Source organism: Ambystoma mexicanum, chromosome 2p (assembly GCF_040938575.1).
Source record: "Ambystoma mexicanum isolate Mex_15411 chromosome 2p, UKY_AmexF1_1, whole genome shotgun sequence".
NCBI lineage: Eukaryota > Metazoa > Chordata > Amphibia > Caudata > Ambystomatidae > Ambystoma > Ambystoma mexicanum.
The window spans coordinates 754250729-754394907 of NC_090923.1; positions in this window are offsets into that span (position 1 = coordinate 754250729).

The window sequence follows — 144179 nt, forward strand, 5'->3', positions numbered from 1 at the left end:
GGGATTATACTCACAGTCCACTTTTTGGTTTTGGGATTTTTGGACAGTCAACATGGTCTGGTCAACACACGGCATCACGCCTGGCAAAAGTCAGATGGGCAAGGTCTGGTCACTCGGTAGCGAACAGCTGGGCAATTTGGGTCACTGGATGCCACAGGTAATGCTGGATGCAGTCAGTGGGCACGCAATTAGTGGGCAGCAAGGTGGTCTGATTTCGGGATGCTAAAGCTACCACAGCTTTCCCCTTTTTAAAGGGAGATTAATGGGTTGATTCTGGATCGCTGGACTTGCTTGGATAGGAATCAGCTATGCTTGTGTTTTGCAGTGGGCTCTGGAGTAGGGTCAGCAATGCTTTGGCCTTGTAGTTGGAATCAGCCAGATGAATGGAGCAGATCAGGAACGCAACGCAGGAACTTCAGGAAGAGTGTCTGTCTCTCTAGTTCTGTCAGCTACTCTTTATATAGAGCATGGTGACATCACAGAATTATTGGGGGACAGAACTGAGCTAGGCCTACCTCCAAGAAGCAGGTAGGACAATCATTCTTGGTTGCCTCCTCAGGGAGAAGTCCCAGTTTATTATATTGCATTTTATGAGGTAAAAAGCCATGCAACAGTCCTTTTTGCCCAAAATCAGTCATAACCTAATTTACACATTTATACATGTGTGGCATGCTAACAAATCACATTAACAGATTACATATTGTATGTAGAGCATAGCAGTCCAATCCTCACTTTTGTGGGACCTTGTTTCACCCTTCTACCAGTTTTTCGCATATCAGGGAGAATTATATTACTTTAAATTCTTACACATGTGTATAGATTATTATTAGGCATATTGGTGTTAAAATTTGCAATGGCATCATGGATACTTTCCTTATAATACCCAATTCTCTGCCATTTCTATTCTCAAGGGGTCAGTGAATGCTATGACATCTTAAGTTATAAACCACAAAATCACATTTAAACAGTGACATTTTCACATTTTTGCAAAGTCCTGCTGCAGAGATAAAAGTCTTTAACATTTTTTAGTAATAAACAGTCTTTTGAAACAAATGGGAATCCTTTGTCCTACTTTGGCCCATTTTTATTCTTTTCAGCTGCCCCCAACTGTCACTTCCCCCAGAGGGAGGATGGGTTTTCCGAGCTTGATTGAAGTTGTATTGCCCCTTCTCCACTTCGCATGTCCGTGTCCGGAAATTCCTTTGTAGAGGGCTCAGCCCAGATCAGATTCTGTCCAACCTAGTAATTATCACTGGGGTGTTAGTACCTACTGAGAGGGCCCCTTTAGTTTTTGTCATCCTCTCTGCAGAAACCTATCTTGGGCTGATTCCTTCCAGATGCATCCACTGAGGTTTAATTTACTTGTAATTATTTTTGTTCTGAATTGGAAGTAAATCTGCTGAATAGAACCATTTCATACATGTATTTTCACAGCACAAACCCCTTCAAATTGCTAGATAAGGGCATGGCCTTATAAAACAGATATGTTCCTTTATTTTGCAAAAGTACATTTAACATGTGGTGACTGAAAGTTGCATTTTTCTTGCAAATCCGTTTTTTTTTCTTCTAGATTCCCACATTGTTTTGCAGCCATAGTTAGTTTCTGGTACCCAACAGACAACAAAGGTCTCCTGAATTGACAAGTGCACATAAAGCTCTGATTTTCATTTCAAGCAGTGATTTTTGACATTTTGTAGCACAATTTAAGCTTTTCCCGTGTAACTGACGGAAAGCTTTTGTTGATTTTCTCAGGTTTGGCTGACATAGCCTGTCATTCAGGAATAATGCTCTTTTCTGATGGAGCACAATGTGAATATGGCTGGGAGTGACAGATCTTTTTGATAAAAGCAGCTTGGTGAAAACAGGGAAAAATAGCATCAGAGCAGCATCATTTTAGCAGTGACATATTCCCTTTTTCAATGGGAATTTAGGGCTTGCAGCAAAGCAGCACTGCTTTTTCACTCCATTTCTTTAAGACAAACAAGAACACACCCTAGTAGCCTTTCTCTGGGTGCTCCCTGTTCCATCTTGCCCCATGGCGCTTGGCAAAACAGTGCAGCCATCTTTTTGTTGCTGCAAAACACAGTTTTGAGGCAATGGTGCTTACTGGAGCCAGCGCAGCAATTTTGTTGTTTCTGCTGAAATGCAGCTTGGTGATGTTGGGAAGTACAGCTGAGTTGGGTCACTATATCTCACAACCCTCCCCCAACTCTTCTAAGATTCCTTGTCGGGGTAGAGTAGGGAAAAGGGATTCATCAGGTGGGCAACAGGGCTACTCAGGTGAAGTCCTTCAATCATCCGGGAGTGGTACATCCACGATCCTCCCTTTGTCTCACATTGTAGTGCAGAGTGACGCCCACAGCTTTCTCTTGGATGTTCCTTCATGGTGCAGAGCGACACCCCCAGATTTTCTTTGATTTCTCTCTTCCAGGTTGCCGGGGAGGTCCTCCTTGGTCTTTGAATAGGCGCAACTGGTACAAATCAATTAAATAAATAAGAATTGGTTACTTCATTTTCCCACTAACTGCCTTCCAATAGGGTTGGCAGCAGTGGGACACACATGCATTTAATAATAACAATTGATAGTGAAGAAAAATACTCCCTGTTACATAAATATACTTACAAATCCATTGTTCCCTTCTGATTCTTCTTTTGCTTACTCTCATGCTTCAGATGTCTCCTTTATTTGATTCTCTCTTGGCTCCTCAATTCGCTGGAAAGTGAGTCTAGGGTGAAAACTCTTTAGCTTATTAATATGGACCCATTTCTCTTCTGTCAGTTCTCCTTTGGGGATGCAGATTCTGTATGCTAGTCCTGGGATGATGACCTGTTCCCATTTTTGAACTTCAATTGCCTACGGGAGCAATGGGGCTAACTGGAAGGCTTTCTTTAGGACTACCAGGGCCCTGAGATTTACTCTCCAGCTGGGCCTGGGCTTGGCAATAACTTGGATCTAAATTAATTTTGAGTCTGTTGAGGCTATGACTGCTCATGTAAAGGGCAGAAGGAACACCTTGCACAACCCAACAATTATGTGCTATGCTTTTGTCACCTATAGAAATGTTTAGCATACAACTGCTAAGCAGAAGATGTTTGTAGCAGGGAATTTCCAGGCCCCATACCCGCTGATAAACCGACTCCACAGCGGGCAGGGTCTGGTCTTTTGGGAGTTTCCTGAATAATTCTTCGCTGATGAAGCTTTCTTCACTATTCAAGTCAACTCGGGCGAGGACAGACTCCTTCCCGTCATTTAACTGAATCAGGAAGAAGAGCTGTTCGCCCTTCTTCTGAATGCCAGCTACACTTTGTGCTGGTTTGTAATCATTTTGGCTATAGAATTGGGATTTTCAGATTGTTAATTGGTATAGAATTCAAAGTATTTCCTTCCAGTGTGGAATGTCACTTAAAACTGGAAGGAAGGTTTATTTTCAGGAATGGAGAGGAGTTTCCATCACCAGTTTGTTGTCCTACAGGAATTATTGTGACGTTGGGTATTTCATTGTTTTGAAGATGAAACTTAATTTTTTTTTCATTTCTTTTTTTTTAGAAGATGAAACTTAGTTTGATCTGACCTTTGTTCAACCATGTGGCATGTGGAATTTAAACTAACATGGCACTCTGTTTTAATTGTATTGGCCTGTGAGTCTGGGTCCAGAGTACCTTGTTCACACAGTAGATTAGGGGAGACAACCTACAAAGGATATCATTCCCTAATAGACAAGGCGTCCCCTCTGGAGCCACGACTATGACTGGGTGCTTCATCTTGTGTCACCCTATTTTAATTTCCAGCTCTGCAGTCCCCTCGATAGGAATTTCATTCCCATCGAAGTTCTAGAGTTGTCCATGAAGAGGGGTGAGAGGGATCTGGTATCTCTCCCCCCTTCCTGAATTTAGCTGTTCAAAGGCCCTTTTTGACAAAAGAGTGGCTTGGATCCAGTGTCCACCGGTGCTGGAATTGCACATTGTCCCTGCACTTGGATGGAAGCGTAGAATCTACCTTCTTTCTCCTCCAATGGGCAAAGGTAATGGGTATTCTGGGCAAGCTGGGTGGTCAATTTCTTTATTTTGGACTCCGACATAGGGGTAGTTTGGGCATAATTCTTTGTTGGAGTTTGGGAATCAGAAAGCTAAATTTTACATTTTAATATTTGGGGAGTTTTGGGTTCCCCTTTTTCTGATTCTGGGCTGTCCCCCCTTCTTGGAGACAGTCTCCAGAATTGGTTTGGGACGTTTGAGAATCCTCTTTTGCTGGTTCCGGACTCCCCCTCCTCCTTCTAGGAGGCAGTCACCAGAATTTGTTTGGGAAATTTGGGAATCCTCTTTTTCTGATTCTGGCCTGCACCACCCCTCTCCCCCTTCTTGGAGGCAGTCACCAGAATCAGTTTGTGAGGTTTGGGATCCCTCCTTTAATATTTGACTCTCTGGATGGTCATTCTGGGGTTCCAGAATGGGCGATTCTGAACCAGTCCCCATATCCACGAGTCCTCATTTAGATCCATTGGGACCCATTTTTCTTTGGGAGTTCCCCCATCCCTGAAGGAGAAGATGGTTTTCCCAGGATCCTCTAAGGAGTATTCCCCTTCAAACTGGAGGATACTAACCTCCTCCACTAATTGGGCCTTTTTGCTGTCTTTATTTCTCCTACCCACCCTCTGTTCCCTGGGTTGCAGATTTTTGGGGGCAAGAGATTGTTGTTTGTTGTGGTTCCTGGGTTTCCAGGGGCTTTTCACGAGTGAGGAAGGAAGCTTCCTCTTGGGCTTTACATCTCCCTTCACCCCCCTGTGCTTCCTCCTGTGGAACGGGTGAGTTGTCAGGGTTCTCTCCCCGTCATTGTTCTGGAGTGCCAGACCCTTGGTTTGTGGGGTTTTGAGCCACCATGTTCATCTGAGGGTTCTGTTGAGCCTTCAACATGCGACCCAGATCCTGGGTAAGGTTTTGGACCTGACACTCCAGTTGGGGCACCCGTTCCAGCTGGTACAGGGGCCTCTGTTCAAATCTAGGTGGATAACGGGAAGGCTAACTATCCCTTCTCCCATGGTACCTTGGAAATTGTGAATTGTGGTAACCCTCCACCCTTGGCCTCCCATCTCCCAGATTGGGTTGTCTTGTTAAAACTGATATAATATTGTTTAGCCCTCATTGTATATGTTGGCCTATGCCCAGTCACTCTGCGAGGAAATCCGCATCGCAAGGTAGTAAAGGTTTGTAAATTAGGAATGAACCTGGCGCGAACCCTAGCCCAATACACGATTAACTTGTAGGAGGCTGGACATCGTTTTGAAGAAACTGTGTAAATATGCTGATGTCCAGCTAGCAATTCCTGTTCACTGCTCACATTGAACCTTCTGGTGGTCTCTGTGAAGTACTGACGGCCAAATAGCTATTTGTGTACTTTGTTTCATAAACTGTTCAGTATTGCAATAAAGATTCTGGGAATATTTACACGCCTGTGTTGGTTTATTTCTCTTTGCATGGTGTAAAAGCCTTAATATTGTATTTTCTGATTCCAAAGATGGCGCCCGAATAGGGACCCTCAATATTGACTTTATCTCGTTGAAGGTTGGCTCGGCTATCGGACCGGGATCGGACGGTGCCAACAAAACGGCCCCTCTGGACGAGAAGCGAATTCCTTGACAGAACAGCACGATCCGATCCCTGAACGGTGAGCTGTAGCCCGAGATGACGTCTTGACGAGGGTCCATATATCGAGGTGGGTAAATTTGCCGAAATCACCAGACACGTGGGTCCTTATAATTGTTCTTAGTAACCCGATCGGGCCTCCCAGTCCTTTGGTCAGGTGAATTCTTAATTTAACCCTGACAATTTGAATTTGGTGCATTGTACTCGCGAGCACAATTATTTGACCAGGTAACACCAGAATTCTGATATGCCTGGGAAATTGTCTGCCTGTTTCAGGGCATTATTCCGCACAGACAGACAATCTTTGGAAGATAGCCATCCCGCACCACAGGAGGGGTCGCCGGCATGTACTATGTACTGTAAGAAAGGCTTTGGTAGTATAGCATTTAATGATATTTGGCACAGACAGACCAGACATAACTCTAATCTTCGGTGGCCAACCAATGGTAGCTTTGAAATCCCTCGTATACAATATCTAGAGTCTGTATTGGTAAAGAAAAAGGATAGACCTGCAGCATTTGACGCATTGCACAGTTGGAAAACAGAAGCTTTGCAGCAACAAAAAAGTAGAGAGAAACATATGCGTCGACATATGACGAATGCCGAAAAGGCGCTGTTATATGATCAAAATAAACGATTGGAATCAGTTAGGAACACGGACAGAGCGTTTCAATTAGGCATTCAGAAAATGTACCCTTCAAAAGATTTTCATACGTCCGATGAATTGATTAATAAACTTTTGCATGAACGAAAGCCTGATGCCTATGCTCCACCCCCATACGTCCCTCCTCCTGGTGCTTTGCCCCTTCCTGTCGTTATTCCTCCTCTTATAGTTCCCCCGGTCCTTCCTATTGTTCTTCCTGCTGTTCCTCCAGCCGTTGCTCTTTTGCCTGCCCCCTTGCTTCCACCTATTGACATTCAGAATGTACCTACTCTTCCTCTTCCAAGTGATTCTGCATCGCTTGTAGTAGACCAGGGAACGGGATCGAGGGTTGTGACTCGTAATACTGTGTCCCCAGATAAAAAGAATGAATTAATTGCTTGGGCTAAACATTGTATGGAAAAGGGTGAACTAGCTGATGTTTTTTCCACACTTCCTGAAAAAAATGTTTTTATTGAAGGGTTAGGAATTCAATTGAGCATAATGTGGAATAGATTAAACGATGTATATCTCCCACAAGGGTTACGGGATTTGAACACCTTAGAGTTGTCTAGAGATACTGCAGAGAAAGTATATGAGCATGTCAAGAGGATTTTTGTGTATAGGAAGGAGTTGGAAGAGTTACAGAATGAAGAAGTAGATGGTGATAGTTTAGGTACTATGTTCTTACCGAAAAGGTTCTCTCCTCGCCTTGAATTGATAGGTGAGGAAGCGCAAATTTGTACAAAGGATGCGATAAGATGGATTTCGGATATGTCGATAACTCCACATGAAGTATATGACACGTATGGTCAGTATACGTTAGAAATGCAAAAGAACGTGATACAGGTTATGGTAGAATACCTGCAGAATGAGTGTGTAAAAAGAAAGATTTGTTGTCCCGCAGAATTGTTGAGTGTTTATAAGAGAGCCTTTTCGATTGATACCTCTTCGACTGCCTTAGCGGTTGATTTGGCTCTGTTGCTTAGTAAGCGTTCGGAGCTACCTACTTCTCAGTTGCCTATGAGAGAGGTCCCTCCGACATTTGTCCCAAAAGTTGAGATTGCGGGCGATGCTGCACGAGGTATAGTCGCTGTGGACATTCCTGAACACTATGTATCGCAGTTTGTTCACGTCCCCTTCTCGAGACAGGAAGTGAACACCATAAAGCAATCTATTGCTGATATAAGAAAGAATCCGATGGGGTTCTATAAAGAAATAGAGTCGGTCTTACAATCACCGGTATTCATCTTAAGTGATATTGATTTATTATTTCCCTTACTCCTGCCAGTTGATTTGTGGAAACTGATTAGGACTGTAGATGATGTACCTGGGTTAGGAGATACATGCGATAATATGGTTAGGCTCGACAGAGAAAGACCAGCTGGCGAGCGACCGCCTCAAGTGATATTAACTTTGCCTGATACGATTATTGTAAAATTAAAAACTATAGTTCCTGAAAAAGAATAATTTGGGACAAGCTTACGGCCTGTGTCCAAGGAAAGTCTGAGGGTGCTACCGAGTTCTTCAATCGGTTCGAACAGGTATTTTCAGATTTCAGTGGTCAAGACTTAGGCACAGAGTCAGGGAAAAGGCTGTTTGTCGACAAATTTGTACGTGGATTGCTGTCTGACATCCAGTTACAGATTATGTCCTCCGAAAGTGCTTGGCAGGCGAAGTCTCGATCAGAAGTACTGCACATGGCTCAGTACTATGAAAATCGTGTAAATAATGAAAAGGAGAAACTTGAGAAAAGAAAGGGTGCCCTGAAAACAAAAGTACTATTGCAATAGATCGTTAGAAACCCTAGAGGGTGTAATCAATTTAGAGGTCAATACATTCCACAGGGAAGTACGCCCCTGGTGCCGGTAACCATTAATTAGTGTGCCTATTGTCGACAGGAAGGTCACTGGTGCGCACAATGTCTGACCTTGCAGCAAAGGTCATTTGGGAACATGGGTAGACGATCCAGAGGTCACCCAGGTGCAGGCGGCCCTGGCAGAGGTCAGTTTGCACCAGAATCACAGCAACCTTCTTCACAGGATAAACAAGTTTCCAGTGTGGATAATAGAAACATTTTTGATCATCCTTCTGCAGCGTACCTCTCTGAAGATCTACCTTTTGACGACATTCTGTTTCATTAGGATTGACCGAAGCAGGATTTGGAACCAACGCCTTTTCCCGTTCATCAGAAAGGTCCCTACGTTGAGATGGCGGTGGGAAATAGGAAGCATCTATTTTTAGTAGATACGGGAGCACAAAAGTGTTCCATTGACCATTCACGGGTTCCAAACATTCCCCTGTCAGGGCAGTCCAACGCCTCCGTAGGGTTTTCAGGCACACCTGTAGTTTGTCCAGTCTCTTTGCCGGTACCGATAACACTGGGTCCCTTCACGGAGCAGTGTCCATTTCTACTTACTACAAACTGTGGGGAGAATTTGCTGGGGTTAAATTTGCTGAAGGAATTGAATGCAGTAATATATTGCTCCTCAGACGGAGTTCGGTTAACAATTTCACCTCCGCAATCACTCGCCTCTCAGTTTTTGACTCGACCTTTACCGCCAGAATTCAGTAACATTCTGAAATGCTTATGGGCAATTGATGATAATGATGTGGGCATTCTTCAAATTGAACTCGTTAAAATTATTCTGAAACATGGAGTAAAATTGCCTCGCATTCCACAATATAAGATCTCAGTTGAAGGCGAACAGGCTTTGAAATGTATAATTTCTGATTTTGTACATCGTGGAGTAATTGAGGAAATTACAGGTAGTTTGTGTAACAGCCGATTTTGCCAGTATATAAAAAATGGTGATAATGCGATTCCTTTTCGGTTTATAATTGATTTGCGTGCTATTAACAAAATTGTGGCTCCTCAATTTCCCATTGAACCTGATGTTACAACGATACTAACTATGATTCCGGCTTCTGCCACTCACTTTAGCGTTGTTGACCTCAAAAACACGTTTTTCAGTATTCCTATGGACAAGGATAGTAGGTATTTGTTCGCGTTTACCCTAGGTGGACGCTCGTTCACATTCACTCATGCACCACAAGGGTACACTGAGCGTGCAAGTATTTATAGTAGACCATTGAAAGAGCAACTTGATACTCTCGAGTTGCCTATTACTTGCACGTTACTACAGTATGTGATGATCTCCTCTTGGCTGCTGATTCTGAGAGTGCCTGTAAAGAAGGCACCATGTTGTTGCTTTGTCATCTGGCAAAACATGGCCACAAAGCTTCACTCAAAAAAATCCAATATTGTTGTCAGGAGGTCACCTATTTAGGCTATCTCCTGTCAAAGGAGGGAAGAAGGTTGACACCTGAACGAATAAAAACTATTTCTGGCATGTCTGTCCCAAATACGCAGAAGGAAGTTAGAGCCCTGATAGGTATGGCTTTGTACTGTAGATTGTGGATCCCTAACTTTTCGTTAACGATTAAACCAATGCTGGATTTGACAAAGAAGGGCATTTCTTTGCCATTGCCATGGACTTTGGAACACCAGACAGCATTTGATTTGCTCAAAACCGCGCTGTGTTTGGCGCCGGTTTTAGGAACTCCAAATTATGAAAAGGCCTTCGTGTTGTATATGCATGAACGTGATGGAAGTGCTTTGGCTGTGTTAATGTAGAAACATGGAGGGAAGAATAGGCTGTGCAGCTATTTCTCATCCGTCCTTGATCCTGTTGCATGCGCTTTGCTGAGATGTTTGAGAGCTGTCACTGCTGCTGCTGCGTCTGTAAAACACAGCGAGGGAATGGTCCTGGGTCATGCGTTAACCCTAATGGTACCTCACTCTGTAGATATTTTATTAAATAGAACTCAAAAGCAACACCTTACTTCCGCACGATTGACAAGATACAAATTGATCTTGTTTGCTCCCCACATTCAAATTCAGAGGTGTTGTGTAATAAATCCGGCTGAACTTTTACCTGTCCAGCAAGATACTGTTGATGGTGATGAAACATCACACGATTGCCTTTACACTCCAGAACAAGAGACTAAAGGTAGAATCGATTTGAAAGACATGCCTTTGAATACTCCACAAGGAGAGCTATTTTGTGATGGCTCCTGTTTCAAACTTCCGAATAGTACATCCACGGCTGCTTATGCCGTCACTACCTTAAGCACGATTGTGGAAACCAAAAGAATTATTCATAATTCCGCTCAGGCCGCAGAAATTATAGCATTAACTCGAGCTTGTGAACTTTCTGAAGGGCTTACAGTAAATATATATACCGGCAGTCAGTATGCCTTTGGGGTAGGTCACAACTTCGGTAGGCTTTGGAAAGAACGAGGTTTCTTGACCTCACATGGCACAAAAATACAGCACGGCACTTTAATAGTGCGATTACTTTCAGCGCTCACACTCCCTGTTCAGTTAGCCATTGTAAAATGTACAGCACATCAAAAAGTTACAGATGATATAGGAAAAGGGAATGCCTTTGCTGATCAGATAGCTTAACAAACTGCCACTGATTTTAGTTCAGAAATGTATGCTGTAAGGGAAACTGTAAATGTTTGTACTTTTGGTGAAAGTATTGATTCTGTAAAAGACATTCAAGCAGATGCTACTGCAGAGGAGACCAAGAAATGGGTCGAGGGTGCAGGGAGATTGGATGGTGATGGGTGTTGGGTGGACAATGTTGAAGGAAAATGGTTACTCCCTGACGCCTACATTACAATGATGGTCATTATGGCTCATGGTCCGACCCATGTCTGTGCGCGTAAATTGACTAAAATGTTACATAGTGTATGGGCCAATGATAATATTTTCAAAATTGTGGAGCGCTTTGTCCAAGGGTGCATGGTCTGCTTGCAGCACAATGTAGGAAAAGGTACCTCGACTCCTAGAGGAAGTTTCGCTCCACCGTCTGTTCCGTTTGAGTTCATCCACTTTGATTTTATTGAGATGGAACGTTGTAACAATCTTAAATATGTACTTGTTGTCATTTGTGCATTTAGCAAGTGGGTTGAGGGCTTCCCTGTTAGAGATGCAACAGCCACAACCACGGCAAAAACTCTGTTGAAAGAGTTCTTTCCTAGGTTCGGGCTGCCGAGAGTCATCTGGTCGGATAATGGGCCACACTTTATCGCTGCTGTAATCCTACAAATATGCGAGGGATTGCAGATTGATAAACGGTTTCATTTGGCCAGACATGCCCAAAGTGCCGGGTTAGTGGAAAGGCACAACGGCATTATAAAGAACAAGCTTGCTAAGACGTGTGCTGGCACCAAGTTAAAATGGCCGGATGCCTTACCGATCGTGTTGCTGTCGATGAGAACAACCCCTCAAACTAAGTCTGCGCTCTCTCCCTTTGAGGTGGTAACGGGGAGGCGTGCTAATATTTGGGGTATGCCAAAGAGTCACTCATTGCGGGATATAGAGAATGTGCTTCTTTCAGATTACTGTAACCAGTTGACAAAAAATCTATTTTCAATTTATCACCAGGTCTGAGAGGCATTACCTGTACGGTACGAGGGTCCCGGTCACAGTCTATGACCAGGGGACTAGATCCTCATGAAAGTTTTCGAAAGGTCGCCTTGCCTTGCACCTCGGTGGTGGGGTCCCTACCAGGTCCTGCTAGTCACCCAGATTGCGGTGCGGGTAGCAGGGCGGAAGAACTGGATACATGCAACACACACCAAATGGATCTCGCAGCCCATGCCATACGATACAGAAGAGACAGAATCCCTTTCCAATGTTGTAACCAACGTGCCCAAAACAGCAACAACCGACAAGAGAGTATTGGAGACCGTTGCAGAGTTCGTAAGGCCAGACAAAACGGCCATCTTGTCTCCGCACACTCCAACAGTGGTACTTCCGGATCATCCATTTTCTGATCCCGTTTCCGTTCACTCGCCACCTCCAGTGGGAAGTGACGACATACTGTTTTCTGACCCTTCAGCACCGGAAATTGTGAAATATAATTTACGTCCAAGAAGATAGACGTACGGCACGGTTTGACTGTGCGATTGAAGAAATCATTTAAGGGCTTGCCTTTTTGCCCGACTCTACGAAAGGATTCTGTTGGCTAAGGGTTGTGGGAAAGACATTAAGAAGACGTGCGACTGGAGTCGCCAGCAAACAAACAATTGGTGTTTTTCGATTGAAGACTACGATGCCTGCACCCGCTACCGATCGTACTGAACTTTTAGATAAATATGTGACTAGCAGAGACAATGATCAAGCGTGTAAGGGGACCCCGAAAATGTATTGTTGCCTTTTTGTAATAATAACTGGGTTTTTAGTAACTATTAGTTTTGGGTTATGGTACCTGGAAGAAGCATATCCACTATAGCACTTTTTACCTGTTGAAAATGTATCTGTTATACCCACTCCTTCTGTGCAATTGCATACCTTGTCGCCTAGAGATTCTTCGCATAGACGGAACTATCAGAATAATACTCTTTTGTTAATAATGAATGCCACTCATGCAATTTTTAATAGAACCAACTGCTGGATCTGCTCGCATTTACTGCAACATGGGGATAAGGGGCTAGGTTGGTACATTCATCCTTTACCTTTGACAACTGCTTGTTATGCTTCTCTTAGAGCACTATTCTTTGGCCGTTGGAATGACAGCATCTCAGGGAACTTTGATGGTACAAATTTGAATAGTTTTGAAAAACGTGTTTTGATGCCCCTGGGATGCTCGTTGTTTGAAAATAGGAGTAAGCCAAATGTTGCTTCTGTTAGGCCCATCTTATTCTGTTAACCATAGCCCCGATTTTGTTTCCTTCTGCATACAGAGGAATGGAACACAGTCAATGGGTGATTTTAGAAGATGCGCCAACGTTGCAAATTTGACTAGTGAGAACAGACCTCTGTATGTAGGTGAACCTGTCTATTTCATTTGCGGTAATGTGGCATTTGCATGGTTGCCCAGGGATTGGCAAGGAACTTAATATTTAGGGATTTTATTACCTGGGGTATTTATTTACCAGTACTGCAGAAATTTTGAAGACTCGTCCACGACCAGATGTGAAGGGCGCAAACTCTAGGAGACATCATGAAATCCATTTTTTGGGCAAATTATGAATTCAGAAGATATCAGGGAACTAGCGAGAGTACTGGAGAAAACCATCAACCGGATCACTGACATACTCTATAATATGACGTTAGAACAGAAAGCGATAAGATTAGTAGCTCTTCAGAACCGGATGGCATTAGATGTCATTCTGGTAGAGCGTGGAGGAGTATGTAAATTAGTGGGGTCCGCTTGCTGCGTTTACGTACCAGACTCCTCTCCAACGATCTTTAGGGCGATCCAAAATCTACATGTTCTTAGTTCGGAATTACATGTTCCTGAGGGAAACTGGGAACTTAGTGCATGGTTTTGGGACCTCCTACGGTCGTGGGGATGGAAGTTGTTTTCGGCCCTGCTGATTATCTTGGGTAGTTTTCTATTCCTTTGTTGTTGTATACAGTGTCTCCCTGGTATATGTTCGGTATTAGGGGGATGTTGCGCACAAGCAACAAGTGTATTAGGGCATAACATATATGCCCCAGATAAGGTTTCCAAGGAGTATGTGTTGAAAGAAACTCTAGTGTCTGATCTGATGGCAATAGATATGTCTGATAATAATTCGGGGTGTATGGACGTTGAAATGTGGAGTTAGTCGAAAAGTGATTGGAAGTAGTTTAGCACTTGGCATAGGCCAAAAGGAGGGTTTGTTAAAACTGATATAATATTTTTTTGTCCTCATTGTATATGTTGGCCTATGCCCAGTCGCTCAACGAGGAAATCTGCATCGCAAGGTCGTAACCTTAAGTTAATCGAGCCTCCATTTTAGGTTAAAGCCACCATTTTAGTTAGTCGTGCAGAGTCACCCTGTGGCCTAAAATGGCCGACCTGTGTTCTCTTGTTCTTACTTAACCTCTTCAACCTCTGTAGGCGAGTTAATGTCCAACCTGACTGCAGGCTACATGTTAGGGTCATGTAGACCTTGTCCTTTGTTGACCTCGGGATCAGGGGATTACTTGAATCAGCAATGTTAACCTACAAGTATATAAGAACAATAACGCTATTTAAACATGACATGCGAAACATCTGTTTGACCTGCATTGAAACAAATGTGTAAAGAGTGTAAGGTTAAACCCAGAGAATAATAGTGCTTGTTAGCAAATGTATTAAGAAGTAAACCGCATGCACGTGATATGTAAATTAGGAATGGACCTGGTGCGAACCCTAGCCCAGTACATGATTAACTTGTAGGAGGCTGGACATCGTTATGAAGAAACTGTATAAATATGCTGATGTCCAGCTAGCAATTCCTGTTCACTGCTCACATTGAACCTTCTGGTGGTCTCTGTGAAGTAATGATGGCCAAATAGCTATTTGTGTACTTTGTTTCGTAAACTGTTCAGTATTGCAATAAAGATTCTGGGAATCTTTACAAGCCTGTGTTGGTGTATTTCTCTTTGCATGATGTAAAAGCCTTAACATTGTATTTTCTGATTCCACAGTCTGGTTTCCTGAAAGCAGGAAAAGAAAGGAGGGTTGTCCTGCAGTTTGGGGTTTTCTGAGTACTGTGGGAAGAAACTTAACCCAGCATTTGGGGGATTACTGCCCTCATGGGGGAAGTTTGGAGGGAAGTATCCTGGGGCAGTACTTATCTGATTGGATCCCCCCCTTGGGCTGGGGGAGTCCATACATACCCCAAGATTGGTTGGTTGCCCTTGTATCTGGGACTTATATAATCAGGGGAATTAGGGGTCCCATTGGTGGGATTACCTCCCTGACTGCCACCTGTTTGTGATTGGCCAGAAGGCCTTCTGGGTCTCTGATTTTATGTAGGTACATGTTTAGGCTCTCCCATCTCTAGGTCTAGAATGGGGGCAACCTTCACCTCCACCACCTTAGCAGCAGCAGGGGTGTTGGCTGGTTTGGGGTTTTTGGCCCGATTCTTATATTCGGCAGGTTTTTGGACTTCCTAAATGCGGGTCGCTTGCTCTATGACCCAGGCCAGAGATCTTTTATTGTGGAAGTCCCTCACCAGCTGGGTCATAATATACTTTGGGAGCGCATGAAAGTAGGTAGTTAAACTCCCTGCTATCTGTGCACACCCTCCTAGTGGTTTGTGCAAAGGTGCGTTTTAGCTCCTGTACAAATTCTCATGGTGCCTGACCTTCCCCGCACTGCAGATTGTAGGCTTCTTTGCGAGCCTCTTGGGAGTTTCTGTGGGTGGAAAAGTGCTTCAAGATGGTTGCACTGTTGGTGGACCATCTTGAATGGTTCTGGTCCTCCAGCCTAGCAAAGAAGCTGGAGTATTCTGGAGAGAACGTCTATTTAACATACTCTATACAGTTCTGGTTGTCTTTCAGGTGAAAGTGTCCATCATCTGCTCTTAGAGTTCCAGATGTTCCCAGACAGAATATTTTGTGTTTGTGTGGTATGGGGTTATGACACTCCTAATGGCCTTAATCTGCCTAATGTGGTCTTTTGTCATACTCTCTTGAGTTTATTTGCCTTCTTTGGCTTAATCCCCTGAGTCCACTCGCCCTCAGACTCAGAGGCGCTGCTACCTGAGGTCCCCTCTTGATCATCTAGGCGCTCCCTGATTCTATGAACCTGGGAGGGGCTCACAGAATGGTGGGGCCTAGTTTATTCACTCCTGCGGCGCACAGGAGAGTAGTCTTCTGACTCCCCCCTGCTTCCAGGGTTGACAGAGTATCCCCCCCCCCACTGATGGGGTGGTGGTCTTCAGGATGCTCTTTTGGGCCTCTTTTCCTGTTGTTCTGTAAAACAAGGAAATATCGAGGCTGAGTAAAACAAAGGAAATACACCAAACACGGGCTATAAAGATTCACAGGTCTTTTATTCTGCACAGTTTACAAGAAACATAGAAACAGATAGATATCTGGCTCTCAACATCCCACAATGAGTACCAGCCCGTCAAAGAGAGGAGAGAGAGTGCTGGACATCTAAACATTTTTTTTATACACTTCTCAGACATTTTGTCCAGGCCCTGTGCCTAGTTCACATACAGCTTATACAATAATATACAGAAGGATTACATGCTTTTGCATTTCCATCAAGTTCCAATGGCGGTGTATATCCTTGTATCCCGCAGTAAGCCTTAGTCCATATCCCAACACAATGTAATTCAGCTTGTGTCCACGCTTGCCGTTTGCATTTCATTGTCGCCGATATGTATTTGTGGAAGAGGCTTGTTAGCGCAGACAATGCTGGAACAACAGTTCATACATAGTACAAGATCTCATTACCTAGTCTAAACAGTCGGCTCTTGGACAGTCTAACCATTAACCGAACTCAAAGGTCAGGAGGCTTGGTTGCAAGTTAGAAACACAGTCCACCATTTTAGAACAGAGAATGTACGAACAGAAATCAAAATGGCGGACGATTCTAAAATGGCGGCAAAGTCGATCCAAAATCAGAACTTTGCAACGCGGTTTTCTTCATAGAGCGACTAGGCTTAGGCCAATTATAAATCAAAAGGAGGCACTAATATGATTTCCGTTTAACAGTTCCTGAGCAAATTGAACCAACTGGTCCCTTTGGAGGTAGTGCTCCTGCCGGTCTGATTCCCGGACTCTCTCCTCATAGGAGGTTTCCTGGTCAGAGACATCAGTCTTTATATTTCTGTACCTGCATAGGGACACCTTTCTATCAATTTCTGGGGGGTGCTGACCTGTCAGCTCCATTATGGTTGGTCTATTAAATTCTGATGGCCTCATGGCCTCCGGCTCAAATGAACCGGTAGCCATGAAGTCAGCAGTGCGCAAAGGATTAAATGGGTGTGAGTCCCTTAGTATAGAGGTCATTCTATGATCAGTGATTGCCCTCTCCCTCTTGACCTTCTCAGGGTCCCTCCGGTTTGTATTAAATCTAGCACCCTCCTTCTCCAACCTCACTAGTTTTTCTTTCTCAGCCCCTATCTCTTGATAATGGTCAAAGATCTGAGCCTTTTGCTCGGCTAACAGGGTTTTACTATCCTCTATAACCTGCTCTTGCGCTGCCACTTTTTTGTGGAGCCCATCATACTCCTCACAGAGGGCCTCGTTATCTTTTTGTGCTGCCTGTAAGATTTGAGCACACAGAGCCAATTTTTGTTGCACAAGACTCACCTCCTGAGTTTGTGCATTTTTGGTTTGGGTATTCTCTTCCAGAGCACCTTCTATCTGCCTGGCCTGCTCCAGTAGATTTCCATATTCTGTTTGGAGTTCATTTAGTTCCTGGAGGCCTAACTCACTTCCCTGTAACTCTGTTTTTAAAATTACTTACTTCCTGGCATAGGGCATCTTTCTCCTGATTTAGGGTGCCTTTCTGTTCAACCATGTCATCCCTTTGTTTCTTGATGGTATTTAATTTCTGGTGTTCTTGATCAAATTCTGCTTGAGAGTGCAAGTCTTTCATAATTAATTTATTATTTTCCTCTTTCAATTTCTCTATCTGATCTTGTAGAGTAACTATCTGATCTGTGCAGGCTCTATTATAGTTTATTTGTTGATTTAACTTCTGTTGACTCTCTTGCAGAGAGTCAACCTTTTCCCTACACTACTCTTTCAATGCCTTTAATTGGATCTCTTGATCTGCATTATTCCGCTGTTGGAGAGCCAAGTCCTCTTTTATTTTTATGATGTCATTTCCATATTCTACCTCCAAATTTTGGCTCTTTTGCAAGTTTTTTTCTGCTAATTGTGGTTCTGTCTGGATTTTATTTATTAGTTCAGATTGGTTATGCGCTAGAGTTTCATTTTCCTCATGCTTTTCCCACATAACTCCCATGTGGAGATAAATGTAGGCCGCGATTCTAACAATTTTGATTTACTCCTCTTAAATTTTTGTGGTCATATATAACTCACTCAATGCTTGGTGTAATAGGCCATTGTCCTGCCACATATACATTTTCGTGGCGGTGACCTGTTGTGTTATTTCTTCTAGCCAGACTTTTTCATCTTGTTCTGGCCATTCCCCCCTGACAAATAGTTTGTGCAGAAGGTGCTCCCTAGCTATGTTGATCTCTACTGTGGTCATTTTGGACATGTTCTTTTTTTATTAATGTATTTATTTATGTAAGGGCAATCTGTATTCTATTGTTTTCTGTTTATTTTGGGGTTGGTTTAGCTTAAATATTTGGACACAGGCCTGGTGCTTAGAGTATTTGTTTTTGGGGAGGCGTTTGTACAGTGTAACCCAGTATACCAACTACACAAAGTATCACTACCTTGCAGGTTAGTCTGCTGTTTTAGACTATCACGGGTGGCAACCAATACACACATCCCGGCGACGAGCCCCCATGTTTGTAAAGGATTTCAATCAGGCGACATACACCTTGGTCTCAGCCTAGGATGTAGCGCTCAATTGATATGCCAGGCCGGTTGGTGAAATTGCAATATTTATTTGTTTTTAAATTCAAAAGCAATCAGAGCACTTTTAATATGGGGCAGCAGTCACCAATGGGGTGATAATTACAATGAAAATGGAAGCAATGCACTTGGTTAACTTTCTCCTAGCACAATTGAATATGAGCACTTTTTGATTTAGGAAAGATAGCATCCAAGTTAAGGTTTCCCCCTGCAATGTTCGCTCAACCCACAAATAATAGAATTCTGAGTGGATAGAAAGAAGTAGGGATAAAGGGGAGAAAACAGAATCCAAACCCGACCTTCCTTCACAAAGTAAGAGGTGAAAACGGATGTTAGACTCTTTGCAATGTCATGAAATGACATTCAGAAATGGCAAATAAATAATTAATGTGCGGTTTAAAACTTTGAAGTAAATATGATTTCTCACTATATTGTTAAAGAGGAACACAGTAAGCTCCAAGGTTGATTTGCGAGGTCAACCTTGCCACCCCAGTGTGCAACCCCAACAACAAAATATAATGAAATTAGTTTGATTACTCCAAATATAACTAAGGGCTTATAATTTACACCAGAAAAAATTGAAAAGAGTTGGCGCTAGCACTTAAAGATTAAGGACAGGATACGAGGAGAACTCTAACAGTTTCAACAAGTTACCAGGGTATAAATATGATTACTCAGAGAGTGGGATAAGGACACAGGCAAGACAAGATAGGCTATGTGTTTCTATGTGGTGTGCATTATACTCACAGTCCACTTTTTGGTTTTGGGATTTCTGAATAGTCAACAGGGTCTGGTGAGCACACAGTGGCACACCTGGCAAAAGTCAGATGGGCAAGGTCTGGTCACCGGGTAGCGAACAGCTGGGCAATTCAGGTCACTGGATGGCACAGGTACCGCTGGATGCAGTCAGTGGGCAAGCAGTTAGTGGGCAGAAAGCCGGTCTGATTTCAGGATGCAAAAGGTACCACAGCATTTCCCTTTTTAATGGAGATTAGTGAGTTGATTCTGGAACACTGGCCTTGCTGGGATAGGAATCAGCTATGCTTGGGTTTTGCAGTGGGCTCTGGAGTAGGGTCAGCAATGCTTTGGCCTTGTAGTTGGAATCAGCGAGATGAATGGAGCAAATCAGGAATGCAGCGCAGGAACTTCAGGAAGAGTGTCTGCCGCTCTAGTTCTGTCAGCTACTCTTTATATAGAGCATGGTGACATCACAGAATTATTGGTGGGCAGAACTGAGCTAGGCCTACCTCCAAGAAGCGGATAGGACAATCAATGTTGGTTGCCTCCTCTGGGAGGAATCCCAGTTCATGAGGTTGAATTTTATGCGGTAAAAAGCCATCCCACAGTCCTTTTTGCCCAAAATCAGCCAAAACCTAATTTACACATGTATATATTTGTGGCATTTTAACAAATCACATGGGCAGATTACATATTGTATGTAGAGTATAGCAGTCCAATCCTCACGATTGTGGGAACTTGTTTCGCCCTTCTACCAGTTTTTCACACTTTTCAGGGACATTTATATTACTTCAAATTATATAACTTTACACATGTGTAAATATTATTATTAGGCATATCAGTGTTACAATTTGCAATGGCATCATGGATACTTTCCTTATAATAACCAATTCTCTGCCATTTCTATTCCCAAGAGGTCAGTGAATGCTACAATGTCTTAAATTATAAACCACAAAATCACATTTAAACAGTGACATTTTCACATTTTTTCAAAGTCCTGCTGCAGAGATAAAAGTCTTTAACATTTTTATTAATACATAGGGCCTCATTACGACCCTGGCGGAGTGGGTTTACACCAGCGGTATTCGCGGCGGACCCGTCCGCCCCACTACGAGTTCCCGTAGCGCCATGGAGCGTTTTCCGCCTGGTTTTTCCGGGCGGAGAAATCCATGGCGCTACGGGACCTTGTTGTTAATTACGCCACCGTATTTTACGGTGGCGTAATTAACGCCTTCCCCACTCCCATTATACCCTATGGGGCAAAAATGGGAATGGGGAAGGGTAAAATGGGGAATGGGGATTTACCGCCCCGCCAAGGTCGGAATGGGGCGGTAAATCCGCCAACCCCCATGGCGCTATCGGCAGCTTTCCGCCGTGCTCCATGGTGCATTTGGCGCCACGATTTCCGCCAGGGTCGTAATGAGGCCCATAGTCTTTTGAAAGAAATGGGAATCCTTTGTACTACACTGCCCCATTTCTTTTCTTTTTAGCTGCCACCAGGATGGATTTTCCCAGCTTGATTGCAGGTTTATTGCCCCTTCTCCACTTCGCACGTCCGTGTCATGGAAATTCCATTGTAGAGGGCTCAGCCCAGACCAGATGCTGTCCAACCTAGTAATAATCCCTGGGCTGTTGGTATCTACTGAGAGGGCCCCTTTTGTTTCTGTCATCCTCTCAGCAGAAACCTGTCTTTGGCTGATACCTCCCCCCATGCATCCACAGAAACTTAATTTACTTGTATTTATTTTTGTTCTGAATTGGAAGTAAATCTGCTGAATAGAACCATTTCATACATGTATTTTCATATCACAATCCCCTTCACATTTCTAGATAAGGGCAGGGCCTTATCCAACATGTCCTTTTAAAACAGTTATTTTCCTTTATTTTGCAAAAGTACATTTAACATGTGGTGACTGAAAGTTGCATTTTTCTTGCAAATCCGTTTTTTCGATCTAGATTTCCACATTGTTCTGCAGCCATAGTTAGTTTCTTGTACCCAACAGTCTGTACAAGGCAAAGGTCTCCTGGAATTGACAAGTGCACAGAAAGCTCTGATTTTCTTTTCAAGCAGTGATTTTTTACATTTTGTAGCACAATTTAAGCGTTTCCCGTGTAACTGAAGGAAAGCTTTGTTAATGTTTTCAGGATTGGCTGGCACAGCCTGTCATTCAGGAATAATGCTCTTTTCTGATGGAGCATAATGTGAATATGGCTGGGCGTGACAGGGTCTTTTTGATAAAAGCAGGTTGTTGAAAACAGGGAAAAATAGCATCAGTGCGGCATCATTTTAGAGTTGACACATTCCCTTTTTCAATGGGAATTTTGGGCTTGCAGCAAAGCAGCACTGCTTTTTCACTCCATTTCTTTAAGACAAACAAGAACACAACCTAGTAGCCTTTCTCAGGGTGCTTCCTGTTCCATCTTGCCCCATGGCGCTTGGCAAAACAGTGCAGCCATCTTTTTGTTGATGCAAAACACAGTTTTGAGGCAATGGTGCTTACTGGAGCCAGTGCAGCCATTTTGTTGTTTCTGCTGAAATGCAGCTTGGTGATGTGGGGAAGTACAGTTGAGTTGGGTCAATATATCCCATAAACCTGATTCAGTTATGTCTATTTGGTTAATAAATAGACCCTCTGTGCGACCCTGAATTTTTCTTGTCTGAAAAGGGGAGGGAGGTTATGGGGAATCCTTTCTATTAAAGATCCATAAAAATAACTTAATTAAATAAAGGAGAATGCTGCGTACCTTGTTTGGGGTGTGTGGAAATTCCCCTGAAGTAGATATGTTCCAGTTAAAACATCCTACAGAGTTCAATCTTGGTGTGCCCATCATCCATTGGGTAAAGCACTCAATCAATTGGGCATCATGTCTTGATGCACACAATTGATTAACAATTGTATATTGTTTATCACTGTGCACAGATGATTTTGCTGAGTGTTGTGTGTTTTGATTATGTATATTGTAATTTATGTATGTTTCATTTCTCCTTTTTATGAGATACAAAATAGAAAAAAGCCATTACTGAATGCAGTACTCTATTCATGATGTCACTGTAAAACTGCTCCTGTACATCAAATCATGTGCACATTTAATTTGATATTGTAGTTGGGACAGAAAATGCAGTAAAGTGTGGTGCATGTTGGTTTCCTCTTCTATAGCTGTTGAAGGCTTGTATGTCCTGTATGAGATGTGAGTTATTTATTTTATTATTTTATTCAGTTTTTGTATGCCACTTATTCCCAAAGCGCTGTATAAAATCGTAAATAGTACACCTATCAGTCAAATGACAAAAACATGCTCCATACAATGACTCTTATGATAAAAGAAGACCTCATCTTGTGAAAAAGCAACATGGAGAAAGTTGGACTTAAACCGTTTTTTAAATTGGTTTCATTACAAACAAGAACACATTTCCAAAGGAAGGGAGTGCTAGAATTTTGAAACTAAAAGTAGAAATGGACGAACATAAGAAGCTGCACAAGAAGAGTGGGGAGCAGTTGGCTGGAAAGGCGAAGCAGAACAAAAGGCCCTAGGTGGATGATATAAGGAGAGCAGAGAACAGAGATAACAAGGAGCCAAGGCATAATCACATTAAAAACAAACAATGAAAATGATATTTGTTTAAATTATTTTTGTATTTATTTATTTTGTTATGGTGTATAATCCAGGATAAAATGGCTTATGTCGAGGTAGTCCATTTCGAGGACCAAACATTTCTAGTGTATGAAGACAATTGCACCTAAATCTTTGAATCCATAATCTATGGTTCCTGGAAGGAAATTTAGAAAGTTAGGCAATCTGCAACTTCTAACCTCAGAGAGTGTTTATATACTCTTTATAGAGCTTAGAATTAAATAAACTCTCCCTCTTTTCAATTATATGCCACTCTTTTAGTTACTTCCACAATAATGAGGGGCGAGATTCCAAGTTAATTACTTCTCCAGTGAAAAAGCTTTCACAAGTCCTCATGAACTCATTCAGAGAAGAGTCCAAATCTAAACAAAAGATACCCCCAGGTTAGAAAAAAAGAGATTCAACTCTCACCTCTTTAATCTTAGTGAAAATAAGCTAAATATTTTATTGTATTTTTATTTTCATGTAAAGTGCTGACCTAGCTTGAGAGCAGCGGAGTGATATTCAGAGAGCGGGTAGCCGGAATTTGGGCTGGCATCTTTTAACAGTAGCACAGTACTGTGTGGTCTGCGCTTGCATTCGTAGGAGAACCACCAGAAGTTTAGACCCAGCTCTAAAGGAATAACTCCAATGGGTACAGAGGGAGGAAGACCCAAGACTGCATGCCTTTTTTTCTCCTCAATGATTAACTTATTTCCCATTCTTTTTTAAAAACATATTTATTTATAGCAAGGCAGGAGAGGTTACAGGCAACATTGCATGGAAACATTACATATCAATAGTAGGTCTACAAATCTGTATCCCTCCCCCCCTTTATTTCAGCTTCCCCGGGCCATGGCCTCAGCCCACTGCCCGAGCCTGGTGTGTGTCCCCTCGATCACTCAGAGCCCATCGGGTGTTGATCGGTTTGAATGTCAGTGCGGGGAATCGTTGATCATAGTCCAGTACTGGGGTCCAGATGTTCTGGAAGCGGTGCAGGGCCCCCGCTCTCGCCGCAGTGACCTTCTCTGCGATCAAGATGTCCCAGAGTTTCCCCCACCAGTGGGCCATGCAGGGACCGTCCGGGGACTTCCAGAAACGGGCCAGCACCGTCTTGCCCACTAGGAAGCATTGCGTTAGAAGCTTTGCCCTGTTTCCAGAGCGGGAGTAGATCCCGGGGACGGGGACCCCTAGCAGGACAGTTTCAGGGTCCAGTGGGAGGACAGTCCCGGTAATCTGTTCGATGGTCGAGAGACACCTGGTCCAAAATTCTGGATCTTGGGGCAGGCCCACCACATGTGAAAAAAAGAGCCCGGCTGAGCGCAGCCCCTCCAGCAGGAGGGATCCACTTGTGGATTCATGTGGTGAAGTCTGAGTGGGGGGTAGTACCATCACAGGGTGAATTTGTAGGCACATTCCTTATTGGTGACGCAGGAGGTAGACGAGTGGGTGCGCGTCCATATATCTACCCATGTTTGGTCGTCAATCAGGTGACCTACGTCCGCCACCCACTGGGCCATATATCGAGTCTTTGTCACCAGATAGTCCCCCATGAAGCCTCTGTATATGGTCGAGGTCCTGCCTCTGGCTGGTAAGTCTCTGAGGGTTAGCTCAAGGGACGTCGGGGGCGGGTGGCCGCCTGGAGGGTCTGAGGATGGGAGAACCAGTGGCAGAGCTGGCAGTATGTAAATCTATCCCCTTCCTGGAGCCGGAAGACTTCTTTGCATTGTTCGAAGGTATGGGGTTTATTCCCAAAATATAGCTGTTCCAGGGTTTTCGAAGCCCCCATCTATCCAATTTTGGAAGTTACGGATGGGCCCCCGGGGAGAAATTTGGATTATGAAATATCGGTGAGAGCGGGCTTTGGCCTCTCGGGATTCCCTTCCGTCTCAAGGCCCAGTCCCAGGAGCTTAGGGTGTGTCTCGTCGTCCGCAGACTATTCTTCCAGCGTTCCCTGAGGGGAGGCTGGATGTGTGGGAGGAACTGGAGGGGGAGCGGGAGTTGAGCTTGTTCTAGTTCCACCCATCTGGGGGGAGCTGTGCTTGTTTGCCAGGCGTGGATGTGTGCTAACTGTGCTGCTGCCCTATAAGCCTGTAGATCGGGGACCCCCAGGCCCCGAAGCCTGGCATTACCAATCAGGGTCCTGTGGGGGATCCTGGCCTTCTTGCCCCTCCATATAAACTTTGACATTTTCCTCTGTAGGTCTTGAAGGGCCGGAGTCGGAATGGGGGCGGAGAGGGAGGAGCAGGCGTAGAGGAATCTCGGGAGCAAGTTCATTTTGGTGGCTGTGATCCGGCCCATTAATGAGATTCCTTGCGTGGTCCAGCGCTTCAGGTCTCCCTCTAGTTCACGAAATAATCTGGGGAAATTCGCCTGGTAGGTGTCCTTCGGGTTCGCTGGAATGTGAACTCCCAGATAAGGGATGGACTGATCCTGCCACTTAATTGGGCACAGTCTGGTCAGCGCTTCCCTCTCCTCCGATCGGAGGCCGATCCCAGGGCCACTGATTTGGCAAAGTTGACAGTGAAGCCGGTGACCTCCCAAAAGTTCTTTATTTCGGCTAGGGCATGCTTCGCTGAGGTGCTAGCTTCTGAGAGCATTAACAGAACATCATCCGTGTAAAGGGCGATTTTATGTTGAGATGGGCCCACCTGCTGGTCTTTGATAAATTCATTCTGCCTGATCCTCTGGGCGAAGGGCTCCATTGTGAGGGCGAAGAGAAGGGGAGATAGCGGACAGCCTTGTCTTGTCCCGCAGGACATGGGGATCAGGGCTGAGAGGGCGCCATTGATCCTCTGGATGGTTTTGGGGGCCTTATAGTTGGCTAGGACCATGGACAGGAACGTCGGGCCGAAACCAAAAGCTTCTAAGGTGCATTCCATGAATGACCAGTCAACTCTGTCGAAGGCTTTGGTTGCATCCAGGGCCATTAGGGCGAGACCCTGGGAGTTACGGTAGGAAATGTCTATCAGGTTCAGGGTCCGCTGGATATTGTCCCCCGCAGATCGGTGGAGAATGAAGCCCATTTGGTTGGGGTGGATAATGTCCGGGAGAATGAGTGATAGCCGATTAGCCAGGATCTTAGAGTACAGGTTGGCATCAATATTCAATAGGGCGCTGGGTCTGTACGAGGCTGGATCTCTCGGGTCCTTCCCTGGCTTAGGAAGGAGGACCGTTATAGACTCTTGCATTGAGGGGGTAACAGAACCCGACCCCTTAAATGAATTGAAAAGAGATACCAAGTGGGGGATGAGTTGGGGTCTGAATATTTTATAAAACCTGGGAGAGAACCCATCTGGGCCCGGGGCCCATGATTTGAGAGCCTTGATAGCTTTGTTGACCTTGTCGTCGGTTATCAGAGCCTCCTATTTCCCATTCTTAATTGTTAGCAATTCCAGCCAATACATAACAGTCAGAGTCAATTTTGCTTTGTTGAATTTTATTGAAGGCCTTAAGGAATAATTACAAAATGTGGCCTGAGTAAACTTCATCTAAGTAACGAAAGACTCAATCCTGGACCCCAATTTCACCTTAGTGAGGGCACGCTGATTCCTATTGGTCAAAAATTAACCCCAATTGCACTGAGTGATCAACTTTCTCTATTTTGTTTTCATTTACATACCACCTAAAGTTTTTATACTTCTTTTTTTTTGTTAAAGATCAGAATACATGATTTATCAGGATTCATCTGTAAACTATTTTCACTTGCGTACATCCTAACCTGATCTAAACATCTTTGGAGGACAATAGGTGTTGAATCTAGAAGAATCAGGTCGTCTGATATTCGAACTTCGGTTTAATAAGAAGCCAACTTAATCAAGACAATTAAGGAGAAATGCTGGAATAGTAACACAAACCAAACACCATTCTCACTGCAGAATGCAAAACTGAATACAGAGGTAAAGGTGCATGTTTAGGGAATCCCACATATAAGGAACATCAGTCATTAAGACAAGATAAAACACTAAATTGTAGCAAGATTCTGGTGGAAGTAACAATTAAAGATTGATTTTCTTAATATTAAAAAGATGAAAATGAATACCGTAGTTGCTGCCAATCATTTTAGTCTAAGCTATCCCCAAACCTTGGTATTCAATACTGTCAGGATGTTTTCTGCTTTGTGCACTTTCACCATGTTAAACATTGAAGAGTTGCTTGCTTGAAATCTGTTTGCAGTCGGGGTAGTGGAGGTTGAGCGGCCATTGTGCCGACCTTTAAAAGAAGCCCATAAGCAGTAATGCACATGACGTCTATTACCTGTCCACTTGTCCACATGTAAATTGTAACATGAATGGTATACACACCAGACAGCATCAGTGCTTTTCCAACTGTCACTAAAGTGATCAGGAAAATATCTGGCATAGCAACTGTGAAAAATATTTGGAGTTTGGTTCTTGATTTCAACAAACTATTTCGAAAAAACCTCTGAACAATTGATGAACAGCAAACCTTTTGGACAGCTTCAAGTTGTAAAACATGCACCACGGGTTGGTTTCTGTGTTGCACTGTAGACTTGATGAAAGCAGGCTTGATGCTGAATTGTTTAAAGCTATGCTGTGAAAGTGTGCTGCCAGTGACGGCCAGTTTGTCTAGCTCACTAAGCTATGGCTATCAGTGAGCAGGTGTGACATCTCTGTGATGAGTGGAAGAGGGTACAGGTGGCATTAGTTTGATGCCATGCTCATATCTTGAGGATGTCTTTTGACAGCTCGTTCAGCAATCTCATCTTCTTTCACGCCCCATAAGGGATGTATCTTCAGGAAAGGTGACAGCAGCTGCTGCACCTTTGCTCTTTCCCTGGTGAGCATGCATTTCCCAGGATTGGTTTGCAAGCGACTTCACATTGCCTCAATGCCATAATATGTACCCGGTTTACGAAGGCCCACATGTAATTTGCAGAGTTTGCCGATTGCAATTTTCATTGTATTATGAGTAGGGAAAACATTGCAGGCCTGAGATGAGGGCTTTTTCCCACTGACAACATCAGTGACAAAGCTTCACTTTTGGTGTGGGTGCTGGCAGATTCGGTAATGGACAAAGAAGAGCGACAACCTCTAGGGTTGTGAGGCCACTGTCTGTTACTGCCACTGCGCTACTAATCCTACCTAGATGACTTGCTTAACTCTGGCCTAATTATTTTCCTTGGATAGAAGCATGGCCTTAATCAGTACCACAAGCACCTTTTGCTTCGTGCTATTCTTCTGCTGCTCCACACTCACACTTGCACTCACACATCTAAGGCTAACCGCAGCACTGTTATTCTTATCGCTAGAGTGAGTGAGCAATTCTTACATTTTTCTTTTACATACCTTGCAGGGGTCCATATTGTGTCTTTATCTTCAGCATGGACCAGAACCTGCACTAGTTCTAATATTATTTTGAAAGAAAATGTGGATATATTCCAATCGCCATAAATATACTTGTTTAAGATTGTTTAAGAAGCCTTTGCTAGTTGCATGGACCTTTTCAAATTGATTTCTTAACGACTTTAGTGTCAATCGTCAAATGTCCAATACTTTCTGAAAGGGTGGTTGAATATGATGTCTTAGCTAGGCTAATAATAACAATACCACATGCCCAAAGGAATGTTCACAGTGTCTTTACTATTGAGTATACATATTTATATGCTAACATGTGCTTCTAGGAAAAGTTCTTCAGGGCATCTTATGCATTGTTAAAAAAAACACAAGGTAACACTTGCACACCAATTGTCAAACAGGATTCCACGAAAACATGGGTAATTGTGTTGTATTCGTCCTGTTGTGTGTTGGTCTCTGATGTGATCCTTTTTACTCGCAATAACTGGCTGTAAGGTAAATTTTCTTTCAAGTGTTTCGGATGGTGGCTCATGTGATGTAGGCAACTATTAACATCCGTAGGCTTTCGAAAAATCTTGGTATAATCACATCAGAGACCAACACACTACAGGACGAATACAACACTATGAGAAGAAGATTCATGGACAGAGGATTCCCTCCAGATACTATCAATAAAGCTATTGAACGGACTGAAACTCATGCCAGAAATGCTCTCATACAAGGGACACAGAAGAAGAAAGAAGAGAAAAACTTAATACACACGCTCAAATTCTCAAGTCAGTTGTCAGGTTAAAAGAATCATCCATAAAAATTGGGAACTTATTAAATCAGATGAAACTCTATCACGACTCTTCCCTGATCCACCCATGATGGCCTACAAACGAGGAAGGAACTTTAGAGACCAATTGATACGAGCGGAAAGGGCGAAACCAACAACACAGAGGACGTTAAGCAAACCAAAATTTGGCACTTTTGCCTGTCTACACTGTCAGCACTGTAATAATCTGATCAAAGGAGATCACATACGTCACCCACAAACAGGCAAAAAGATTGTTTTAAAGAATTTTGCGACATGTGACACAAAAAAAGTCATTTACGCGATACGATGTCCCTGTGGTAAATACTATGTTGGGAAAACGAACAGAAGGGCCAAGGACAGGTGGACGGAGCACAAATCATGCATAAGGAATAAAAACATAAGTTCACCCGTCTACAGACATTTTCGAGATATGAGACACAATGTCTCTCAAATGAGACTGGTAATATTGGAAGTTATACGTCCATTCAACAGAGGGGCTAATTTACCCAAATTACTGGCACAAAGGGAAATGTTTTGGATCAATAAACTTGATGCTATGAATCGCCTGGGACTGAATGAAGAATACTATTTAGGTCCATTCCTGTAGGCATACAAGCATATAACATGTACAAAGTAAATTTTTATTTCCCCGAATTTGACCACTTGGTGTCGATTACCTTTGCATGAACGTTGTAAGTAGAGCACATTTAGTTTGGAATGTTACAGATGCCAATTATGATGAACACAAGATTGTACACCCATGTGCCTAGGGGTACGACTATATCGGAAACTGACTTTGTATTGTATGTTCTAATTTGAGCAGCTTAAGCTTGGAATGCTCCAGATGAGGATTGTGATGAACACAAGATTGTACACCCATAAGTCGTGGGGCTAGACAACGCTGGAAAAAGACTTATTCCATTTCCACTCTACTTCTTTTTATGCAAAACAATTCTTTGTCTTACTACAAACATGTGACTTCATTTTTGCATGAGTTTTAAACTAATTTCTTTGTTTCTTCTCGCACCCAGTCTCCACAAGCATTTTCACCATTCCCATATGGGATGTACTATATCCAGTACTAACTACTCCCAGCTCTCATTTTTTCGAGCCCTCTATTATCCTTAGTTGCTACACACACCTTTGTTTACATGATCCAAATAGACTTTTTCATACCCTACCAGATGGGTATCAGTTACATGAGTGGCGCCACTATCTCTTTGGCCACTGGTACATGCACGTCATCCTTATAATCTTTGTTATATGTTGTTATCTTCCTTTTCTTCAACTAATGAGTCAGCTGATACCTTCCCCGATGCCACCCGCACATGCGGGTTTGGCGTCATCACTTTCGACGCCGCTCGCGCATGCGCGGATGACGTAGTGGGACCCAAACAGCTCACATCATCTCTGACGCCGCCCGCGCATGCGTGGGTGACGTCATCTCTTCTGACGACGCTCGCGCATGCGCGGGTGACATCATAGGCCCCACATATCATATATAAACAGAGGCGCAACGGAGGCAGTCGGAAAGCTCTGCTTCCTGACTGCTTCTCTGTTACTGCCGCCTACAGAAATAAGGTAATTTGGATCCCCACACGCTCCTATTTACTATTTTTACTATTTTTACTTTTCTCACCATGCACTTTCTTAACTCCCTTAGGAGTGGGATCCTGACCTTTCATCATTTGAGACTAGGTTGTCTCCACTGTACTGATTATACCTGGGAGATTACCAGCTCCCAGCCCTGGCACCTACTTTCTCTTTCTCAGACTTTGGAAGAAGGGTGAGTCCTTCTCTTTTACTCCTTTTGTAAGACCCTTTAGGCTCACACATCCCAAGTAGGATCGTCCATTTTTTAATCTGCTATCCTTTCGCTTTTCAAGATGAGCTTTGGTTAAATATATCTTCTTCCCAAAAAAGACGTGTTGGATTATCAGACGGTTTAGAACAAGGTATCTTTAGACAACCTACAATAGAAAGGACATGTTATCCATCCGAGAGTATCCGTTGATTTAGAAAAATTAAACATTGTTTTGTTTAAATTAAGCTCTACCTGGACAAGTGAGGTAGCTTGAGGCAATATGAGTTCTTTTACTGTCAAGGTATGAAATCTTTTGAATAAGACTGAACTATTTTTCAATATATGTTTTTTGTAGATGCTTGTGATGTTGTAACTTAAGCACCTGATGAAGAGAGAATGTTATCTCGAAACGCGTTGGGCAACTAGAAAAAATGAATAAATCAGAGAAGACCATCTTTCTCTAAAGAAAATGGCTCCTGGAATTTTTCCTTTTTCTAAAAATGTCTACATATTTGAAATATGAATCGTATTAGTGACATTTAATTGTATCTTTGACCGACTCTTGAAAAAAGTCTTTTCATTTAATCCATTTAGGCCATTGGCCTGATTGAAAGTGTGCAGGGGACGCAGTTATCCATAATTTGGATTTCTTTCATTCTATCTTATGCATTGTTGCCCGAATACCATTTGCTTGCATACATTAAAAATACAAAACAATATTAACCAAATATTTAAAAAAGTGAAAGAACAAAACATGAATTGGAAAAAGAGAAGAAAAGGTTCACACAACTACTGTCGTCCTTACCCTGCATAGGCTTCAAAAACAGAAAATGGAAGAACATGTTAGAAATATTAAAATGGATTGTTTCTTCAAATAATTCAAGGTGTATTTACACACTGAGTAATTGTACTTTTGATTATTCTGAACGGACACAACAGTAAATCATGAGAGCTGCATATTTTAGCACTGGTATTATTGGTGTCTGCAATTCCCTTTTCTGTATCAGGGTTTGGAGGGCATTGGAGATTCTGTGGAAGTAGTTTCCAAAGATAATTATGATCACAGAAAGTGTATGCATTTTGGATTAAACAAATGGTCACCCCTCTTACAGAGTCTTGAGCATGTCTGCACCTCATAGCGATGTATTGTAACCGTGTTTTCAACACAGCATCACTCACATCTGCATGCCCTTAACACTGCGACCCAGCCTTGTTTTCCACAGCCATCTTGTGATGACAAACAGTCAGACATGGGTGGGTTAACATTTACTCTTTTTGTGGCACAAACCACACTACATGTCCCAGTTCAGGTCATGTATTTTACCAATAATGGATGGTGGAATGATCCCTGTCGTTGCAAAAGTAGAGAAAAAGAGATCAGCCTGCCATTAATCCATCCATGCCCCACGCAGGAGCTTGGGCTTGATTTGCTCATGCTAGTAGACAGTATCGTGATTGAATAATGTGATTGTTTACATTCTAGGTTTGCTTTCAGCTGAGTAAAACTAAATATGGCATCCTAGTTTTGAGTTCTGCTTATTTTCCTGTACCCCCAAAACATTGGACAATGGTGCAGAATTGTGGTCCTTCAGGTGCAGCCCTCAGATAAGGTCTGTTTCTGTAATCCATGACAATCATACCACCAAGACTGCAGTTGCCTTAACATCACCCACCCTTCAAGAATCCTCCAGTTTAATGAAAGCATGGTGCCAACCAAAACATTTCTTATCTTTCTTAATTGGTAGTGGTAGATAGGTCAAGGAGATCAAATGAAGTGCAGTGGGGCAGTAACACTGGGCCAAACATAAAAGTGAGAGGTTCTATCTACACTCTCTGTTCCTCCAAGATGTGTGGATCTTCGGCTAGGTTTTTGCAAGCTGATATGACTCCACTAGGAAGCTGTTATGTCTGGCACTGCAATCATGACAGAAGCCATGGGTACGATTTAGGTGTTGTAATTGCAGGAGACACATACAAGGCCTCTTGCCTCCTTCACTCTCTCTCCAAATGTCTTCGACTCGTGATCCTGCTTCGCACCATGGTTCTCGAACTCCAGGATGGAGAAACAGAGCCACATGCTGCACGAAACACAAGATGAAACCCCACTCCTTCCTTTCAAACAACACCCAAATCCATAAATAAAGATTAACTTACTGTCGTAAATAATGTTGTTATCTTAACTGCTACTAGCAATTACTAACTTTGCAATAACTAATGTTGATGTTTAACTAGTACTAGCAAATACTCTCACCCACTCCCTTCCAATATCATAAACAGGGATACATACTGGGGAAACTGGAGAACAACAAGGGCGTAAACCATTTAACTAAATCTCACTGGAATTTTGGAAATACATCACCTTTCCTTCACTCTGTGGGCAATGGCAAAAGTACTGGCATCCATACCTGGTGTCGGGATTGCAATGTTTTGATTTTCGGGTTCCCCGTCATCCTGGCCATTTGCTCTGGGATATATATATTGCAATAATTCATTGATTCACCTATGTAATTGTTATCAAACTGATGATTGTTTCATTGAATCAGATAGATTCGATAGATTAATGTATTGATATAATTTATGATATTTGCATAGTATCTCCTTCATTTGTGTTTGGACACTTCATTACTATTGATATGTTTTTTTCAATTGATGTGCAATTTATGTATTTTTTCATGTTTTTTAATCTTGTAGAATAAAATCTGGATTGTTTTTAACATGATTTAAGTTTATACTTTTGTCCTCTACCATTTATCTGTTCATCCTTTTTATTATGGTTATCATTATATTACCCAATTAGTAGGCAGTGTGAATCATCTCTTAGATATTGGGTTGTCCAGCAATACATATGTATACTGTCATGGAAACCAGTGTCACTGCCCACACAAGGAGCAGTTAGGGTTAGCACTGCGTGGCCCCCTCTGGCTTTCCCACCATGACTATTTAAGTCTGCTCCCAGATTGATATGAGCTAATGTAAGAACAGGTATTTATTTTCAGTCTTCTATATGCAAAGCATCTAATCAGAGACACACACCTAATTCATAGACTAGTATTAGACATTTTTGTGAAGCAGTCATGTTTATTCAGAGAACACCACATGACATTTTAGCAAATCAGAAAAATCATAAATATATTGGGAAATGTGACATGGTTCCCTGGGGTAGCTTATCCCTTGCACCCTCCAATGCTTCTTCTTATCACGTGTTTGTCAATAATGTTTCTGCTTAGAATATTTACTTTTTCTTGCGCTATGTGAATCCGTCATCATGCGATGATCAGTGCCACGGGGTCAAAATAGTTAAGTTAGCATTGGCATACAATGCTCTGAATGTTCACAGTGCAAATGATGCTTTATGTGCATTTATGTACAGCCAAGTAGACTAACATGCATGTTGTCTCTGTTTTTTGCCATCCCCTTCCCTTTTTGTTCTCCATGTGCTTTGACATTACATCAGTATGCATATTTAGCATTCCCTTTGTTTCTAAGAAAGACCTTGTTGTATGACTATTTGGCATCAGCTTTATTCTAAAGGCTTTCAGATGTAGTAATACAAATGATGCAGCTGTGTGCCATGCAAGCCATGCAAATAGTGTTTGTGGGTTGAATCATGTATAGCACCCAGAGAATTCAATAATTAGAACATGCCCTGAGGAGGACCCGATAGCAGGCCGAAACACGTGTTGGCATTACTTTTTATTGTCTTTGGCATGAGACATTCACATGATAACTGGGCATCTTCCATGATTGCTTTGGTTTAATCTATCAGATAACTTTGAATTTTTGTTTTTGGTAACAAATTAGTCTTTTCCAGGATCACTTTGGTATTATACATCAATATCAACATTTTGAAAAAGTTACTGTCTAGTATGTAAAATATCAAGTATATAGGAAAATTTTGTGTTCTTGGTATTTTGTGCCTATAGAAGAGCAGGGTAGCATCACTTTTGAGTCAGTATGGAACCTAGTGCCTAATGGTGACTATCCTATTATATGTTCAAAATCTCTACTAAGTACAATAAATGTTGATGCTCTTCTTCACCTAACCCTCTCCGTTTCCACTAAATTTGTTCACAAATATATGTGAATGGTTTTTTAGCGTGGGCTGGGGAATCCTTTAATCAACTAGCTTCCAAAGCACTGCAGCCAGGATTCTCCTGAGATTAAACAAAAGAGACCACATCACTTCAGCTCTGAGAAGCCAACATTGGTTACCAGTAAAAAATGCATCAAATTGAAAGCCGAGGAGCCGAATTCCTCCAGGCCAAGATCAGCCACTACCAACCAAGAAGGGAGCTGAGATCAAGCGACGTCCTACAAATAGAGACAACACTATACGAAAAGAGGACATTCAGCTTTCTCATGCCTAATTGCTAACCTATGGGACACAATGCCCAAAGAAATTAGAACCACAGAAGACCACCTAACCTTCAGGAAATTACTAAAAATATTGTTATTCAATGGCTAATGGTAAGCACAAAGGGACAATGGCAGCAAAGCATTGAGGACGTAAAGAAACACACTAAGGTACGTGGACACAGATAGCAGCGAAATCAAGGAGGACCAAAAATACTTGACTGCCCACTGCCCCCTTCCCTAGTCATGCACCACAACTAGAATTATCATTGATGAGTAGTCTGCCCCATAGCAGACAGATTCATAACCATGTCTCACCAGATAATTAGGGTAGCTCAGTCGCACATCTCTTCCCCAAATGTATCGAAACCAACCTTCTATCTCTTATAGCAGCCAATCTTACAACAGGCCAAAGCACAATGATGCCGACAAATCTCGGCAGAGTAACTAGTAACTTGCTAGGTGCACTCAACGCATTGTACTCAAAGCATCAGTGGGAAAAGTCAGCCGCTAAGCTTGGAGAGGAGGCAGGGCTGGCCAACGGCCCACAAACAGGAGTGTTGGAGGGTACCACTGAGTGGCAACTGGATCTGCACTGAAGACATACTTCTGAAGCACTGGAGAGACTAACCAATGTACTAACCAACCCTCCCCCCTCATACTCCTGCAACATAACCTACACCACTATACACAAATTTGGGATAGCCCCACTACGCATATACACACCTACCATTCATTTAATTCTCACACTCAACTCACTTTCAGAGCATCTGGACATAACCTTAGATGGAACATACCAGTGTACATAATCCATATTCCATCCTCAACACAGACACACGCACACCAACTCAACTTCATCAAACACTCAACAGACAACTGCGACACTGGAACAGTGTGCACGACCATACTTCCACCCTAACTGCATACAACCTACAGATCCAACATAAACAATCCAACATAAACACCAGCATACATCTGAGGCACTGAATCTTACCCTTACAGTTAAAACAAGCTAGACTGCTTCAACAACTCTTACACGCAAGAAAATGAACACAGACACAGTTTCTCTTGGTTCTGAACCTATACTGTCATCCTATCCTCATTAACACACCCCACCCTCTTTTCTTGCAGACCCACATAAGCACCTGGAGAATGCCCCAGGGTGGTAGCGGTGCGGTGTATAAATATCTTTAACATAACATAACATCGAATGAGGCGTGTTCCTGTATGTGAGCAACATACATTATACTAACTCTGTTGTTTCAATGTCATTCTGTAGCGCTAATTGTTTGGTGGATATCAGTACACTGTTAAATATCCCCACCATAGTATTACTTTGAGGGTGATAGAAAGAAATGGTATGATGGACAACTCCACATGAGCCTAAAAATGTTCTCATGATGTTTGATGGAATTGTACTTCAATGTCCGATATTAAAATTTAAAAATCTCCCTCAATATTCGTATTACTGACCGCAGAAAAATTACTTCTGGCCACTTGGAAAGGTGATCAATAATGACAAATGCTTATTTGTGTGAAGAGGGAAGAGTGCTACATTGGCCTATTATGTCTATGGCCAGATTGTGCCAGGGTCTGTTGGGAACTATTATGGGCATAATCGGGGCTGAACTTGTGACAAGCGACTTATCTGATTCATAGCAGACAGTGTACTGTCTTTCAAACCTCACAGTATCCATTTTTATGGCTTCACCAATAGTTCTCAGTAATTCCACTCTTCATGAATGTTATTCCCATATGTCCCTGATGGACTGCCCTATCCAGGGATGCTCTGACATCAACTGGAGGTGCTGTTTTGTCTGCCCTCTAGACAAAACATCAGGAGTCCTGAGATGCCTATGAAGTTCAGGACAAACCGCACTGTACCTGCATAACGAACTTCATTAGTCAATATGTAAAGAAATACATCATTTTGAATTAATATATAGGGGCAAATAAGTACCCCAAAAAAGAAGAGAGTGTAGGTAGCCACATATAACAGAAATGTGTTTATTGAACAACAAGTTCACAAGACAAAAAATCAGGTAGTGTGTAGAAAATAACCAGCACAATACATAGCAAAAATACAACAATCATTCTAAAAATATAAATATGCACAGGGTGGAGGTGCAGTCAACTCATGGTGTTAATGAAAGACCGGGTATGCCAACTAGTGTACTTTAAAGTCACATTTAGTGTGCAAAAAACAGTTTTTTTTTTACAAATATCGAGACCAGACTAAAGATCTCTAGAATACATAATGTATCAATCACAGTGTATGTCAGAGATAAATGAACTTGGAGGTGTTATTTGCTGGACCAAATGGATCAATACAAAAAATAATAATATGCAATTAGTGTTATTCATGGAGTTTCACTCATACGTGAGTGCTACTTTTGTTACAGCCATTTTCCGACAATGAAAGGTCAGGTCTATGGCAATTTCACTGGAACGCAAGTGATTCATCTTTGCTACTGTTGCCTTCCTTTGTTACGTGCAAGGGATTATAATGATCACTAACACTCACTGGTTTCTGTCTTTAATCCCTTTGCGTGCTGCAGGACTTCCACTGCTTTGGCTTCTTCCGAACAGACACAATTCCATGCTAAAGTTGTCTTCTTTCCCGACAATTAGATAGGAGCTCAGCTTGCTCCTGAGACACTCTGGTGCATACCAGCCCTCAGCTATGGTCTCCAGCTCTTTTCTGCTTTGCAGACTCTGCAATTCAGTGCACTTGGGGGAAAGTATTCTTCCTTCATGCTTCCCACTGCACAACCTCTGCACTTCAGACCTAGGGGGAAAAGGACTCTATCAGGTCTGACAGCTGGAATCTACACTGCAGTGGTCCCGGCGTCCTCTCCTAGCTCCAAACTTCTTCTTGGACTGCCAACAACGAACCTGCTACTGCTCTCTCCTTCTGGTGATGCTGCTACTGCTGCTGCTGCTGCTTCATCTAATGGCCGGCACCTGAAGGGCCGGTTAAGCCAATCTGCCTCCCTTAGGTGTGGGGGCATTTGCCTTAACAAGATGACCACTCCTGCAACATTGCTTTTGAGCCCTCCTCCTTGTCCGAGTACTTAAGGAATTATGGGACTTGAAGTCCCGAAGAATAGAATTAGGTTTTCTACTTTTAAAACACTCAGCTTCATTTCTTCTAATTGTATTTAAGGAAACATTACAAGAATTTACATGGAAAGTGGAAGACAGTTCATTTAAGTATTATTCACAGATTTCCCCTCACTTCATTTCTGGGTGTTAGGATGATTTCTAACTTTTAAGTCCCCTACATGATTTCCTTTCTTAAGGTCTTTAGGGATTTAACATTAGCTTTATCCACATTAAGATGTTCAATTTGTGGATTGGCAAATCATAACATCAATAAGCCATTACATGCCTTGGTACTCGGAAATAGTTCTTCCCCTTTAGATACAAATACTGTGTCTCATCCCATGGGATCTCCTCACCACCCTGAGCCTTGCCTTCTCCCATGTGATCGTCCCAGAGAGAACCACCCCCAAGGTCAGGGTCAGGAAGTTTCTGCCTTTCCTGGCAACCTGGTAGGGGACTTTGGCAGGAGTTTAGTGAGGGATCTGCAGGATTCATCACAGAATGAAGGTCTTTAGTGTGGGGTTTTCTATTAGCATGTTCTTTGTTCTCTCAAATGCTTATTGTTGTTTGCTGGTCCATCGAAACTATTCACCTTTCCTAAGTAAACGTTGCAGTTGCTCCATTACAGAGATGACATTCAATGCAGAATTGGCATAAAACTCGCACAACCCCAGAAACCTTGGTGGATGTAGGGGCTGCTTCCAGCATTGCTTTAAATAGGTTGTGTTTGGGTTGGGTTCCATATGCTGACAGTGTGTGTCCCAAGTAATCTACTTTACATAGTAACAACCAACATTTGCTGACTTCAGTGTGATGCCATACCACTGCATTGCTTCTCATACGTGGCGGTGTAGTCCACAATGCTTTTCCAGTAACACTTTGTAAAATAGAAGATCAACTTGTAATGCCAGGATACGATCTGTGTTTTTAAATAGATGATCCATGAGTGTCTGAAAAACAGCCACTGCAGATGCAAATCCAGAGGGCATCCACAAATGATATGATCCAAAATGTGTGATGAATTTCATAAATTCTCTGGAGTCTTCTGTTAACTACCCTTGATGATATACTGACCTTATATCTAAGTTGGAGATAAATTGACTCTCTCAAACTTTATCGATGTCTCTGAAATATTTGGCAGGGCATGGGTGTCAACTTTTGTATTTCGTGTTTACACTGAGGAGATCAACACACATTCTTATGTCCCTCATCCACTTTGCATTATAAGACTATAGGAGCTATGCTGTATATTTATTTATTTATTTATTTATTTATTTATTTATGTTTGCATTTATACAGTGCACCTAACCTAAAGGCATCTAGGCGCCTTAAACTTACATAGTAGTACACAGGTTACACATAACAGATGATTGCTAGGTGGTACCTTAAGTTATATTACTTTCTTTGCACAAGTTACCATCTTTGTTACAGTTACAGGTATACAGATGTGGCAGGTATTCATAATTATATAGCATGCTTACATAGGTTGGTGTCAAGGCCTTGTGTGAAGAGGTGAGTCTTAAGTTGTTTGCAGAATTTCAAGAATTAGTTTTCCGCTCTGAGGTGAGGTGGTAGGGCGTTCCAGTAATTCACAGCTAGTGTAGGGAAAATGCTTCCACCTGCTTTGTGTAAGTTAAATCTGGGTTTGACTAACAAGTTTTGTTTAGCAGAGCGAGTTTGCCTGTGAGTCTGGAATCTGGCTATTTTGTCAGCGATGTAAGTAGGTGCCATTTTGTTTAAACATTTGTGCGTGAGTGTGAGCGTTTTGAATTTAAGGCGTTCCTGTATAGGTATACAGTGTACGTCTTGTCTAAACTGGGAGATGTGCAAAGTTTTTGGAATGCTGAGATCCGCCCTCAAGGCATTATTTTGTAGAACTTTGAGTTTTTTTGATGTTTTGCATCTTAGTGCCAAGATACAGGGCATTACAATAATCCGTCTTTACAGGATCAAGGCTCTGGCCAGTGTAATACGGCTTTCAGTGGTCAGGAAGTGTTTGCAGGCATTGATGAGCTTGTAAGTGTAGGCTGTTGCAGATGCTGTAGCATTTACTTGTCTATTTAGAATGAGGGACTAATCCAAGTAGAAGCCTAAGGTTTTTACTTCTTTAGCAACTTGGATGATGTTGTCATCTATGTTGAAGGTTTTGAAAGTGTCATTTAATTTGGCGATGCAGAGTTGTGAGCCTATAAGGAGCAGCTCTGTCTTGTCATCATTTAGGCACAATCCATGGTGTGCCATCCAGGTGTGGTAAATGGCATTGAGAGTTTCTGAGTCTTTCCTATGATCACCTGTGATGGGGATGAGGATTTGGGTGTCATCTGCATAATTAGTGTAGGTGACCCCAAATCATCAAGGCGGCGAACAGGGCTTTGGTGAATATATTGTAAAGCTTGGGGGAGACGCAAGAACCTTGTGGCACCCAGCACGTGACCCTCGATGGAGGGGCTTCTGCAATGGGGGAGAAAACTCTAGCAGTTCTGTCCGATAGGAATGACTGAATCCATAGGATAGCATTCGTGGAGAAATGAGTGGCTGATGCTAGGTGATTGCAAAGGACATTGTGATCAACTAAATCAAACACTGCAGAGAGGTCTTATTGAGGCAATAGAGCTAGTTTGCCTTTATCCTTTAGATCATCCATTTGAATTTTAAGGTCTAAGAGGGCAGTTTCTGTCCCTTGTCTTGGTCGGAAACCTGATTGTCTGCGACCAATGAGATTGTTAGTCTCTGGATAATTTTGTATTTGTAGGTATGCTACACAATCTAATATTTTCAGAATGAAGGGGACTGTTGTGATAGGGCAATAGTTTGTAGGTGTACTAGGGTCTAGAGAAGGATTTTTTAGGAGCGGTAGAACCCAAGCACTTTTAAGGTCCACTGGGATTGTATTATTGTTGAACGAAGAGTTGATAAGGTTGGTGATGAATGGTGTGAGTTCAACAGCGCAGTCCTTGATGACCAAGGCTGGGCAGGAGTTACCTTGACACCTAGAAGGTTCCAGGCTGTTGATGATTTTGAGGACTTCATGATTAGCGACCATTTTAAATTCGAATTGGTGGGGTGTGTTGTCATTGGCAGTAGTTTTGGAGGAAGGGACAGGTTGTGGTAGATGGGTATTCCTTTTTTTGCTTCAATTGTAGGTTGAAGTAGCGTTATTTTGTCAGATAAGGTGTTGTGAATGTTAGCACACAATTGGAAGTCTTTAGTGCAGACTTCTACTTGTGGTGTTGGGATTTCCCGTTCTCGGAGAATGGCAAAGAGTTCTTTACTTTTAGATTTTCCATTCATAATCCTATCATTGAAGGAGGTACTTGTAGTATGGTGGAAAGCTTGTTTGTAGTTATCTGCAGTTGTCTTATACATCATTTTATTAGAAGCACTTATTTTTGCCAATTAGTTTCCGCTTGTCTTTTGATATAGCACAACATCTCTTCAATTTATGCATATAGATTGTCTTGTAGTCAGAAGGGAACCTGCCTCACTTGATGCTTGAGTAGTTACGCCTCTCTCCTGAGTACAATTCAGTGTTAAATGTTTGATTATCACCCATGTGTGCGGCCCCAGGGTAAATATGTGCTTGAATCTGGCAATGTGGGGGATGTTGCCACATCACAGAAAATGGGACACAAAAGCTTTTGGAGCTTGACTGAATGTTTTGTTAGTTCTGTTTGGGTTTCTGGTGAAATTCTGTATGTCTGGATGTTTCATGTCATTTACTGTACATATGGAGTTAAGAACATGGCCAGCATTTGATGATTGAATTTTCTCTCTGCCTATTGCATTGCTCATTACCATGGATTGTTCAATACCCTTGGCCAAAGGCGTTCACGCGCATGTTGAATGTTGGTGTGTACCATAAATTGATCCTTTATCACTTTGTTTTGGAAGGCCCTGAACATGCAGGTGGCATCTAGGGTGTGCAAGCATTCATGCACTTCTCTATAGTCTTGCTTAGTTTTTGTTTGCCTAATAGCATATCTGAGGTGTAGTTGCATTTAGAAAGTCTGCCTAATAGCATATCTGTCGTGTAGTTGCATTTAGAAAGTCTGTCTAATAGCATAACTGTGGTGTAGTTGTACTTATAAAGTCTCCTAATAGCATGTCTGTGGTGTAGGTGCATCTAGAAAGTCTGCCTAATAGCGTATCTGTTGTATAGTTGCATTTAGAAAGTCTGCCTAATAGCATATTTGTGGTGTAGTTGCATTTAGAAAGTCTGCCTAATAGCATATCTGTGGTGTAGTTGCACTTAGAAAGTCTCCCTAATAGCATTTCTGTGGTGTAGTTGCATTTAGAAAGTCTGCCTAATAGCATATCTGTGGTTTACCTGCATTTAGAAAGTCTGCCTAATACTGTGGTATAGTTGCATTTAGAAAATCTGCCTAATAGCATATCTGTGGTGTAGTTGCACTTAGAAAGTCTCCCTAATAGCATATCTGTGGTGTAGTTGCATTTAGAAAGTCTCCCTAATAGCATATCTGTGGTGTAGTTGCATCTAGAAAGTCTGCCTAATAGCGTATCTGTTGTATTGTTGCATTTAGAAAGTCTGCCTAATAGCATATTTGTGGTGTAGTTGCATTTAGAAAGTCTGCCTAATAGCATATCTGTGGTGTAGTTGCACTTAGAAAGTCTCCCTAATAGCATTTTTGTGGTGTAGTTGCATTTAGAAAGTCTGCCTAATAGCATATCTGTGGTGTAGTTGCATTTAGAAAGTCTGCCTAATAGCATATCTGTGGTGTAGTTGCACTTAGAAAGTCTCCCTAATAGCATTTTTGTGGTGTAGTTGCATTTAGAAAGTCTGCCTAATACTGTGGTATAGTTGCATTTAGAAAATCTGCCTAATAGCATATCTGTGGTGTAGTTACACTTAGAAAGTCTCCCTAATAGCATATCTGTGGTGTAGTTGCATTTAGAAAGTCTCCCTAACAGCATATCGGTGGTGTAGTTGCATCTAGAAAGTCTGCCTAATAGCATATCTGTTGTATTGTTGCATTTAGAAAGTCTGCCTAATAGCATATTTGTGGTGTAGTTGCATTTAGAAAATCTGCCTAATACATAACTGTCGGCTATTAGAATTCAAAGTCCTCCCAATAGCATATCAGCGGTTTAGTGCATTTAAAAAGTCTGCCTAATAGCACATCTGTGGTGCAGTTGCTTTTACAAAGTCTGCCCAGTAGCATATCTGTGGTATAGCTGCATTTAGAAAGTCTGCCTAATAGCATATCTGTGGTCTTGTTTGCATTTAGAAAATCTGCCCAATAGCACATCTGTGGTTTAATTGCATTTAGAAAGTGTGCCAAACAGCACTTCTGTGATATAATTGCACCTAAAAGTCGACCTAATAGCATATCTGTAGTTTAATTGCATTCAGAAAGTCTATCCAATAGCATATCAGTAGTTTAGTTGCATCTAGAAAGTCCGCTTAATAGCATATCTGTGGTCTAGTTTGCATTTAGAAAATGTGCCTAATAGCATATTCATGGTTTAATTGCATTAAGAAGGTCCGCCTAATAACATATCTATGGTCCAATTCCACACACATAATCCACCCAATAACATATCTGTGGTGTAGTTGCATTTAGAAAATCTGCCTAATACATAACTGTCACCTAGTAGAATTCAAAGTCCACCCAATAGCAAATCAGTGGTTTGACTGCATTTAGAAAGTCTGCCTAATAGCATTTCTGTGGTTTAATTGCATTCAGAAAGTTCATCCAATAGCATATCAGTAGTTTAGCTGCATTAAGAAAGTCCGCCTAATAGCATATCTGTTGTCTAGTTTGCGTTTAGAAAATCTGCCTAATCGCATATCTTTGGTGTAATTGAATTTAGAAAGTCCGCATAATAGCATATCCATTGTTTAACTGCATTTAGAAAGTCCAACTAATAACATACCTGTGGTCTAATTGCACTCACAAAGTCCACCCAATAGCATATCAGTGGTTTCTTGCATCTAGAATGTCTGCCTAATACCTCATCAGTGGTTTAGCTGCTTTTAGAAAGTTTGCTTAATAACATATCCATGGTCTAGTTGCATTTAGACAGTCGGCCAATTAGCATATCTGTGATCTAGATGCATTCTGAAAGTCAAAATAGAAACCGCGATATAGTTGAATTTAGAAACTGTGAATAATCTCACCCCGTGGTACAGCAAACACGAAAACAGTGGACAATCTCATCCTATAGTATAGTTGTACTTAGAATCCACGAATAATATAACCCTGTGATATAGTTGAATTTAGAAACTGTGAATAATCTCACCCTGTGATATAGTTGAACTCAGAAACTGAATAATATGGCTCTATATTATAGTTGCATTTTAAAACTGGGATTAATCTCACGCTATGGTATAGTCAAACTTAGAAAGTGTGAATAATATCACCCTCCGGTATATTTTAACTCAGAATACGTGAATAATATCACCATTTATGGTATAGATAAACTTTAAAAAACACGAATAATCTCACCCAGTGGTATAGTTGAATTTAGAAACTGTGAATAATCTCACCCGGTGGTGTAGTCAAACTTAGAAAGTGCGAACTATCAGTAAAGATAGCACTGTCAATCATAGAGAGTGTGTACAATTAACATCCTGTGGTATAGCTGAAGTGGGAAGTGTAAATGAAATCATCCAACTCCACTATAACACAGTTCAAAATAATCCAAACCATGAGTCCACCCAACCCACCAAGGTTCCCCGAAAAAAAAACCCTTGCGCCCGCCTCCCTTGCCGCCTGCCCTACCTCCCATCCTGCCTGCCCTACCTCCCATCCCCCTCTTGCCCAAACCATCCTGCCCTCAGCCACATCCCCAACCCTTCCCCTATCCAAACACCACGCCAGAGGGGCACGATGGCACGCCAACCGTCCTAAGACCACTGCTCCTCCCATCCCCTCCTCTCACCAGCCTACTATCATCATACCCGCTCCCCCGACTAACGGCCCGCCTAGCCTCCCAAGCATACCCAGCCCTGCTACCATGCACCCCCCACTCCCCTCATCAACTCCCACCATCATCCCCTTCCGACCCCACTCCTTCCCCTCCCTAAAAATTGCACGCTTTGCCCTGGCAAGAACAGTAGCCACCTCCCTTTCCCACTCCGGCCCACCTACACTCTCGCACACACCAACCGCAACAAAAACACTGAAGAGAAAACGTACTTGGTCTCCCTCAATCTCTCAGTACTAAAGCCACTCCTGTCCCGACCCACCTCCTCATCCTCCCAATTTCGATCATCACCACCCCCCCCACCTCACCCTACCTGAAACCCCTCTCCCTCGAATTCTCACCGACCACTTTTGAAACTCCTAACCCCCCATGCCCCACATTCAAAACCTCCGACCCAAATCTAATAAACCTGTCACACCAGTCCAACCCCTCCCCCCAAACCCAACATCCCAACTGCCCGCCTACTCTTCCCATCGACCACCAACCACCCCCTCTCTCGCTCACCATCTCTCACCCTCTCCCCTCGCACCACCCAACTCTGCAACTCCCTCATCATCCTCCTGTTCCCAAGTAAATTGCGTCCTTTTTAATGCCGGATCTGTAGCAAAAAACAGACACATCATCTTTGACCTCCTCACCTCTGACAAACTGGATCTAGTATTTATCACAGAAACCTGGTTCTCTGACGACTTCGGCCCTATCGTCAATGAAGCCTCCCCCCCCCCAGACTACTCCCTCATCCCACTGAACCGTCCCTCTAGAGGAGGAGGAATAGCAATCGCCTTCAAGTCTCACTTCCACGCCTCAATCATTGACAACCAGCCATCCATTCCTGCCTGCGAATCTCTCCTCGTAAAAGTATCCATCCCCCCTTCGTTCTCCCACAGCTTCCTTATCATCTACAGGCCCCCTGGCTATGATAGACAATTCTCAAACAACCTCTGTAACTCTATCACCACCCTCCAACTAAACCATTCCACCCTCACCCTTCTAGGAGACTTCAACATATGGCTTGACATCCCCACCAACCATATGACCCACTCTCTGGTTGACGGCCTAAACGTGATTAACCTCCATACCCACATAAACGGGCCGACTCACTATAAAGGACATACACTTGATGCTATCTTCAGCTCCCACAACCTGATACATCTAAACCCCTCCACCCATATCATCTGATCCAATCACTCGCCATTCGCTCACCCAACGCGCTCCCCTTACCCAATCTAGACCTCCGAATCTACGCAAATGCTGGAATAAGCTAAAAATTCTTCCCGACCTAGCCGATGCACTCTGTCAAGCTCCGTTGCCTACCCAATGAACTCCTAACCCCCGACACCTTTGACTCATGGCTCAACTCCTCACTAATCCGACTCACCCCCTCTTGCAAACCCTCAGCTTGCCATGGCCTTTTTCCTAGTTGGTTCACACCTGAACTAAAGACCACTAAACAGCTATTTAAATCTAAATCCGGAAAGCTAAAAAAGCCCATTACACTCCCAAATCCTAAACTGTAAAAACCCCAGCAAAGAACTTCACAAAATCATCGCTGAATTCACCAAACCATCTTGTACCAACACCCTTCTGACCCCCTCACAATCACTCTGCGACTCACTTTCTCTACACTTTTACATCACAGCTCTCGAAAGAACAAACTCTCTAACCAACAAACTAGCTCTCCCACCAGGTAAACCACCCACCCTACCTGCCATCCCACCATCTGCGACCGCTACCAAACCAACCTTCGACTCCTTCTTTCCAATATCAACCAACCAATTTCTCAAACTTCTCTCTGCTCGCAAACCATCTGGCTCCCCGCTGGACCCCTGCCCAGCAACAACCTTCAAAGAAATGTTCGCTTCTACCTGCACAGGAGAACACGCAAGAACCATCATAAATGACTCCCTCTCCTGAGGAATTTTTCCCGAAGCTTTCAAAACTGTTCATGTCAAGCCTCTTCTAAAAACCCTTCCCTCGACCCTCTCGATCCCAAAAACTACCGCCCCATCTCGAACACCAGGTTCCTTGCCAAACTCATTGACCGAACCGCTTACTCCCAAATAAACGCCTTTGTCGAAGCAAACAATCACCTAGACCCCACTCAATCAGGTTTCAGAGCCCGACACGGAACTGAAACCACCCTAACCTCAATCTGGGATGACCTTAAAAATGCTGCCGATTCTACGGATGCGCCGCACTAATCCTCTTGACCTATCCGCGGCCTTCGACACAATCAACCACTCAATCCTCCTTGACCGCCTCCACTCGCTGGGAATCCGTGGAAACAATCTCAAATGGATAGCATCCTTCCTCAACAATAGGAACCAAATAACCCTACTCTCCACCTATTTTTCCCACACTCGACCAGTCAACACTGGAGTTCCTCAAGGAGCTTGCTTATCAGCCCTCCTATTTAACCTCTATATGTCCACCCTCCCACGAATAATCCGCTCGCACAACATCCTCTGCTACAACTATGCCGATGACACACAACTAATCCTAAAACTCCTGAACTCAAAACCCAACTGCCAACCCGACCTCGCTTCCTGACTCCTCACCATAGATCACCGGATGACCACAAACCACCTCTTGCTAAACCCCTCCAAAACATAAATCATGGTATGCAGCAACACCGAACTTCTTCCGCACCCGCTACCCTGGCCATCTGCCATGGGCAATTCCCTGACACCCTCAAATTCAGTAAAAATCTTGGATGCACTCTAGACTCAGACCTAACCCTATTGCTCCAAGTCAACAACGTCTCCAAGTCCTGCCACTACCACTTTAAAACCTTTAGGTGCATTTTCCCATACCTCTCCTTTCCCAACAGGCTCTCCACGGTCCAATCAATTGTTATGACAAGACTGGACTATGCTAACCCCCTCTACCTCTGAGTCCACGCGTACCAACTGACTAAACTACAAAGAGCACAAAACGCTGCAGCCAAATTGCTACTAGCACTTGTCCCAAGAGTTCACATCTTCCCAGCCCTCAAAACTCTGCACTGGCTTCCTGTTGCCCGAAGGGTGACCTTCAAAACCTTATGCATCTCTCACCGAGCCATGCATAAAACTGGACCTCAATATCTTCCAGACAAACTAAAACCCTACCATCCTCCACGCACTCTAAGATCAAGCTCTGCTGTCCTACTAGTCATACAAAAAACCAACTCAGTCAGGTTAGGTGGATCATCATTCTCAGCCCTGGCCCCCACTCTTTGGAACGCACTTCCGGCCCATTTCCGACTCACTGAGGACCTCATGTCTTTCCGCAAATTACTGAAAACATGGCTCTTCCCCTAAAATCGACTCTTAACCCAAACTCGATATCAGCAATCAATGACCTCAGCCCAAAGCTGCTTTATCATAAATAACAATTCAGCAGCATGATCGGAGCAAGAAATCTAAAACTATTAACCACTAATGTAAATTAAAACGGATAAACTGAAAAGAACGAGTAAAGTAGATGAAAGTAGTGAAATGGATGAAAAGAATAAACTGGATGAAAGAAGTGAAGTGGAAGAAATTAAGGAATTGGATGAAATAAATTAAATAGACGAGTGAAACGAAGTAGACGAGTGGAATAAAGTGGATGAGAGGATGGAAAGGAGGAGTACATGATACGGACAGAGTGCATGGAATAGATAGAATGCATGGAACGGATAGATAGCATGAAATGACAAAGTGCATGGAAAGAAAGGAACAAATGGAATAGATTAATCAAGTGCATGACATGTATGGAGTGCAAGACAGAGATGGAGTGCATGACATGGATGGAGTGCATGACAGAGATGGGGTGCATGACAGAGATGGGGTGCATGGAACGGATGGGGTGCATGGAACGGATGGCGTGCATGGGACGAATGGGGTGCGTGGGACGGATGGGGTCCGTGGGATGGATAGGGTGCGTGGGACGGATGGAGTGCTGGGGCAAATGGAGTGCTTGGGACGGTTGGAGTGCATGGGGTGGATGTAGTGTGTGGGGCGGATTAGTATGTGTGGCGGATGGAGTGTGTGTGGCAGAATGCATGGATCGGTTGAAGTGCATGGACCTGAAGCAATGCATGGAACCGGTTGAACAGATGTAGTGCATACAACAGTTGGAGTGCATGGAACCGATGGGACGGATGGGGTGCATGGGACGGATGGGGTGCGTAGGACAGATGAGGTGCGTAGGACGGATGGGGTGCATGGGATGGATGTGGTGCGTGGGACGGATGGGGTGCGTGGGACAGATGAAGTGCATGGGGCGGATGGAGTTCACGGGGGTGGATGGAGTGCACGGGTGGATAGAGTGCGTGGGGTGGATGGAGTGCATGGGGCGGATGGAGTGCGTGGGGCAGAATGCATGGATCGGATGAAAGGCATGGACCAGAAGGAATGCATGGAACCGATTCAACAGATGGAGTGCATAGAACGGTTGTAGTGCATGGAACCAATTGAACAGATGGAGTACATAGATTGGTTGAAGTGCATGGACCTGAAGCAATGCATGGAACCGGTTGAACAGATGTAGTGCATAGAACAGTTGGAGTGCATGGAACCGATGGGACGGATGGGGTCCGTGGGACGGATGGGGTGCGTAGGACAGATGAGGTGCGTAGGACGGATGGGTTGCGTGGGACGGATGGGGTGCATGGGACGGATGGGGTGTGTGGGACGGATGGAGTGCATGGGGCGGATGGAGTGCACGGGGGCTGATGGAGTGCACAGGGTGGATGGAGTGCGTGGGGCGGATGGAGTGCATGGGGCGGATGGAGTGCGTGGGGCAGAATGCATGGATCGGATGAAGGGCATGGACCAGAAGGAATGCATGGAACTGATTCAACAGATGGAATGCATAGAACGGTTGGAGTGCATGGAACCGATTGAACTGATGGAGTGCATAGAACGGTTGAAGTGCATGGAACCGACTGAACAGATGGAGGGCATGGAACGGTTGGAGTACATGGCACTGATTGAACAGCTGGAGTGCATAGAACGGTTGGAGTGCATGGAACCAATTGAACAGATGGAGTGCATAGAACCATGGAACCGATTGAACAGATGGAGTGCATGGCACGGTTGGAGTGCATGGAGGGTTGGAGTGCACGGAATACATGGAACATGAAGACGCTCGATCTCAAGAACCTACTGAAAACCACCATATCACATCACCACACTTACTCTCTTCTATACACCACCACTCAACTAGAACACAGTGATACTATGACACATTCGGTATAGCTGTTCTCATACCAACACCTGCCACATTCTCCCCATCATCCTAACTAAACACAATTGGTTACACATCCACCAGCCTAAGCGTTCTCCTCAGGCCTAACGCAGCCAGAATCAGTCTGGTATCTCCTTGCCAGAACAAACACTACTCCTGATCTCCCAACCACCACACCTACCGCTAAGAAGCAGCTATCATACCAGTGCCACACCTGCTGCACACATATCCAGTGTACACACGCACCTTATGTCTCTCTCTCTCTCTCTCTCTACAGACTTGAACCACGGTTCCCGAGGGCGTTCAACCTACCAGTGCCTTGAGATCATACCAATGGTACATAAGGCGCTATATAAATGCAAAATAACATAACATAACAGAACATGTATAGAATAAGTGTCTCTTAATGGCCGTGTTGACCCGGGGCAAGTAATACTTGCTGATCGTTTTGATTGTCTCTTCGAAAGGACACACGGGGGAGCATCTGGTGCACCTGGAACGGGCGTGAAGTGCCTACATACGTCCTGTGCCTCCAAGCCTAAGCAATTGAGTAGCACCACTTTCTTCTTAGGTGGGGGAATAGGTGACCATAAGAGACTTCAAGTATGTGATAAATTCCTGTTTCCACCTCTTCCATGGAATGGTGGTTGCGCGAGGTTGTTGCAAGAACTTCGGTGGGGGTTCTACATTTGCAGAATAAGGGTGCAGGCATTGGGTGCCCCCTGATGCCTGCCTGTTAATGTTCAGTTATCTGCAAGGAGTGGTCATGTTCACTTGGTTGTATGTGTGATTGTGAGCTGTTGACAATTTTTAGTCACTAATAGTAATTAATGTAATACTTTCCCTTTTTTGTGTCGCTTGTGATTATGTTGTCTTTTTATTTGTCTCTCGCAAGTGTTCAGCAGTTTGAATTGAATGGGGGAGGCCACTATCGACTTGGTAAATTCACTCAATGCTGCTCAATGGTGATTAAAGTGCCCATTGTAAGGGATGGCAGCTAGATTGGTTCGGCGTTGTACACAGGTTGCCAGGGACACCGCTGCCACTGAGCAGAGCAGTTGGCTCAGCACAGTGGTAGAAGCTGTGGAGGTGCATCTCAATACCCTTTCCTCTAGTGAGGGGTGCGCTGCAGCGGCTGCGCCTGAGTATGTTTATGGAGTGCATGAGCCAACGTCGGTTCGGTCGGAAGGGATTCCTATTTTTACATTTTTCTGCTTATCAACTGGCCAGGATTTGACATCAGGCAATGTACTAGGGAGGTTATGTCCTATTGTCGGTGGCTCTGTAGTGGAGGGCTGACACGGGTTCAGGCACTGGACATCTCTCAAGGTAAGTTTCGACCACAGCAGAGCTTGTGTGGAGGTAGATCATCACCAGTGTTATGTCTCTCACTGTGATCATGGAATATAGGACACCATAGATAAGATGTATGCATTTATTTATTTATTTATTTATGCATTTATTAAAGCGCACCAAGCCTGTGGGCATATAGGCACTGGTTACAATCAAGCAAAAAATAAGGCAGGAAGAGAACAACAAGGGAGTAGAGAGCTGTGTTTCGGTTGAAGAGGTGGGTTTTAAGCTTTCTCTTGAAGATATTGTACGATGGTCAGTCACGCAGGTTGACAGGTAGCTCATTCCAGGGAGTAGAGAGCTGGAATGGGAAGCTGGATCCCCCCGATCTCATACTGTTGAATCTGGGAGTGGCAAGGCAATGTTTATAAGATGATCTTTGGGGGTCCTGCTTGGGAGTTTCTTTTGAGTATTTTTGCAAGGTAGGAGGGGGCATTGTTAGAAAGACAGCAATGTGTGTTGGAAAGAATCTTGAAGGTAATTATGTCCTTTACCAGGAGCCAATGAGCAGATTTCCACTTTCTGATGTATAATGCTACGCGCAGTGCGTTATTCTGTATTGTTTGTAGTTTGCTCAAGTTTTTGGTGGAGGTCTGGTTGAGCAGTGAGCTGCAATAGGTAGGTTTTGAGCAGATGAGGGCACAAGCCACTTCGAGACGGTGTTTGGTGGACATAAAAGTCTGCTGGTGGTGATGAGCTTCATGGCGTATCCTGATGTCGAGGCGATATAATTAACCTGGTGCGACATGTTGAGTGAGGAGTCCAAATATATGCCATGGGTTTTCACTGCCGTGGTCACAGGGATGATGAGACCATCGATGGTGAAAGATTTGTAGGTGATTTAATTGCAGGAGAAACATCAGAGGCCTCTTGGCTCCTTCACTCTCTTTCTGAAAGTCCTCGACTTGTGAAGCTGCTTCGCACCATGGCTCTCGAACTCCATGTTGGAGAAGAAGTGCCACGAGACACAAGAAGCAATAGAAGCTACATCCTCATGGGACTAGCAGGGTATTCTCTGTTTTTTTTTATATACAACGATTCCTGATTTTACATCCAGTACAAGGAGTACCTGAGTACTAATTGGACATAATGGGCTGTATGAGGTCAATGGCCATATGCTTTCAGGCCAAGACCTCTCCACCTGCACCGAAAGGACCACAGGTATGATTTCAAATATACTGACAAATCTGTATTTTGCCATGGTGGCAGAGTTGACTGTTTATTGCCATAGAGAAGATGGAATTTGGAATAATCTCAACAGGTTTTCAAATCATCTTTAGTAATGTGGTTTTAAGATATAGTCACGCATGCACCCGATTAGCCAAATGACATATGCTAATGTGAGCGTGGCTTTCAGATGGAATGCTCAAATATCATTTGATCTCTATTGCTGGACAGCTTAACTCCAGAATCTCTCCATGTGGCAGCGGGACGGTGTACGGAGCCAGAGAGATATGGACTTCTTGCAGATGCTCGAGCCACAACAGCAGAGGACACCTATTTGGCAGGTGCAGCTGGAAACAGCAATGTGTGCTGCCTCTCCAAGGACATAGTGGAAATACAGTCAGCACATGGACCTTTCAGCCATATTAAATGAAAGTGAGTGGACAAATTAGTCAGGGGTAGGCTAGACATTGATTACTGTGCCTGCACCGAATCGGGGTGTAAGTAAGAGTGTTGGTGAATTTCTTGAAGTGCAAGTAAGAAGTTAATTTATCCACTGCATTCTGCCTGCGTTTGCAAGAATGCCGAATGTCTGCCTGCACTCAGAAAGCATTTGGCAGCCTGCAAAAGACTGCATGCATGGGGGAACAGGTGAGCCCTCCACTCATCCCTCCCCCTGTGGGTCAACAGGTCTGCCTAGGAACCTGCCTGTGTGATGTGGAAGCCAGAGATTCATATGAATGGATATCCAGGATCAGTCCCCTGCACTTAAAAGACTTGAATGATTGCTCCAAAGCCAGTGCCTAGGGTACTGAAGGAGTTGTGAACAACTAGAGAACACATCCCTCTGCTACACGTTCCAAAGGATGATGAAATGGAGCCGCCAGAAACAGCTGAAGAGAAGTAATCAAAGGCACTGCCCCCCTAGTGTAGGAGGGAATTTACTGGATACTCCCATGGCATGAGCTTTTTCATTGTGGAAGGACCTACGGTCAGAGACAGCTGCAAGCCTACCACTCTTCATGGATTCCTGACTGAACCGAGCCTTGAGCATACTTTTCTGGTGAGATTTTTCCTCCATGCCAGAGACTAGGTTGTTGCTTCGTGTTTTGACCGTTTTTTGGTGATTAAACATTGCTTTCTCATAGGAACCCATGTAAACTGTAATCTCATTGATATTACTGGTGGGGTGGAGGATATTTTACATGGGTCCACATTTCATTGTGTTTTTCCATCCACTTAGTTCTATAATACAATTAGATATTTGTATAACTTAGTATTCTGGCCAGAAATATCTGTTGTTTTCTTTTTGAGCTTGTAAACCTTTGGCACCTCTTTTGACTTTTAAGAGGAAGGTTTACCCTTCTCCCATGTTACCAAATGGAAGAGGAGGTATTCCAGCTGGACCTTTTTGTTGTTCCTCGTTTGGAACATTCTCTCTGCAAAGGGACTGTTTGCTCTAATGAAGATTTCAATTTCACTTAAGCAGACGTCATCATGGTGCCTGTCTGTCCACAATTGCAGATGGGACAGCACCCCACTGTTACAGAGTCACATGTTTGTGAGCGTGCGTGACGGCAACGTTGGCCGTCGCACATGCGCTTTAAATAAAGGGGCCGCCCATGCTTGGCAGAAGCCTCCGGGAACCCATACAGAGCAGACCTGTGTGCGAGTGCTTATTCAGGTACGGGGGGTGGGCCTGCTCACGGAGGGGAGCCGGGGCTAATGTAACCCTTTAACATTGGCGACGAGGATGCCGCTGAGTGGGGGAGACATGCTCTGAGTCCAGGACTGGATTCGGGAGGCTTTTTCTCTACGCCCTCTAGATGCGTCACCCGCACGGTGCACGTGTGACAGCCATCTTGTGAGCCTGTCAGTTGCGGCCCCTCACGGGGTGCTTGTGCGCCATCCTGGGCAATTCTTGCAGCCTTTGATGGCAAATATTGACAAAAGGACAGTTACCAGAACATTCTTCTCTCCTTGCATCATTCTCCTCTCCAAGTTGGAAGGTTTTGCTGGACTAGTGTTTGGGAAGGCCCAAGAAGGGGTAGATGTCCAAGAAGGTGGCAAGATCATCATCCCTCGTTCAGGGAAATTTTTCTGCTCCCTCATCCTCGCCAGTCCCGCCAAGGAAGAGGCACGCCCTGCACAGAGCCTCGTGAGTCACAGCTACGCCAGGACCTTCTTCAGCATCAGGAAAACATCGCCTCTGCGGACGTGCGGCCTCCACAAGTGTGAGAGGTGTCTGTGCGGTCTGCAGCCATGAGCGACCCAGGTGATGGCGCCCAAGGGGTAGTGACTCAGCCTCCAGTTGTTGCGCAGCCTCCTGTCAGGATGATGCCCAGGCAACAGGGCACAATGGCCCCAATGCCAGAATTTGATATGTCGGGCCCTCCATTGAAACTAGGCATGAAGTGGCTCTTATGAATCAAGAAGCTAGAAATGTATTTCAGGGCCACAGGGGAGATGGAAGATGATGCGAAGGTTGCAACGCTGCTGTATGCTGCAGGTTCTGAAGTTCATTGTGTCTTTGAATCGCTGAACTCGACTCCTGTCACCTACCAGGCCATGAAGGACGCCCTCAAGGGACATTTCCTACCCCTGGCCAACCAAGACTTTGATCTCTTTGTGATGTGCAGCGAGAAGCAACAGGAGGACGAGTCACTAGATTATTTCTGTGCCAGTGGGAGAATGAGGAGGGGATGGTCCGGACCAGCACATCCAAGGCTATAGCTCAGGGAAGCTGCTGTGACATGTGCTCCGAGAACCTGGGCTCACGTTTGCGCAAATCCTCGACATAGGCAGGTACTATGAACTGGCAGACAGAAGCGCCACCACGATGGATGCTGCAGTCAAATTTGGGAAAGGTGAAGAGGCCTATGCCAATGGACGGACAGTGAACAATGGCACGTCATGCCCAAGGTGGTCCCAGAAGAAGAATTACTTACCACAGCAATGCCCGAAGTGTGGGTACGACCTTCCACACTCCTGCGAATGCCCCGCGAAAGGGAGAGTGTGTGGGCGTTGTGGGACCGCAGGCCATTTTGACAGAATATGACGGCCGGCAAATCCAGTGGCTATCCCACAAGATCTGAGTAGATCGAGCAATGTAGGCCAGCGCAAACAAAGAAATGTGGCCACGGTGGAACAGGAGTTCCAGGAGCTGGAGATCGCATAGGAGGAAGAATATGATGAAAAAGTGTTCTTAATATCGAACATTGATTCCAAATCCAAGAAGCGAAGGCAGCCCACGTGCAGGGTGGACATTTGTGAGACTCCTACCCCGGTGTTAATCGACACGGGTGCGTCAGTCTGTGTGATGGTGACACAGCACTATGAGGCACTGCCGGGACCACCAGCACTGGCTGAAACCAAAGCAAAACATCTATTCATTCAGAGGTGACCATCCTCTCCCACTCCAAGGGGTGTTTACAGCCTCTGTCACTCATGCTGATCATTCTATCAAGGCGAAATCTTTTGTGACCAACGTCAGCCCACACTCGCTCCTGAGTTGCGCCGCATTCGAGGCACTTGACATCATGCACTTTGCGCTCTCGTTATACAAAGCTGACATTCAAAACATTACCAACAGATTTGCGGACCTCTTTCAAGGAGTCAGTAAGCTAAAAGGGGAACCGGTCAAATTACATATAGATGAGTCAGTGCACTCAACTGCACTGAAGCACAGACGCATACCCTTCCACCTACGAGCGCAAGTGGAGCAGGAGCCTCAAAATCTTGTGGGTGTTGCCCATCGTTCTGACGGCCAAGCCGAAGCAGCCGGGAACTGTACGCATTTGCGTGAACATGAGGCTACACAACCTTGCCATCAAGATAGAACGCCACTTGACACCAACGCTAGATGATGTGGTAGGCGAACTGCAGGGTGCCAAAGTGTTCTCGAAGCTCTATTTGTACTCGGGGTTTCACCAACTTGAGCTGCACCCAGACTCCCGATATATTACCTCGTTCACTACTCACAACAGCCTGTACCAGTATAAACAGTTGAGTTTTGGGATATCCTCGGCCACCGAGGTCTTCCAGAATGACATCAGGGGCACCATTGCTGGACTGGAGGGTGTAATCAACCTAAGTGACGACATCCTGGTGTACGCAACATCCGAAACCGAGCACATGGTCAGGCTAGAGAAGGCGTTAGAAAGAATCTGTGATCTGGGTCTGATGTTACATCGTGAAAAATGTGAGTTCCCGAAGGGGAGTATTGAATTCTTTGGGTTCATTTTCCACTCCAGAGGGATCTCACCTGACCCACACAAGGTGAACGCCATACGGTATGCAAGACCACCGGACAATCCCTCTGAGGTGCAGAGCTTCCTAGGGATGGTATACTATTGTGAGAGGTTCATCAAAAACCTGGCATCCCTTTCAGAACCCCTCAGGGTCCTCACGAAGAAGGATACCACCAGGACATGGTCGGCTGTGGAGCAAGCAGCTTTTGACACCATGAAAGCTGCACTTACGGGTGACGAGATGATGGCTTTTTTCCACCCAAAAAAGGAGTCTGAGCTGGTCGTGGATGCCAGCCTGGTGGGACTTGGTGCTGTGCTGTTTCAACCCAATCTCCATGGACAAATGAGGCCCATCGCATATGCCAGCAAGGAATTAACAGATACAGAGCAAAGATACTCCCAAATCGAAGGAGAAGCACTGGCCATACTGTGGGGCTGTAGACATTTTCAGATTTACATCCTGGGCAAACCTGTCCCTGTCATCACTGACCACAAGCCTCTGATCCCCATCATGACGGTGTCATCCTCCAAACCGCCACTGAGGATTGAGAGGTGGATGCTTGCCCTCATGGAGTACTGTGTAAAGCTGCAGTACAGGCCGGGCATACACAACCCCGCGGAATACCTGTCCCGCCATCCCAGTGGAGGTAGCTTGCATATACGACAGTCAGTGGAGTTTGTCCAACAAGTGATTGATGCAGCCATGCCAATAGCCCTGACACTGACTGAATTGGTCGAGGCCTCGCGGGCCGATTAATGCTTTCAACTAGTCCAAAGCACCGTAGACAGCAGGGACTGGAAATCAGCGCTGGCGGACATGTCCCGGAGGGAAAAATACACTCAGCATGATATGCAGTCGCTGTGGCGAGTACGACACGAGTTATCCAAGTCAGGCGATGGTCTGCTGCTGCGAGGGAGACAGAGTGTAATACCTAGACGGCTGGTGGAAAGAGTACTGGAGCTTGCACACGGTGGCCATCAGGTCGCTGCCAAGACTAAGGCGAGGCTGAGAGTCAAGGTATGGTTCCCGGAGCTCCAGGGAAGGGTTGATGAATATATTCACCAATGCATTTGATATCAGGCGACCGCGCTCGTGATCAAAGAACAGTGCATCGAACCAATGGAAAGGTGCGGTTGCCCCTGGAGCACAGTGCATGTGTTGGGTGTCCTGACCCACGTTTGGACTATTATGCTGCAACAATTGGTGCTGTGGGCTTAGGAAATCCAAGAGGGTGGAAAAGCCCATATTTGTGCCAGAATCCTGGAGAACCGTGCAGTTTTGCGCACAGCAAAATGGTCCCCTGACCAGCCACCCACCAGTGCAAAGAAAGATGGTTCTGTTCAAAATCCGTTTTTATTAATGTCAAAAATTGCTAAGATCATGGGCCCGGAACCACCAAACAAAAATCCAACTATGGTTGAGTGTTTTACTTTGCTCTACTACAGATCCACATCAATGCCATGTCAAGCAAGGATCATATACTATCAAATAAAATCCTTTCTTTTGGAAATGTATTAATTCAAGACAGATCCAAAAATAGGTGCAGTACCGGCATTTGTCACAAACCGGCGCTAGCGGTCTAAACTCTGACTGGGGACCTGTATTGCAGAATCTAAACAGCATCCTGAGCTAGCTGGGACTTCAAAGGTTTGTTCCCAGGTGGCAATCTGATTCAATTAAAAGTTCAAAGGGGTTGCCCTTCCTGAGAACTCTTAACACCCCAGAGACCCACACCAGGAGGCAGGATATCACATTGCCCTGTTGATTGGGAGGGAGGGGGTTTCCCCTTCAGCCTGGAGGAGAGAGACAATAGACCCTTTCAATTGAATGGGGTATGTTAATTTTGGGTGTGGACTGTAAACAGAGCTCTGCCTGGAAGAAGAGACATTTGATCCCTGACTCACCCAGTTCCTAGGGGCGGGCCAGACACTTTTTCTGAATTGAATTGAAGGCAAATATATGTTTTATAAAAACACTGATAACTAATTGTAACCAGATGACAGGAATGTTCAATTTGGAGATCCTTAAAATGGAATATGTATCTACAATTTGAGTCTAAACTCAATTCCGTACGATGTTCTGGGACCGAACCCCACAATTTATTCATGTTGCAGACACTGGGTTTAAGCTAGAGACATGGAAATTTACTGGAATATGTGTAGAAAGGCGCTGTACACTTGTGGCATTTTTGGTAAATGTCCGATATTGGTAAACCAACTAAAAAACGAAAATAAGTCGTCATTTTTTAATGCAAGCTCTTAGGAAGATCAGAGTTGAACAAGAATGTACCTTAAGTCATCAGCAAACTGTACATGTAATGTCAACCACTTGTGTATCTGGGAAATGTGTTTAGTTATGAAAATGATTTTATAAGGTAAAATCAAAGAGGAGTGTTCTTTCTGTATGCCATAAAGATGACTCAATCTGACTCACTGCTCTCTTCTCAAATCAGGTCAAAGAGAAATCCTTGACCTATCAAATCGTGAGTGGGTTGGGCAAAGTAAGTTAGCATCCACACCCATTTTCAAAAGTCATAAAAAGAGCCACTGGAAGCCAGACAGGGACATTCACTTTCCACTTTCTTGTGGGACGCTTTGCCGGGAGACTCCAGACTTCAAATCCATCAATCTACAGAGACCAGAACTTTGAATCCAGACTCCAGAACTTGTAGCAGAGAGGCCTGAATCCACAAGCTGAATCCTTTTTCTGCAGGCCTCCAAATCATTTGCAATCTATTCAACAGCCGGGCGAGCTGTTTGAATTCTTTGCCAAGAACATTTGCCAGAACCGGTAGCAGAAACACCCAGAAAGCAGAGCTGTATCCAGAACCGCAGACCGGACCCAGACCAGATTGCTGTGAGCAGAACCAGAGATCCCGACCAGACCAGAACCAGAGATCCAGAACCAGGGAACCAGTACCAGAAACCGCCCAGAAGTCCAGTCTAACCTGACCCGATCCGTGACAAAGTCACATTCCTGTCCAAAATATAGTGTGAGTACTCAGCCAGAACTGTGCAAAACCAATCTCTTAGTCTAAAATAATCTAATTCAAACTATTTTAACTGATTGAGAACTGCATCATAGAAATTGTGTCCCTCCTGTTGATTTAAAGCTGCAAAATTGTCATCTGTCATTCTGAGCTTTACTCTTATTTTGAGAATCTACCTTCACAAAATCGTCCGTATCTCTTGAACCGTTTTTTAACTTTCAATTTAAAGCTGAGATTCTAAGCTTTCCAACAAGCTCTAAACCTACTTGCTACTCCTTATACTTCCTCCATATTTGCGCTTGACGCACGCGACTAAATTGACGCGATTTGCGATTTGGCTCAAATTTCTTCACGTGTCAATATAGTCGCTTCTTGCTTTCCTTTGCTGAAATTCGTTTGCAACCTGACAATCATTCATTGAGCATTGCTAAAGTGATCCTGAACTAACTAATTTAAAGTAGCTATCAACCACCCTGAATCTCTTATAGGGAATTAAAATCATTTTTAGCATATTTTTCCCTTCCTTGCATACCACCTTTAAAGTACTTTGCCTGTGTTTAAAATCATCCCGGTTTCTCTAAGCTTGCTAGGGGGGAACTGAATTTGTATTGTACTGTGATTGTATTCCTGAAGACTGTGTGTGTTACTTCCATCTCCTTACATTGCATAGGGGGGGAGTGAATTGTCAGAGAAAAAGTGATTCTATTATTTTTTGCTGAAATCATATCAAGTTTATCCCTGTGTTGCTTCTTTTCCACCTTGCATTGCCTTGTACCATATAAAGCATTCTAAGCTACCTTATCCTCTCTACTACTCCTAAGTAATTAAACCAGTGTGCTAGTATAACATCATCCATTGTTTATCACTGTCATATGTCTAAGTGTGATATCAAATATTAATTTATTATGAAGTGTGATATATATCTATTGTTTAATTTTTCAAATAAACCTTTTCAATTTGCAAAACAAACCTACTTCTTGGCTCAGTGGGGTCAGGAGGATTCTCAGAGAGGGGCGTGATACAAGGGTTAATCATCCAGATTATAACTTGTCATAAAAATATATAAATAAGGGCTTCCCTTGAGAAATCCCAGACAAGGCACTGACTTAGTGGGAATGCTTGATTGGAGTCATTAACACATGCAAACTTTGGGGCCACAGGGAGGGGCATGTACTTTTTAGTACTAATCGACCAGTGGTCCTGCTACCCAGGGGTGGAGCTGGTGGAATTAATGTGCAGTGACCCCACCATACAAGCGATGGAGAAGATCTTCATGACCAATGGTTTCCCCCAGTTCATATGTTGGGACAACGGACCCCCATTTCATAGCCGCCAGTTTGCCACCTTCATGAATGACTGTGGGGTCATGCACAGGAAAGTGACTACCGGCTGGGCGAGAGCAAATGGGGAGGTGGAGCGGTTCATGCGAACCCTCAACAAGATATTTTGGATCACACAGGGCCAGGGAGGGCAATTGAGAAGAAACTTGTACCAGTTCCTGCTGGAGTATCGAACAACACCCCATAAGTTCACAGGGGAGGCTCCAGCAGAGGCCCTGTTCAACCGATGCCTGAGGGGGTTGCTAGCCAAGACTGAGGGCTGACCTCCCGGTGTCATTGACGACCATAAGACACTGGAGGATCGGCGGGTGTTCAATGAGCGTGAAAACGCCAGGAAACTGTTAAAGCCTGTGGACATTGAAGTAGGAGATATTGGGCCTCATTACAAGGCTGGCTGTAGCCTTGTCTGTAATGCAGGCACGGCAGCTGCCGGTATTCATTTTTTTCCTGTGCCCAGAAATGGGCAATTACTGGGTCATTACGGCCTTGCCTTTTGCCCATTGCTGGGTGCCGGAAAAAATTCTTCCCCATCCTATTTGAGCCCTATAGAGGTCAGATGCACCGCCACCGTTTATAACTTAGCCGGTGCATCGGACATGCTGTGCTCGCGGGTGCCTTTTATTCCGCCAGGTCAAACCTGGCGGAATGTAAGGCACCCGTGAGCACAACTCAGATTTTGCCGGTCCGGATACAGCGGTACCGGCAAGCTTAACGGTACCGTTGTATCTGAACTGGCAAGCTCGTAATGAGGCCCACTGTCCTGGTGAGGAACCGGCACCCAGAGGGTAGACTGTCCCTAAACTACGAACCTACCCCCCCGGCAGTAACCCATGTCAACGGCTCTATGGTGACGGCGTCCGACCAACGGGGAACGGTTATGAGAAATTCCTGCTTCTTCAAGAAGATTGAAGTCCGTGATCCACGGGAAGAACCTGCTGTAGGAGTGTCCCCTGCTCGAGCTTTGATGAATGTGCTGGGGTCTGAAGAAGACTCAGGAGACCCCAAACCAGGGGGACAAAGCCATGACACAGGCCATGAGGAAGAACGCTACCCCCGACGCGAAGTCTGGAGACGTTTGACCAGGTTCAAGGACTATATTCTGGACCCAGGTTAAGGGGGACCAGAAGGGGACGTTGTTTGCCCACATTGGGCCGTGAGTGAATTTGGTGTAGAATGTACCTGTACTAAACGTCATGTTGACAGCAGGTTTATGGAAGTTATGCACATGTTGTTTTGTTATGATAAATGAGGGATGTTACGAAGTCGCCTGTGTGTGCACGTGCGTGACGGCGACATTGCCCATCGCGCATGGGCTTTAAATAAAGGGGCCACTCGTGCTCGGAAGAAGCCACCGGGAACCCATACAGAGCAGACCTGTGCTTATTCAGGTACGGGGGGCTAATGTAACCCTTTAACACCCACCACCCATTATAAAGGGATTTACACTGATGCACTGATTGCTTCATGTCAGCCAGTCTAAGAGTTTGGCGCATGGCTAATGTGGAGAACGCTGTGGGTATCAAGAGTTTGTGCATACTGGCACAGCGATGAATGGCTATTGGGCTTTATGTTATGTTGCAGACACCTGGAGGCCTGCAGTGCAAGCATGCCCCCAGTAATAGGGTTGCACAGGTGAACCAACGGCATATCTCAGACATTCTCAAGGCCTTTTTCGAGTCATGCATAGAGGTGAGATTCAGGGAGAAAGGTGTGTGATTGACACCCATTTCACTGTTTCCTGCATCTATGTGCACTGCTCATTGAGAGCAAGAGGAGAGAGAGAAAGAGAGAGAGTACAAATCTGTGTGCCATGGAGGCAATAAAAGTAACACTTGGAAAAACTAGGGTCAGTGAGAGTGACACTGTGCTGAACTAGGTTAATGGTAGTCACATGGTGTAGAACAAGGGCAGTGAAAGATGCATTGGAGCACACTGAGAGGAATGAGACTGGCACGAGACCGAATGGGAGTAAGGGGAGTGACATGGAGCAAAACAGTGACATTGTAGGGAAATGAGGGTGAAACTGGGGTACCAAGTTTGGCAATGGGCCAGACTGCAGCAATGATCGTAGCATGAGACAGACATTGGACTAAGAGAGTAGCATTGGGCATAACTGGGGACATTGCGAGTGGCATGGAGCTGAAAAAGAGCAAAGATAGTGAGACTGGGGGCAAAACTGGGGGCAGTGAGAGTGACATGGGGCAGAGATGGTGCAATGAGGTGACATTGGGTGACTCTGGAGAGAAGAGAGCCTGACATCTGATGTATTGGAATATTTAATGTGTTCCTCTACATAATTGTTTGTAAATCCCATGTCTGCCTTATTTAAAAATTGAGTTGGAAAATGTAGCATTCTGACCCATTTTTAAACACTGTGTAGATTTTTTCACAAATCAGGGACAACATGTATGCCCCATCACTTGAAAAAAATCACCAGACATCACTGGATGTTGGGAATTGGTCCATCAAGAAATTGTTTAAAAATAGTTGCAAATGGTGCCCTATTTTCCCTTATCAGTTGATTTACATCACTTGGACAGGGTACACTGAGATAGACGGAGAGAAATGGGCAGTTGGAATGTTTTCGGGAAAGTACAGCATCGACCCCGCTTCCCTGACTAAAACATCTGATTTTCTAATCCATCAGGAAGTCCTACCTATTGTGTTCGAGAAAAACTGGGAAAAGACGAGAAGAAGAGGAAGAAGGACAAAAGATCTATGAAAAAGTAGGCCTACAGGCAAGATGGGACAGTCTTCAATGTACGATTGGCTGGCATTTTGGCTAGGATGAGGAATTTCATTGCATGGAGATTAGTGCACATCTGGAAACCCACTAATATCTTTTCCCTTTGTGAAAGTGCTTATGGACGCACTAAGGGTGGTCTTGATCAAGGGTTAAAAGAATTCCTTTGTTGAGACAATAGACAATAGGACATCGGAGCACAAAGTAGTTAAACCTAGACACTAGACAACACTATCTTTCCCATAGATGGACAGGAATGAAAAGGGAAGGAAATAACACCTACAGTAGAATATTACAGGGACAGAATGACGGAAGACAACGGCTTCTAGAGGTAGAGGAAGAATGAACGGGAGAGGGATTACAAATTAAGTGCTTACTCTGTTTCTGTTCTCCCTTCATGCCGTGACCTTGAGAAGAAATACTATATTGTTGCCTTTCATGTGCTGGCTAGCATAGCTGGTTTTAGATGCCTGACAAGAGACTAGTATAAGCAATTTGGTCCCAAATAGATCAGGGCATGGCAAAGGCTCCAATATGAAGTTCCCAGTAACTTTTTATTTAAAAAGAAATGTCTTGTCCATTGGACTAAAAAGTCACAAAGATATCGGTAAAAGGTCACATATTTGGCAATAACGGATGGTATAACGATCGCTGTAGTTGCAAAGGCAGTAAAACAAGAGATCACTCTGTCATTACTCCATCCTTGCCCCAAACAGGAGATTTGGCTTAATTTGCTGAAGGCAGTACACAGCACCATGATTACACTGTGTGACTTGTTTGCACGCCGGGTTTGATTTCAGGTGAGTAATACTAAATATGCCATTTTAGTTTCGATTTCTCTTTAAATTCCTGTATCCCCAGAACATTGACCAACAGTGCAGATAATTGGTAATTTGCTTGTGGCGTGAACAGCTATGTCGTAGCGAGGGGGAAAGGAAAGCTTGGCATAAGTTTCAAGTCTCTGGTTGACTATGTGTTGTAGCCTGACTGTTGAAAGGCTATTAGAACAAGTCAAGGTCCTAAATCCAACGTTTCCATTATCCAGATAGGGGCTAATGATCTAGCATCCCTGGGCAAGGGTCACCTCTAACGTGAGATGGGGGATCTCATTATTGCCTTGATTTCCGTTTCAGAAGGGGGCCTTAATTATGTAGTCATGGGAAGTCGCCAGGAACAATTGTTTAGAGGCATGATCATAAATGACATCTTGAAAGTTATACAGTCATTTGCAGTCGAAATTTAAAGAGGCTTAAATACCAACATGGAAAAATTTGCAAAAAGTCAACGACTCGGTCAAATGTCCTTACACATGAGGCCCCCTATGAACTATGCATCAGGTGGGGTGCATACTCATTGACTTTCCAATCAACCTTTAGGGTGCTTTGGACAAAAGTGTTCAATTTGAGAGTTGGGAATGAAGGGCACATGACTTGCACAATGTTTGATAAAGTCACTCGAAAATCCTAAAACAAAAGCAAAATACTTTAACTATGGGATGGCAGCTACAAGGTATTACCTCGCCGCAATATTGAAGCTTTTAAGGTGGTCCTTAGAAGGGAAGAAATGGTCATCCAAAATACAGGGGAAAGTTGTAGGCTGTTGATCCACGCCAACCAGCAAGAGTGACCGCTAGACCTGAAGAAGCATCGTCTCAGTGGGGAAACCTTTCACCCGGAAGTAATTCGTGTTTATATTCCTGGAAGTGAAACATTTCTCACAAAATGATTTAGTGGAATAATCACCTTGAGCCGATTATGAAGGGATTGTTTGTAAAGGCGCTCTGAAGCTTCAAACCTGAAGCCCATTGTATTCCATTATAAATGTAACTATTTAGATGTTGAAAGGGAACGGTGTTTGTAGGTAATGTAGCTTTAATAGTGTGTCTTTAAAACGTACAGCAGAATATTGGTTTTGTTACAATTAGGCCAGAACATGAAAAATCATGCGGCCATTTTGCTGTATGAGGCTCCTCTCTCTACCCAGGTTCATAAGGCTCATCTGCTGCCAGGGTAAGTTCGTGCTCAAAGCTGGCAGACGTCAACAAGCTGTGCTCACTTGCAATGCTTTAGTCGGAGCAGGCCGAGTGGAGAAACCCACTGGCTTCACTGCTGTGGCCTCTCCATTGCGATGCACGTGTCATAGGAGCAGTGGCGATGCACAACGATTTAATGCAATGTCTAGACGAGTGAAAGACACTGCACAGCAGAGGGTGAAACGCCGATATCCCTCCCTCCCCCTGAACTTTCTAACGCACTCCCTTCTGTTCTGTCTTGTGCCTTGTGGGGGCTTGAATTCCATTCAGTCAGCACTGGAAGCTATCCCTTAGCAACTCACTCTCCAGACCCATCACAGCAGCAGACGTGGATGCAGCCTCTTCTTCGCAGCAAGGGCCTATGAATATTTCAGGTCCTACCAGTGGTACAATGTGCGCCTGGCATTGCTGTGTAAAAACACTGACACAATGAGTGGCACTGGGTTCCCGACATGGGCCTGCTCCCCAGCCATCCATCTTTCATGAACCCTCTCTGCCTGCCTACGGACAGCAGTAGAGAGCTTCAGAAAGTCCTTTAGAGGAAAGGGACTTGCGGCATCTGGCGAAGAAACCTAGAATGGTATGCCGCAAATGATGTCCTGGCTGTAAACGAGGAAGAGCTTGGCTATTATATTGGAAGTAAAAGCAATAAAGGGCTCATTTATTATGAAATGATGCATGTTTTGAGGCGTGCACCTGCAGTTAGTACCAGTTCCTGAGTGGCCATGATCCAGAAACTGTTTACAACATACTCCTTGCATTAAGCCTTACTGGTGTTTCTACCCCAAGTATAACGACAAAAGTGATGGGTGGAAGTTGTTGAATGAATCTGAACCTCTGGCATTGCTCTGGGGAACCTTCCACACCACCGTTTTTAGCCCGTCTGCGCCATTGCAAAAGGGGTCCATCCATATGCAAATCAGTCAGGTACTGCCACCAATGGTAGCAGCCCGGCCCGAACTGCTAGGCCAGGTCAATCTGCATGGAAACACAAGCAACCACAGACATTTTTCGGCCTTGTTGGACCTCATCAGTGAGGTGCAGCTTGTTTCCCTTTGGCGCAGTGAGCAAGGGACCCACGTCTGGACATACCCTCTCTCACATAGTGAGACAAACTGTAACCACAAATGTGATGGGTGGAAGGTTTGAATGAATCTGAACCACTGGTATGGTGGTTGCTCTGGGCAACATTACACACCAGTGTTTTTAAGCCTGTCTGCGCCATTGCAAAAGGGGTCCAGCCATAATGCAAATCAGTCAGGTACAACCACCAATGGCAGCAGCCCAGACCTAGCAGTTCGGGCTGGACTTCCCCTTTTGGGGTAGGACAAAGCCTGATTTTCATATGGGTTTTCCCTTCTGTAAAGGCTTGGCAGGCTGAAAAACGATGGTCTGGAGGGTTGCCCAGAGCTGTGATGCATTCAAAACCTTCCAGCCATCACCTTTTCGTTTTGCGAAAGTCACCCCGAGTGCGACAGGTATGCCCATACATGGGTCCCGAGTCTGCCGGGCCTAGAGAGCCAAGCTACTCCTCACTGATGACACCCACCAAGGCTGAAACATGTCTGGTGATGCTTGTGGTCTCCAGCAGAAGGTATGTGACCTAGCAGTTCGGGCTGGACTGCCCCTTTTGCGTTAGGACCAAGGCTAATTTGCATATGGTTTTTCCCCTTCTGTAATGGCTTGGCAGGCTGAAAAACAATGGTCTGGAGGTTTGCCCAGAGCTGTGCCTGTGGTTATGATTTATTCAAAACCTTCCAGCCATCACCTTTTTGTTTTGCTAAAGTCACCTCGAGTGGGACAGGTATGCCCAGACGTGCGTCCCGACTCAGCCGGGCCTAGAGACCCACGCTACTCCTCACCAATGATGCGCAGCAAGGCTGAAACATGTCTGGAGTTGCTTGTTATGTTATGTTATGTTATGTTATGTTATGTTATGTTATGTTATGCTGTTATGTTATGTTATGTTACCAGATTTTATGAAGCGCATTGTCGCCCAGAGGCATCAAGGAGCTGAGGAAGAAGGGATCAGAGGCAGAGAAGAATCAGAACAGATATGTTTTTACCTTCTTTCTAAACTAAAAGCTTGTGGTCTCGTACAGAAGGGATGTGACCTAGAAGTTTGGGCTGGACTGCCCCTTTTGGGTTAGGACGAAGCCTGATTTATATATGGTTTTTCCTCTTCTGTAAATGGCTTGGCAGGCTGAAAAACGATGGTCTGGAGGGTTGCCCAGAGCTGTGCCCGTGGTTATGATTTATTCAAAACCTTCCAGCCATTACCTTTTCGTTTTGATTTATAAATGGCAATTCCAAATCCGGCATGGAGCAAGCAGACGAACATGACACCGACGATCCAACACCTTGTAATCGCGGCCGGAACTACGAGGCATTCTATGGAAGGAAGTGACCACGCATAGTCTCGCGGTTCATCCCCCCAAGCCAACACACTGCTGTCTACAGCGGATGGATGCGCTCGCCTGATCTGTTAAATACAGATAGATGCCTGATTTGGAAATGCCATTTATAAATCACTGGTCCTGTAGAAGATGGCATTAAGTATACCTCCCATCGAAACCGGTCGACCATTAAGTCATGAGGGGCTTCATGACCTCTATGATATCCCAGACAGTAAAGGGGGATACAACAGGAACGTTTAAGTTAACCCACGTACAGTGAGTCTTTTAAGTGTTCCGAATATATGGGACATTTTAGACTATAACCAAGTAGGAGCACACCCATCTCGTTTGGTATATTTGACCTCTATGGGTTAATAAACTCATTAAAAGCCCAAAGTTCCAATATCTCCCATCCAATTAGCTATTCAGACAGGATCTAATATCCAGTCCTGCCTGCAAAAAACACAAAAAACTTCGAGGGGTTGTTCTCTGTTTTTTTTAAGCACAGGAAATTCGATATACCTAATCCAATTAGTAGTGATGAGGGACAGCTTCTTCTCCTATCCTTATTAGATAGATGGCACACCATCCATAACCTAGGGCAAGGCACTCCTGACAAGGTCAGGGTGTTCTTTTACTAGGGATAGTCAGTACATTGTTTCTATCTGTTCATTTGTTGGATATGACAGTAAAGTCTATACTAATCTGTCCTCCCAAGAAACCGTTTATGTTGTGTTAAAAAGACTGTTATTCTAACGATTAGGGAAGGTAATTAGCTCCACTTAAGGTAAAAACATCACCTTGTTGTTGGAGGAAATGCAAGTGGCTGTCATGATTCCTGCCCCTCATGTTCCCAGCCCTCCAAGATGTCAGGCTGGAGCCAGGCCACGATCACCTACATGGCCCTTAAGGGCCTCTCCATCCCCCCAAAGACCCACTTGGAGTCAGACTTGGCGCTTGTGGCACCAGACTCACTCAATCCCATATGATAACATTGGGGATTGGACTTGTAGTGCATTGATGGGGACAAGATGGATGCCCCCATATATTTCGGTTCCCAGAACTGCATGTGCAGTCTAGACTTTTGGGTGTGGTTCAACCCAGAGACACTTGGATACCCAAAGACTATTTAAGCCATGCCCAGGCTGAGAAACATGCTATGTGTTTTCTGCACCTGCAGCGTGACACTCACCGTTTTCGGATCGGTCTCTAGTAGGCCTGCATCTTTCATCTGCGCTCAGCTCCTGCAAGAACAAGAACACGGTTAGGAACAGCCTTACCTTGCAGCGCTTCTGCAAGAACAAGAACACGGTTAGGAACAGCCTTACCTTGCCGCGCTTCTGCCCATCATTCATCGCTTCTTCTGTTCTGCGGGCATCTTCGGCGGTGTCATTCCCATCCCAGCCCGCCACTTCCTAAGGAAAAGGGAAAAGAACAGAAAAAAAGGCATTAGTAAGCATTCAGCAAATCTTTGCTTATTTTTAAAGACTGTACGAGCTTCAAACGCTTACCTGAATCCCAGCCGCTCTGCGGAAATTCTGTCTCCGGACCTTCTCATCCATCTGCAAGAGGGAAAAGAGGGAAAAGACTCTCCAGGTTAGCGTGGAAACATCTAAAGGCGCTGCATACCGCGCTTACTCACCGCATTTCTTCTTCATAACCGGCATCCACGCTGAAAACGATGCAGCACCTAAAAGACACAGAAAAAGAACTCAGTTCAATACAAAGACGAAAGGGTCTCACTCACCTTCAGCGCTACTAATCTCAGCAAGACGTCGCCATCCCCGGACGCCGGCCATCATCTAAGGAAGGAAAGGAACGAAGTTAGAGAACTGTTCAAAAGACTCATTATACTTACCTGTTGGACTCTTGCCAGTGAAGTAACTAGGCAGCAACAAGCTTGCATCAATCAACGCGCCCCTGCACTGAAAGCAGGATGGAGAGCACACTTTCCAAGAAAACAAGGTGAGCTGTGGATCAAAGGGAAGGGCTGGAACCCAGGAAAGAAGGGGTTCAGCACACAGAGACAATAGGGAGTTAATGTTAGGGAGAATACTCCTTCTAGGGCTAATTTCCCTCACCTAGTGAGTCCCCCATTCAGCTTTGCTGGATTTCTGGAGTTTATTCTTTCCACCTCGTAAGAGTGTGCATCCTTTTTCCACTCTTACATGTGTTTTGGCCTATGTGTTGTTACTCATTGTGTGATCTTGGGCACGGGAGTACACGTTCTTGTCTGGGTTACACAGCACCTTTAGTGTAGTAACCCAGGGTTGTCTTTTAGACTTCCCTCTGGCTCCATTTTGCTGGGGTTGACCACTGTCCCCCAGAGAAAGGTAAAGTTGCCATTTACTTTACAGAGTCATTTTTACCACAGACCCAGTGCACCCCATCTTACATGGAGTACTGGAAAGGGCTAATCTGTACACCTTTTCTGTCTGTACCTCCCTGAGCATTGTTTTGCTCTTTTAACATTTAGACTTGGCTGGTGGAAGTGGTATCTACCCTAACATTTCTACTGTGATTATATTATATAAACGTGGTACTGTTCTTGGCTATTATATTAGCCTCGAACAAAAACCCGCTTGACCAAATCGTCTTTCTTTTGGCTCTGGTTGGGTTTATTCGCCATTTCTTTTTGTTAAAGTCCTTCTTGTGTTTTACTTTGTGCGGCAAACTGGGTTCGCCTTCTTTGTTCACTGTCTTTTGGCGGGCTTCTGCAGAGAAGCCCTCCTCTTGGTGCCTGGATGTCTAGGTAGGATGAATGTGGGGAAAGGGTATAGTCACCCCCTGCACAGGGTATCCTAGGAAACCCAAGTCACACTTTGCCATGATTGGCTGAGGTGGTTGTCCCGGATGGACAACCCCTCTGCTGCGTGATTGCCAGCCAGGCTGTTTGAATGGGGGTTTTTGCGCATAAAAGGCAGGTCTCTTGGGCTAGAAGTCAGAGTCGCCTCTGGAACTACAAGGAACCAAAGAGAAGTGAAGAGAACGACGGCTGCTGCAACTACCCCGTCCCGGTGAAGCCCTGCTGCAGTCCTGAGCTATCTTCCCGTCGACGACTAAGAGACGAACCACTCCGGAGTCTTCTTCCCTTGAGCCTGATGGGGATAACCAGCTCATCTTCTTCAGCCAGAGATCTCTGTCGTGGTCGAAATCGCTGCACACTGCTGTAGTGGTCTGGATAGCCACCTGCTGAGCCTCTCCTGTTTTTAAGGAGCACTCCTTTGCGTTGTCGCTGCTGTCAGCTTCATCCCTGTGTGGTGCAGACCCCCTTCAGACATCCTCCTTCACAACGAAGCTCCAGGAATCATGGGTCTGCGGGAAACCAACAGTAACAACTGCCAGGGCACCAGCTGCATCGTGGGAATAAGCTACTGTGTTCTACTCAAGGAAACTGGGTCAATCCGTTTTCTTCATCCTCAAGGCTTGTCTCCCCTCCTTCTTATAACTTTTGCTTCCGAACATTGACAATATTCAAGTCCTTTTTGGCTACACGGAATCATGAATCTAATGGTGTGATCTTCGGCACAGGCCTCAGGTGTCACCTAAACCTCGCTCCGACCCTTTGACTTTTGAACTCCTGTTTCTGAGTGTTTCTCAATACTGTCCGCCTAACCTAAATATTGCCTGTGATTTTTGCCCCCCAACTCCCTATGGGTATCTCAGGTGCTAAGTGTGTTTTTGCCCCGGTAGCATTTCATGTCACAGATACGCATTTATTTAGTGGACCAAACTGTCAAAAATTGATCGCAATCATATCCGCGGTATCGTGTTTTGTTCATAACACTGGTTCTTTCAAACACAGGGTACTTACCTTGAGACTTACTATACAAAGTGAATTGGTTAATTGTAGTATATTTAACGTGTGGTTTTGTTTAAAGTTTGATAGAGGTGTTGTGTTTATAACTGATGGTTTAAAAATAAATGTACTTTTTTACCTGAAAACCTTGAGTCAGTGTTTGCTTGAGTCAAAGTAATTGTGGTCCCTTTGTGTAATCTCTGCTACTGCTCATATACTCTTGAGATAAGCCTGGATGCTCTGCTACTGTTACCACTATAACTTAGTAGTACAGGCTTGTACCAAAGGTAAAACTTGTATTGCCACCTGTAGTCTTAATCAGGTGTAGTGGTCCCTAAGGGCACTGCACAGGATTCTGCCTAACACTGGTGTACAGCGGTGAGGATTTGGAAGTAGAGTGATTACACTTAGAGTGCTGCTATTGCTTGGGTTCAACTAACCACAAGGCTAACACCACTACATCTATTTAACTGAGAAATCATGTCAAGTCTGGAAAACTACACTGAAGAGAGCCTTTTACGCTATACTGCTGAGGTTCTTAGAACCATGTGTAAAGATAAGAAACTCTCCGGTAAAGGAAAGAAATCTGAACTGGTAGCAAAGTTAATGGGAAAAAGTCTGGAGAGTGGGTCAGAAGGGCCTACCTCTCCAGCCAATGTGGATTGTGATGTTTCTGAGAGTGTTAATTTAGAAGAAGTAGATGAGTCCTTGCTAGGAAACCCTACAACTCCTTTGCCTGCTCAGAATGCACAACCTCTGTCCACAGGAAACCCCACAGATCCTACACGTACTCGTGAATGTATTGCACTTGAAAAAATGAGACTTGAATTAGAAGTGAAACGTATTGATGCAGAAACTGCCATGAAACATCAAGAGTTAAGGCTCAGAGAAATGGAGCTGAATCATGAACTAGAAATGAAGAAACTGTCTCTGGAAAATGCTTCTCTCCCAGAGTCTTCTAGGTCATCCAGCCCTAAGAGGCCCCGTATGCCAAAGGAAATGATTGGTATGTATGAGACTAAACTTGATGTTTTGGATTGGTTAGCACTGTTTGAGCACAATCATGGGATTCAAGGTATCTCAGGGAATCAGTTGATTCCTTGGCTTTTCTCTATGCTTCCCCCTGTTGCAAGTGATGCTGTAATGGAGTTGGGGAGGAGGATAAGCAGGATTATGAGTGTGTGAAACTCGCATTAATAGCTAGGTTTGGGAAGACCCCTTCCCAGTATCTTAAGAGGTTTAGAACCCTCAAAAAACATGATGGTACCCCTTGGGCTACCTGAGTGTGTGACTGTTTGAAAAACGTAGATGGTTGGGTTAAGGGTTACAAAGTGAACACTTATGAAGGTTTGAGGAATCTTGTAATGTTGGAGTCTATTTTTGATGCCTGCTCTCCTGAGCTTAGACAGCACTTGGCTGATTCAAAGGAGATAGATCCTAAGAAGTTAGCTAAGGCTGCTGACTTGTGGGTTGCCAACAAGGCTACTCACAAGGATTCTGGGGCAACGCAGAAGAAGGAAGAGGGAAAGCAGTCCAGGAAAGACAACAAGGAAAATTGCAATAATTCCCATCCAAAAGAGGGCCACAAACATAACCAGGGTAAGCCACAAGGTAAACCGAATCAGGCTAGTGTACCACCTGGTTCCACACCAGATGGAGGTCAGAGCAAGCCCCCATTCCAGAGAGCATTTGGGAAATGCTTTGGTTGTGGATTGCCTGGACATGTGAAAGGAGATGCCAAGTGTAAGGGTAAACCTTCAGAGATCAACACTGTCTCCTTAGCCTTCTCCCAGGTGGATGAAGTAGCTATGACAAGTGGAAGCTTTCAGCTACTAGCTGATGAGCCCATGAGAGTCTCAACTAGTGTTTCTTTAGTGTCCTTGGGTCTTTGGGAACAACAGAACTTAGATGTCTACAACTCAATCCCAGATAATACTACAGAGTATTACAAAGATAGTGTTCTTGTGAATGGTCAGGATACCCCTGCCATCAGAGACACTGGAGCCAGTATAACTGTGGTTGATGAAGGTTTTTTCAAGGTGGAGGATGTTGCTAATGCACACAAACACCTAACCAAGAGAGCTGGAGGCCCTGTGCAAATGGTTCCCCAGTTACCAGCTCTCATCCAGTGTAATGACATGACTGTCAGGATACCTGTTAGTGTGCAAAATAACATACCTGGGAGGGTCCTGTTGGGTAATGACCTTAAAACTCTTGGAGTTGTGTGTAGTACCCCCAGGCCCCCCAGCAGAAGGAAGCAGGAGCTCACAAGGTCTGCAAAGGAGATAACCTTAAGAGGCTCTCCTGGGGACATGATAGAGGAAGCTATCACCCCAAGTCCACATGACTTACTTACTGCCATTGCAGAGCAAGAAAAGACAACAGGGAAACCTAAATCTGCCAGCAAGAAACCAGCAAACACTCCTGTGCCCAGAAGGACATCTCCGAGACTGTCCAAAGTCACACCTGTGACTCCCACACCAGCTGAGGCTGAGTGCGAGGTTCAACCCTGTATGGTCAAGCTAGATACTGAGGAATCAGATCTAGAAGAGGATCTTACCTTGGTAGGAGATCTTAACCCTGTTGACCATCCTCAGCTGCAGTCTTTACTGGCAGAAGGCGGACCCAACAAGGAAGATTTCAGCAAGGGACAAAGAGAGTGTCCTACCTTGGAAGGTCTTAGCCAACATGCCACTTGTCAGCTCAATGGGACGGAGCCTGGGAAGTATAGGTTGCACTGGGAAGATGGCCTCTTCTACAGTGAACCAACTGAGTCAACCCCTGGAGACTACAAAAGACGAGTAGTACCTCTAGTGAACCGACTCCAGTTTCTGCAGTTAGCCCATGAGGTACCTTTGGCCGGTCACTTAAGTTTTATGTAGACCACAGAAAGGCTATCTCTGCACTTCTACTGGCCTAAGATGGGTACAGAAGTAGACAAATTCTGCAGAAGCTGCCACACTTGCCAAACATCTGGCAAGAGTGGGTCCAAGAATGTGGCACCCTCAGTCCCTCTCCCAGTGGTGGGAATTCCTTTTGAGAGGGTGGGGATTGACATTGTTGGTCCTCCTGACCCTCCCACATCTTCAGGCAACAGGTTTATCCTGGTTGTAGTGGACCATGCCACTAGATTTCCTGAATCCATACCTTTGAGGACTGTTACGGCTCTGGCTGTAGCTAAGGCCCTACCTGGTATTTTTACCAGAGTAGGTTTTCCTAAGGAGGTGATATCTGACAGGGGATCAAATTGTATGTCCCACTACATGCAAACCATGTGGAAAACCTGTGGAGGTACCTAAAAGTTATCAACTGCCTACCACCCCCAAACCAATGGGCTGGTAGAGAGGTTTTACAGAACTATGAAGAGCATGAGAGGTGCTTTAGAAGAACCCCTTAGAAGAAGTGGGACCTTCTACTGCCATGCCTTCTATTTGCTTATAGAGAAGTCCCTCAGGAGGGAGTAGGATTTAGTCCCTTCGAACTTCTCTATGGCCATCCAGTCAGAGGTCCATTGGCCCTGATTAAGGAGGGGTTGGAGAGTGCTCCTTCCCCCAAGCCAGTCAGAGTGACTGACTATGTGATATGTCTCCGGAGGAGAATGTCACACATGTTGGCAGAGGCAAGTGATAACTTGAGGGCTGGTCAAGCTCTGGTCAAGCATTGGCATGACCAGAAGGCTAACATGGTTGAGTTTACTCAAGATCAGCTTGTTCTTGTTATGGTCCCCACAAGGCAGAGGGCCTTGCAGGACAAATGGATAGGACCCTTCAAGGTTGTGGGTAAACCTGGAGAGGTGAACTATCTGGTGGACGTAGACAACCCTAAGGAGGCTCCCAGGGACTTTCACACCAACCGTTTGAAGGCTTATGTCTCTAGACCTGACATAGGAGCTCTGCTTCTAGCTTCAGCTCAGGAGGAGGACGGAGAATGAACCTCTGCTTGACCTCCTCAGAGGCTTACCTTTAGATGAGCAAGTGGAAGGAGTTAATCTCTCTTCCAGTCTCACATCTGACCAGCAGGATGAGTGCAATTTACTGTTAAATCAGTTTGCCTCCCTGTTCTCACTTTCACCAGGCTTGACCCTTGGGGCCAGCATGACATACACACTGGTGACTGCTTGCCTGTCAAAAGTAGGGGGTACAGAATGTCAGACAATATCAGATCCCACATAAGGAATAAGGTCAACAAAATGCTTGAACTCGGGGTTATGGAGCCCTCTACTAGCCCATGGTCTAGCCCAGTTGAGCTTGTACCAAAGGCAGGATCCAGAGAATTGAGATTCTGCGTGGATTATAGAGCTCTAAATACAGTCACCACGACTGATGCCCATCCTTTGCCTAGGACAGGTGAGCTGGTAGACAAACTTGGTGCAGCCAAGTACCTCAGCACATTTGACCTAACGTCAGGCTATTGGCAAAGAGCCCTGACAGACCATGCCAAGGAGAAAACTGCATTCTCCACTCCAGCTGGCCTCTACCAATTCAAGGTGATGCCTTTTGTATTAAAGAATGCACCTGCTACATTTCAGAGGATGGTCAATCACGTTCTGAATCGGATGGAGGACTTCTGCATGGCATACTTGGATGAGATTGCAGTGTTCAGCCCTACATGGAAAGAACATGTTGAACACCTAGCTTATGTATTGCAGGCTCTGGAACAGGCCCATCTGACCATAAAGGCAAGCAAATGTCAAATTGGACAGAGTTCAGTGGTCTACCTTGGGCATGAGTTAGGAGGAGGTGAAATAAGGCCATTGCCTAGCAAAGTACAAGCTGTACAAACCTGGGCCACCCCTACTACTCAGACCCAAGTAAGAGCCTTCATAGGCCTTACTGGGTACTATAAGAACTTCATAGAGAACTATGGGACCGTAGCTTCTCCCTTGAATGTCATCTCCTCTCCCAAATTTCCTAAAAAGGTCAGGTGGAATGAGGAGTGCAATCAAGCCTTTGAAGGTCTAAAGAAGGCCCTTTGTCAAGCTGCAGTCCTAAGAGCTCCTAACTATCACCAACCCTTCATTGTACAAACTGATGCTTCTAATGTAGGTATAGGTGCAGCCTTAGACAACTGGATGAGAAAGGTAGGGAACACGGGAGAGGGGGTTGAAGATGCACACCACTAATTCAGATATCAAAAGTAAGTGATACTTTAAGGCCAAATGTGGGTAACTTAAGGGTGCGGGGGAGGAAAAGTGGCCCTGGCACATGGCTACCTAGATAAACAAAGGAAGGAAAAAGAGGATCCAAACTGGAACCCTCCCGTCCCCTGCACACCGTAATGATGCGTCTGAACGATGCCTTAATCACAATATCAATGAGTTTACAGTCTAAGAATATATTTCTACGAATTTCAATGGAAAAGGACAAAGATAAATTCTAATTGAATGATGACATCCATTCTTTGAATGTACTAAACAAATGACGCTTTATTCCAAGCATAGGAAACACAGAGGATTCAGTTCCCTGAACGGTGGCTGATGCGTTTCGAGAAGTAATTTCTCTTCTTCATGAGCCTGTAGTCTTGTGCAATAACTGAATGTCAAAAAAATATGGAGAAAGGAACAATCAGGATTGCGTTGTTGCCAATTAATTACCACAGTCTGTCTAATATTTAGTATCATACAGTCAAGTTATCCAGTGAGAGTACATACGTCTTATTCTCTTGTTATTTCAGTTAAAGAATCAAAAAACCAAACATCGGGATCATGAAAACAAATCTTTGCATTTTCCAAATATAGATTATATCCAGAGCCACTTGCAACCAGTACCAATAGTGAAATGTAAATTGATGTGAGGAAAGCTCCACATACCTGATTGGATGCTCCTGAATACAGCGTGGGTAAAAGCTTCAGCGTGTGCAGAAGTAAAGTGTAGGACGAAAGTTCTGATGCGCTTTCAGTATAAGGCTAATGCCCCACAAGCTGGAAATAAATGATACCGGTGCGCTATTATATATCCTGTCTTCAATAGAATGACGATCAGAGTATGTAATCACAAAGTAAACATTCACCCCGTCAATAAAAAATAGCAACGGAGCGTAGCGGTGCTAGTAAGCGAGTGCCGTGGATGGCAAAGGTAGGGAACACCCCATTTGTTTCATCAGCAGGAAGTTAAAGGATCCTGAGACAAGGTGGGCAACAATAGAAAGAGAATGCTTTGCTATTGTGTGGTCACTGAAGAGGTTTAGACCATACTTGTATGGATCTACCTTCAACATTCAGACTGACCACCAACCCTTGAGATGGCTGATGCAAATGAAAGGGGAAAACCCAAAATTACTCAGATGGTCAATCTGCCTGCAATTATTTGATTTTTCCATTGAGCAAAGAGCAGGAAGCCACAACCAAAATGCTGATGGTCTCTCTAGGATGTTTGTAACCGACTAGAGATATGAGATCCATCCAGGAGTGGATTAAATCCTCCTGTCCCTTAGTCTGTGGGGGGCGAGTGTTAGCGAGAATTCTCCTTCTTGGGCTAATTTCCCTCACCTAGTGAGTCCCCCAGCAGCTTTGCTGGATTTCTGGGGTTTATTCTTTCCACCTGGTAAGAGTGTACATCCTTTTTCCACTCTTACATGTGTTTCGGCCTATGAGTTGTTACTCATTGTGTGATCTTGGGCACGGGAGCACACCACTCCAAGTGTCCCTGTTCTTGTATGGGTTACACAGCACCTTTAGTGTAGTAACCCAGGGTTGTCTTTTAGACTTCCCTCTGACTCCATTTTACTGGGGCTGACTACTGTCCCCCAGAGAAAGGTAAAGTTGCCATTTACTTTACATAGTCATTTTTACCACAGACCAAGTACACCCCATCTTACATGGAGTACTGGAAAGGGCTAATCCGTACCCCTTTTCTGTCTGTACCTCCCTGAGCATTGTTTTGCTCTTTTAACATTTAGACTTGGCTGGTGGCAGTGGTATCTACCCTAACTTTTCTACAGCGATTATATTAGATAAACGTGGTACTGTTCTTGGCTATTATATTAGCCTCAAACAAAAACCCGCTTGACCAAATCGTCTTTCTTTTGGCTCCGATTGGGTTTATTCGCCATTTCTTTTTGTTAAAGTCCTTCTTGTGTTTTACTTTGCGCGGCAAACTAGGTTCGCCTTCTTTGTTCACTGTCTTTTGTCAAGCTTCTGCAGAGAAGCCCTCCTCTTGGCGCCTGGGTGTCTAGGTAGACTGAATGTGGGGAATGGGTATAGTCACCCCCTGCACAGGGTATCCTAGGAAACCCAAGTCGCACTTTGCCATGATTGGCTGAGGTGGTTGTCCCAGCTGGACAACCCCTCTGCTGCGTGATTGACAGCGAGGTTGTGTGAATGGGGGTTTTTGCGCATAAAAGGCAGGTCTCTTGGGGTAGAAGTCAGAGTCGCCTCTGGAACTACAAGGAACCAAAGAGAAGTGGAGAGAACGACAGCTGCTGCAACTACCCCATCCGGTGAAGCCCTGCTGCAGTCCTGAGCTATCTTCTCTTCAACGACTAAGTGAAGATCCAGTGCGGAGTCTTCTTCCCTTGAGCCTGGTGGGGATAACCAGCTCATCTTCTTCAGCTAGAGATCTCCGCCGGGGTCGAAATCGCTGCACACTGCTGTAGTGGTCCGGATAGCCACCTGCTGAGCCTCTATTGTTTTTAAGGAGCTGTCGGCTTCATCCCTGTGTGGTGCAGACCCCCTTCAGACGTCCTCCTTCACAACGAAGCTCCAGGAATCCTGGGTCTGCGGGAAACCAACAGGAACAAGTCCCAGGACACCAGCTGCATCGTGGGAATAAGGTACTGTGTTCTACTTGAGGAAACTGGGTGAATCCCTTTTCTTAATCCTCAAGGCTCGTCCTTGTCTTCCCTCCTTCTTATAACTTTAGCTTCCGAACATTGACAATATTCAAGTACTTTTTGGCTACACGGAATTGTGAACTGTCTAACAGTGTGATCTTCGGCACAGGCCTCCTGTGTCACCTAAACCTGGCTCCGACCCTTTGACTTTTGAACTCCTGTTTCTGAGGGTTTCTCGATACTGTTCGCCTAACCTAAATATTGCCTGTGATTTTTGCCCCCAACTCCCTCTGGGTATCTCAGGTGCTAAGTGTGTTTTTGCCCCGGTAGCATTTCATGTCACGGATACGCGTTTATTTAGTAGACCGAACTGTCAAAAAGTGATCGCAACCGTATCCGCGGTATTGTGTTTTTTTCATAACACTGGTTCATTCAAACACAGGGTACTTACATTGAGACTTACTGTACAAAGTGAATTGGTTAGTTGTAGTATATTTAACATGTTGTTTTGTTTAAAGTTTGATTGAGGTGTTGTGTTTACAACTGATGGTTTAAAAATAAATGTACTTATATTTTTTACCTGAAACCTTCAGTCAGTGATTGCTTGAGTCAAAGTAATTGTGCTCCCTTTGTGTAATCTCTGCTACTTCTCATATACTCTTGAGATAAGCTTAGCTGCTCTGCTACTGCTACCACTATAACTTAGTAGTACGGGCTTGTACCAAAGGTAAAACTTGTATTGCCACCTGTAGTCTTAATAAGGTGTAGTGGTCCCTAAGGGCACTGCACAGGATTCTGCCTAACAGTTAAACTCTACCAATCCTGTGTTTCAGGCCCAGTCTCCAGTCGAGTAGACTCCAGGGAAGGGTTCAAGGTCGTAAGAGGTCAGAACAGGCTGAGTGACGTCCCCGTGGATACCAGGTGAGCGTTACAGAACACAAAGCCTCACATCAAAATCCACCTGGGCGTCATGGAAACGTCAGAAACTGACCAGTTAGCCCACATGTTGGGGCAGCTACGTTCTGAAGTACATGCAGCCAGGCAAGAGACCAACACCCTGAGGAGAGAGCTGATAGTAGCCAAAGAACGCACTGATGATTTAAGCCGGCAACTTCTCCAGTCACAAGCAGGGCATTCACCATTGCCGGGAAGCGTGCCCTCGATGCCAGCACCATCAGCCAATCTCGTTTAGATAACCCCTCCTGGGGCAGTTCCCTTGGCCCCGCCCGAAGAATTTACGGGGGATCCCAAGAGGTTTGCAACATTCATGAACCAGTGCTGCCTGCACTTCCTTTGTAGACAAGGGGCCTTTCCGAATGTCCAATCGCGGGTCGCTTTTGTGCTATCCTACCTGAGTGGTAGTGCCGCGGACTGGTCTGTACCTTTTGTGGCCCAAGACTATCCTTTGCTACATGACTTCAGGGGCTTTCAGCAGGAGATGGAAAAGCTGTTCGCCCGTCGTACTCATGGGCAGGCATTAGACAATGAACTTCTGTCCCTACGCCAAGGGAATTAAGACCTATTAACATACATAGCCACGTTCAATAGACTCGTAGTTGAAGCAGAATGGCCAGTGGAGAAGAGAACCATGTTATTTCATCAGGGTTTGCGGGGGGAGCTCAAGGATGTTCTCTCACAAGAAGTGAACCCCCCAAAAGACTGCTCAGAATTCATTGACCTTGTTGTTTAACTGGATCATAGGTTGCAGGACCGAAGAGTAGATCGAACCAGACCGGACCCTCGTCCTATGTATGTGCGTTCAAAGGACAATATTGCCTGCACAAGGGAAGGTTCAGGAGAACCAATGCAAATCGGGGGGTTTCAGATCCCCCTTGACTAAAGCGGAAAGGGATAAAAGGAGACAGCAGCAGTTATGTCTGTACTGTGGAAGGTCAGGTCATTTCCTTAAAGAGTGCCTTGTGAAGCCACCGAGGAGGACAGTAGGGGCCATGGACAAGGAAGATACCATCAAGGAATCGGAAACCTCCCCAGCCCGGCAAGTGTAGGGGTCCACTTGTCGAGCAAAGAAAGTGAACTACAGACCTCCCATTTTGCACTATCTGTGGTCTTGATCAATCACCAACAACCATCTCGGATGCACGCAGTAAGAGCGTACATTGACAGTGGGGCTGTTGGGAATTACATCAACCAGGATCTTGCGGAAAAGATGGGGCTTCCGTTACACCCTAAATCAAGCACTGAGGTGTGCAGTCATAACATCGAGAAAAAAAAATGTTGAATTACAATAATGTAAAAAAATAATGTCGAAAACAAAAATGTGAATTTTTTTATTTTTTATTTACATGTTTTTTTTGGGTTCCGGGGGTAAAAAAAATGGGTAAAACAAAAACAAAAATACAAAAAAGGGGGTTTGGGGGAACCCCCTCCATTTCGAAAAAAAGCAACCAAAAAAAGAAATTCAACATTTTATTTTTTCAACATTTCTTTTTAGACATTATGACTTTCGACATTTTTACATTCGATTTAATGCTTATAAACCAACCACCAACACTGTTACCACTGTCGATGGCACGGAAATAGCTTCTGGTCCAGTATCCCAATGCACTGCAGCTTTAACCCTTCTGTGCCAGTATGGACAACAAGAATCTATCGTTTTCGACCTCATTAAGGCACCACAGTTTCGGTTGATTTTGGGAATGCCATGGTTGGTAGCTCACAATCCTTGAATCGATTGGCGAGCAAAAGAATTGGCCTTTCCCGAGGCCTGCGCCCACACATGTTATCGCCAAGAGAAACAACCAATAGACACCAGAACCTCCACGCTTGCGACTGTGGCAATCGGAATACCAGGACTTTCAAGATGTCTTTCAGAAAGAACCGGCTAATACCCTGCCACCGCATAGACCATACGATTGTCAAATCGACCTGATACCCGGTGCACAAATCCCTTGTGGGCGAATTTACGCACTCACAGAACCAGAAAAACAGCACCTGAAGGCCTATCTTGACCAATACCTAGGGTTCATCCGTTCCTCGAAGTCTCCAGCAGCCAGTCCTCTATTCTTCGTACTGAAAAAGGAGGGGGACTTGAGAACGTGCATCGACTATTGCGCACTGAACCAGATTACCGTAAAAAAGCGCTACCCCCTGCCACTGATCCCTGAATTGCTTGATCAAGTCAAAGATGCCCAAATCTACACAAAACTCGACCTGAGGGGGGCATATCACCTTGTTTGCGTAAAAAAGGGGGACAAATGGAAAACCACTTTTTGCACCAAATACGGCTTGTACGAATATCAATTAATGCCCTTTGGCATTTGCAAAGCGCCTGCAGCATTTCAATACTTCATGAACGATGTCCTACGGGAATTGATTGATGTCTGTGCTCTAGTGTACATTGACGATATTCTAGTATATTCCGCATCAAAGCAGGACCATGTTAAACACATACGATCCATATTGGAGAAACTCTGTCAACACCAGCTCTATGCCAAGTTCGAAAAGTGCTCATTCCACTCTCCGAGGTGGAATTCCTGGCCTTTGTTCTCAGCCCGAATGGAATCCGAATGGATGTACACAAGGTAGATGTTATCCTGAACTGGCCATCCCCAAATTCATTCAAGAGAGTTCAAAGTATGCTGGGTTTTGCAAACTTCTACTGCCGGTTCATCCCAGGATTTTCGCAAATCGTGCATCCCATCACGTCATTGCTAAGGAAAAGCAACAAAAAGTTCCAGTGGCCAACAGAAGCCGAGGAAGCTTTCCAGGAACTCAAAGCAAGATTCATATCTGCCCCAATCTTACGCCACCCTCGCCCTGATTTCCCATACCTGGTGGAAATGGATGCCTCAAGCATGGCTATGGGAGCCGTCCTCTCACAAAAGGACCCCGAAACGGGCCAGTTACACCCCGTTGCCTTCTGGTCGTGTAAATTCACACCCCCTGAACTCAATTACGCTATCACAGACAAAGAATTCCTGGCCATTAAGTCAGCCTTTAAGGCATGGCGGCACTACCTCTTGGGCGCGAAACACACAATCACCGTAATAACTGACCATCGGAACCTCCAGTACCTAAAAACGGCAAAGGCCCAATCCTCAGAACAACTACGTTGGGCTCTTTTTTTTGCTGAATATGACTACGTGATTACATTTCGACGAGGGGTGAAAAACGGGAAGGCCGATGCCCTTTCCCGTATGGGGGTGGAAGAGCAAGGGTATCAGACCCCTGACCCAATAGCAAACATCCCGAGTGACAAGCTCCTAGGAATCACAGCAACCATAACTCTGAAAGAATTACATGGAGAAATCCAAAACCTGATGAGTCCGGAGCAATTACAAGTGTGGAGTGCACAAGGAGAACATTACATGATAAAAGATCAGTTGCCCTACTTCAGGAATCATTTATTCTTACCAAACCAAGAACTACGAGAACAAGTCATGTACGGTTATCATGATTCCCTGATCGAGGCCCATCCCGGAATTGCTAAAACCCTAGCCAAGGTAAAACAAAATTATTGGTGGCCCACATGCCATAAAGACATTATCCAATTCATCCTATCTTGTGGAGTGTGTGCTCAAACAAGTCATCCAAGCAGAAACCGGCTGGGCTATTACAACCATTGGAAATCCCACCAACACCCTGGCATACGTTGTCCCTCGATTTTATTACTGACTTACCACCCAGTCAAGGGTTTAACACTATTCTTGTGGTCGTGGACCTATTTTGAAAAAATGGCACATTTCAGTCCTCTTAAGGGGCTGCCAAATGCTTCCACTCTGGCAAAGGTATTTCTTGAAGGCATCGTACGGCTCCATGGGTTTCCTTCAGTTTTAGTCTCAGACCAAGGTACTCAATTTGTATCTAACTTCTGGAGAAAATGCTGCTCTATGGCCCAGATCGACATCCGGCTATCCATCAGTCACCATCCCCAAATGGATGGTCAAACTGAGAGGACAAATCACACACTTGAGCAGTATTTGCGTTGCATGTTACACCAAGCTGAAGGAAGCTGGTTCGACCTATTATGGATAGCTGAGTATGCATATAATAATTCCCTACACACCAGCACTGGGCAGACACCCTTTTATACCATGTATGGTAGGCACCCACGTACTTCTGAGTTGGACGTTCCTACTTACCCTGGAAATGCCAGCAGTCAAAACCTTGCACACGACCATTTCTCAAACCTTTAAAAGGGCAGCTGAACACCTACTTCAAGCTAAGAATCGCCAAAATAGGTTTGCTGATCAACACCGAGCAAAGGCCCCCAACTACCAAGTGGGAGACAAAGTCTGGCTGGCGTCTAAACACGTGTCCATTAAAGGAACCCAAACTTTCCGTCCAAGATACCAGGGTCCATTCACCCTCACCTCCGTGATAAATCCTGTGGCGGTCAGACTAGCTTTGCCATCAAACATGCAGATTCATCCTGTGTTCCACATGTCTCTCCTTAAACCTGTCCAACCTGGGACCCGGGTAGCAACGCCACTGCAGCCAGTAGTAGTTGCCGGGGAGCCAGAATTCGAAGTCAAGGACATCCTGGATTCAAAGTACGTCAGATCCAAATTATACTACTTAGTAGACTGGAAGGGGTATGGTCCACAAAACAGGACATGGGAGCCTTGTGAGTACATCCATGCACCTCGCTTGCTTAGACGATTTCATCAAAATCATCCAAACAAACCAGGACCAGACAGAAGAGCCACCTTGAGAGGGGCCTTGGGGGGGGAGTGCTGTCAGGATTCCTGCCCCTCATGTTCCCAGCCCTCCAAGATGTCAAGCTGGAGCAAGGCTATGATCACCTACATGGCCATCAAGGGCCTCTCCATCCCTCCAAAGACCCACTTGGAGTCAGACTTGGCGCTTGTGGAACCAGACTCACTCACTCCCATAGGATAACATTGGGGATTGGACTTGTAGTGCATTGATGGGGAGAAGATGGATACCCCCATATATTTCTGTTCCCAGAACTGCATGTTCTGTCTAGTCTTTTGGGTGTGGTTCAGCCCAGAGACACTTGGGATACCCAGAGACTATTTAAGCCACGCCCAGGCTGAGAAACATACTTTGTGTTTTATGCACCTGCATTGTGACACTCACCGTGTTCGGATCGGTCTCCAGTAGGCCTGTATCTTTCTTCTGCAAGAACAAGAACACCGTTAGGAACAGCCTTACCTTGCGGCGCTTCTGCCCATCATTCATTGCTTCTTATGTTCTGCGGGCATCTTCGGCGGTGTCATTCCCATCCCGGCACGCCGCTTCCTAAGCAAAAGGGAAAAGAACAGAAAAAAAGTCATTAGTAAGCATTCAGCAAATCTTTGCTTATTTTTAAAGACTGTACGAGCTTCAAACGCTTACCTGAATCCCAGCCGCTCTGGGGAAACTCTGTCTCCGGAACTTCTCATCCATCTGCAAGAGGGAAAAGACACTCCAGGTTAGCGTGGAAACATCTAGAGGCGCCACATACCGCGCTTACTCACCGCATTTCTTCTTCATACCCGGCATCCACGCTGAAAACATCGCGGCACCTAAAAGACACAGAAAAAGAACTCAGCTCAATACAAATACGAAAGGGTCGCATTGTGCATCGCGCTCTCACTCACCTTCAGCGCTACTCATCTCAGCAGCACGTCGCCATCCCCGGACGTCGGCCATCATCTAAGGAAGGAAAGGAACGAAGTTAGATAACTTTTCAAAAGACTCATTATACTTACCTGTCGGACTCTTGCCAGTGAAGTAACTAGGCAGCAACGAGCCTGCATCAGTCAACGCGCCCCTGCTCTGAAAGCAGGACGGAGAGCACACTTTCCAAGAAAACAAGGTGAGCTGTGGATCAAAGGGAAGGGTTGGACCCCGGGGAAAAAGGGGTTCAAGCACACAAAGACAATAGCGAGTTAAACTCTACCAATCCTGTGTTTCAGGCCCAGTCTCCAGTCGGGTAGACTCCAGGGAAGGGTTCGAGGTCGTAAGAGGTCAGAACAGGTTGAGTGACGTCCCCGTGGATACCAGGTGAGCGTTACAGCGGCAGAAGGCAAGTTTGTTTATGTTCTGTTTTAATTTAAATCATGTGTATGAATGTGTGCATGCTTGTGTTGTTAGGTGAATGAATGTATGATATGATATGATATGATATGGCATTTAAAACGCGCCAATACACAAGTGTTTCAAGGCGTGACGATGCAAGGGAGGGGGAACAAGGGAAGACAGATAACGATCTTACTAGTCCAGGTGTCATTCAGATCGTGTAAGTGCATGGGAATGAGGAAAGGGACAAGTGTGAGGGGGAAGGGAGAGGGGAAAGTGCAGTACATGGGATAGTAGAATAAATAAGAATAAATAAAACGTCCAGCTGGTGGCAAGTGCAAGATAAATGCAGGCATAAGTGCAGGTAGGGGGACTGTAGGGATACAGAAACAGTCCCCAGGTGCAGGTGTTGCCAGGGAGGCAGTGCAGGTGAGCAACTGGCAGAGTCTGGGCGCGAGATCAGAAAGGGTGGCCAGGTAACCAGTGCAGTTTCAGCCAGGAATTCAGCAGGGGAGAGGAGGAGAGAAAGCAGAAGCAAAAAGGAAGGTTTTGAGGTGCTTCCGGAACCAGAGATGGTTCTCCTCAAGTTTCAGGGAGGCAGGAAGGCTGTTCCAGAGGGAGGCCTCTTCTAAAGAGAGAGATCTACCATCAACTCGTTGTTTGGAGAAGCGACTGATCTTGAGGCAGTTTGAGGTAGATGAGCTTGAGAAGGAAGGTATTTGAGGAGAGAGAGTTGAAGGTATTGAGGCCACCGGCCCCAGAAGGCCTTGTGGACAATACAGAGGGTTTTGAACTTAATCCTCGCAGTCACTGGGAGCCAGTGCAGAGATTTCAGTCCTAGAGAGTTACGATCCCAGGGCTTGAGGCCAAGGACAAGACTCACAGTCCTGTTCTGGATAAGTTGCAGAGGGTGGAGAGTAGAGGCAGGCAGATTTAGATAGAGGCTGTTACAATAGTCCAGCCTAGAGAGAACCATGGCTCTGGAGACAGTAAGCTTCTGGGGGAAGGAGAAGAAAGGAAGAATACCTCTGAGGAGGTGCAGCTCATAGTGTGAATTCTTAGAGATGTCAGAGATGTGATGAGAGAAGGAGAGTGTGGAGTCGAAGATGAGCCCGAGGTTTTTAGCCTTGCAGGTGGGAGCAGGAAGAGGGCCAAAAGAGGTAGGCCAGAGAGCTGCAGGGAAGGATGAAGTGGGTGTGCTGATGAGTAGAATCTCAGTCTTACTGGCATTAAGGCAGAGGTCATTGGCAGCACACCACTCCTGGATGGCAGACAGACAGTCAGAGATGAGGGAATGAGAGGAGGAGGCTGAGGAGGACGAGGGTAGCCTGAAAATGAGCTGGGTATCATCCGTATAGCACTGAAAATTGGGGCAGAGAACGGTGATGCAGTGGGCAAGGAGTGCCAGGTATTGGTTGAACAGCAAGGGAGAGAGGTTAGATCCCTGGGGGACACCACAGTTAGAGAAAAAGATATCGGAGAGGAAGGACCCACGTTGGACCTGGGAGGGTCGGTCGGAGAGGAAGGAAGTCAGCCACGCCAGAGCCTGACCAGTGATACCCATGTTATCAGTGAGACGGTGGAGCCGGATGGCATGGTTGACAGTGTCAAAGGCAGAAGAGAGATCAGGCAAGATGAGGACGCACGGGGTGTTAGAGTCGAGTTTGGAGAGCAGGTCTTCAGAGATGTTCAGGAGAGCAGTTTCTGTGCTTCTGGAAGCTCTGAAGCCAGACTGATGGTCATGGAGACAACCAACAGATTCAGTGTGGAGATAAAGCTGGGAGATAGCCAGTTTCTCCGGGAGCTTGCCCAGGAAGGGAGGGATGGAGATTGGGCAATAGTTAACCGGCAGGAGGGGTTGGCAGAGGGTTTCTTAAGAAGAGGGTGCACAAGGGAGTGCTTCAGGGGGGATGGGAAGACTCCAGTGGAGAAGGAGTGATTACAGAAATCAGCCAGGGCAGGAGCCAGGGAGTCAATATGGTCCTTGATGGTTTTGGAGGAACAGGGTGAACCTGTTTCAATGAGACTTTCAAAGATTGGACTTGTCTAGAAACCTTGTCTGCAGAGAAAAGGGGAAAGGCAGAAAAGGAGGGAGTGGGGGTGGCTGCAGAAGGGCCAGAGGAAGAGCAGGGAATAGAGGGAGGGAGGTGATAGGAGAAGAGTGAGGACAGGATGTCCTGGTTTTTTAAATGAAGTGAGAAGCCAGTGCCGTGCAGAGGGCCTGGGAGGGGAGAGGAGAGTTAGAGACTGCACCGGGATTGGCCCGTTCCTTGCAGATTTTAGAGTTCAGCCGAGGTATGATGTATGATGATAGATGCTGGTGTGCATGAGAGCGGGATTGCTGTGTGCATGTTGTGTAACTATTTATGTTTGTATGTTCAGTTATTTATTATTTAAATATGTGTATGGATGCATGTATGCTTGTGTTATGTGTCAGTGCATGATGGATGTTCATTTGAATTAAACATAGTGTTTGCTGTGTGTATGTTGTGTTTATTTATTATTTAAATATGTGTATGGACGCGTCTATGCTTCGGTTATGAGTAAGTGCATGATGGGTGCTTGTGTGAATGAGACAGAGAGTGCTTGCGGTGTGCATGTTGTGTAAGTGTGTGTGTTGGTCTGAGATTGATTTTGGTGAGTGGGGGTAGGAGGTTTGTACAACAAAGGCATTTTAAAAATGCCTTTGTTGCACAACGTCCTTCCAATCGGCCAAAATCAGCTCTCCGTCTGCGGTTATGTGGGGCCCAGGGGACAGAGATGGTATTTTTTGACTGAACACCTGTCATAAATGTCTAGGAAAAAATACCATACCTGCCCCTTTGGCCTCCCAGTGCCTTGCATAGACACATAATCACATTGTGTGTGTGTGTTTGGCAATGTAATAAATAGTTTTTGGGAAGTCCCAGGCGAGACCACTTGACATGTAAGGACCAGACAGCTAACCTCTATAGGTGCCATCTATACGCAGTACCACCCCACACTACCACCCCAGCCACCCAATAGTATGTGCTTGTAGGTTTTTGGGGAATGGTTCTAAGTTGTGACAACATTTGCTAACAAAAACGCCTGCACAGGCTCAGGAGATGTGATTGCTGGAGAACTGTTTTCCTGTATGATCCCTGTCTGTTTGGAAAATAAAAGACAGTTCTAACTTGACCTTGGCTAAGTCCTCTGTCATTCCCGGGGGAGGGTTCGTTGGGCTTTGGGTGCCCTGCTGAATGTTGATTGCGTAGCACAAACCTCTGTCCTCTGGTATACCTAGTTCACAATAGTATAGTCAACTTTGAACATTCCAGTTTGCACCACCACAGTATATTCACAAATGGACTACCTTGGTACTCCTGTTTGACAGACTCTGTGCACTTGAAGCTTGACAATCCTAGTATGCTCCTTGCTTGGTAACCCAAGTATACACCAAGTTGCATATTACCAGTTTTTACATTGCTGGTTTATTCCCAATGTTCATATCTCAGTGCATTCTCAGTTTATCCATACCCAGTATGTTCTCTGTTAGTACAACCCCAATGTAGTGCCAGTTTGCCAAAACCATTCTGTAAGGAATTGCCATCTGCCAAGGGTGTAGGCGCCCATGCTTTTTATGATTTGCATTAAATAATAAAGTTATGTTTTTTTTAAGACCCTTATTTCGATTAATATATGATTTCATGGTTAGCAGAGAAGGGCTACGGTTGATGGCCCCCTATGTGTTGTTTGTATCATGTTAAAAAACAATAACATGTTTTATGAAATAATAATCATAATAATAATAATAATTATTATTATTATTATTATTATTATTATTATTATTATTATTATTATTATAATACTAAAATGATGTGGGTAATTCCATCTCTGAAAGGGAAATTCCCTTTTCATAGCTCCTTGCCAAAAGCATAGTGTGTACTTGTGCCCTGCTGCATCTGTATTCTGATTAGCAGTGCCTGCTCTACCAGTGCCACAGAGCAGGTTCAGAATTCACAGGTGCCCTCTTAAGAGCTGTAGTGATAGACAAGTATCTGCCACACAGGAACTGCATTTAAGATATGCACACCTGTTCCAAAACCTACACACTTTTGAGGATCCAGGCATGGTTGCACGGTAATCTGTAAGTATATGGCATAACTGAGTTAGTATATGGTGGCCAGGATCTCTCATATTTATCCCAGTCACATTAAATTGATATCACACAATTCAGCCCTCTGGGCCAAGTTCAGCTGTGGAAGCGTTATGTGTATTGACTCCAGACAAGGCTTCCAATGACCACTAGCAGGATTGTAGCCTTGACAGGATTCCCTCTCTTTCTTCCTTTGTAAGGGCAGGTAGGACTCTTTCCCCAGAGACAGCCACTCCACAGGGAGCTGACCTGGTAACAGGAATCAAAGGGCATACCCATTCACCAAGGGCTAGGCCTCACACCAGGGTGCTGCATTTATAAAGGCCTTAGATCCTATTGAAAAAGGAAGGGGTAGGTTAGTGTTGCCAGAGGGAGATCTGTATGTTTGGGACATTTCTGCCATTTTGTTTGTCTTTGGCATTTTTCTCTTCCCTGTCCTCTCCATTTCCTGCAGCACAAAGCACTTTGGGTGTGATGTCAGAAGAGCAAAGTCCACTCATTTCAGGGTTTGGAACCCTTATGTAGCCTAGCTTTAGTCCTATCACCTGTGGATGTTTACCTTTAAAAGAAGGGTTGTTCACATATATTCTTTAATTATCCTTTGGGCTCAATCCTGAAAGAAGATTTTGTTGGACCCTGCTGAAAGTCCTCTGTTAGGCAAAGTTTGAATGCAGTACCCTCTGGGAACACTACAAGCAACTATGACTACAGGTATAGGCAACCCAACCTTTGGTATAAGCTTGTACCACACAGTTTTAGTAGTGTGTTGAGCAGCCAGGCTTATCTCAAGAGGGGAAATGTGAGCAGTAGTGGAGTTACACAAAGATTTACAGTTACAGGTATTCAAATAAACTTTTACACTCAAGGTTTCTTGCATAAACAATTAATAATTTATTTATCAGTCAGTTATAAAGCCTTCTTTAGAAGGGAGCAATATATTAGTAACACACAAATACACTTCAACACTGTACACTCTGAGTTTCGGGATCAGACAAGGCCCTTTTGGGATGGCCCACAGACACAACCTACACCCACAGGTGACTTCAGTAATAAGGGTGGTGGGGACATAGTTTGTAAAAGGCAAAGGTTATTAGAATACAAGAAATTACAACTATTCTTAAGCAGGGCAAATACTTTCAGATAGCAATAGAAGAGTCATTCAATTCAATAGGCTAAGCCAAAGTCAATAGGCCAAAGTCTTTGTATAGGATGCAGCACTTTAGGTAAGTAAATGGAAAAGTCTTTGCACAAGTTCTTAGGAGTCTTTGATATAAAAAAGAAGAATCAAATGTAGGGCCACAAGCTGATTAGACTTGTGAGTTGCAGAAGTTACAAGCACTTCCACAGTAAGTTCTCTTAGACTTGTTTTACAGTACCTTATTAAAGAAGAAAAAGATGCAGCTGCAGACTTCTGTTCCTGCGCAGCTCTGAAGATCTCACTGTTCCTGGGCCTCAGTCATGGGGATAAGAGGGGGGGATGTCGGGGGCCTCCTGCACTGCAGTGGCACTGTCAAAACTGGCAACCGGCAAACTTTACTTTCAGTGGCTGTTTCGCGTTTCAGCTCCTTGCGTTACAGCAATAGCAATAAGCGCGGTACCTGGCTGTCAAGGTGGACTTTCCTCACATCTGAGGTCCTGCACTCGACTAAGGGGGTCAGGCCTGGTCAGTCTGCTTCATAGGAATCCAGAGGATCTTCCAAAAGCTTTAGGCCATCTTACAAGCAAAGCACACAATCTGATGTCCCTCTCCCTGGCTCTACGGTTTCATGTAGCAACTCTGAGGAAATTCAACCAGCTCCGAGATGGGTGTCCAGGTGGCTTACTTGGGAGTTGATTGGTCCTACCAACTGAAAGGGAGAAGTCGCCCTTTGCAGGGCTTCTCTGTCGATGCAAACTTGGTGATTCTGATCTGCAGCAGGGCTTCATCAGGCAAACCAACAGTCCAGGAGTTGCAGCAGCTGTCCTCTTCAAGCTAAGCTCTTCTTCGGTTCCTTCGTCCAGTGGTCGACTCTGCCTTCCAAGCAAAAAGACTCACCTTTTATTCAGTTCTCTCCCATTCATTCCAGCCTAGCTGTCACTCACTCAGCAGGGTGGCTGTCCTTGCCGGAAGTCAGCCAGCCAATCACCACAGAGCGCATTTTGGTCTCCTAGGAGACCAAGTACAGGGAGTTTCGGGCACCTCCCTCACTTCCTGCCTACCTCAGACACTGGAGGCAGAGGCCGGTTTCACTCAGAAACCCTGCCAAAGTCAAAATTAACAAAGAGTCCAAACCTGGTTTGTTATGCAGAGAAAAACTTGAGAAGGACCTTTCCACAAAGAAATGGCGAAAAAGGAAGACTGGGGACCATTTTAACAAAAGAGGCACAGCGCCATTTTGGAAAAACATGGCTCCCGCGATTTAACGTTACCAGAGCTGCAAACAGTCCGCGGTTGGGGTAAATCATGGTAGTTCATTCCAAAACCACTGCCACCAGCCATTCTGAGAGGAAAGGGTAACATATAAATGCTTCATGAGTAACTAGACACAGTGGATACTAGGTAGCCCCTCCAGCACTCTATTGTAAGATAGGGTGTGCTGGGTCTAGAATTTTACAGGGCTAAGTGAAGTCAATTTGACTCCACTGTTCTGGGAAACCGTAGTTGATTCCAAAGATGGTATTTTAAACCTTGGGAAATCTGGAAGACTTCCCTGTGGCACTGCACTGAAGGTGCTGTGTGACACAATTGTAAAAGAAGATGCCTTTGGAGTTGGTTAAACTCCATAACCAAAAGAAACAAACACAGAAAACAATTAGAATTAAAAGTACAAAGTCCCAAAGATCAGCAAAAGAGCTGGGGGTCTCTAAGGTAGAGAGGAATTAGCACATTTTTGAGAATTCTCCCTAACATCCTTCAGTTGTAAAGTGAAGGCAGGTGTTCCAAGGCAGAGGCACGATCTGTCTCCTAACCATCACCAAGGACCATTGGAGTTTATCTGTGCTGAGGACTAAGACCTCCTCTCTGCTAGCCACCCTGTTGTCTTGGACCTCACCAAGTTGCATAACCCCTGACGGTGTATGCCAGCATTTTCCATGTTTGGAAGCCAGAGAAAAGGACTAACCTTGCTCTTGGGACCCAGAAGTGACAATCACAGTACATGGAATCAAGAGCAGCCGAGAACCCTGTTTTCAACATCGACCCATTACAAGCCATGACTCAAGCGTGTTCCACACTGAGTAAAGTATCAGAACCCTTCAACAATGCCTTTGGCATTCATTGTTCTTAAAACTGCCATTTGCCTGATGACCTCTGTTCATCGCCACACTGTGACAACTGAAGCGCGTCGTTGCCACTGCTTGAACCAACAATGTTCCTCTGCCTTTCATTGCTCGAGTCTCTATCCAAATCACAATCTCATCATCGCCATTTCTGACAGTCAATTAACCCAATCCTAGTGTCTCCCGAACAATGGCCTCTGAGACTCTGCATCGAATCGAGAAGCCTATGCTGTTGAACTTCAACCGCCGACTGAACCTGGTGACCACCTGATCCACACAGCTCAACTAGACAATTTGAGACTGCAGCTATCTTCCGTTCAACCCCGAATCAATGCCAGCTTGCCGCTGGACCACTGCAATTGCTGTATCATCGAACTGAAGAGAACGAGCGATCAACACTGAGAAGCCTGCTTCAATGCCTTTGAACCACCAAAACGTTTACAAAGGTATTATTGTTAAATATCTGCCCCCCCTGGTCCATCATTGGGCCATAGAGACTGAATATGCCATTTGAATCCTTTATGCAACCGAAGGAACATATCCTCTGAACATTGTGGCCTTTTATTGCCTTTTCGCTCCCTTTTTCTGCATCTATTCTATCAGTGCAATGTCTGTGCTTTTTCTACAAGGGTGGGTTTTTACAGTGTTTTCTAGTTCGTTATTATTTTACATTGTGTGTTTGATTAAAGTATAGATTTTTATAGAACCTTGAGTGGACATTCCTTTTTATTTTTTTTGGACGGTTACACTTCACTTTTTGGGTTGCTACTGAACCACATTCACAACCCTCTTGAGAGTATAGCCTTTCCTTGGCCTATGTTACCACAAAAGGCAACGTTTCACCTTTATGTTTGTATTGGCTCTTGGTTTGCAGAAACATGAGAGCTGAATGGGCATTTTAACCTCTATTCATCCTTGTACTCCTGCAGGGCAGAAGTCAATCCATTACACATGCCCATTCTCACTTTAAACAATCCCACACTATACTAATTTTGACATACACGGTATACTTCTAGATTTCATAGCATCATAGCATCAATAATCTTATAGTTTACTCACAGTTTGAAAACCACAGTATATGACAGATATCTTTCCAGTTCGCAAATCCCAGTATATTCTAATGCCAACCAAACTAGCTCTACCCAGTCAAACACATACAGTAGAACAAGGTGGATGAGGCTGTAAGTGTCTGCATGTAGTGCGAGGGCATGGATCCACGGTGCACTTGCTGTGCTTCTCTCACCCTCTCCATCCTGTTCGCTCCCATTCTGAGACCTCGTTCTGGTGCTGTCTTTACACTGGCACTCCCTGCACCCCTGGTCACTATGAGGGAATCAATGGAACAGAGGTGTGGTGAGGAGGTGACACTGTGGTCTGACAGTGGTCGGAGAGGCGGGGAAGGGGAGAGACGGCACAGCGTGTTGGAGCTTCTCCACTCTCTGATTTCTGAGATGACATGCCCGAAATGTTTATACAGGTTGTTTGCTCACTCTCAGATGGGCTGTGTGAGCTGAGGAGATTCTGGGGTCTGTAGAGCTATTTCTGAGATGTGCTGTTTCTCATCAATTATGGAGCTTTTCCCTTACACTAACTGCATTCTAAGCCTAAATGTTTCTTGTACAGTTTTAGCTCTGTTTATCTCAAAGTGTGTCTCAATCTAATGCCCCATGTTCTCTAGTGGGCCAAGGAGAACGAGCAAAGCCACATATGTAAACTCTTTGGCTCCCTGTCATTCAAACATGACCCAGCCAATAGGTCCAACCAGATTTCTAACACAGAGGGCCTCAATACCATTACAAGTGAGGCAGTAAGGTGTTAACGGACCTGGTAAAGGTGCCGGCGCCATTAACCCTGTACTGCCTCATTACAAGGTCAGACCAGACATCCTTTGCGGGTCCCGCGAGGGAACCAGCATGCTAACAACGGGCTCATCATTAACGGGCCCGTTGTTAGCATGCTCCCCATTCCCATTGAGTCCTATGGCGGCTCAAATGGGAATGGGGATGGTCCATTCAGGGACCACAGACCCGGACCCGAGTTTGGAGGCAGCCATGACCTTATTAAGGGCATGGCTGCCTCCAAACTCGGAATGAGGCCCAGGAACTGCAGGCATGAAGGAAGGTAACCCGGCCTTTAAGGCCTCCACTGCTGCGTCTCGAGGACAAGACATTTTAAGTATTCTGGCTCATAAAAAGAGTGAAAAATCACAGCGCTAGATGTATCCTTGACGTACCCCTTCAGAGATAGCAGACATGCTCTTCTCGATGTTCTTGAGAAATGAAAAGAGATTACAATATTTACTGGAGGTCCCACGACTCCTCGACTTAACCATGGTGGTCTAGGAGCAAGCACTAAGGTGAAATCCCTCCGTGTGCAACCCATCGGTTAACCCAAAAGCTGTGAGGCCTTTCTATATGTCTGTAGTGGCCGGGATAATAACTCTGGGCTGCATCGCTTCAGAGTCATCCACAACACTTCATCAACCTTCGATTCTGTTGCATTAGTACTGATAAAGGGACAGAAAGGAGACACAACATTTAAAACCTCTCTGGTGCATTCTTGGCAAAAAGGTATAGTACTTTTCATACCCAAACTATTTCGACATTATGTCAATTTCTGGCCAGAAATCATGATTTTCCACTGCCAACTTCGATGAATACCTCCACTGGTGTGTTTATTAAGATCGCTCATCAAATTATGGTGTAACACTTACTGCATTTCCACGCCCTGATTTTGGCATTAAAAGAGCTACTGCTGTAAACAGAAAGGCATTATCCCTCTTTCTTGTATCTCTCCAAATCAGTCTAATAAGATTTGTATACACAGAAGAGAATGCTCAAATTAGTGGAAGCCTAGTTAACTGACCACATTCAAAAGTGTTTATTGCTATGTTTATTATTTATAAGTATGAATCTGATTCTGAAGATTTCAATGTATTCATGAACCAACTGTATTTGTATTTTATCATATAAAATGAAAATAAAGAATTAAAAATAAATGCAAAATAAATAAAAATAAGAGCGACATTGAACCTTGTGTGGCTCTTCACAATAAGAATTCCAGTCTCTGAAATCATATCCATGAATGAGTTGTCCCCACAGAATGCATTTGATAGACAAAAGGAACTTGTAGTTTGGGCTCTGTTATAAAAATAGTTTTAAATTTCCCATAATAATTGTTTTAATGAAATATGGCTCCTATACTGGATGGGGTTTCCCTCGTGTTTTTTTCTTTGCTTTTTACGTTCCTGAATGACTGTGTATGTTCCCCTTTCTGAATCTGATAAACTCTGTCATTATTGTGTATGCCCTTTTTGTGGTGTTTCTGTCCTTCAACATATAAATACATACAAATACAAATGAATGCATTTCAACTGCAGCATGTATCTCATGTGACAATCCTGTCGTAGTCCGTGTTTGTACAGAACCCTGTTTCAAAATGCAGTGCACTCCCACTTTGCAAAATCACAGTTTATTCCCAGTTGGAACATCACAATGATATGCTTCTCTTGAAAATCAGGAACGTCCTTTGGCGATCACAGATACAACCCCTTTGGTCTCTCTTGTTACCCCTACGGTCTAACTTGCTACTACTAGATTAAAAAAACCTTTTTTACAACAACCAAAAACCATAAGATCATCATGATTTTGAGATCCTGCCTATACACTGCTTCGTCCCCATGTTGCACAACACTGCGCCTCCTTTTACAGAGAGCTGAGCATGCATTGTCTAGACACTTGGGACAGATTCCACGCTATTCAGCTCTATTGTAGATTTTGGTTACCCTGATACAAGTACTGCATTGAGTATGTTGTACATATAGGCCTGATGTCGAATTCGTAAAATGACATTCCTCAAATGCGTGATCGTGGACAAATCACGCCTCACTTTGTGCCTCGGTTCTTAAATCTAGCTGAAATGAGAGCACCTGGAAACATGGGTGCTAGACACATCTGAAGGTTGTGTGCCATCACTTCCTGTGATGTCATTTGGGGTTGGGGTCAAATGACATCACTTCCTGTGATATCATCAGAGGTCAATCGGCATGTGATGTCACGTCCGCTACCCTCGGCATTTTGGTGCAACGATTCCAGAAGATTTGTGCAATCTCAGTACCAGTTAGTGCATCCCGAGGTCACCAAACCCAATGTACAACCTTGCTATATTCCCAGTTATGCAGACAATTTGCCATTGACATTGAACAGTTTTCACTATGCAGTTACATTCATAGTCTTAATGCCTGGGTATGGCTTCAGTTTGCATTTTACCAGGTTGAGAATCCCCAGAATTTCTGTAGTCTTGTAAACTTCTAGAGTACAATTACACATTCCCAATATAGTGCCTATTATTACAATTAAATGATACTCTGATATTATTATCACGGCATATTTTGGTATAGCACTGCAGTGATATTACACAATAAGCCTCATTAGGAGTTAGGTAGAATTAGCTGTGCTAATTCCGCCAAATTCGAAAAACGCTTCTGCCATCAGAATTGGAGTACAAACTTCAAATTCTGAGTGTGTGTTAATCCCCATTGTGGGGCCTCAAAGGTCTGATTCAAGGAATTACCTTCAGCAGTAGTACCACCAGCTATTATTCCTTTATTATTCTGGAGATAATTCCTGTAGTTACAAAACCAGTATATTCCAAGTTTGCAGAATTTCAGTGTGAACATATTTTGGCCAATATATTGTTTTTAGTTTCACAATACTAGTGTATGCCATGATTGTCAATTCAGGCAAACCTGTAGTTTGGCCATTTGCACAATTGCAGGATATGTATATTGACAGTGTAACATTCCTAGTATATTCCCAGTTTGAAAATCCCAATCTACTTCTCTTTTGACAATGCCAGTGTTCTGTCAGTTTCACATCCCCTGTGGAGTTCTAGTCTACACAATCTAAGTACACTGCATGGTTGTCCATTTCAGTGAACCTCATATTTGCACAGCCCCAATATATTGTAGGGTTGCCAATCTCCAGATAATCCGTTTTTACAACAATAGTATATTTCAAGTTGACAATCCCAGTACACTTCCAATTTGCAAAATCCCAGGATTCTCCCTGGTTGAACAATCAAAGTACATGCAGAGGTTGCCCATCTCAATATATTTCCTGCTTTCACAACCCCGCATATTCGCACTCTGACACTCCCAGCAAATTCCTGGTTTGACAACTATAGTATAGGCCCAGTTTGAAAAATCCCAGTATTCCTCATTTACACAATGCCAGTAAATTCACCGTTTGGCACATCAATAGTATGTACTGAGTTTGACAATACCAGTAGGCACCTCGTTTGACAGCAGTAGCATATTCACAATTTTACTGGCCTGTTTGGGCTGGAAATAGTAAAATATGTTTGTGTTTGCAGCACTGGAAATAGAAAATAGAAATAGAAAAAAATCAATGTTTCTATTGCAGAGTGACCTGACATGCTCATGCTTGAAATAAAATAAAAAATGTTATCAATTTATAACGCAGGTGTGCTCCCCCTCCTTGCTGTTCCTGCTGTTTCACCCCCTTCCCTCCAATTGGGATGTGGATATTCACAGGCCACAATATGGTTTAAATAGTGATGAGTGACTGTTGATGCGTCACTTAGTTCAATGTGGATATTAAAAAAAAGTGGTGCAAGGGGTGAGCCCTGGGGAACCCCAAAAGGAGTAAGTAATGAGGCCGAAAGAATTGGCTGACTATACTACCTGAGATCTATCCATTAAGAAATTCCAGAACCAGTCCAGAGGGGTACTGTAAGGTCCAACAATCTCTGAAAGGCAAGAAAGAAGAATGGAGTAGTCCACCATATCAGACGCAGCAGACAGGTTAAAGCATAACCCAAAGGGATAACAGTCCAGAGTCAATGTGGCTGATGGAGGAACACTACCTTCGACACATGGGAAGCTAGACAACAGTCTCTTGTACAACTATAGTTCCTGTTTCCCCGTATTAGTAAGAAAAAGTGGGGATGGCAAAAGGACTGCACCATATATGTAATTAGTACCTGGCGAGGGTCAATGAGCTTGTAAAACACAAGCTCATTGGCCCTCGCCCAGCCTTACCTGCCCCAGAAGGCTCGGAGCTCCGTGCGGCCCGGAGTTCTTCCCACGACTGGCCACCATGGAAGGGGAGAAGGGACTACATGTAGTCCGTCCTCCCTGTTCCATGGTGGGCATTTTTTTTGTTTACTTTTTTTTCCATGTACTTCAAAGGCCGCCATGTAAAGGGAGAAGGGATTACATGAAGTCCCTTATCCACTTCCATGGCGGCCATTTTCTTTGTTTACTATGGCCGCCGCAGAAAGAGAAAACAGACTACATTTTCTGTCACGGTGGCCATTTTGTTGACTTTTTAAACTTTTTTTGCCAGCTGCGAAACACAACGCGTCTCGCAGCTGGGAAAAAAAAAAAAACATTAGTACCCGGTTTGAACGGGCTGGGGTACTAATGGCAATATGCCCCTACACTGTGTGCAATTACTGCATAAGGTAACGCCCTTGGGGCCTTCGTAAAGCCCTCGCTATGCAGGGGCCTGTAACTATGGGCCCCGGGGGCATTACCTTATGCAGTAATGGCCCACAGTCTCTGGGCATACTACCTAAATATTCCTTGCAAATGGCACCAGGATATCTAGCTAACATATTTAAACTTAACTAAATGAAAGCACTTGTAATGTAACCTCTCACGTATGAAATACATTCTATAGTGTATGCAAATAAAGTTGTGGAACTGTCGATTTTCATAAAGAATGCTGGAATGCTATGATATGCGATATCTCCCTTGCAAAATCAGTGTCTCTTAATATGTCTAAAAAAGCAGAATGTCTAAATTAATGTCAAAATCCAAGAAATGATGACCAAAACAGTGATAGGTGGAAGGTTTTGAATACATTTGAACCACTGGCACTGCTCTGGGCAACCTTCCAAAACAGCGTTTTTTAGCCCATCTGTGCCACTGCAAAAGGAGTGCAGCCATATGCATATCAGCCAGGTACTGACACCAATGGGAGCAGTCCCGCCCCAACTGCTAGGCCAGGTCCCCTCTGAATGAAAAAACACAAGCAACCCCAAACATGTTTCGACCTTGTTGGGCCTCATCAGTAAGGTACAATTTGGCCCCCTACGGCGCAGCCCAGGGCATGCCAGGGGATAAGAATTGTTCTAATCCTTCCAGTCATTACCTCTTTTGTTTGCTATAGTCACCCCAAGTGAGACGGGTATGCCCAGATGTGGGTCGCGTGCCTGCTGGATCTAGAAAACCAAGCTATACCGCACTGATGAGGCACAGTGAGGCCAAAACATGTTAGGGGATGCATATGGTCTTGTGCAGAAGGGATTTTAACCAAGCAGATTGGGCTGGACTGCACCTTTTGGAGTGAGAGCAAGTCTCATTTGCACATGGTCTTTCCCCTTTTGTAATGGCTTGGCATGTGAAGGAATATGGCCTGGAGGGTTGCCCAGAGCAATGCCAGAAGTTACAATTAATTCAAAACCCTCCAGCCATCACCTCTTTTGTTTTGCTATCGTCACCCTGAGTGGGACAGGTATTCCCAGATGTGGGTTCCGTGCCTGCTGGGCCTAGGGAGCCAACCTATTCCTCGCTGATGAGGCCAAATGAGGTCGAAACATATTTGGGGATGCTTGTGTTCTCGTGCAGAAGGGATGAGATCAAGTTGTTCAGTCTGGTGATGCCCCTTTTGGGGTAAGAGCAAACCTCATTTGCATATGGTTTTTAGCCCTTTTATAATGACTTGGCCTGTGAAAAACGATGGTCTGGAGGTTAAGAAAAATTCTAAACCTTTCAGCCGTCATCTCTTTTGTCATGCAAAAGTCCAAGAATTAGAATATTAAACACATCGATGGCGCACTTGTCTCCGTCACTAATATCCACATTAAATTGCTTGTACGTATAATATGTGTTTGCTGTGTGGGCCAGGCTGTTGCCATCATGTGCTGTGGAGGGCACACAAACGCGGCGATTGTGGCCTAGTGTTCTCGAGCATATGAATATGGTTGTCAATGGCAACATGAAGTCTGCTTCCACAACCCTAATGGCTCGGGGCCATTGATTGCAAACACGTCACACGGCAGTGGGATCCATAAAGCTGATATGAATGCAAAGGAATGAATGCCAGGGCTGTGGAAAACACTAACAGCACCACCCCTAGACCGATGGATGCGCCTCCGCTAACAAGCAGTAAGGGAATTATGAATACAAAATAAATATGGATTTTACAACAGGATCTCCGTGGTGGGTTTGAAGAAAGGGGTCCACAGTAGAAGACGGGTGTCTTTTCGATTTCTTCAAAATAAGTGTGCCCTTTTTTATCACAACCCCAGCCTGCTAGATCTTGCCCCTACGCCGCGTGACCCTATAAGCAATGCTCAGATAAAGCGATGGCAGTGTAAGAGACAAATCAATGGAAGCAGCCAGACGGAAAGGCAAACGGCTTATTATTTCCCTTCGCCACTAGATACTAGGCCCCGGAGGTTCTCTGCTCACGTACCGATCCCTGGAGCCAATCACTTTGGGTAAAGTTGTATCCCACTTCATCAGACCACAAATAATCTAATCCTAACAATACAAACATCTGTATCCAGGTCACAGGGCATTCATTGCCAGATGTTGTTTACTGTGTATTCCTATCTAAATCTCTAGCGCCCTGAGACACGTAGGGTAAACACTGCATTTCTGTGCCTGATCCCTGGCACATCCAGCCCATGAGACGCAAACCGCCATATTCCTGAGGCAATTATCCGACCCATCCAGTCGAAAAGGAGCAAGGCCCTGTACCACTTGCAATTACCCTGAGCTCCAGTTCTAGTGGTATTGTGTTGTGATCGATAAAGTCAGCGATTTTACAAACTTCTCCGTTGTAAATTCCCAAGAGCAACCCAATCCTACAGATGGAATTGCTGTATGTATCCCTCGCTCAGCACCTGATTCCTGCATGTCCCTGGGGGTGAACATCTTTGAATCCTTTAATCAGCAGGAAGAATCCAATGTTAGAAGTAAAACGATCTGTTGCACTGTGCCATCCCTGTGCCATCCAAATGGCCCTCCACTTTATTCTTCTTTATCCTCGTGTATATGTTTCGAGCCATTCAACGCTAGAGGTGAGAGGTAATGTAGCCCTGTGGCGGTCCCATGAGTTTTGTAATTCTATCCAGAGGGGAAAGGCTCCATATTTCTGTGTCAATGTTCCTCCAGGCATACAGTTGAAGGACGTGGTTCAGAGCCAACATTGAAGATCAATCAGAGATTTGAAAGGATTTCATTTTTTCTGTAAACCCCAACTCCACACAAAAGCTTTGCAACCATTGGCCAGTTGCTGCTGACCTCCGTTGTTAGAGTTGGCAAGCACTGTATTCTGATGTCCGTCCCCCAAAGCCTTCAACTCCGATGCGTAACGGGTTCCACATTCCTCTGTTAAACCAGCAGGGAGGTCATATGGGGATAGTAATGGCTTCCAACCCCTGACTTCCCCTTTGCTACCCCTGACATTGTCCTTGCTACTCCTGACTGTGTGAGGGACAGAAGGCAGACAGGCCATTGGCCAGTTACTGCTGACCTCCATTGCTAGAGTTGGCAAGCACTGTATTCTGATGTCTGTTCCCCGAAGCCTTCCACCCTGACGCGTAGCGCCTTCGGCATTCCTGTGTTAAACCAGCAGGGAGGTCATATGGGGATAGTAATGGCTTCCAACCCCTGACTTCCCCTTTCATATCCCTGACATTGTCCTTGCTACTACTCCTGACTGTGCGAGGGACAGAAGGCAGACAGGCCATTAGCCAGTTGCTGCTGACCTCCATTGCTAGAGTTGGCACGCACTGTATTCTGATGTCCGTCCCCCAAAGCCTTCCACTCTGACGTGTAACGGGTTCAGCATTCCTGTGTTGAACCAGCAGGGAGGTCAAATGGGGATAGTAGTGGCTTCCGACCCCTGCCGTCCCCTTTGGTACCCCTGACATTGTCCCTGCTACTCCTGACCGTGTGAGGGACACAAGGCAGTCAGGCCTTTCATGTACATTCCTGCAATCCCATTTTTCCCACTGCTGCTGATCTTCTACACGTGAGGAAAATTTGGGGGTTGATTTCTTTCCTCGATTTCATTGTGACAAAGACCAGCTAACTATCACTAGTATTGAGCAACTCTATTTCGTTTCTAAAAACAAACGCAGTCCCCAACAGACACTATGAATGGAAAGGACTTTAAACTGAAATTTTCTCTGATGATCTATGTATGTTCGGATATTAGCAAAATAATTAAACAAGATGTGCTATTTTGGGAATGTATTAGCATGAGCCATTGCAGGCTGTGCTTGTCATATGACGGGAGCGTTGGGGCTGTACAGTGAACGGTCGATTTATCAACATGTGATGCTGTCGTCTATGACGTGGAAACTCGCCAGGGAGTATTCATGGCTCAGTGTTTCAGAGATTGATAAATGCAATATCATTAAATTGGGCCATAGTGGCATGTACTCCTTCTTCTTCTTCTTGTTAGGATGACTCCAGAAACCCGAAGCAGGCGATTTCCATCTATTACGACGATGTACCCCAAAAGAAGCACCAATCAGCCATCCACCTCCACTAGATCTCATCCCACTTCCCCGTCTCCCACACATACTGAAGTAGAAACCTACACTGTTCATCCTTCACCCTTCTTTTCAAACTGAACAGATCGGATAACCTCTGTACAACCACCCCAATGCCACTCATCCTGACTCTGAGCGATTCCCGCTGCACATCAAACCTCACACAGTCTAACATATAATGAGGCACCGTCTCTGTGCACCCGCAAGCCTCACACGCCGCTGATGCAACTCTACCCATCAAACACTTCCATACCACCAACCCTGCATGACCCACCCTAAGGTGATTCAAAATAGTTAACTCCCTTCGTGTCAACTCCACCCCCCCTTAAACGCCCAAACCTGCACTTCCCTGCACACTGCATACAACTGCAGACCCTTTGAACTCATATTCCACTGATCCTGCCACATATCCTTAATTTTCCATGCACCATCACCTGTACCTCAGCCACACTCAATGGGACTTTCACAACCACCTCCCCCCGCAATGTGACCCATACGCAGCCCGATCCAACAAACTCATTACCCAAGACCCAACAATGACTGGGAACCCAAGCCAACTCCACCACGGTACCCCCAGCAACACACTCCTCTAATCGATGTCTAATGAGCGGTTGCATTGTAAGTCCCTCAGTGTGTGGCATCCTGTGAAGAAGTGTCTGGAGTTGGGAGAGGAAAGGGGGGACTTTTGGATTCCATGCGGAGAGGCTGTTGAAACGATAGGGGGTGAAGGGGTTGTGTATGGTGGAAGATGTGGATAGGGTTGTAGGGCCAATTTCGATGCAGCATGATCCAATTGTCTGTTTGGATCTGCCCAAGGTGGTGATCAACAAGGGTGGTGATAGAGGGGTGATTAAGAGATTGGTGGTGCAGTATTTGGAGGGGAAAGTTGGCACTCAAGTATATACAGATGGTTCCAGGGATCCAGAGAGGAACAGGGTTGGTATGGCTTGCTATTTTCAGGTAGATGAGGAGTTTTGGGTGGCTAGGTTGTCGGATGATGAATCTGTCTGTGTGTCGGAGTTTATGGCTGTTAATATGGTGGTGCTTCGGTTTATGGGGAAACGGTTGGCTAAGGTGGTGGTGTTTGTGGATTCGATGAGTGTGTTGTTGGCTATCAAGGAGGGGAATTGTGATAAGAGGGATATAGTGGTGGCATGTACTATCACAGCATTAGGAAGCAACAGGAGCCAGCATGACAGACTCTATACAATCCTGATATGATGACATGGCATCACAGGAGCAATTGATGCTGTGCTTGGCATACGATTGCAGCAACTGGAGATGAGAGGCTGTGCCTTACGTATGAGGACTATAACATACATCTGTCTGCATTATATGGCTCTTCTGAGGCAATTTTAGACTGAGCTTGAGTTCATGTCTTACATACCTTACAGTTTGGTTTTACTGACGTTTTCCAAGAAGAGACTCTTTTCTCGCTTGATAAAATTAAATCTTCATGCTCTAGTGTAGACAAGTACTACCTGCTCTAGTTGCATGAGGCCTTCCCAAGCGTATTTCCCATGTTGCCAATCTCTCTCGTACCAATGGTTTCTTTCTTTCTGCGCTTTCAGAGAAACCCTCATCTGATCCTACAGTATTAGGGACTTATCCTATTGTGGGCCTCTATGTGATATCTAAAGCCATTGACAAGGTAATGACACAACAGCTCAATAGGTTTGTTGAAGACCACCATATTGTTGACCCCTTTCAGTCAGGCTTTTGGACCAGACAATTCATGGCGCCTGCTTTGGTCTCCATCTGGGATGATCCTCTGTTTCATTCATCTTCTGGGTTTGCTTGAGACCTGTCCAGTGCTTTTGATATGATGAAAGACTCCATCCTTCTTTCAGAGACTGTTGCACCTTACAGTATCCCACTGCACTGGCCCTGGAGTGGCTTAATGGATAGATCTCATCTGGCAATAATGTGCAGGCAATTCTTTTTAGCCTCTTTCCCTAATCCTTGTGGTGCTCTCTAGGGTTCTCAAATTTCACCACTTTTGGAGAAAAACAGAGGGTGGTTGAGGTGTGCACTCTAGTTCCAAGTGTTAGATACCTGCTGCATTTCAAGTTACTGGCTGTTCTCCTCCAAGCACTTTCATGTCTCTAACAACCATCAGGGATATTGTCTTTTCAGGTGTTACAAATTTGTCTCAATAGGTCTCGAGGAATTGTGATAGCTGTAGTCTGTTTAAGGTTACCAGGAACCAACTCCCCTCCAAAAGCACAATTTGTTACTGGTGGGGGAAGGGGGTAAAACCAATGATGTGGCTCTCCTATGTAGGGCATGGTGACCCCGGTGCCGCTGCCTCTAACCGCTGCCTCTAAAGCACGGGACTACTGAACCAATTTTGTAGAAAAACAGAGGGTGGGTGAGGCGCGCACTCTAGTTCCAAGTGTTAGATACCTGCTGCATTTCAAGTTACTGGCTGTTCTCCTCCAAGCACTTTCATGTCTCTAACAATCATCAGGGAGGCTGTCTTTTCAGGTGTTACAAATTTGTCTCAATAGGTCTCAAGGAATTGTGGTAGCTGTCGTCTGTTTAAGGTAACCAGGAACCAACTCCCTTCCAAAAGCACAATTTCTTCCTGGTGGGGGGAGGTAACCATCATCCAGAATGTTAATGTCCAATTGCATTCTAATGCATATACATTCAAATGTTTTAAAACATATCTGGACCTAGAGTCAAGCTTATCTTAGCTTGATATAATCAGAATTTCTATTAACAACCTTCAATCACACTTCCTCAAAACTGAATTTATGTTCTTAGGTCCTAGGCTCATATCACAGGACTCTACAAGGAAACACTACCCACCACCTTTGTTTGGTCTCTCTTTGCATCCTCTCAAAATGTAAAAAACCTAGGTGTACCTGAAACCCTGACATGATCTTAGGCAAATTAACAACACAGTACAAGGCATCTTATTTTATACTCAGAAGTTGAAACGGTCCTTCTCGGTCTTCCTATACGTGACTGTGCAGCAGTGGTAGGAGCTTTAATCTTCTCATGCCTTGAGTACGCAAATGCCCTCTTTGCCAGTCTGCCAAAATACTTTGTGTATAGCCTTCAGAGAGCTCCAAATGCAGCAGTATGGCTCTTCTTTAAACTCTCACGGGATTCCCCCATTTCTACTTCAAAGTGCAGTTTTCATTGGCTTTCTGTTCGACAATGAATTACATTCAAATGTTTTTGTCTGGTGTACAAATATCTCCATGGCTTCACACCATCCCTTTTGACTATGTTCATCCATTCTTTCCAACCTGTCCAAACTCTTGGTTCCTCACACTTGCACTTATTCGAGATTCCAGTGTCACGAGGGCCACTAGAGGAGACAGGTGCTTTTCAGTGCTGGGCCCGAGCTTATGGAACAACCAACCCTTTCACCTTCATTCTCTGAACTCCTTGATCATTTTTCGGAAACAACTGAAAACTTTCTCATTCTCGTAACTCCTCCTCTGTCTTTTTCTCCACTTTCAGCATAAATCTGGTTCCACCTGTGCCTAGGTGTAGTGAACTCTGCTGAGTAAACTAGTTATGTGATATATAAATCAAACTTAACTAAACTTAAATATGGGAATTTCCCAGGCATACAAAGCATTTACTGCCATAAAATGGCATGGCTGGGGAATTTGAGAGTGCTCTTTGCATACAATAACAGGACCGAAGTATGTGGGACTCACCCTTCTGTATGGTGACTATACCATGCAAAAGAGACATTAACAAGCATGAACAGGTATTAATAGTTCAGGTGCAACGTGTTTGTCTAGGAAACAAAGCAATGAAACACAGGTTCGAATCCCGATCACGTGCTTAGAAACCAATCTCTGGTATTGAGGCGTTATAAAAGAATAATTGTAATTTCTGAAATGTATGATGATTCACTTGCTTATGATGGTAGCATCTGCCCAGAAAGGGTTGACTTTAAATATGACATATTTTGTGAGGCTACAACAGGCATAAAACAGCTCTATCTGCATACAGAAGGCTACACCTGCCATACTGTGGGAGCACTTGGGAGTGTGGGGCTGTACTTATCACAAAACAACTACACCTTGCTCGTGAGGCAATAATTCCCATGCAATGGCAGTAAATGGCCCTGTGTAGCTATATTGGTATATGACGGCAGTGCCTTTGGCCTATGTTGGTTCTGCTGGGTCACATCATTTCATAAACCCATGTATGTCACATCAATGCAGCACCATTGTTAAAATACGGTTGGCAAATAAAAAAGTATTTTGTCTGTTTCAGTAGCTATTATCCACAACATCGCTTCTGGGGATATGCTACCAATGGTTACGTGACACCACATTGCGGTGTTGTGAGGTGTGTGATATCACTTTCATTACCCCAGTCATTTCGGTGAATTAATTAATGTCCTAGTCCAGCAGGCATTCAATGGCAGGCATTATATGTTTTGTACGTTTGTGCCAAGGGTCTGCAACCTTTGGTTCCCAGGTATTTTGGACTACACCTCCCAACAGCCTTAGCTGGCCTACAGAATGGCAAAGGATCATGGGAGTTATGGTCTTAAACATTTTGTGAACCTCAGGTTGCAAGCCCTTTTTTATGCCAATTCCATGAACCCTTAGAGGTGACTGACAGACTCTGGATTGCTGTACCAAGGATTCCTCTTCCGGTCCCACAAGCATGTTCGGCCACAGAGGTGACAGACTTGGGCAATGCTGCAGGGCCTCCAAAAGCGAGCCAGGGTAACTGCTGGTACCATCCAGCTAGGCTCAGGAGAAGGGCAGCACCCCCCTTTCATCCCAGGCCTGCCCTCTCCTCCACCTACAACAGAGACACGCAGTCTCTGCCACCAACAAAACAAGGGAAGGGTGAGGTGTGAACAATCACCTCACCCTTCCACAAAACAACAAAGTGCTAAGCACTCTGAGGAAATTACTGGGCAGGCAGGGAGGTCACAATGATCTGCCCCCCCTCCCTGGGGGCACAGAGAGTCGGCTGCAGCCAGCCTGGGGGCTGGGCCTGAGCCCCCATAGACATACATCAAAGACCCAGGGCTACCCCTGGGTCTTATAAAAAGATATTTTCCCTCTGGAACGAAGTTTTGCTGTTAACTTAGCATCTTCGAACAACCCCCTAACTTAATACCTTTGGGGCGTCTCCTTTCTGAAGTTCGCTACACCCGTAGTGTCTTCTTTTTCTTCCCAGACATAGGGCCTCATTCCGAGTATGGCGGTAAGGGATAGCGGCCAGCGGTAATGAGACCGGTGGCGGTGATCCCTTACCGCCATACTCCGAGTTCCCTTTGCGCCCTCGCCCTTAACGCCTGCTTTGAGCAGGTGTTAAAGTCGAGGGCACAAAGGGGCCTCCAAGCCAATAACGGTGACCGTAATGAACGTTATTTGCATCTTTCCCATTCCCATTGAGCCCTATGGGGGCTCATTTGGGAATGGGGAAGAGCATTGGTGAATGGGGAATTAATAATAATCGGTAATTCCACCATCCACCAAGGTGCTGCCGGTCCGGGTACGGCGTCAACCAAGGCGTTAATAGCGCCATTGGTTAGCGCCGTACTCGGAATGAGGCCCAATGTCCTGTCCAAAAATCGTTCGCGGCAAAGCGAAAGGCGCAGAGAAAATCGAGTGCTTTTCCCAATCCGTGGCACGCAACAGGCCAGGTTGATCAAGCAGCCGAACGAACAGATGGAGGAAAAACAGAAGAGCAAAGCGGCGCGGGCGGCTTCCTTCCATTATTTCAATTAAGTGAGCCACCACACCGGGTTCCGCAGCAACGGTCCGAACGTTCCACTGCTTAAATAAACATTCTATTGGAAGCAAGCCAACACGGAGCAATATTGCAGACAAAACGCGTAGTTCCAAAGAACACAATTCCGAGGGAAAGCGTGTTGTGAACCACGTGGTTTTTAATTGCACAAAGCACAGGGCCCCTTTTTCTGTTACAATTAAGAAACAAAAACAGAGTTTTTCTTTTAATACTACAATGTTTGCATGCAGCAAGGACATAAAATTGTAGGGGCAGGGCAGAAAATGCAATAAAACCAGCATCCAACTAGGTAAGAACTACGAAGCCTGCACAACTGAAAATTGTTATTCAGACCACAGCATGTTTATGCGACATACATTCTAAGACAACTTTCGGGGTACAGTCAAGAAGCAAATTTATCAAACCTTTTTAAAAAACGGGGTAAAAGCAGCTCGCACTAGATAGATCATCTGTCAGGAGTCAACAGCAGGTCTCACCATCATCAGTTACCCAGCCACGGGAGATACCGATATTACAGCAATACAGTTACCTCCATGCTCAGGCCATTACCAGCTGTTTATTGATATCAAAAATGAAACTAGAAAACATTTTTGTCTCCTTTTTAAACAGGCTAATGGCGCCCAAGAGGAAAACCAAGGAAACAACAAGCTCATCACCAAAGCCAAAATCCCCACCATCTACTCACAGCCATTGAGGCAGCAGAACTAGGTAAGGGAAAATGTATACGGCCTACCGAAAGAAGGTTTAGCCATGCCACCTGAACTGGAGGGCAACCCTCCACCTGCAAAGAAGAGGAAGTCAATAGAAGGAGCGGGAAAAGGTAACAAAAACAGTATGCTGTCAAAAATATGCGAGAACACGAGGGAGATGCAACAAATGATCCTAGAAGTTAGAGACAACATCCCCCCCAAAGAAACAGATGGCCTGCCAAGCCACACCATTCCTCTGGAGTCTATGATTATTGTACATCATACCAAGCCCACAATAGTACCATCCACAATAAACCCAGAGATACCAACAACAACCACACCCCCACCATAACCCACCCCGGCTCCAGTTGCCACAGGCCAAACTGGGTCTACTACAGCAACAACAACAGACCCAGAGGGTGCACTGAAGGCATGGGCAACCCCCCTGGCTGACATACATAGCATAGTAAAACCAAACAATACCAGCAACGAAATGGTGATGATTAGCAGTGCCAACTTGAGCAAAAACTGAAATCTTTTCACTCAGAAATCCTGAACAGATATAAAAAATGTTTAGCATGGAAACATAGACAATTCAATCAAAGAGGCCATTTGGGCAAAATAATTCATCGAGATCTTTTCACTGATTGAAGTCCAAAGAAAGGGGAGAGATGCCTTTAGGGATCCCAAGAAAATAGAGGAAAAAGCGATAGCTAGGAACGCCGAGGTTGAGCAGAACTGGGACAACTGGCTGAAATCATTTGCCATTTTGGCAACCATATACCTAGAAAAAGTTTGCGGGGATGGGGACAAGCTATGGCCATACAAGGACAAAGTCAGAGAAGTAAAAATCGACCAAAAAGGCAGAATCTGGTTAGCATACGACACCAGATTCAGGAGGCGTATGTCAGAGAGGCCAGAAATAGAATGGGACGAAGTGCAGAATGACCTGTATATATTAAACGCCGAGCTACCAGCCGAGGAGAAGGCCACCCAAACACCCAAACCTAACAAAAATTCACAAAGGCCCAGAAAAACAGACAATGAGAAAAACAAGAAAGGGGAACAGCTCTTTCGGAAAAAAACAGCCCTGGGGGGCTAAGTCCAATGCCCACGGACAGAACAGAAACCACCAGGTTTCCAAAGCCAGCATTCCATGCAGGAACTTTGGAAAAAACCTATGCACCTGGGGCAAAGAATGTTGGTACAAGCACAGCTGTACAAACTGCAATGGGGACCACCCAGCAAGCAATTGCACCAGACTACTGCCCAAGAATACAAAGGACTAACAATAATGAGTTTTCCCCCATGGAACAACCAGTCCTAGAACCAGGCAGAACCCCCATCAACCTCAACAATTTCAGCAATGAATTGCTGAGTTACCCGGACAGCGGAACCAGATGGGCAATCCAACAAGGATTCACAGCAGGTTTTACCATTACATTCAAAGGAACAGGGTCCCGAAAAATCCCAAAAAATCTGAAATCCGCCAGAGACAACCCAGAAGTGCTGAAAAACAAATTAGAGAAGGGATTAAGACTGGGCAGGATCGCAGGCCCCTGGGAATCCATGCCTTTTACAGAGTACCTAGTATCACATCTAGGCCTCGTGCTCAAGAAAGAACCAGGAAAGATGAGGCTAATTCACCACCTCTCCTACCCAAAGGGCCAATCCCTTAATGACGGCATTCCACACACGGAATCTGCAGTCTCCTACACACATTTCCAGGAAGCAGTAAGATTAATTCAGGAATGCGGCAGGCCCGGCTTGATGGCCAAATTAGACATTGAATAAGCTTTCAGACTCTTAATTGTCCATCCCGATTCACAACAATGGCTAGGGTTTACCTTCAAAAACAAATTTTATGTAGACAGATACTTCCCCATGGGATGCGAGGTCTCCTGTGCCCTATTCAAACAGTTCAGCTCATTTTTCCCAATGGGCATTCCAAAAACAACAACCAACGGCCAAGATAATACACTACCTTGATGATTTCATGGTAATGGGAGCTGCAGAGTTAGGAGATTGCAAGAGGGCACTTGCAGAACTTCAAAACATGGCCGCACAATGGGGCATCCCCCTGCGGCCGAAAAAAACACCAAACCAGCCACCAACATAACATTTTTGGGAATCGAGATAGATTCAGAGGAGGGCCTTTGCAGAATCCCAAAAACAAAAATAACAGAACTCCTAGAGAAAATACAGAACTTAAGTACAAAAAACAAGGGCACAGTGAAGGAGCTGCAATCACAAGCAGGCAGCCTCAATTTTGCAGCCAGAATCTTCCCGCAAGGGAAGGTTTTCTCCAGTAGCCTAGAATTAAAAACCAAAGCATGCACCAAACCTCACCTGCACATCCGGCTAGGTAGAGAGGTGAAAGAAGATCTAAAAATCTGGGGGAATTTCCTCAGAAACTTTAACGGGATCACACTGTGGCGCAAGCCAATAAATACATGGGCTAAAAGGGTCCTCTTCACAGATGCAACTGGTAGCAAGGGTTTTGGAGCCATTCTAGATACGGAATGGGTGGCCGGGCACTGGCCAGAGTCATGGCTAACAGCAGGATGGGCCAAAAACATTACACTGTTAGACATATTTCCCATTTGGCTAACCTTACACATCTGGGCCAGGCAGCTAGCTAACACAGAACTTTTGGTATGGTGCGACAACATTGGCGGTGGTAGGCATCATAAACAGAAAAACTACCAAATGCCACCTGGTAATTAAAGTCCTAAGAGCCATTACAGCTGTCACACTACAAGAAAATATTGTGGTTAAAGCCAAATACATCACTGGAACGGATAATAACATTGCAGACGCTTTATATCGTTTTCAGTGGACAAGATTCAGGGCGCTAGCACCGCACGCCCAAGAAACAATGACATTAATACCAGCAGACTGCTGGTCAATAATGGGAAAATAAAAGAAATAACATCAACTCCAAGGCTAGAGAGCCAACTCTGGGATGTACACCAAGAACCAGGCACTTCAAAAACGGGTGCCAACAACAAATGGCTCACAAAGAGCCCTAACCCTGACACGGGGTTCCTTACAGAGATGGCAGAGAAAGCATTGGCAAGTTCGACCACGGCCCAGTACAGTAAGTGCCTGCAAACAGACTTTAGAACAGGTTCAAACCATGTAGAATTAATAGCAATGAAAGACATAGAAATATTATTTAAATGGGCCCATGAACAGGGTTTTAAGAAGGACTGGGTAAAAAGACACGTAGGGGCAATATCCTATTACTGAAAACTCTGGGTGGACTCAGATACCACGCAGAACGCCCTGATCTCTTACACCATGAAGGCGGGGGCAAACTAGAGGGACCTCAGGTAGACACCCACAGCCCCCTAGATTTTGATAAACTGGTAAAAATAACAAGCCAACTAGACAACATATGCTGTCACCCCTATGAAACCATGTTATTGAAGACGGCTTTTTTCCTAGCTTACTTTGGGGCTTTCAGGATAGGAGAGCTCATCGCCTCAAACACCAAAGCCAACAATGGCTTAGGTATTGTTAAGCGGCTTCACTTCAACTCTACAGCTAAGTCAATGCCTAGTCTGGGATGCTGAGGGAAACCTTTATTGATATACTTTTAGGTCCAGTTCATGTACTCTGGAAGACAACCCTTATATAACACCCCCCTCTTAGAATCCCCCTGACCCCACTGAGCCAATAATTAGGTCTGTTTTGCAAATTTAAAAGGTTTATTTGAGAAAAATAACAATGTATATCTATCACACTTTTATAATAAATTAATATTGGATATCACACTTAAAATATGACAGTGATCAACAATGGATAATGTTCTACTGGTAAACTGATTTGGTTACTTAGAAGTAGTATAGAGGATGAGGTAGCTGAAATGCTTTATGGTTTCAAGGAAATGCAAGGTGGAATAAATGCAGTACAGAAAATAAACTGATATGGTTTCACAAGAGATAATATGTTCTTTTCCCCTTGTGGCAATTCACCCCCCCCCCTATATGCAATGCAAGGAGATGGAAGTAACACACACAGTCTTCAGGAATACAATCAAATACAATACGGAATTCAGTTCCCCCCCAGCAAGCTTAGAGGAAACAGGTAGAAGTTTGAAACACAGGCCCAAAATGCTTTTAAATGTGATGGCAATGGATGGGAAAATGTTCTAACTGATTTTAATTCCCTCTAGAGATTCAGGGTGAGTGAGAGATGATTGTTGGTATTAGTTCAGGCTCACTTTAGCAATGCTCTATGAGTTATTACCAGGTTGCAAACAGATTTTAACAAAGGAAGGAATGGAGCTGCTATTTTGACAAGTGGAGAAATTGAGCCAAATCGCAAATCGCGGTAAATTTTGAGAGTGTGTAAATCGCGATTGCGGTAAACGTATATGGAGTAGCTTAGATTCTGAGCTTTCAGAGGAAAGTTAAATCTCGTTTTTAGGACAAACGGTCCCAGAGATACGGACGATTTAATAAAGGTAGATTTTCGGATTTAAAGTAAAACTCAAAATGACAGGTGACAGTTTGCAGCTTTAGGGTGACAGATGACAGCTCGCAGCTTTAGAATGACAGATGACAGGATTACTAGGAGGCAGTTCTACTTAGGTTAAAATAGTTTGGATTAGATTATTTTAACTAAGAGATTGGGTTCTGCACAGTTCTGGCGGATACTCACTCCTAATTTTGAAATGAATGGGCCTCGTCACGGATCTGGTCAACACGTCCAGCGGCGGTTCTCTCTGCTCGGCGGGTCAATCAGGCATCGGTTCTGCTCACAGCGATCTGGGTCTGGTCTGCGGTTCCGGCAAAAGTTCTTGGCAAAGAATTCAAACAGCTTGCCCGGCTGTTGAATAGTTTGGTTAGGTTTGCTGGATTCTGAAGGCCTGCTGAAAATACTTTTGCTTGCAGTGGGCCTTCTAGGTTCAAAGTTCTGCAGTCTATGGGTCCGTGGTTCTGGTCTCTGTCTGGATGGGATGTCGGCCGTCAAAATGCTCCGCAGAAATGGAAAATGAATGTCTTTACCTGTCCCAGCAGTCTCTTTTTATGTGTTTTAAAAAGTGGGTGGAGAGGCTAGCATCACTAAGCCTGCCCCTCTCTTGATTTGATAGGTCAATAGATTCTTTGGTCCCTGATTTGGGAAGGGATAGTGTGTCAGAGTGATGTCATTTTTATAACCTGCAGAAACGACACTCCCCTGGTCAATGTGCACACAAATCTATTCCTGATCCAAATACATATTTCCCGGGTACACAGTTGTTTGACATCACATACACACATCATACATTACTAAAGATAGTCCCTGTCCCGACTCTGGCGTTTCTAGGAGCTTGCATTCAAAAATGGCAACTTATTTTCGATTTTAGTGGGTTTTGCAACATTGGTTTTTCATCAAAAATTATACAAAGGTACATTTCCCTTCCACATATATCCCAGTAACTTTCCATGTCTCTAGCTTAAATACAGTGTCTACAATATTCATAATTAGCGGGGTTTTGCCCCAGAACATGGTACAAATCGGAGTTTGGACTCAAATCGTGAGGGCATTTTCCATACTAAGACTCTCAAAGTTGTACATTTCTGTCATTTGGTTACAATAAGTTATCACTATATCTATAAAATATATATTTGTTGCAATTCAACTCCCCAAAGTGTTTGGGTCTGCCTCCAGAAGTCTGGGTGGGTCAGTGATCACATGTCTCTTCTTGCTGGCAGAGGGCTGTTGACAGGAAACACTCAAAATTAACATACCCCATTCAACTGAAAGGGGCTATTGTCTCTCTCCTCCAGGCTGAAGGGGAAACCCCTCCCTCTCACTCAGAAGGGCCATGTGATATCCTTCCTCCTGTTGTGAGTCTCTGGGGTGTTAAGAGTTCTCAGCCTCTTGGCCTCTGGGAACAGCAGGTGGCTAAGAATTTCAATTAACCAACAAGCTTTGAAGTCCCTGCCCCTCTTGCAACTCCTAAATACAGTTTCCCTGTCAGAGTTTAGACCACTAGCGCCGCCTTGGGGAATTTGTCGGTACTGCATCCATTTTTGAGTTGTCTTGAATTTGACAGGAGATTTTTGATATTATTTTGATAGGCATCCTTACATTAGAGTGGTGATGTGGAACCCCCCACAAGAAGGTTGTATCTTTGGAGTGGTCTTGTGCCAACTGCGCAGCTCTCCTGGATTCTGGCGTGAATGTGGGCAGCGACAGCTCATCCCCACATCCACCCAGTCTATTGATTTAGTTTGTTCTGGGATAGAATAATGGGAGGCGCCAGCTCATCCCCACATCTACCCAGTCTAAGGATTCAACATGGGTCAAAACCCTTGACAGTATCATGGAGACCAGGTTCAGACACGATAGCATCTGCATAGACTTGCAACAGTCGACAACGGTGGCCAAAAGAACCATCAACATTTGCTGCATCGACGATGCAACAAATCACCAACATTTATTATTCACTAAGGCCCAAGGTAGGGGGGAGGTTTCTAATTCACAGGGATGCCTCAGCCCTAAGCCCCTATCAGTTTAAAGGAGTGCTGACAAAAGCAATCAGCAAAGCAGGGTGGGATCCGAAGGAATATGGCACCCACTCCTTCAGAATTGGAGCCGCAACCTCAGCATGGCAAGGGGGGCTCGGCCCGCAACAAGTTAAAACCACTGGGGGCTGGAAATCAGACTGTTACAGAAGACACATCAGACCTGAACTAATATAGTTCCATTTTTTCTTCCACCACCAAAAATACCAGATGGGTGGAAGACCCCCCTCCGATCAGCATGGATAGTCGGACACTTGTTCATTTTCAGGACAGGGCGATGGGCGGAAGAAACCAAGGAAGGCCCACCATTCAGAAACACTATTGCATCATGGTGGGGATACAGAGGCCTCCTCTGGGCTGACGTTCACGACAAACTAGCAGAACTGGTCGCTTACAGAGATCTGCCTGAATTTCTGATTTTACACCTGGGGGGCAACGACCTGGTGTCCACAGGCTTAAGAAGCTTACTCGAAGAAATGTGCTCATCCTTAGCGGGCATCTCACACAATTGGAGGGACACTGAAATCTATTTCTCAGCCATCTTGCCCAGAAGAAAATGGCAAGGGGCCACCTGCTATAAATCAGTAGATATTTCCAGAAGGAAACTCAGCAGAGGGATAGAAAAATGCTGTACAGCAAGAGGACTGGGTTTCATAAAGCACCCAGCCATTACTCTGGGAGACCCCTAACTTTTCCTCAAAGCTGGTACCCACCTATCTGGACACGGCATGGAACATTTCGTGTGAGGAATTCCCTCCACTTTAGCCACCATGGGCTTCAAATGAACCATCTTTTGGGGAACACAGTTTGCCATTAACCTGCCTGTGTGTGGCGGCACAGGCCAGGGGGGTTCACCCCTGGACCCGGTGCCCAAACGTACTATATTATGATTGTGATATGAGATTAGTGTCATTGTTCCACATAACCATATCTGTACCAATAAAATCCCACAGCCTTTTATTGCCAACACTTGAAACAGTGGGTTTTCCACTTCTTCTCAGGGCGGGTAGGATTGGTTACCATACCAGCATGCATATGGGTCCAGCAGTCATGGGCAATGCTGCAGGGCCTCCCAAAGCGAGGCAGGGTAACTGCTGGTACCATCCAGCTAGGCTCAGGAGAAGGGCTTCACCCCCCTTTCATCCCAGGCCTGCCCTCTCCTCCAGTTACCACAGAGACACGCAGTCTCTGCCACCAACAAAACAAGAGAAGGGTGAGGTGTGAACAATCACCTCACCCTTTCACAAAACAACAAAGTGCTAAGCACTCTGAGGAAGTTACTGGGCAGGCAGGGAGGTCAAAATGATTTCCCCCCCCCCTTGGGGGCGCAGACAGTCAGCTGCAGCCGGCCTGGGGGCTGGGCCTCAGCCCCCATAGACATACATCAAAGACCCAGGGCTACCCCTGGCTCTTATAAAAAAGAGCTGTCAGCTCACAGAGAAATGCAAACTGTTGGTGGTCCTTGAACTGGGACCCAAACAGTCAGGAGGTTCACTGTTCACTCAGCGTCTTCCACACTTTTCATTCTTTTCCACAAAACCCTTCCACCCTACAAAAGAAGGGAGAAAAAACAAGGAAGACACAAACAGGACACTGTACGGTGACCACAACAAGTCGTGGGACAAGAAGGCGGGCACGGGCCAGGGGGGGGGTTCACCCCTGGACACGGTGCCCAAAAGTACTATATTATGATTGTGATATGAGATTAGTGTCATTGTTCCACATAACCATATCTGTACCAATAAAATCCCACAGCCTTTTATTGCCACCACTTGAAGCAGTGTGTTTCCTACTTCTTCTCAGGGTGGGTTAGGGTTGGTTACCATACTAGCATGCATATGTGTCCAGCAGTTACTGCATTCATGCACCACTGTCTCCCTCAGCAAGTCACGACACTTGGCTCTTTCGGTATTCCTTAAAATCCGCGGTGACATGGCTGTGCCTTTTGTTCAGCTGCCGAGCACTGCATGAAAGGTCTTGGAGAAATCTTTTGCTTCCTCAAGCGAAGCAGCCAAGCCAGCACTAACTGGGCACTGGGGGCACGAGAGGTGATGGCTGCCTCCTTCAGCAAACTCTCAGCTTCACTGCCTCCCTCGGCACAAACCAAAGGCGGAGAGCAACATTCACTGAGGGCCGCCGCCTAGCAGCGCCAAATGACGTGCTGTTTACACAGTGACACACTCTGCACATAGGACAACGACTGAGTGCTCTTGGTGCAGCACGATTCTTGCTATTGTTACCCAATGTATCTTGCACAATAAAGAATACTTCAAACACATGATGCATCATTCACTTCACAGCTACCGCGATAGTTTGGCGTCCAAAGCTAAAACTCCAAACGCGCTGTAAAAATGTTTCTTCCTCTGCAGTCCTACTGGCAAGAAAAGAATTTGAAAGTAAATACCCAAGAGACAAAAGCGTAATGTGGGCTGCTAAAGTGTAAACAGAAGTACATGTTTCTCGTTAATGGAGACAGGGCTGAGAAGGAGAAGAATAGTGCTTGTCTACGCTCAGCCTTTTCTATTGTGGGCATCTGAGTCCATTGAGAGAGGTGAAAGGTCAGCCAGAGGGTTTGCGCAATGCTTCTGTGGAATTAGAGGATGCTTACTAGGGTACATACATGAGCAGGGCTAGAAATGAGACTGCTTGCTCTGGGAACCCACCATCTGTGAAGACGTGGCGTGGGTGGAGCCATGGCAGTCAAGTTATAGACTGAAAGACTCAGAGTGAGCCATAGTACCGATGTGCCCATATTAGTTGTTTTCAGGTAAACATTAGCAGCTATTCAGAGTCCCAAACCATGGTTACTCCTTGGTGCCTTATAGACATGTGAAAAAGTATTTATTAGGCCAAAGCGAGGCCTTGGTAGAGGTGCTGGGGAGTGATGATCCAGCACACCGGCTCAGGGGGCTGTACAAATGAGGCTCGAGGTGGGGCTGAAATGTTTCCAAGGTCTGAGGAAGAGAGAGGTGCCGCATGAGTCCTGTTCTAGGCATAGATCGACCAGACAGTGTTAAGCAAGAAACAGGTGCTGAGGAGGTTGGCAGAGATCTTGTGTCATGTTAGGCTCTCATTTTCCTGCCGCAGACACCAAACCCAGAGGTGGAGAGTGGAAAGGATTTGAGAAATGTTCCCCAACAAGCATTTTGATTGACCCTTTTCTCTCAGCAAATTAGACAGATTCACACACCCCTAATCTAGATAAGGAATCCCTGTTTCCTCACCCTAACATACTACACTTAGTAAACCGGAAGTTCATACGGATTGTTCCTGTGTCTTTGAGACTCAAGTGCAGAAGGGACTCGATTAGTTGGTAGAGTTTGCATTATCAGTGGGCAGGCTCAGACTGGTGTAAGGTGTGGCTGCTCTTGGAATGGAGTGCCCTAGAATAACAAGGGATGCATAAGAATGGATATCAAGCAACCTATGAGTAATGGGCATATACTCTAACGCGTGCATACGTATGAGTTGTGAGTCTGGGGATAGCTTTTGTGTTGATATGAGCTGAAGAACACACTGTACACATTTTTTGGGAGATTTCCAGTCCTGTGACCAGGAAGCTTTATAACAATAGTAACCAATGCCCACCTACAGTAGTAATATTCCAGAAATATGTGCAGAGTGAAGGAATACTAGTCACTGTGCTCCTCCTTCGCTATCATACCATACCCTCTTAGGTTGACTTTGCTGCTTGGATTTGACATGGGGGGGGGATTACCCACCGCAAGTGAATACATGCTTTTCATGCAATGAATATAGGCCCTGGTAACAGATGCAGTAAAATGGAATAAATATGTATTAGTGCTTTGCATCCATTAACTTTGTTCTTTACATTACATTAAACAGTAACATGCAACACCTCAGTTGTCAGCATAGTATCTCTTGCTTATACAATATTGTATTTGCCACGTGTCTTGAATATCCTGCTAACTTTACTCCCTTACCACTGGCTTAGTGACAGCTGCAGTCTGCCATACATCTGTAGAGGAGGAGCCAAATGCCTTTACCGGAAGTCTCACCCCTATTTTGCCTATATGTTGCATGCTGGATGTTTCGACATGCATGATGCCAATAATGGTACCTATACCAGGAAGAATTCCTGGTACCTATATGATATACTCGCGGAGAAACAACAGTCTCTTAAAGAAGGTTCCTGAAGAAGTGTGAAGCGATGAAGGCAAGAGACTGGTGACGTCACATGACGCAGAGATGACGCACCAAGAAGAGATGCCAAGGAAGAAGGTGACTAGACCTTATAGAACTTGATGACGAAGTAAAGAATTGAGTAAGATTGCACGTGCAGAAAGCGCTGAAGAAGATGCAAGTCATTTTATAAATGTACAGATACTGAAACGCAAGTAGAATAAGTAACCATGAAGGCTGGCTATGCGTAGTGTATAGAATGCAGGCGGCGCCGCCATTATATATATGTATATAGAATCTGGATGTTGCATGTTGCATTTTAGCAAACTAGGACCTCAGTTGCAAAAAGGCTTAAAGTGGCATAGTAGAGAAAGACAGCTGAGAATGAAGGAAGATTCAAGAAGGATTGTCTTGCCCAGTGTCAAGGGTTGGGGCAGCCAAGAAACTGGTTACCTATTTGAGAAGATACAATGAACCTGAGAATCAAGGCGAGCTTCTGTTGAGGTGCAATGGAAATACACTATGAGTGCCAAGTTTTATTCATTTAATGGTATTAAAGGTGAAGAAGGAGCTAAAAACACAGTCTCCTGTCACATGGGGAAGATGAAAATAGACTTTGGGCAAGCTACATCGAGACTGAAGATAAGACTGTGCTAACACTCCCTTATATTCTCAGGTGCAATGATACATTGCAAGGCCGAGTTCAAAGACAATTCAAATGGCAGACAGCAGGAGTGATGATGGATGATGGGCTAATTGGGTGAAAGGCATGGTCAAGTCCACCCACAAGCACCGAGGGTAACAGTTTGCGGGCTGCTAGCGAATAATGTTCCAGAAGGGTATACTTGTACCAACCAATTATAGAGGGGCACATAGCAAAGAGCCCTATGGTTTGAAAGCCAGTGAAACATCATGTATTTTATGACACTGACAATGACTTGCACTAGGGGTGGAATCCTATTCCCCATAGAAAGTATACCTAGATGTTCCCCGTGGACCAACCACAATCCAACTTAGGTTTTCTTATTTTGCCACGTAGTGTGACGTCAATGATGATGTGTTTTTACTATATAAGTATGTTTTGAGAGAAATACTGTGAGACGTCTGTTGATGTCCATTGTACTCCCTGTTTTAGATAATGGTTAATAAAACAGCTAAAGTTTTCCAACTTCCTGGGTCAGTCTTATTATTGGTGTAAGAGTAAATTCTGCATCCCCATCCATCCCATATGGCGCTACCTCACATAAAGGGCCTACCGGTTAACGTGGTACCAGAGGGAGGATTGTTAAAAGACCCATTGATTTGTAGGTCTTCAGTGTTTCAGACAATCGGACACCCTCCGCCATCAAGCTGGAAGATCGCAAGGTTTCCTGTGGAGAGCGGCTAATATAGAAAACTTGCAAGAAGAGCGCTAAAGGTTGGACCAGTCCCTCTTTGACAAAATCCCTCCTAGTTTCCACAGGTGCTGAGCAGACGAAAGGCGATGGTGGTCAATTGGGGGAGGGGAGACCATAACACAAGCCTTGAGCTGAATTGCGAATGGTGAGTAGACTGAGGGGACTGGCAAAAAAAGGGAATGGGATTGTGGTAATGAAGAAAAGTAATGGGGGGTTGTTTCAAACATAATGAGGAGCGTTATAGTATAACGAGGAGCATTATAGGAAAATTAGGAGGGTTTATAGAGCCCGCTTTCCAACCTCAAGGCAGGTCTAGAAGGAGGCATTTCACAACCCCAATCGGGGTGTAACTTGGCAGCATATAAACAGGTTTATGATAGGGAATGACTCATACTCCAATCAGAGTATTTTAGGGGCTAGGTGAAAAGGAGTACCATGGTATATATGTGAAAAGTCGACTAGTCTGTCTGTGTGTAGTGTATTATGTAAATGAAAAGAGGTGTCGAAGAGCAACAGGAATAAGCTGTGTAAAGTTGAATTAGAGATAAAAATGTAATGCCTATTTTAGGTCATTGTCGGCACAGACTGAAAAAGTAGATTGAGATAATTGAGAGGTAGAGGCTTTGAGCGGCGAAGGTTGGAGCACTCTCATATTTGTTGTTTTTCTGAAACGTATCTGTGTAATTAACGGTAAGTATTGACAGTCAATTGAGAATTGTCGAATGGGAGATATTACTCCACTGATGCACCTGTTTAAAACTCTTCCAAAACATATGCCTAAGCTCAAACAGTACAGTCCAGAGTGGGTAAAGGGCACAGCAGACAAAGTGTTCATGCCATGGCCACAAGGGGATCACTGTCAAAAACAGTATTGCAACACATGACCACATACTTGCACACAGCCTACACAGAGAAGAAATTGGAGAGCAGGTTAGCTACTTTAGAGCTCTGGAAAATGTACCAGGATGAGCAGGAGGACCCGCCGCCTGAGGAGTGGATGCTTACGTAGTGTAGGGAAGAAGGTGTTGAGCCTTCTGCTCCCCTTACCATGCCCGAAGTGAATGATGTCAGTACAGAAGATGTAGGATTGTACCCGTTAAAGGAACTAAAAGCAGCCACAGGGTATAGTAATCCGATATATGAACCGCCTGCTTATAACAGTGATGATAGCCCAGAAGAGACTAGAAGAAAGGAGGAGATCTTTTTACGGATTTTACAGAACAAGGAGGAGAAAAGCAAATGATCGAATGCAACCACAAACATAGAACGAGAGATTAAGAGATGGAAAGGAGAAAAGGATAATGCTGACGAGGTAACGCTCTTACAGAACAAATGGATGGAAGGACATATATTGCTCAAACTCGATGGGGAAATTAACCAGGAAGTTAGGCAAAGGGAAGATCAAGACGACCAGGACAGAAAAGACAAAGAATGAGAAAAGCGACTGAAAGAGGATGAGCATAAGAGAAAGAGTAGGCAGAGACGAGAACCAATGTATCAGAAAAAACAACAAAAGAAAGAGGAAAGGTCAGAGGAGCAAAGGAAGTATGACAACAGGCAGAGAGCAATCGAAGAACGAGATAGGCAAGAAAGGAAGAGAGAAGGGGAGGAAGCACAGAAATTGAGGGATAAAAGGATGCAAAGAAGAAGGGAAGAAAAAGAGTAAAGGGTGAATAAAAAGGGAGGAGAAAAGACAAGAAGAGGAAAGCATAAAAGGGAAAGCGAGAAAGCAAAGAGAAATAGACGAAGATGTGGAGCGATAAAGGATACAGAGGGAGCGTGATATTGATTGCATTCAGAAAGAATTGATGGAACCGAGTCCAGTAATATCATGGGGCAATAAAGATGAGTTCCTCCCATCAAAGGGAGCCATATCAGGGCCGTCTAGGGTAGCCCTAGAGGAGAATTTTGACATAGGGAGCATCAGGGATAGGATTGATAAGGCCTATCAAGACTTAAGGGAAAGCAGCAAGTTGGGAAGCTGAGGGAAGGGAGAACAGTCCCTGGTCTTCCAATCACGAAGCGAAGAAAGAGACCCATTCAGTCTCGAGCATAGAGACTTGTCCTTAGGTAGGATGAATTTAAATAAAGGTGAAGGGGAAGAAAGCCACACTAGCTGGGGGCTAGATATGTCATACGAAAAGAGAGAAACAGTCCATGGGGAAGAGGGAGGAAGTGCATGCGGTCCTGAGGGATGTCTACAGACAAGAAAGTAAAATGGTCTGATCTAGAGCAGCATAAAGATAGGATGCCAGATCCTATAGAATATCCAGAGCGATCTAAAGGACTATTGCATAGCGAGAAGGGAGAGTCACCACCATGTGTGAGCAGGCTGAGGACATTGCTAGGTAGAAGGCGATCAGGAACCATTGTTTCCACTATGGATAGGCAGACAAAGGAAGCTGATTGTGGATTTGGGTTCACGCAGCTACCTTTATTGGAGAAAGGAGGTGCCAGACCACAGTATATTCCTTGGCCACAAATGTATAAGGATAATTTAAGGTGTAAACTTCCCAGTTTAACACAGGTGCAGGAAAATGTATCTATGAGCTAGAGAAAATGACAGGGGGAAATACCTTTAGCAATAGGGTACATTAGCCATTCTTGGGGAAAGGGATGATGACTTTTGGATGAGAGCAGGATACTCGAGTGTCATGGCACAGAACACAGCACACAATGGAGCGCCATTTAACAATTGTAGAACAGATGTCTAGAGAGCACTTATGGTGCAGTATCCTGATACATCAGATATGGGTGAAATTATGGCACGTAAGGTGACAGAAGACGTAGACCCGCTTTTTTACATTCAAAGCATTCAGGAACGGTGGACTCTTGAAATGCAGGAACCGTAGGAGAAGACAATGGCAGTATTCTACCGCATTTTATGTCAAGGACTGCCACAACAGGTACTTAGACAGCTCAAGAAACTCGTGTGAATGGAAGCAAAACCATAGGCAGAAATACAGTTGACCATAGTGCATCATTGTTGGTTGCTGCAAGAGAAAAATAACAAGAAGGAAAATGCTAGAAAACTTGAGGAAGCCAAATTAGTTCAGAAGAAATTGTCAAAATATGCCATAGAAGGGGCAGTGTTGACAAGCGGTGAAGGATTGGTAATGTAGCAAGCAGTAGGTGCATCACAGGCGAATAGTCAGCACCAAATGGATCAAGGAGTGAATGGGTTTATGGCACGAAAGAGAGGAATGAGGTATAGAGGAAGGGGTGGTTTTCAGAATAATCAAGGCGGTTTTCAGAATATGCAGATTGATAATCAAAATGTAAAAGGAGGATTTAATCAAGAGGGACAAATCAGAAGAGCTCCACCTGTATGTTGGGCATGTGGGATGACAGGGCACATTGCGGGCATGTGTGGAAGCCAAGGGTATGTACAGAATGGGCAATTCTCAAGAGGGGGGGCTGCTTGTCCTCCAGCATGTAGCTCACACGCTGGGGACGGGGTTCTCTCTAGATCAGACAGTGTATCAAGCACAAGCGCAGCAAATACAACTGGCATTACAATCACAGCAAGCACCATTGAATCGCTGCAGGGGCAGCTTCAGCACGCATCCATGCAGATGCAGCAGAATGCAAACCCAGGACAGCTATCGACACCTAGAGTAGGGAGTGTCACTGTGGTGGGAGGAAGTCCTTTTACAGGTGCAGGGATATGCATGTGCCCACCATAGGACAGCTCAAAGGGTGGCTTGATGTTTTCAGTACTATCTGTGAGACCAGACCCCCAAGAGGAACCAAGGGTTGGTGTGATGATAAGAGTCAAATCTTTTTCTTTTTTAGTAGTCACTGGGGCTACTCGTTCATGTATACAAGAGGGAAAATACCCAATGTCTGGAAATGCCATGAATGGTCATGGTTTCTCTGGAGCTACGAGTCGAGTTCCTTTTACTGATGAATTCCATAGGAGAGTGTGACATATCTGTTCCATTATTATATTCAAGACAGACACCAGTTAACATCCTAGGATGAGATTTAATGACAAAACTTAATATGACAATTTCTTTTACTGATGAAGGCATAGTGTGTTCTACTCCAGGTATACATTATATGTATGTGGGCAAATTTATATTGGGAAAATGGCTCTGTGAGGAATGCCACCAGAGCCAGAAATGTTTCTTTACGGGGTACGCATTCTGTTGACATGGCTACCCGACTTAGTGGGAAAGATTATGAGAATACTTGATGAATTTATTTTCCAGCCACAGATACCTATGGATGAAGAGGGTTGACAGACTATTCCCCTAGAGTTAAATGCAGCCATAGTGCAAGGGGAGGTGGCCATGCTCAAAGGAACCAATGACAAGGGCAGGCCATTGAGGACAGTGATTGCCATTGGGGAAGGGTATAGGTTGACTGACGTCACTGATGAGGATATGTTCAGAGATGATTCATCAGATGATGAAGTAGTATTCGAGATGAGTATTACATATTGAATCAGAATAGAAAAAAGAGATCCCACTGTGAATGGTTATAGTGCGGCAGCATCCATCATTTTTCGATGAAGACTTGGAAAATGTACCAAACTCATTATGGACTACAGTCCCCTATGACGTAGGCCTATTGAAGGGGGTACGGGAGGTTAAGATTAAGCTGAAGGCAGGAGCAATTGTACCTTGAGCAAGACAGTATCCTATGTCTCTAGAGGCAGATGAGGGTATTTTTTAAGATTATTTCAGCCCTGATGGAACAAGGTATTTTAGTAACGTCAGAGTCACTGTGTAATACGCAGATTATCCGATAATAAAATTGAAGGGAGGGTTGTGGAGAACCATACAAGATATGAGACAGATTAACCAGATTATAGAGGCAGTGTTTCCTTTAGTTCCAAATCCAGTGACAATATTGTGTAGTATCCCAGCAGAAGCGCAATATTTCACGGTGATTGACTTGAAAAATGTGTTTTTCTCAATCCCGTTTCCTAAGAACTCCTAAAACCTTACGTCATTTACACTCCACCAAACTAAACTGAAGAGCACTCCTTTGCCCCGAGGGTACTGTGTGTCTCCATCGATCTTTAATAAGGTCCTCCAGATGGACTCAGACAACATTGATTTGAAAAGCATTGTGCTACAGTATGTAGATGATATTTTGGTTTGTAGTATGACAGAAGATGAGTGCAGACAAGACTCGATTCAGTTAAAGACTATCCTAGCATATAAGGGATATAAGGTAGACAAAGAGAAGTTGCAATATTGTCAAGAAGAAGTGTTATATATAAGCCAGTTCATTACACATGAGTGGAAGATTGTCACACCTGAAAGAGCTGAGGTGATTATGAAAACAGCAAAACCGCACACTGCAAAACACATGCAACAGTTTTTGGGATTATGCAACTATGTTAGAGCATGGGTGTTTGATTATAGTTCATACACCAGACCCCTTTTGCAGGCTCTGAAGAAAGCACAAGTGAATAAGGAAAAAATAGAATGGACTGAGGAAATGGAGGGAGGGTTTGTAGGACTGAAGAAAGCAATTTGTACAGCTCCAGTTTTAGGTATTCCCAATGATGACAAGGAGTTCTTTTTATTTTCACATACGAATGGGACAGTCACGAGAGCAGTACTGGCAGCAGGTGTGTTTGCAATTGAGAAGTCTACCAGTATCATGATGGGGAGTTCAATGAAATTGTTTGTTGAGCATGCTTTGTTTGACATTCTGGAAAAACCTAAGGGTACATTGACATCTCAGAGGGCTTCTGCATATGAAGTGGTTATATCAAATTCAGCAATCAAAATAGTCAGGTGTAAAATAGTGAACCGTGTTACGTTTGTAGCTGAGCCTGTGGTAAAGGTTGACCATGTGCATGATTGCACTAACTATGAGGAATTCTATGATGATATCCTGCGCGTAAAGGAAAATGTGTTAGCAGGGGGGAGATTCTCTTTATTGATGGTTTTTTGAAAATCGATCAAAGTAGTGGGGAACGGCATTCTGGTTCAGCCGTGAAGAGGCATAGAGCAAACAGAGAGTTTGAGGTGGTAGAAAGACTACCGGCTCACTTTTCAGAGCAAGCAGCAGAATTAGTGGCGCTTATTGTTGCACTTGAAAACCATGCAGGACAGGAAATAATAGTATACATTGACTCTGCCTATGTTACATCAATCATGCACGCAGGGCTAGGGCATTGGAAAAGGAGGAGCTACCTCCTAGCAGATGGCACTCCTGTGAAACACGCAGCATTATTGGAAAGGCTTATTAAGGCACTACAAATCCAAGTAGCCATAGCGATAGTTAAATGTGCAGCACATACTAAACAAACTGATTTTTATCTCTGGTGGGAAGAAAGCCCCAGATGAAGAGGCTGAAAGGGTTGCATATTCACCAGATATTTGAAGTTTTGATCCTCCGATGTAAAGGAAAAAGTAGTCATGATTATGACAGTAAATTAAGGGTTTCATCATTTATCAAGAACACAGTTGATGGAGGCTCAAGGCAGTGCACCACAGAAAGAGCAGGAATTGTGGAAACCAAGGGGGTGTTCTTTATCACCCTCTGAAGCATTATGTCAAAAGGACAGCACTGGAAAGCCAGTTATGCCAGTAGCATTGTTAAAGGTAGCACTTGAACAGCTGCACTACCCTGCACATGTTAGTAGGGAAAGCCTTGCAGCAGCTATTGCGGAGGACTGGTTTGTACCAAACCTGTTAGGAAACATTGCGTTTTATGTAGTAAATTGCATCGTATGTCAAACATTTACCGGTGGGCATACACTGCTAAAGATCAGAGGAGCGATTCTTCGACCGAACAGTCCTTTTCAGCATTGTGGTGTCCCACTTTCTGAGGTGCATCGAAGCAGGTCCTTGTACACACTCGGATGCCACTTGCGCAGCAAAGTTTTTAGTCTGAGAAGTCTTTCCCAGATGGGGAGTATGTGAGGTGTTGAGATCCGATAATAGGCCCCATTTTGTTAGTAAAGTATTTGAACAGATTAGCCTATTATTAATTATAAAACACAAGTTTTCTTCTGCTTATCACCTGCAAGCGAATGGGGTATGTGAGAGACTCAACGGTCTCCTTAAAGAGAGAATTGCTCAACTCAGAATGACATTGAAGAAGGGATGGCTGTATTGCCTGCCCCTTGCATTATGTGCATTGAGGAATCAACCGCCTCACACTAGTAACAGGGAGGCAATTGAGAACGCCTTTGTCTCCTCCATCGAGGAGCAGAGGTGATGCCCAGAAGACTGCAGAAATGTTAGGAAATTAGATACGTGCTTATTTAACATGTATGACTGCTGGTATTGCTGTAATTTCAGATCCACTCAAACACAAGGGGTGTCGGTTTCAGGACACAGATGAAGACCATTCAGCAATCAGAATTCAAGAACTACTTCTTGTACCTAGACTTTCTATTGGAGATTCAGTCCTAGTGTGTCATTTCACCAGGAAGTGGCATGAGCCATGCTTTAGTGGTCCCTACATTGTAGAAAACATTATTCCCTCAGCAGTAAAATTCCAAGAGAGATGTACATGGATCCATTTGAAAAGACGTAAATCCTTATGCTGGTGTGACTGATGCACCCCCAACTGTCAATTCAGAAGCAAGACAAGAAGAAGTTCAGCATGTGCGGACCCGATCGATGATGAGGAAGAAGGACACTAAGGTTGCTGGCTAAATAAATGCAAGTGTGCATTTGGACTGTGGTTCAACCCAGACACACTTTATAGATATGATAGCAGGAGTGCAAACACAGTTCTTGAGTCACAACAATCTTTCAAATTGGACTTTAGAAAGTATTGTCATACTAAACATGCCAGACCTGGAGTTTGAATTTGACGACTGGAAATGTGAGAAGTTTCCAGACTCGCTCCTCACTGAGTTTCTGTTTAGTTAAATCAATGGTCCTATCCGATGGCCATATGCTCCTACTCGCTGTTTTCGTTTTTGTTCTTAGAGCTTATCCTGCTCTTGTTGGGCACAGTACTAATATACACATTTTTCTGCATGATCCTTAAAATGGCCAGGCAACCAGGAGGTTGCTTGTGGCAATAGGTGAATAGATCCTACAGTTACCTGATCATTTAACAGAGTTGCCTAATTAAAAAGGTTTTTTCATTCCTTAAAGCAGTATACAGGCACAATGTGGACTTCCGAGAATGGTACATTTTTGGAAAGTGAGCAAACTCAAAGATGTGTGAAAATCGTTGATGGTGGGGATTGATGTATTGGTGCATAATATATGCATGCTCAGCATTTACCATTGTTTTCATGATTTTGCTAATCCATACTGTCTACTTCATTGGTCCAAGCAAGGTAGAAGTCCCTTTGATCCTTCCCACTCCAGTGACTCTCACAGAATTGTCTGTTACTGAAAGACCAAGACCATTTGTGATTATCCTTACACCAGTGGCACGTGTGAGGCCAACCATTTCTATGACAAGTGTTCCTATGATTCCCACTGTAGGAAGGACCTTTATTGATATACTTCATGAGCATTATGCACACACCCTCCTTATGAGAGGGAGACACAGGAGAAGCACAGCGGAAGACAATTATGAATTGAACAATTATTTAGACAGTACAGCACATTTTGGAATAACACTGGTATCAGCACATGAAAAAGGTGGGAGAGAGTACGTCCAAAGAGAGTTGCTAGGTTTGTGCTCTCATACCATATGCCATGGGGAATTCCGAGATATTCAAAGCTATAGAGGTAGCAGTCCAGAAGGCTCACTGCCTGCCACACTTTGCACTCTGCCATACGAGAGGTCCGTTTCATGGTCAGACAGAGAAGACAGCCACTGGAAGAAGATGACCGAGAAGACAGCCACTGGAAGAAGATGACTATGTGCAATATTTAAAGAAAAGAGAAAGACCCCATACAAGAGATCACGTGATGAGATATGAACAGACTGGAATGATTGGAGCAGGAATCAGATGGGAAGTAAACAAAAAGCTTAACTTTCAAGGAAAGGATCCTGAAGAAATACAAAGATGCAAGGAGAGAGGTCAGCTGCAAATCAAGGGAACAATGCTGACTCCAGAGGGATGGGCAGAAGGCCTGATTGTGTGCAAGACACCAGCACGTAAAGGATATTATGAACATGTCATTGTCACTGCAGAGAATGAATGCAAACATCATTGGTCAAAGATTGCAAAGTTGCTGACATGGGTTTATAATAAAGGAGGACTGTTTCAGATTGTGCCCTTAGCTAGTGCAGAACTGTGCTTCAGAAACAATGGCACAGGAAAGGTTAGAATGAATCAGCAGTGTGGCCGAATTTTCAATGTACAAGGCATGAAGGATGGAACAGTAGTGATAATGGATCTCTACTGGGCCTGTGGATCCAAAGCTTATATGAAGTTGCCTAAAAACTGTGGAGGGCTGTGTTCTATAATGATCATTCATGTTCCAGCATTGGTGATTCCAAAGAGTGACTTGAATATTGGAGAGTTTCCAAAAGCAGATGCCCACATGAGGAAGAGGAGGTCAGTTGAATTTCTCAATCAAACAAAAAGGGAGAATTACTTTTCAGCCAAGTCCATAAAAGCCTTTGATTCTATTCTGTATGAACACAGGTTGTTCAGTCAAACTGCTGCAGTATTCCCAACTATCTTCATGCCAGGGATCCAGACGATGGCGAATGCAAAGGGGTTGCAAATCACTTGCTGGGAGCTCCTAAAGATGATCAACATTACTATAATGGGGTTCAATGCAATCAAGGAAGAATTGAGAGCCCCCTAGGGCACGTTTAGGGCCTTAAACAGCCTTAAGATAACACCCAACCCTGTCCTTGGAACTTGAGGATGTACTAACAGTCATGACTGTTTAAAGAAAGTTGCCCGATCCCGGACCAGCACTTAATCACATGTAAACAAAACAGTCTGAGGCAGATAAAAAGGATTACTAAATGGGAGGTGACCTAAACAGGACTTCTGTCGAAGGAACCCTTATGATGTATCTCTCTTCTATCTAAGATGGGAAGAAAGAAAAACATATATATAAATATATATATATATATATATATATATTACACGGACACCGTAGTGGCCGTGTAGTTATGGTTAAGTTGTTGTTTCCATAGGAAGAGCACTTTTTGGGCGGCTTATAACTTCGCTCCCCCTGGACGAATCCTCACCAAACTTTGCAAAAAAAGTATATGGGCCAATCTGAATTTATTTGCAAAGTTTGGTGAGGTTTGGTCCGAGGGGGCAAAGTTATAGGGGGGGTCCCAAAACATCTGTTTTTCCCAAACACATAATGGGAAAAAACTTTACTCACGCCTACAGCCCAAACCGCTGGACGGATTTTCACCAACTTTGCCGCAGGAGCAGCGGCTTGGTCCTGAAAGCGGGCTTTTGTAAACTTGGTGAAAATCCGTCCAGTACTTTTTAAAAAAAATGACCAAAACGTAAGGCACAAAAATTAGTGATATCTCTGACTGCTCTGCGAACACACTTCCCTGTTCGCTCCGCGGGCAGGGCACGGATTGGCCAAGCGGTTTGCATGATGTCCGCGGACATGTGAAGTGCTCTCCGATTGGCTGGGGTGCAGCGTGAAGTGCGTCAGATTTTTAGAGACGCCCGCCATCTTGGATTCTCGGCCGCGGACATCACGGCATACATACCGAAAAACACAACATTACACTCGGCACACTTATCAAATAATGTTTGGGGAGGTGAGGGGTGATGAGGATGGGATGGAATATGGCTGCCAGAAGCAAAAAAAGTGTGACCTAAAAAACATCCGAACACGAAGGAAGCACGTAGCGGTGTACACCACGCAGTAAAGCACACGCACACAACTACTTCACCCACTCTTGACATATACTGCACCACTGAAAACACGCACACACTTTATTTCTCAAACTCGCACGCGCGCCTCATCCCAACACGGACACGCGCTATAGAAAACACGTATGGGCACACATTGATGAAAACACGCAGAAATGATGACCGAGCACAGGACTTGATGGAAAACACATAGCAGGGAAAACCGTGCACATGCGCTGTAAAAACCACGTATCTGCGAAGACTGCACACACGCACTGTAGATAACACATAGCTGCAAAGACCATGCACACACGCTGTACAAAACACGTAGCTGCGAACACCACGCACACGTGCTGCAGATAACACGTAGCTGTGAACATCACGCACACACGCTGCAGATAACACGTAGCTGGGAAGACCATGCACACGCGCTGTATATAACACACAGCTGAGAAGACCATGCACACGCGTTGAAGAAAAACATGCAGAAATGAGATGAATCCGAGCTCACATGCTCCTCATATGAACACGCACACGCACTGTAGAAAACACATAGCTGCGAAGAGCAAGCACACGTGCTTTAGAAAACACGTATCAGTGAAAACCGTGCACACGCGCTGTAGAAAACACGTAGCTGCAAAGAATGCACACACGCGATGTAGATAACACATAGTTGCGAAGACCACGCACGCACGCTGTAGATAACACGTAGCTCAGAAGACCACACACACGCGTTGTAGAAAACACGTAGCTGCAAAGACCATGCACACGCATTTCTGAGCTCACACGCGCCTTATACGAAAACCGCGCACAGGAATTAACGCATAACACATAGCTGCGAAGACCACGCACACGCGCTGTGGATAACACGTAGCTGCAAAGACCACGCACATGCATTTTTGACCTCATACTCGCCTCATCTGAACACACACACGCGCTGTAGAAAACACATAGCTACAAAGATCGCTCACACACGCTGTGGATAACACATAGCTGCGAAGAGCACGCACACCTGTTGTAGAAAACACGTAGCTGAAAAGACCACACACACGCGTTTCTGAGCTCACACGCACCTTATGCAAACACGAACACACTTTGAAGAAAAACACGCTGAAATGAGATGAATCCGAGCTCACAAGCACCTCATCTGAACACGCACACGCACTGTAGAAAACACATATCTGCGAAGACCGCGCACATGTGTTGTGAAGTGAAGAGGGGCCCTGTATGGAACCCCACCTTCCCTTTCCATGGTGCCCATCTTGGTAAACGATTTTCCTCCTACACCGCGACACCGCAGGTGTACCGGTTTGGGAAAAAAAATCTTTTTTTTAGCACCCCAGGTTCCCGCTTTGGGAACCTAGAGTGCTAATGATCTTCATCTGTTTAAAAGAACGTTATGGTTAAGTTGCACTACTAAAAACCTGTGAACTTCAGTAAAAAAAAACTTTGTTAAAGGGACATTATGGTTAAGTTGCCCTAATAAAAAACTGTGAAATTCAGTAAAAAAAAACTTTGTTAAAGGGACGTTATGGTTAAGTTACCCTAATAAAAACCTGTGAAATTCAATGAAAAAAATCTTTGTTAAAGGGACGTTATGGTTAAGTTGCACTACTAAAAACCTATGCAATTCACTAAAAAAAAACTTTGTTAACGGAACGTTATGGTTCCAAGTAAAACCGTAAAACCTCTGAGATTCGCCAGTTATGGTCAGCTAAGCAACCATAACTCGCACCCCCACCGTGCACTGCTAAGACTAACACCCAGGATAGCAAAGATGACATCACAAATGTCATTGATGACATCACTGATGACATCACATGTCTGGCTCACTTATTTTGGGTCAGTGAAAAATGTAGGCCAGGTGGTTTTATTCAGTGACAATCAGACTATAAAAACTCAAAAGGTGCTGTATATCAAAATGTTAACCTTGTAGTATGTTCTCAAGTGCTTTCCTTAGGGTTTGGTCGCAGTTCATGGTACACATGCATGGGGCAATAGCAGCCCACAAACACACAATTAATTTGTTTGCAGGAAGATAAACTTTAATGCTATTAACATTTTCTGATGATGCCGTTTCTTTCTTCCTTACTTTAGTTTCCGTGTATGTGTCTCTCATTTGTATGCATTGTGGGTCTTCATATGTATTGTTTGTACTAGCACAAGTGTGTATTATGTCTTGCATTGTTAGGTAATTATTGCATGTTTAACGTTACACATTCACCCCTCACATCTTGCTACCTACATAATAAAAACAAACCATTGTAGGTAGGCACTTTTCATGAACATTGCTGTCACATGTGATGTCATCAGTGATGTCATCAATGGCATTTGTGATGTCATCTTTGCTATCCTGGGTGTTAGACTTAGCAGTGCACGGTGGTGGTGCGAGTTATGGTTGCTTAGCTGACCATAATTGCCGAATTTCAGAGGTTTGCGGTTTTACTTGGAACCATAACGTTCCTTTAACAACGTTTTTTTTAGTGAATTGCATAGGTTTTTAGTAGTACAACTTAACCATAACGTCCCTTTAACAAAGTTTTTTTTCATTGAATATATATATATATATATATATATATACTTGACAACCTGGCTAAACGTGGGTAAAGTAACCTACAAGGAACATTCAGCTGCTGATGGTAATGGAGAAACAGACTGCAAACCTAGCCTTCAAACAGCACTGTATCGCCCAAGTGGATCTAAAAGGCCGGCTGATGCTGAATCGGAAAGGTATAAATGCAGCAGCCGACAGATAACCCATAACTGAACACTGGAAACAATGCCCTGGAGTAAAAGCAATATATATGCGAGCCATAAGATCTGCCTTCCAGTTACTGTTCTCTGTTTGAGGAAACCGACAAACTCAGAATCCATTGGCGGGGAACTCAAATCGCCATTACCTACCGCTTCTGAGAAACGGCAAAATGGGTGGAAATGACCATGCACCCAAAGCCGGCTGTGTAACATTTACTGTTACAACATATTGCTATATGAGACTTCATTTACGAACTGTTGAATGATCAAATCCATACATCTAGAGTTTGTTTGCACTGTAACTATTATACAGCTTTACAATTGTGTTACTCCTTACAAGCGGTTTTTTGTAAACGCTTGTTGCTCTCACCTTTGTTATATTGAATACCTACAAGTGTCCTTTCCATGTGCAAATAGGGAACACTGATTGTACTACTGTTTGCTTACTAATGTACGACTTGTTGGACTCAGAAGATTAAAATTCATAAGTCAGCTCTAGTGTTTTCGTTCTGATTGTTCTATCGGTTTGACCTCTATGACTGTATATTTTATCCTGAATAATACTGCCAAATGCTCTAAATGACCCTTTCTGTTGCAAATAAGAGAAGTTCACACGTTGTTAACACATCGTAAAATGTACGCCTCTTTTGGCACCAAATGTTTAATGAATTTTAATAGAAATAGAGGGATATCTTTTTCCCTATTTGAGTGCATCTGGGCTTGCTGTTTAGCAATACACAGCTTTGGATTCTTTTGCTTTCTTCTGTCCCAAGTGGCCTTGTGACGACAGCCCGATTGCACCATAAGACTGATTGTAATACTGAACACTACCCTTTGTTGATACATTTCTTATTTATAAATCCTACTACTTTCAGACTTTTTACTTAACCTGTCTGTGCACCCCTATACTCCTCTTTCATGCTTTATCGCATATAACACCCATAACACCCATAGGGTGCTGTGTTTCAACACGTTATCTTATCAACAATGCTCTAACCAGACATACGAAATACCTCTCCCCAAACTTTCCCACTCCTACCTCTCAGCCGAGATCTGGAAAGGGAAGACGGTGGCTATGATCTGCTGTACGCTATAGGGAGACAACATATGTCCGAAACATCAGCCACTCTCGCTCCCTCCTGCAACTCTGTGTATGGCTCGCTTACTCAAACCTGGAGAGGGGAGCACAAGGTTGACAAGCTGAAAGCCTGTCTTCATGGACGTCCCTAGAGGTACAAGGCGTTTACGCCCTCCGAGTTCCTCTCAGATCTCCCTCCAGTTCTCACATGGAACGATTTTATTGACCGTGGAATCTCCCCACCTCTGCTTCCCCACGCATGGGATCTCCATAACCACATGCGGTGAAATCACCTCAGGAGTGAACCGGCTCCCCCTGCAGGTGGAAGGCACCATGGTCCTCCATGTAGTCCCAAAACGTCCTGGAGCCCAACTGAGTCACAAAATGGGGGAACCAAGAAAGGAACAACAACAATAGAAACAAGCGGCACTCCCAGCTGGCGCACAAACCCAGTACCCCTGAAATAGCACATGACACTCCGCCAAATGCCACATTATCATCTAAACATGTCTTTTTATGTATGTATTTATATATTCTTTCTTCGCCTACAGTGAAGTGGCACCAATTTATTAAAAATCGAGCAGGAACATGAAATGGATGCCACGAGTGCACACAAAAAGAAATGGGATCCCATTACCTGACGGACAAACAAGGCACAACACAACAAACCCACGTTACAATCCACAGACTGGACCGTTTGTATTGTATTTTTTTTCTCGCCCTCTAATGCTGTAGCATGGCAATTGAAAACACATTTTACACTATATATATTTATTTTTTCCTTTTTTTTCCTCAGATACTCACAGTATTCATTGATAACCGCAGAATTAAATGAATGGTTACACTGACCTATAGGGCAATAGGCCCATGGTAGAACCAAAAACATTAAATGCTGGTGTGGACCCGTTTTTTGGTCAAAGTGGGCCACTTTTTTGGCCAATGTGGGCAACTTTGACGAGTTATTTCAGTTTGCGGCTAGTAGTTTTGACCAGTGTTGCTTAATACAATTCTTTCAAATGCACAATTTGCATCAAATTTTATCAACAAACTCCCCCATGGGTACTATTCAAACAGTGTCACAAAAGGAATGAATAACCATTGGAATCTGTGGCCCACTTTTTCATTGGTGCCCGAGACAATTGTATGTCCCATTCTGACACTGTCAGTAGGATCCCTGCACCCAAGAAGAGCAGTGAAAGAATCTATCTCAGAGGCAAAAAAGCTGAAGAGCAGCAGCACCTGTTCAGCTGGGTGAACCGTTAATCAAGAGTGTGGATTGTGTTTCTTCGCTGATTTCCACTGACAATGACAGAATGCAAGATCCTGGTTGGACATGCGATTCACTGTAATGGATAGCACCTCTGGAATAACTTCCCAGAAGACAACCTGCTCACCCCCAACCTAGTGTCTTTTGGAGCAAAATTCAAGAGCCATCCTTTTTAATGAGATGCTGTGGCAATGTACCCATAGTTAAGCTATGCACAGCGCGCACACAGAGAAACACAGACATGCATTATGTATTTTATTGTGTTAATGTTATAAGGTACAATGCTAACCTAAACGGGTAACTAGACCCTCTAACGACAAAATTCATATAAAAGCAAAAGCATTTAAAAAATGGACTATACAGATATGGTGGGCCGGATTCACAAAGTGTTTTTCATTGTGACAATACCATTGAAAAATGCTGTGTGAATTAATTAGGCCTGTTATGTTAAGTTAAAAAGCATGAATTCTGCAAATCACCACGTTAGTGGTCTTAAATGACTGAAATGTGTCTGAAACCGTGGCACATGAATCAAATAAAAACAGAAAGCCTCAGAAAAAAATGTGACTTTAAAATAAAAGTGCAGCAGGGAAAAAAGAGAATTTGTTTTGCCATATTCAGTTTGAAAAAATAATGTGTTTAAATATGTATGAAGTTTGCCTAAATCAAATACAAGACAAGCGTAAAGAGACAACACCTCACAGAGTTAAAGGGCTGAAGAGGAAAAACCCTTGATTAGAGAAGGCACCCAGTTTGAACTAGTTGCCAAATTCCTTGTGCTGCTTCACCCCGGACCTTCTTAAGATCACCAGCGTATCCACCATATGTCGTAGTGGACTTGGGCAGGAAGCCTGAAGAGGTGCAGTCCCCCTTCAAACTCATAGCGCGTGGAAGGGGTAACCGATGAAGCCGAAACAGGAAAGGAATGATGTTAGAGCATTTCTGCACACCAGCTATCAAATGGCCTGTGGTTAGGAGAATAGACCAGAGCGAGGATAGGGAATCCTCAGGATGGCCAACAAAAGAAGCATTGCTTGTCCAGTGTGGAGAATACCAGAGTCGTGAAGACTGTCTGAAAGTAGGATGAGGAGAGCAAGATTGTATCCAGCACAACAGAACATGTATCAATCCTATCAATGTGAACCTGGAACTTTCGCCAGGTAGCCAATGGAAACCCAACAGACTTCCTCGTGGGGACAAATGCAGGAGACCTACCAAATTAAGATGTCATCTATAAATAGTTTCTGAACTGGTGGAGGAGACATGAGAGAATCGATAAAAAAAAAGTTTTACCGCTTCAAGTTTCAGAAAATGAAGAGACGGCCAACTCTCCAAAAAGCAAAGACAGTCCTGCGGTTGAATTGTATATGGGCGGGATAAGATATACACAAAATGGGCCTAATTATTTATTTATTTATTTATTTTATTTATTTTATTTATTTGTTACACGCCCAGACCCTCAGGTGTCACGGCGAGGATATAAGATGCCTTAGGAATTAGTCATATTCATACATTACATTAGTTGCTTTACATGATATAGGTTACAAACATATTCACAAAAATATACAGTGGCCTAGGTATTCACAGCAGTATCCGGTGGGAGGGGACCTATCTTTGGGTGCTAATATTGGTTGAATAACCAGGTTTTTAGCTGTTTCTTAAAGGTCGTGAAGGAGGATGCTTTTTTGATGGTGGTGGGTAGGGTGTTCCAGTGTTTGGGGGCTAGAGTGGTGAAGCTGCTGCCCCCTGCTCTTGCGGTTTTGAATCGGGGGGGGTCCAGGAGGAGTTTGTCATTGGATCTCAGTAGTCTAATATTAGTTTTAGGATGCAGAGTGTTGTTGAGGTAGATGGGTCCTTTTTTTGTGATGCATTTGTGGGTGATGCATAATGTTTTGAAAATGATGCGGGCTTTGATGGGGAGCCAGTGGGCATCTTTCCTGGTCTTGGATATATGGTCTGATTTTTTTATACCTAGCGCTGCCCTCAGGACTTTGTTTTGCAGAAGTTGCATTTTGGCTAGGTTGGTGTTGGATGTGCCCAGTAGTAATACATTACAGTAGTCCAATTTCGATAAGACCAGTGCTCTGGCCAGGGTGAGGCAGTTAACTGGAGTCAGAAATTGGCGGCTGAGTGCAATTAATTTGGAAGTGTAGGCCGTGGAGGAGGAAAGTACATTGATCTGTTTAGTCATGGTCAGGCTAGCATCGAAGTACACTCCCAGTGTTTTTACTTGTTTTGATACTGGAATATTGGTGCCGTCGATGTTGATGGTTGAATATTCTGGTTGGAGGGTTGCTAATTTGGCTGGAGCTCCTACGATGAGGACTTCCGTCTTCTCATCGTTAAGACATAGGCTGTTTAATGCCATCCAGTTTTGTATGATGACGTAAATTTTATTGATGGTTGAAGTGTCCTGGTCATAGTTGCCTGTAAGGGGTATAAGGATCTGAGTGTCATCCGCAAAATTTGTGTATATGACACCCATATCGTCGAGTGCTGAGAACAGGAGCTTGGTATATGCGTTATACAGCGTGGGGGAAAGGCAAGAGCCTTGGGGCACTCCTATGGGGACTGGGATGGGGTTGGCTGCTTCTTTGCCTATGGACACTCTGGAGGTGCGGTCAGTTAAGAATGATTTCACCCAAGCAGTGGCTGCCCCAGAGAAATTAAATTCACGGGCGAGTGAATTACAGAGTTTGTCATGGTCCACTAAGTCGAACGCAGCTGAGAGGTCCAACAGCAGGAGAATGCAGAGTTTCCCTGAATCTCTAATGGCATCCATCTGGATTTTGAGGTCCAAGAGAGCTGTTTCAGTACTATGGTTGGGCCTGAAGCCTGATTGTCTGGTACCGAGGAGCTGGTTAGATTCTAAATGGGCTTGAATTTGGTGGTAGGCTAGTTTGTCGATGATTTTGAGTAAGAATGGGACCGTGGTTATGGGGCGATAGTTGGTTGGAATGGTGGGGTCTAGATTTGGTTTTTTTAGAAGTGGTGTAACCCAGGCTTCTTTAATGCAAGTCGGAACTGTATTGGAGTTGAATGAGGCATTGACAAATTTAGTGATGAGGGGGGTCAGGGTGGGTGCACAGGCTTTGACTAGTTTGGCTGGGACAGTATCACCTTTGCAGTTGGATGCTTTTAGTTTGGAGATAGTCTCGAGTACGAGATTGTGGGTGACTGGTGTGAATTGGAAGGGGGGGTTGGAGTTGTCACTGGAAAGGGTACAGGGATTAGAGGAGGGGGGGGTTTTGTAGCTAGGAGTAATTTTTTGGAGTTGATTTTGTTTTGTAACATAGTGATTTTGGAAGCAAGAGCATCTTGTATAGTGGTACACCATTCTTTGCTTGTGTTAATGGGAGTGTCGGTCGGAAGTGGGTTTTCAAGTTCTCTAAGGATAGAGAAGAGCTCTTTGGAATCAGATGCTGCATTGCTAATGCGAGCATTGTAGGCGTTAGCTTTATGTGAGATGATAGCTGATTTGTAGAGGGTATTTGCGTCTTTGAATGCTTTAGCTGAGTCTGGGGAGGGATGTTTATTATGGGCATGCTCAAGAGAGCGTTTTTTCCTTCTAAGGGCGATTAGTTCCTCGTTGAACCAGAAGTTGGATTTTTTATTGAGGCGCCTTAGTTTGGAGGTTACCGGTGCTATGGTGTTAATCGCTGTGGAAAGGCATGTGTGGTAGTACTCAGCGATAGTAGTTGGGTCATTGCTGAGGATAGATTGGGTATCTAGCAATTTATTCAAAGTGGGATCGAAGTTCTCAGCTGTGAGCTTTTTAGAATTTCTACTTTCGATGATGTCCATAGGTATGTTCTTGGGTATGCAAGGTTCGTCACTAGTGATTGTAAATTCTATGCAGAAGTGGTCTGTCCAATTCAGTGCGGTAATCGGGCCTAAGGTGATGTTGGTGTTGAGGGTGAGGATCCAATCGAGGGTTCTGCCCTTGGTATGGGTGGGGGCATTGACGTGTTGGCAGAAGTTCATGTCATTTAGTGCCAGGAAGAGGGCGGTTGCTTTGGAGTCTTGGTTGTCATTAAAACCTAGATTCAAGTCACCAATGATGATACATTTCGTTTTAGGTTTGAGGAAGGGCGCCAGTATTAGTGGGATGTCTGTTTCTGGGTGGCTGTTTGTGCTAGGGGCTCTATAGATGACAACTATGAGTATGCCGGTCCGGAAAAAATGCTGGCAATTCCGGCTGTGGCATTTTTTGTGGACCAGCACACCTCAACTAAATGCCTGAATAACTGGCATCATTACTAACGGTGCCAGTGATTCAGGACATCCCATGGCATCCTATGAGATTCCATGGGAATGGGAACTTATCGGCACTGCGCCACCGATAATACCAGGATATCGGATGGCAGAGACGGTAAGCGCAGTTTGACGGTATCCCGCCGGTAATACCTGCAAACTTATAATGAGGCCCATATTGTGGCAGCCACATAATGGTGGACGGCACCAAGTCACACTGTGGCTCCATGTAGATATTAAATTACATGAAAGCAAGATTAACTCTTTGGGCAATATATAGGCCAGGAGGAGAG